This window comes from Canis lupus, chromosome 5 (genome assembly GCF_048164855.1).
Source record: "Canis lupus baileyi chromosome 5, mCanLup2.hap1, whole genome shotgun sequence".
Lineage (NCBI taxonomy): Eukaryota > Metazoa > Chordata > Mammalia > Carnivora > Canidae > Canis > Canis lupus.
Window position 1 is genome coordinate 33,383,013 of NC_132842.1, and position 144,179 is coordinate 33,527,191.

At 43.0% G+C, this 144,179-nt stretch overlaps 4 long non-coding RNA genes across 5 annotated transcripts; 3 read left to right on the forward strand and 1 right to left on the reverse strand.

Moving 5' to 3' along the window:
- Positions 1 to 21,340: 21,340 nt before the first annotated feature.
- Positions 21,341 to 53,867, reverse strand: LOC140633458 (uncharacterized). Its single transcript, XR_012031073.1, has 4 exons — positions 53,224 to 53,867; positions 37,288 to 37,530; positions 29,363 to 29,550; positions 21,341 to 22,473 (listed from the first exon to the last, which is right to left on the reverse strand). It is a non-coding gene; the product is annotated as an uncharacterized lncRNA (long non-coding RNA).
- A 2-nt stretch (positions 53,868 to 53,869) lies between these two features.
- On the forward strand, positions 53,870 to 70,934 carry LOC140633457 (uncharacterized). Of its 2 annotated transcripts, XR_012031072.1 has the most exons (7): positions 53,870 to 54,022; positions 58,438 to 58,500; positions 64,759 to 64,896; positions 65,248 to 65,364; positions 66,067 to 66,337; positions 70,095 to 70,190; positions 70,601 to 70,934. It is a non-coding gene; the product is annotated as an uncharacterized lncRNA (long non-coding RNA). The 2 variants fall into 2 exon arrangements; XR_012031071.1 differs by having other exon boundaries at positions 64,759 to 65,364.
- A 5,806-nt stretch (positions 70,935 to 76,740) lies between these two features.
- LOC140632934 (uncharacterized) lies at positions 76,741 to 77,340 on the forward strand. The gene is made up of 2 exons (XR_012030578.1): positions 76,741 to 76,995; positions 77,157 to 77,340. It is a non-coding gene; the product is annotated as an uncharacterized lncRNA (long non-coding RNA).
- A 21,066-nt stretch (positions 77,341 to 98,406) lies between these two features.
- LOC140632935 (uncharacterized) lies at positions 98,407 to 101,972 on the forward strand. The gene is made up of 3 exons (XR_012030579.1): positions 98,407 to 98,846; positions 100,274 to 100,400; positions 100,976 to 101,972. It is a non-coding gene; the product is annotated as an uncharacterized lncRNA (long non-coding RNA).
- The last annotated feature ends 42,207 nt before the right edge of the window (positions 101,973 to 144,179 follow it).

Genomic DNA, 144,179 nt, shown 5'->3' on the forward strand with positions numbered 1-144,179 from the left:
CCTGACCACTCCCTCCCCTCTCAAGGTCCACGGGATTACTCCCTGGGTCCACTACACCCACGTCCGGCCCGCTGACCCACACGCCGTCCTCAAGAACTTTGTTCCAGAATGAAAAAGCCAACCGGACAAGGACAATCCCCTAAAGCTAAGACTGCACCATTCTCACTTACTTCCCACCTCCAGGACTCCCTAGTCTGAGGTTGTCCTTCAAAATAGAAGGGGATTAGACTTAGTCTTCTTACAACAAAGGGTGGGGGGCGGGTATGTGCTGCCTTAATCATTCCTCTTGGCTCACTCTGAGAGCAACCTGGACCCATGATTGGGTCCTTCCTTAGGTTCCTCTGAGAGGGGGAAATGGGGAGGCCGAGAAAATTAAGGCCATTCCACTTTAGGTTCAGCATTAGCACAAGTGCAGCCATCCCAGGCCCCAGTGAATAAGAGCTGAACTTTACCTTACTTCAGTTACAGGAAAAGAAACAGCTTACCGCTTAACATCCTAGAAAGCCCCATATTAGAATAAAAACAGAGCCCAAGCTAAGGGCTGGAAGCCCCTATTAGAATGAGAACAGAGCCCCAGCCAGTGGCAGGAAGCCCCATATTAGGATGAGAACAGAGCCCAATGCCCTTGAAAGCCCCATATCAGGATGTAAACAGAACTTGAGAAACCCCCCCCCCTTCTGGAGGTCCCCCTAGACCAGCCCTTAAAACTCAGCTAAAACCCACCTCGGGGTCCAAGTCCCTGCTCTGCTGTGTCGGGTACACTTGGACCCAAGCTTGAGCTTGTAAATAAATCCTTGTGTGTTTGCATCGGTGTCGGCTCCTCGGTGGTTTCTCGGATATGTAATCTCGGGCACAACATCTGGGGGCTCATCTGGGATCCAGAGCGACCGTTGCCTTGACTGCTGAATGCGCTGTGGACAAGAAATCGTGTTCCGCAGTGGCCTCCGGACACAGCTTCCTGCCCCGCTCTGGGCCACAGACCAGGAGGCCACAGAAGTCACTGCCCAGCGTGCATGCACCCCTCTCACCCTGCTCACCCCTGGGATTTGCCTTCAGGTCAGGCGTGCTCCAGGCATTGCTCTGAGCTCCCGCTGTGAAGCCACGTACCTGTCCAGTCTTGGGCTCCTCTTGCACAACTCCAGCGACCCTGGCGTCTCTGCTACTCATGTAGACACAGAGGCCGGTCCGGGGCTGCCGGAGGTGTAGACCTGACTCTGCCCCTGCCAGCCCCACTTCTCCCGCTGTGCCATCCCTTTTTGTGGAAGACCGAATCCTCTTTTATTCTCTTTGCCCTGGTTTAGTCACAGACTCATTACATTCTCTTTCCTTCTTGATTTTTCTTTGACGTTTTCTTTTTTTCCCCACATGGATGGAGATATACCAAGAGTTGTGCATATTTCTTTATTAGTTTCAAGGGTACCATCTAGTGATCCAACACGTCCATTCATCCCTCAGAAAAGTCGTACATGTTTAATGTATCCATGTTGATGAGGGGCAAACATACACCCGGGACACCATCACCACAAAGAGGGAAAAGCATATCCATCACCAGCCAAAGATTTCCCGAGTCTCTTTGCTCTGAACCCAGCCTGAGATCCGCTGGGTTAAAACTCTTAACAAGTTTTTAAGTGCACACGCCCATGCTGTTGCTATAGGCCCTATGTCGAACAGCAGAAATCTACAGCTCACTCATCTTGTGTAAGTATAACTTTATTTTCATTAAACAATGTCTTTTTTTTTTTCAAAGATTTTATTTGGGTTCCCAGGTGGCTCAGCGGTTTAGCCCCGCCTTTGGCCCAGGGCATGATCCTAGAATCCCGGGATCGAGTCCAGCATCAGGCTCCCTGCAGGGAGTCTGCGTCTCCCTCTGCCTGTGTCTCTGCCTCTCTCTCTCTCTCTCTCTCTGTCTCTAATGAATAAATAAATAAAATATATTTTTTAAAGATTTTATCTCAAGACCCTGGGATCACACCCTGGGCCGAAGGCAGACACTCAACCCAGATGTCCCTAGACAATAACTTCTTTTATCCCTCTCCTCCAGCCCCTGGTAACCACCACTCTTCTCTCTGCTTCTATGAGTTTGACTCTATTAGATTCTTCATGGAAGTGGAGTCATGTAATATTTGTCCTTCTGCAACTGCATTATTTCCCTCAGCATAATGTTGTCAAGGTTCATTCATTTTGTTGCAAATGATAGAGTTTCTTCCTTTTTTTAAGACTAGATTATTTTCTGTGGTCTGTATATACCACCTTTGCTCTATTCATTCATCTGTTGATGGACATACGAGTTGTTTCCATACTTTGGCTATTCTTAATAATGTTGCAATAAGGGATCCCTGGGTGGCGCAGCGGTTTAGCACCTGCCTTTGGCCCGTGGCACGATCCTGGAGACCCGGGATCGAATCCCAGGTCAGGCTCCCGGTGCACGGAGCCTGCTTCTCCCTCTGCCTATGTCTCTGCCTCTCTCTCTCTCTCTCTCTGTGACTATCATATAAATAAAAAAAATTAAATAATGTTGCAATAAACATGGGAGCGCAGATATCTCTTTTAAGATTCTGATTTAAATTTGGGGGGTCTGTACCCAGAAATAAGATTGCTAGATCACGTGGTAATTCTTTTAAAAAATATTTTATTTATTTATCTGACAGAGAGAGAGAAAAAAAAAAAGCATAAGCAGGGGGAGAGGCAAGCAGAGGGCAGAGGGAGAAGCCGGCTCCCCATGGAGCAGGGAGCCCGATGTGGGGCTCCATCCCAAGACCCTGGGATCATGACTCGACCTGAAGATAGACACTTAACTGACTGAGCCACCCAGGTGCCCTGATCACATGGTAGTTCTATTTTTAATGCTTTGAGGATTCTCCACACTGTTTTCCATAGCGACTGCACAAATTTACATTCCACCAACAGTGCAGAAGGGTTCCAATTTCTCCACGTTCTTGCTGACACTTACCCCTTGTGTTTTTAATACAGCCAGTCTAGCAGGTGTGAGGTGATATCTCACTGTGGTTTGCATTTGCATTTCCCTGATGGTGAGTGATATTGAGCTCTTTTTTTTCTACTTATTGGCAACTTATGTGTCTTCTTTGGATAAATGACTATTCAAGTCCTTTGCACATTTTTTAATAGATTTGTCTTTTTTGGTATTGAGTTGTAGGGATTGCTTACATGTTTTGGAAATTAATTCCTTCTCAGATATATGGTTTGCAAATATGCTCTTTCATTATATTGATTGCCTTTTCACTCTATTGGTTGTTTTCTTTGCTGCATAGAAGATTTTAGTTTAATATGGTTTAATATAGTCTCACTGGTCTATGTTTTCTTATGTTTTCTGTGCTTTTCTTACCTTCAGATCTTTAATACATTATGAGTTGATTTCTCTCTATAGCGTTAGATAGAAGTCCAATTTCATCCTTTTGTTTTGTGAGTGTCCAGTTTTGCCAACACCATTTGTTGAATCCTCCTTCTGCCCTTTCCCATTGATGCCTTTGTCAATGATCAGTTATCTGTAAATGTGGGTTTATTTTTGGATCTCTATTCTGTTTCATTGACTCATATGTCTGTATCACACTGTTTTAATTACTATATTTTGTAATACACTTTGAAATCAGGAAATGTAATGCCTTCCTTCAGGGTGGTCCTCTCTCATGATTACTCAGATGCTATAGGTTAGGTGCTATAGGTTTGTTTTGTTTTGTTTTTCCATATAAGTTAGGATTTTTTTTCTATTTCTACAAAAAATATCTTTGGAATTTTGATGGAGTAACATGGAATCTGTAGATCAATTTGAATGTATGGACATTTTAACAATATTAAATTTTCTAGTCCATGGACGTAAGATATCTTTCCATTAATTTGTAGCTTCTTTAGTTTCTTTCATCAACTTATTATAGTTTTCAATGTACAAATCTTTCATTTCCTTTGTTAAGTGTATTCCTAAGTACTTTATTCTTATTGATCCTATAGTTAATGGAATTGTTTTCTTAATTTTCTTTTTGGATAGTTCATTCTTAGTGTATAGAAACACAACATGGTTTTATATATTGATTTGGTTCCCTGCAACTTAACTGAATTTCTTTTTAATTCTAACAGGTTTTTTTTCACAGAGTCTTTAGTGTTTTATATATGTAAGAGCATGTTATCTGCAAGCAGATATCTTATTATTGCTTCCTTTACAATTTGGATTTCCTTATTTTTTTCCTTGCCTAATTTCTTTGGCCAGAACTTCTGGTATTATGTTGAATTTAAAAAAAAAAAAAAAAAAGAATGAAGAACGGCCTCCTTTTCTTATTCCTGATTTTGAAGAAAAGCTTTCAGAAGGAATGTACCTCAACATAATCAAGGCCACATGTAAAAGTTTTCCCTCTTTATTTCAGACTTATGGTCAGAGTTATGGAAAAACAAAAGTCCTATAAGAAGAAGTTTTGCTGTTGTCTTTTTTTTAATTCTAAGGATCTTCAAATAATTTGTGTCCAAAGTTTAGTTTGGAGAATATCCCAACAAAAGTTTAGGAAATGCTCATTTGTAAGCTATCGGATGATCTAAAGAAGGAGTTTTGAGGCCGATAACCTCCTCCAACTCCCTAGAGAATGGGGAGAAACCTGTGTTCAACCCAGTGCTTTGCAGCCTAATTTTCATATTTCATTCCATGAAGAATTGATCCATACTACCACATACAATCTTCGGGCTAATTATTTCAGTCTTCTGTGGTATACAAAGTTTACAGAAATAAATTGATTTGTCCCCTTGCCATCTTCTGAGCAGCCCTAATCTTCAGGATAAACACAAATCAATCAATATACTATTGTTTCTAACATTAAAGATGTTACCATCTTGGGAGAAAAACATACATGTAAATAGATGATTACATGCAGCATGTTCTCACCTCCACACTGCCCAAAACTGTAGGCACTCAGAGGAAGAGCCAATCATGTATCAAGAGATGCCAGATATGGTTGCCCAGTGGAAGTTGCAGTTTAGCAGGATCTTGAGGGACATCTTAAAACCCAACAAGTCTTGAAAACACCAGGAGAATTTTCATTGTAAGCACAGGGACATGATGATAAGAAAGGACATGTAAATTTAGAGATGAATTGCATGCTAGAGAGTAAGCATGCTGGAAGGAAATGAGGCTGTAGAGGTTCACACATGCCAATCACTTACTCTTTCACTTCTGGAGAATCCCAGGAGAGAGTGAATGTGTAGGAGAGAAGCATAATCTGATCTTTAGAGGTAAGAGTGAAAGACAAATTAGGTAAGAGTGGGTGGGAAGGACTGCAATCAGGAAAGCCTAGGTGACCATTGAAGAGCACAATAAGTAAGAGGGTGCTATTACTGTGGTGTTCAAACACTCTAGCACACCACCTTACAGCCCTAATGACTGTTATGGGAACCTTACCTGTTTGGCATTCCAGGTTTTGATTACTTTGAAGAGTCAAAATTACTAGCTGAGATATTCATCTGGATAAGGTTGACAATGCTAGGCATTCTGTTCAACAAATAGCTATAACAAACCATGTTTTGGGGAGAGAGAAATAAGAGGAGATTTCAAGATATTTTATTTTTAGATTGCAGTAAATTTTAAACAGTGAAAATTGCTGTATCATTTTCGCTACAGGGATTCCTGAATGTTTGTTTTTAAAGTTATATGGTAAGTATTACAACAATGCGTAGGTCTTTTTTCCTGAAGCTCAAGGTAACATAATGTTCAGGTTTATGATGGTGTGATCGTATGATTACATGTTTCAGTGCTGTTCAATCTGAGTCCCTACAGCCTGCTCCAGTGAGACATGGGATGTGCCCTGGAAGGATGGTGGTTCGCCAACAGCTCTGCCTGTGATCGGGTTGACAGTGAACCTAAATTAGATTTCCTACAACGTCTATACATCACACTCAGGGAAGACTCCATTGACTTACCCTCACTTCTCCATAAAAGTGAAATTCAGTTTTGATTTAGCTTAATTAAATTAGTCACAGCCAGTTGTGCACTTGTAGAAAGGTATAAGTCCTTAAAATCTCTTTCTCCGTGGTTAAACCTAAAACGATAACAAAAGGAACAGACACAACTATAACAATAGTTATATTCCAGAGCAATATAAGGAAAATGTTTGCAAGCATAAAAGAAGGAAAGTGCTGCATTCAGAAAGTCAGGAAGCACGCATGTCCACGTAAGCCTTACCTAAGCTGGTCATGGGAGAGTCTTTGTGTTCTAAACAAAGTCCAAGGTACACGTTAAAAATGACTCCTCCACCCTGTAGCACCTAGAAAATGCCGAACATACAGTCGACTTCATTCTTGAAAACATTTGAATGATTAGTTATTACGATGCACTAGAGTTGATGAGCTCTTCTTTGCTGCACCTCTCGGTGCTAAAATCTACTTGTACCACTTGCTCTTTCAGCTTCACGGCCTCCTCTCACAGAGATGCTCCACACACTAGAAAATAATGCTCAACTGAAAGATTAAGCAAGCAAGTGAAATTTCAAGAGGACTCTAATATTCTGGGGTCTGTAACCATGCAAGCATTACTCTGTAGAAATTCTGGGAAAACAAATAATAAGTCCGTCACTAGATTTTTACAGGCTAGAGGCCTGGAATTTGAACCCAGTGGAGCTACCACATAAGAGATTTGGGGTTCCAGCTGGTTTCTGGGTCATTTTATGCAATGATGTCCTTGTGTCTCTGACTCCTGTCCCTATGCCTAACTTCCGTTTGCTGCTAGAAGTGACCTCACTGAATTCTAGTGAAGTTACGATATTACGAAGAATCTTATCACAAATTTACTTTCAGAGATGATGCTAGAAGTTTAAACTGAGGACCACGAACTTGGGCTCTCAGTCTCGAGGGAATACAAGCCAGCAGGTGTTACTCCACTCTTGACATAAACTGCCATCTGATCTATGAAATATTCCAAGCTTTGGGAGCTCTGAGAGAGGAAACCCGCTGGGCCGTGGGGATGTTCCTGCCCTTCCCCTTGCTCGCAGGACTGGAATGAATCCCTCCAACACTTGATTTGGACTAGCCCTTTCCAGTTTGTACCTCTCCAGAGCCACATATCTGATGGCAGAAAAACTGTACCTTTCATCAATCATTCTGCTTTCTCCCGGAGAGTCTCTCTTCTGCTAATCCAAATCCTACCCGTCCTTAAGTCCAGCCCAAATGTTTCTCAGTGCAAGCTTATGCCACTTTCCCCCTCTCTGCCCTTCCATGCCCTTGGGTGTTCCAAACAGTATCTGATAGTCAATGTAATATTCTGACAATTTGTGTGTTTTAACCTTGTACAGTGGAGTGGCATTTTGCATAGGAATTTGCTTCTAAAATCACCATTTGTGTTTAATATGACTCAGCTGCTCTCCATAAAATATACTGTAGAGCCAGTCGTGTTTCAACAAACAATTCCTAATGGCCTAATTAGCATTTACTGGGTCCTTATTCCGTGCCAGGCTCTAGGTTAATGACTTTAGAAGCAGAATCTCATCATTATCACCATTCCACAGTTCAATAAATGAGGACTCTCGGTGGTTATGGGATCCTGGAGCAGAGCTCTGTAGCCTGTAGCCTAGTTCCAGAGATCCCATTTTTAGCCACACTGCTACCACATGTGCCCCCCATGCAGGGCATTATGCTGACCGCAATGACCACTTTTCCTTTAGTGACCCTGGAGCAAGATCAGTGACTGGATGGCCACCCACAACGCCGATCCCAAATATAGTGTGGATTCTTTCACCTCTACTGCCATGTAGGAGCCCTGACATTTTCTTGTTTACAAATATTTTGAGAATTGCACATTTATCATGATGCAAGCTAACATCTTTCATCTTACATCAAAAGATGTCTGTTACTGAGTTTAATAAATATATCAATCTAGTGCTTTGAAGCCCCAGGCACTGCAGGTACTACAAATAGCACTTCCCTACTGGGACTGTGGTAATGTTTGCACGCATGGCTTGAAAAATAGTGCTGTGTTCAAGAAAAACAAATCAGCTGCTTTTGTTAAAAAAAATATTTTAATGAAATGTAGAATATATACAAAAGCCATGTAACATACACACATAATTTAGAGAATGCTGACTTACAAGTGCTCATACTTGCTTCTCTAGCTCAAGCACAGGTGTCTTTCTTTGGAAATATTTGCTAAAGGAAAATGAACAAACAAAACAAATAAACTTTTCCTTAGCTGCCATCTTCAAGAGTTAGGCCAAACATCATCAGTTTGGTGGACTGAAGGTGGACTCCTTACGATTTTAATAAAATAATAAAATAATCTGATGACAAAGAGTTTCAACCCCGTCAATTAACTGATTCTCCATTTTCAGGGTAAAGTGAGAAATTCTGAAAAAAAACAGGGTCCTTTTAGGGGAGTGAAGTAATTATTTAATAAGATGACGAGGGCTGGATAAATGTGCTACATTTCTATCCATATGACTTCTTTTGAAAAATGTCTGTTCAAATCTTTGCCTATGTATTTACTAGATTGTTTCCTTACTGTTAAGTTTTGAGAATTCTTATATATTCTGGATATTAATCTTTTTATCAGATACATGATTTGTGAATATGTTCTTCCAGTATGTGCTTATCTTTCATTCTCTTAAGCATGTTTTACAAAGAATAAAAGTTTTAAATTTTGAAAAAAAAAAAAAAGATGACAAGGGAGTAGTGCTAGGTTTTGCTTTCTCAGAAGTTTGAGCACGACCCACGGTTGGGAAGCAGATGCGGGCAGGCGGGGTTGTCTACAAAGTAACTCTGGAAGTTAGGAAGTCTGGTCACCACACTTCAGACATTGCCTCCCAAGTGAATCGCCAAAAGCATTCTAACTCTACGCATTCTTTAATTTACCATTATCTGGATCTGGCCTTTAGCTTCACAAACCCAGAATGCATCTTCCAAGCGCATCAAAAGTTATTTTCTTCTTTATGAACTCACATCCACCAACCCCATAAGACCAAAATATAACCTCAGGAAACCAAATAATTAACTAAGATGTTAAATGCACCTGTCCTTATAGACAGGGATACTCATGGTACCATTTTCTGATCAGTTTCCTGAGTAAGAAGCTGGGTGAAAAAAACAGAATGAGAAACTAATTTCCAATGAAAAGTATAATTCTCACGGGGACCAAATAGTCCTCTGTCAAACTACAAACTGTGAAACCATTGGACACTTAAAAGTCTGTTTGTATATTCCAAACCTGTTTTCTTACCTCAGTTATATTTTTGATAGATAGTAGGCTTTCCATAATATCCAGAGGTAATTTCTAGATTAACTCTGTCCTCCTAGCTCCAAGCTACAGACTCAGAACGTGTATGCCCCACTATCATTTACCATTTAATCATTCTGCATATTTATTGAAATGTTTTATGTTGTTTCACAGCTTTCCACATCTGGCGTATATGGACTCCAAGATCCTTGAGGAAAGGGAACACTCTTTCACTTTATTCTTACCTACAACAGGCACAATGTCATACTCAATAAATATTTCAGTTTACTTTAAAAAATATTTTCGTTATTCACCCATAAGATATTCAAACTCAGATTCATATGACAGTCATAGTTAGACATTATATCTCCTTGTTGAAATCTCAAGGTCACTGCTCAGAAAATATCTCCCACTGTACCTACAAGCAGACGACAAAAATTAAGTGGCCCAAATGACAAAAAAATAATTATGCCTCGCATAATAGCTATAAGCAATTCTAATAAATTTTCAGATTCTCAGTGTACATGAACTACTGATGGAACCTAGCAGTATTGTTGCAAGAAATGCCATTCAAAACAGAGATGATGACTACGAAGAAGAACACCTGCCTTCATATTGGTCTTCAACAAATCCAGGGTATAGTTGACAGTAACAGAAAACAGATAGTAGACTTTCCATCTTTTAATCTGTTTTTTTTTTAATGTAGTAATAAGAACTGAACTGAATGAAACTATACTCAGAAAATACTATGGTAGTATCGCTGGTGAGTATTTGAGACACCACATGTGGTCTAATGCATTTCAATCTTTGAACGTTGCTTCCTCCTTTTCTTCCTTCTTCCCTTGATACCAGAGTACACGCTGTGCAAAGAGCAGTGAGCGGGGCAGAAAGTGATTTCTTTATCCTAGTGGGTAGTGATGATCTCCAACCAAAAGAAATCAGTTTCAATTAAACAAAAATCTGTCTTTTTCCTTCCCCTCCATGGTTCTATTCCTTCCTTCCATCCTCATCCTCTTTCTTTGAGTCCATCTTTTTCACTCTTCCCCACCAAACCCTAATCTAGAAATAGAACAACAGAACTGCTTCCTTCCAACGGAGGACAAACACCTCCTTCCCCTCGGGAGACGGAAGACAGTGGAGATGCCCATGCCCTTGAATGTGGTGTTTTATGGAATTATCCTGTGGAGGCTGATGGTGATTGCTTTGCTGAGTCTACGTTTTGTCTGACATTTCACCACCATTAGGCAAACATTATTCTTTCTGTTGGTATTTGTTTAGTGAGCTATATACTCAGTGGTGTATGATTTATATAAGTCACCATCTCTTCCTGGTGGCTTAGGCTAAATTATTATCCAGGCATTCCAATTTAGACACACAATAAGGGACAGATTACTAAACCCCAATGTTATACCTCTGCTGAACAAAGCCTTATTCCTTATTCATGGTGTCATGCACAGTATTCACGTTTCTAATGAAAATGTGGGCTGATCCGTCAACTGGAATAGCTTTAGGGTTTTTTGGTATTTCTGATTTTATTCTCAGAGAATGCATATATATATATATATATATATATATATATATATATATTTTAATTTAGGGACTGATGTGGTTAGGAATATTTAGATGCTATGCCTTGAAAATAAATATATTGATGTCTTGAACTACCTTCAATGAGGTGACCACACTTGTAGGTTGTCTTGAATGGGACCATTTTCCCTGCTCTAATGTCATGAACATCACCCCACTCCCCTTCCCTCTAAAACGTGTCCTGGGCTGGGAAATGAGTTTTATGGACATCCTGACTTTGAGGAACAGAAGAGTGAGGTTCCATGGAATATTCCCCTGGGAAGCTTTGGAAGACTCTGGGTGGGGTCCTGAGTGCAGGCCCCAGGCTGGTGGTGGGGAGTGAGGTGGTGGGAGGGGCACAGGAGCCTGGGCTTCTTCCCCCACTGACCCCCTCAATAGCCGGGATGCCCAGGGAATGAGAATGGATATCGGAAGTATATTCATCAAGGGTTGTCAAGAAAGGAGTTCAGGGATCAAATGCATTTTTAAAAGTCTGCATCAAGGGTTCAAAGGTTGGTGGGAGGAGAGGGAAACTTTCCCAGAGCTTTTGTCATGCTGGTGTCTTGGGTGATTTTCTTTGTTCAAGAAAACCCTAGGGTCCTCCTTAGGGTCCCGTGGAAACAGGGTTCAAAGCAACATACCCTAGGGAGTATTGCGAGATGGAATTACAGCTTCCAACTCTGAATGGCACTACCAGGCCATACAGTCCTCCCTCTGAAGTCCGAATACTCAGAAGGGGGAAATAAAGTCGCTGTTACCTGGCCAGGCACCTTGACAGGCCTTGAGTCCTACAGCAGGTGGTGTCAAGCCCTCGGGGGACGACCTGGGCCCAGGGACATAGTGCATTGCCTGAGGTGGGTCCTTATACCCCTGCCCTGCAGAGCCTCTCAGAGACCAGGGAAACTGGCAGACCAAGAAGAGAACTTGCTAGAACTGCTTGTAAGATTCGTCCACATCCTTGTTTATTTATTTATTTATTTCTGGTAGAAAATGATCATTTTCATTTGAGTGGAATACAGGGAAATTCAGATAACACTTACTGTAGCTGAGAAGGGACCTGCCCACTCTTCTCTAAATGTGGAATAGAAATGCTTAATTTCCACTGGCATTATGTACTTCAGGTAGGAGTCATATTTTATCTCAGGAGGAGATGCATTTCTTACCATTTTTGAAAATATAAATATCCGAGTACAGGAAAGCCTAAAAATAAAAATATACATCAAGCTTTTATACCACTTACAGAAATGACTTCAAATATTGAAAAATAAGTTGTCTCCAGGATTACCGAGAGGAGTTGAGAGGAAGAACTCCATGGTAGCTTTTAAGGATTTACAGAAGGAAAAGTACTAGCATTTAAAAAGCTTATTCTATAAAAATGCTGAGTTCCTTTCCAGATCGTTTTCGATACCTATCTACTTAGCCTCCTCTCACTGGGTCAGAAATCGTACAGTGAGCGTTTGATGAACTCTGAATGTGAATTCCGGGATTTTTAAGGTAACAGGTCTGTACCACATAAGCAATTTCTACATAACGAAAAACAGCAGAAAGAATGGAGTACCTGCACCGATGCTTTATTTGGCAAAATCCCTGCATGAAAATGAGTCTAATTGTTAAATAAATATTTCAAGCAATACACAGCTAACTTAAATTTCTGGGAACTTCTTTACATAATGATAAAATTAATGTTTAATTTATATATAAATGATATTAACTAGTGTTGCTTTTACATCAAAAAATATATCTCCCTTTCATTCAATACATGAGGCTATTAAAAGGGTCAAATGTCCAGATGCTGTACTAGGGCTCCTTGAAGATGCATTTGCTTGCTGGGTGCTAATGTAGGAAAATTTATGGGAAAGCTCCCGGTATGTGTGCCCAGGAACAGAGAAAAAGCAAAGTAACAGCAATGCATTCATTATTGGGATTTGTCTTCTTAGCTTCCTTCAAGAGATAAGATTACAAACTACAAGAAAAAATATATATATATTGGGGCCCCTGGGTGGCTCAGTGGTGGAACATCCGCCTTTGGCCAGGGGCGTGACCCTGGGGTCCCGGGATGGAGTCCCGCATCGGGCTCCCTTCTCCCTCTGCCTGTGTCTCTGCCTCTCTCTCCGTGTTTCTCATGGATAAATAAATAAAATCTTAAAAAAAAGAAACTGTATATATTAAATATAAATATTACGTTTCTATAAATGACATATGTACCTAGTATATTTAGTGGTTAAGACCCCTAAGGTGGAGATTGAAAGCCGTTTGACAGTGTCTGTCATTAGGTGGTTGAGATCAGTCATTCCTATACTTACAGATCAACAGATGAGTAAAGTTTTAAAACAAAAGTGTATGCAGGTAACCAACATCAAGTTGTCCCCTTTAATTTTACGTAAAGGCAGTAAATAGAACAATTTGTGCTAAATATCATCATCTCATCTCAAGTTGTAGGTTTATCTCAAGTATGTAAGTAACTATATATATACACACACACAGATATGCATCTCCTATCTCTATCTATCTATCTATCTATCTATCTATCTATCTATCTATCTATCATCTATCTATCATCTATCACCTATCATCTATCTATTTATCTATCTACTATCATCCATCTATCAAAAATCAATTGCATCCATTCTGAGTGGTTTGGAAGATGGATTACCCTTTTTAAAACCTTCCGCAAAGAATGGGATGGTTAGTGAGAGTGATAAGGACAGTCTAGGTATGCCCAGAGCGCCAATTCTAGGTGTTTTGCATCATCCACATGAAACTTTTAAGAGACCGACTTACACCTTCCTCCTCACTGTTATGCCGCACGGGCTACGGTGTGAGCTCTGAATACACACTTGGGCATTTCTCGTGATTTCTCCCCGCACAGGAGCCGTGCCGGGTCCCAAGGGCTGGGCCTGCTCAGGTGCTGCCCCCAGCCCGTGCCCTGCCCCAGCATCATTGGCTCCTCCCGCTGAGGCCGGGCTGGTCCAGGGCTCAGCAGGCACTGAGAGGCTCGCCGTGGCCAGTGCTCACTCGCTCATCGCGTTCTTACCATCCCCTTTTCCTACATCTTCTGTCGCTGTCACCTGAGCTTTCGGATCAGGACCTTTTGCTGTTGTTTAAAGTTGGGGGCTCTACTATTTCCCAGCTTCGTTAAAGCGATCTTGATGGTATAAGTGGTATTTTCTTTGGCTCATTACTATTTGGAAATATTGTTTCTCTGTAGTTCTGTGTTGTTGTCTAACCTTCATCGTTTTTCTGTAAAATGTTTTTTTCTAAATCAAACCTCACTAGCACTCTTCTAGAACTACTCGGATACGTAGGGTGACACCATCTCCACCAGAGTGGACCCTCGTTAATGACTCTGGGACCCCTTCTTTCATATTTGCAGTAAAGCCATGAACTGAACCACCAAAATTAAGGGGCTGCATTTATTTCTCTGCAGAAATAAACACTCTGCTCTTCCCTGGGAATCCTGTCCTGAACGGCTTGGGGTATGGGGTCACGTAATCAACTCCAACAGAGTGATGTGAATCTGATCTAATATTTCAAACTGTGCTTTGGGGTAAAATATTTACCTCCTAGATGTCGCACTGGTCTAACCTTCTTACAGGAAATGCTGCTCTGTCGGTCTTTACTGGCCCTGGTGTGATGCTTTGTGTAGACCCCCACCACCTGGGTGGGGTCCCTGCCATCCCCTGGCCCTCAGGGAGGGTATTGTCCACGCTGTTTGGGGTTGCTCGGGGACCATGTTCCTCTGAATGGCTGTTCCATGTTTCCAGAAACACACCTGCAGCTCCAAGTTCACTTTGGCTTCTTCCATCTGCCTTGGAAATCCTGGCTGCAAAGCCATTTCAACCTGAATCCAGCAATCTCGTCTGGCAGGATACCTAGCTAACACACCGGCTACCTGCCCTAGGTGCTCGTGCTCATCTCTGAGTCCTTTTCACCCTATGGAGGAGGGAAGCCATGGACAGCTGTTCTCAGGAACCTCCCCTGCCTACACGTGACACGATGGAATGTGAAGTGCTGGAGAGTTAGCCAGCTGGGGATCCTGGACCCCTATTTGGAAAGGGGTCAGCGACCCCGGTTAGTCTCAAGTTACTTCATACACGTCCATCTTCAGCACTGAAGCACCGATGGGATGGATCAGGGCATACATGGTCATCTGGACCTCCATCTCTTTCTGTCCTTCCTAGTGACCCTGCATTGTGCACCTGCCATTTGGGGAGTGACCAGAGGCAGGGTTTCTGCGAGGGGTGTGCGGTGTGCTGCAGGCAGCCTGGGGAGAATGTTCTACTAGCCCCTGAGGTCTCCTTTTGCTCCCTGCACAAAGGGATGTTTTCAGAGATACCTCCCATCAGTGAATGAGATTGGGGCGGCGAATGAGGCCCTTGGGTATGATCTAACTGCATCCCCCTCTGTCCCTTCTTCATCCTTTACCCTTACAACCCAAAGGAGCAGATGGAACCCTTTTGTAAAGTCTAAGCAACTTCACACTTAGGGCCAAACCCCATGGTGGGGTGGTGACGAACAGAAATAGCATTTCTCCACCTCATTTGAGAAAATCTGTGATTTAGACCCTCTTACCTTGACTTTTGGCATACTAACTGAATTCAGAAAATCCTGCCTTCCATAACAAATTCTGGCGTTAAGCCTACATTTCTTGCTAAAAAAATACAATTTTGAGTTTCAGAAGTTATTATTCATATATTTTTAGTGTGTTATCTGAAATACTGCTGTCCACCTTCTCCAGGCCCATGACGGAGAGACAACCATGGGAATATCATGAATGTGACACAGAAATGCAGAAGAGAAAAGGATGCTAATATTCTAAATATAATTCCCTGATATACATGGTATTCAGTAGTAATTCATCAAATATCTTCAGTATAAGCTACTTTCCTGGAAGCTATGTATCAGTTAAAGAGAAGAGATTGAATAAGAAGAAAAGATGGAAAATATCAAAAGACCAGTTTGTTTTTTAAAGACGCGTAATCAAGAGGCTATAAAGCTGTAACTTCATCAAGCTTGTATTTCATTGCTTGTTATGCATCTGTTTTGTTTGTTGGTTCTTTGGTTGGTTGGTTTTAGTTTAAACAGACTTAAAAAATAAAATAAACAGGCTTGAGGTTGTGGAATTATCCCATCTCCTTTTCCATTATTGTAAGTAAGAGCTCAAGGGACACAACTCTTGTGTGTCATTATTTAGATGGAAGATAAGGGATTGGGACATTATATTGAAACCACTCTGGTGGGGAATGTGTATTGGACACAAGTGTTGCTTGAGGGCACCCAGCATATCTGAAGCCCCTCTGTGTGTTTGGGGGTTGCATTGAGTCCTGCTCTTCTGGAATAACTACATGCCCTGTGTCCCTTGACGCTAGAGCACAGGCCTGTGATCCAGGATCTGTGCCTTGAGGTGCAGAACCAGATATGACATTCTCAGGAGCAGGGCACACACAGCATCTGCATCTTCCAACACTAAGTGATGCTTTTGGAGCCAGAGTTCAGTGCGGGGTGGCAGCGCTGGAGCCTCTGGCTATCATCCTGTGTGTCTTTGATCCCTGTACCTGTGGTGTGCTGTTCAAGGAGCTCTCTGTGTGGCCGACTGTGGTGCTCTTGGGTAGTCTCACAGGCTGGCTTTTGATCCTCTCCCAAATTCTCAGATGATCAAATTATCAAACTGAGGTTTTTCCACAATTTCTGTCTTACTGAACTAGCTGTGCTCTGTTCCCTATGACTGTGAACCTGTGTAACATAGGATGTTGGTAGAAATTCTCATGTCTTAGAATTGCAGTGGGAGTGGAATATTAATAAAAATTATGGGGGCAACCCCTGTGGCACAGCGGTTTAGCACCGCCTGCAGCCCGGGGTGTGATCCTGGAGACCCGGGATCGAGTCCCATGTCAGGCTCCCTTAGTGGAACCTTCTTCTCCCTCTGCCTGTGTTTCTGCGCCTCTCTCTGTGTCTCTCATGAATGAATAAAAATAAATAAATAAATAAATAAATAAATAAATAAATAAATAAATAAAAATTATGGGCAACCCAGGGCTCCTAAGTAGCATATGTGTATTTAATTTAGGAAATGAATTTGTAAGAGCAAAAATAACAAATAGAACTTTAAGTAATAATAACACATTGTCCACCTAAGGGAAAAAGCTGAAGAAACTTGCGTCAAACTGGACTGGATATAGGAAAACCCTCACATGTTCCTTAGACTTCACTGTCTCCTCTTCCATTTCAACACTTTTGATACACTAAAACCTTGACGCGCAACCCTGTTTCCCAAGAGTCTCATACTGCCTCCTTCCCCAAAGTTTACCAAAAAATTCATACTAGATTTGACTTAATTAAAATAGTGAATAATTGGGCACCTGGATGGCTCAGTTGGTTATGTGTCCAACTCTTGGTTTCAGCTCAGGTCATGATCTCAGTATCCTAAAATGGAGACCAGCAATGGACTCTGCACTGATTGGGGAATCTGCTTAAGATTCTCTCCCTCTGCCCCTCCCTCCATCCCAGGTTCATCCATGCGTGATCTCCCTAAAATAAATAAATAAATAAATAAATAAATAAATAAATAAATAAATAAATAAATAATAAAATAGTGAACAAGCCAAAGAAGAAAGTAAAATTAGTCTCCAATACCATCACCCTGAAAAACACATTAACAGAGATCAATAAACACACCTAATTTTTATATATAACCACATCTATATAAAGCTGATGACATTGAACATTTTATTAAAGACTTGCCAGTGTCGGGTCGCTCAGGTGGTGCAGTTGGTTAAGCGTCCAGCTCTTGGTTTCTGCTCAAGTTGTGATCTCAGGGTCTTGAGATTGAACCCCAAATCGGGCTCTGCGCTCAGAGGGCAGTTGGCTTGAGATTCTCTCTCCCTCCCCCTCTGTCCCTCTCACTCTCCCTCTCTAAAATAAATAAGTAAATCATAAAAGTAAAATAAAACAAAGACCTGTTCATTCTGTTAATGAACACTGCCATGAGTTATCTTTCTAATTCATCATGGTTTATTGCTCAGATCTCCACGTTAACTGCTACATATTGTTCATTTGGATGAGTGTTCTCCAAGTTATCGAGCCAACGCACATTGTTGGGTGTGCAGATTACATCAACACTTCTGTGAATAAACACTGAATAATTATAATTATGGTTTTGAGATTCCTTTTTAGAAATGTTATTGTGGACATTCATTCAGATAGCTTTGTTGAAACAGACACGTCTCGATTAGAAAGAAGAATGAAGGGCATTCTTGAAGAAGAAAGAGATAATTCAGCCGACAGATTCTGAAGGTATGCAGGAGGGAGAAGGGCAGTGTCACACTTGGTCTCAATAACCAGTAAGAAGAAACAGTACTTACAGGCTGATTTTATTCAAGCCTATTATTTTCCTACAACTCTGAACCTCACTCATGGATTACTTAGCAGACACTGTAGTTGTCTACTCAGTGCACATTCTTTCCCTCTTTATTGATAACTAAGCCTTAATTTTGTTTAGGAAAGCAAGAAGTCTGGACAAAATGCACATTTTCCTGATTCATTTGCAGCAGAGAGTAGCCCTTGGGCCACATTCTGGCCAACAAAACACAATAGCCAAGAACTCTAAGGACTGGGGCCATGCTTTTGCTTGTCTGGTTTAGACACCAGTCTCATTCCTTCTTCCTACTGCCTTGAGTATGAATATGACGTTGGGGCTGGAACTGCATCTTAAAATTTGGGACAATGTGCAAGAGGACAAAAGCTACTTTGTAAAGATTGTTGCCATTAATTCCAAGTGAATGTTATGATTAGTTAAATCTGGGAAACATGGCCATCGGGGAGGTTCCTGCACAAATGTCAGAGCATGGATGTAATAGGAGCTCAACAAGTGATGAGCTCAATAAATGATGAATAAGTGAATGAAGAATGAATGAACAAATACAATTTTAAATTATGGGTTGATTTGTTTTTCTCTACTTTTGACATTATTTTCAACCTGAAACGTTTGGTAATCAATCTTAAGGAAGAATCAGTGGCATATGGAGAGTCTCAAATTTTAAGTTAGAGTTATGGATAGTTTTCATATGGATTTCCTTTGCCTTCAAAACATATCATGCTTTTCAAGTCCATTGAGGAATTGGTATAATGGTAAGGTGCATGGCCATCTTTATTTTGATTTTAATTTAATAAATAATGAGTGGGAAATATCAGAAAGGGAGACAGAACATGAGAGACTCTTAACTCTGGGAAACGAACTAGGGGTGGTGGAAGGGGAGGTGGGAGGGGGGTGGGGGTGACTGGGTAATGGGCACTGAGGGGGGCTCTTGATGGGATGAGCACTGAGTGTTATTCTATATGTTGGCAAATTGAACACCAATAAAGATAAACTTATATAAAAAATAATTCAATAAAATCTTTAAAATATATTAAAAAAGAAAAACATAATTTAAAGTTAAAGCAGGCACCCATTTCAAGGAAAGATGATAAAATCACACAAACAAAAAACAATGCCAAGTTTATTTCAGAAGCATTATCTAGGATTTCAGCCTGGTTATCAGGTCTAAGACTTGAATATTCCTTCCAGATTTTGTTCATGATTATCTTTACATTATCTCCAAATAGTCTCATATTAGTGCAAGTTTATGTTGAACTTGCTGAACCGCAGTAATTATTTTGAACAATATTAGAATCATCATAATTATATTCTCTCAGCATGAGTAATCAGTAGGATAGGTTCAGATCATTCTGAGTTATGCAAACTTAAAATTAATTCAGAAAATTGTCATTTGAAGATTTCTGAAGAAATATTTCATTTCATCTGAGTGCATGATTTTGAGAATTCTAATCATCTCTAATTACTCTTTTTATTTTATTCTTTGCAATTGTTATGAATTGCTATCTTGAATAGGAGGAGCGTCAATGAATATTTATCAAGTTCTTGTTTATTCTAAGGAATGTAGCTTTATATCCCTATCAAATTTACTGCCTTCCACCCAATCTCTCACTCTCCCTTATGGTAGAGAAATCTTAGCATGATTGCTTAAATTTTAGATCACTAATGAGGTAACATTCATTAATGGTAGCATTAAAAAATGTATTGATTGGAATGGCTTCCTGGCTTTCCTTTGCCCAGGATTTAGTGCTTCACAGGAACAGCAAGAAAGGTAATCCTTTGGCTCATATTTTGGGGACAATTTAATTTGGTTCATACTCAACTTACCAAAAAAAAAAAAAAAAAAAGCTTATAAGATAAGAATAACAACTACTGATCATGTGGCATCGATTTATTTCATCATTCCCATTGTTCCTTCAAAACCATCAGCCAGCTTAGTGAGACACATGCCTGGGTTTGGGTACAAGTGGGTATTTGAGGCGCACCTGGTTCCATTTTGAATTTTATCAGCTTCTGTATATTTTGAGCAGCTAAAAATTTTCTACATGCTAATTTCAGAAACTAGCAGTGTTTATTATTATCTATATCAGATGCATCTACTTTTTATTTTTTGTGCTATTAAGCCCCTGGACAGTATGTTTTACATCACTCAAAGGTGTGAGTTTTGGTCCTATCATTTCCAGCACCTCTGAACATCAGCTGCTGAACAGAAGCATGGCCCAGACACTTGGTTCTACCTCTGGGTCTGGGTCAGTGAGTGGCATGGACTTGGCCAAGTCTGTCTTGTGCTCTGACACTTAGACCCCTCATCTGCAAAGAGGATTGGACTAGATGTTCTCTGAGACCTGACCTGAGACTAGGGCAGCTCTGTGATCTAGCTCAGGATAACGTTACTTTTTAACAAGATGGATACATGGCCCGGAATAATGAAAGTGGAAATCACGGAAGCAATGAAAGTGCCCCCAGGAAGCTAGGAAGCACTCACACCTGTAAGTTGAGAATAATATGCAATTGAATTTTTTGAGTTTTTTGCTTTTTAATTTTTTCTCATTCAATATGCAGCCCCGTTGGGCAAAGACTTCATCCAAGGGCCAATTTTCATAAAATTCACATAGATGTTGAATTTTCATTTTATCAAATCTAATGATATTTTGTTTAATTTGCTAGTAGTAAAGGATTTCAGGTGGAAATCCTCAAGCCAAACAAAGAAGTGATTTGGTATAACCAAAAGGATAAGAGTTTTACTAATCAGACATTGTATGTTAATATTCCAAAAATAATTTTTAACATTATAAATATATAAATGGCAGTTGTATCGATTCAAGGATAATCACATTTCTCACCCGAACAAAACTCCTAATAAACATTCCAATGAGGTTGCAAGACAGTTAACACAAGCAGTAATTCAAATTATCATGAGTTAAGAAAATGTATTAAGTTTGGGCACCTGGGGGGCTCAGCGGTTGAGCTTCTGCCTTCAGGTCATGATCCCAAGGTCCTGGGATCGAGTCCTACATCGGGCTCCCTGCAGGGAGCCTGCTTCTCCCTCTGCCTGTGTCTCTGCCTCTCTCTCTGTGTCTCTCATGAATAAATAAATAAAATCTTGAGAAAGGAAAAGAAAATATATTAAGTCATAGAGACTCTTTCTGCAGAGAATAAGAGCACAAATTTCCATACATATATTTCAAGATTTTATTCAATTTATTTTTTAAAGGGTTCACCCATTTCCTCCACCTCCCACCCCTTGATTCTTCTGTTCTATTATTTTGTTTTGTTTTGTTTACTGCATTACAGCTGATAGACAACCTCAGATTCCTTTCAGGCATGCAGCACAGTGAATCAGCAACTCTGTGTGTTACATTTGCACAAAGTCTTGATGCAAGTGAAGATGTGGGCTAAGCAGGTACATGAGAGAAGAGCTTTTCACATAGAGCAAATCTTTGGGAGGAAGGTCCAAGGCAGGAGTGTGGCTGCATGTTGGAGGACAAGCCAGCTGGCCTGCGTGGCCGGAGAAGGCCTCTAAGACTTTAGGTGTTTACATGCACACGGTGAAGATGTGAGGTTCTTAAGCTCCTGGAAGCTTTACTTCAAGCAACAAAGAGAACCATTGAGCAATTAAGAGCTTCAAGTGTGCAAGTGCTCTAGAGACACGCAGGACAAAGACAGCATCTAGCAATGGCCTGGTGTCCTCTGAGGTCAGGAAACGTCCCCAGATTTCAGCCGTGTTTAGCCTGAGACCTTAAGGATGAATAGAATTAGCAGAAGAGGGGCCTGCAGTGGTGGGATGGCATCGGCCAGGCAAAGGGAACAGCAGGAGACGTACGGGATGGCAGGAGCCTTTCCCACCCATGACACTAAGATGTGTTCAATGCCGGCAGGAGAGAGAGAGAAGGTTTGTGTCTAAAATTCTGCTCTAAGAAATGCATCAGCCGCTAACGCGGCGCCTGGGGAAGCCATTGCTCACCACCACCTGCCACGTCCTCCAGAAAACCTCCTCCGGCCACACGTGGCCCGAATAAATTTTCTGCCTATTCAAACAGCAGAAAAATGTGCAAGTAAAGAGAAGGTAGTGATTTCTGTTTGTTAATGATTCCATTTATCTGCTTGGGCTGGAAAACTGTGCCTGCCTGAGCTCATGCTCGTTGGTGACCAAGATCCTGCTTCTCTGCACAATCTGCTCTTGGGTTGGAAACCACAAGTCTCATCTCCCCATGTCTTCCACCTGCCAACCGTTCATTTTTCCTTCCCTTTATTTTGTAAATCCTTACTTCGTAAAACATTTTATCTGTGGAGTCATTTCTTCCTGACTTGTTAGACTGTCATAAAACAGTCTGCAGAAAACCTGAAAAATAAAGGAAAACAGGATAAGAGAAATAAGACACCAAAGAGAAATACATGTTACGTCTTCGTAACATGTTAGAGCGTGCTACAATCTTCATGTAGAGCACAGGAATGGATAAGCGAACACCCTCACACGGGCACCTGGGTGGCTCAGTGGGCAAGGCGTCTCCCTTCTGCTCAGGCCATGATCTAAGGGTTCTGGGATCGAGCCCCACATTGGGCTTCCTGCTCAGCGAGTAGTCTGCTTCTCCCTCTCTTCCCCACTCCTGCGGTCTCTGTCTCTCTGTCTCTCTCTCAAATAAATAAATATTTTTAAAAATAAAGTTAATTAATTAAATTAAAAAAGAAGACCTTGAGAGAGTTGATTAGACATTTAAATTAAGAATACAAAAAGAAGAAAATAAACCAATGCACTCAGAGAAGAATCTTTTCTATTACTAAAGCAAAGAATAAATATCATTTCTCTTTTAGAAGACAAAGACTTTAATAAAGGATAAGAAAACTAAGCACAGTTATTTTTAATAAAACATGTATGAGAACACACATACACACAAATGCTATGTAAATCAAGGGAGTGAGAAGTTCAAAATCCAATGAGATAAACGATAAGAAATTTTTGCCAAAGGGATTATCAGGCATGGGTGCAAAGTTGCATATGTGAGATATTTATCACAGTCCTTTCATGATCAGCAAAAATTAGGAATATACTAAGTGTCCAAAAAAAAAAAAAAAAAAAGGTCTGCATTGGTTTAAAACAGCGTAACATCTTGGGGCACCTGCATATCTCAAGTGGTTGAGCATCTGACTCTTGATTTGGCTCAGGTCATGACCTTAGGGTCATGGTTGGAACCCCACATCGGGCTCTGTGCGTAGCGTGTAGTCTGCTTCTCCCTCTCCCTCCGCCCCTCCCTCTGCTTTCTATCAAATAATAAATAAATAAATAAATAAATAAATACTTCTACAAATTTTTTAAAAAATCAAACAATGTAAATTCTTGAGAAGAAATGTTCAGAAGACATTTGAAGGTTTAGCTTCAGAAGTAGTTAAAAATGTTTTAAGTGGTTTACCACACTATTGATAAATGATTCTAGATAATATTTAAAAATTATCGTTTCAATATGGAACTTCATACTTATTATATCATTATTAAATGCTAAATATTATTCTTGAGTAAAATATTGAGAATTTTACTTAGTATCTATTTACTTACAATATTGAGTAAATGCTAAGTAAATACTTACCTTCTAATGCTAAGGTAAGTATTTTTCTAAAAGACACCAGAAATAGATATTCCAGGTTGTCACTCATCTTTTGATAGTTGAATAATTTATTGTGTGTGGTTTCTTTTGTTGTTTTCTTTAGGGAATGTATCAGAAATTTCTTCTGCAGAACTTGATATTATATAACCACCTTTACTAAGTGGTAAGAGCTGAAAGCAGTAATTTAATTTGTGCCTAAATCATAGTCTGTGGGGTTCTCTTCAGATGGTTCACCTATTACCCCACAACTGTTGAATCACCTCCTCCTTTCCATGGTAATTGGAGATGTCACCTTTGGCATATACTACCCTGCATATTCTTGTGGCTGTTTGCTTTTTTTTTTTCCATTCAGCTTGTAGACTCATCCCTAAGGGCTGCTTCAACAGTTCACTGTATGTTCGTGGGGTAGGAAAGTCCCTCGTGTCCTGCTCACGTCTTCCTTCTTCTATGACATCTATCCTTCCAGTTGTGCTTCAGTGTATTTTTTAAAAATATATAAAGCAGGGCAGCCTGGGTGGCTTAGCGGTTTAGTGCTGCCTTCAGCCCAGGGTGTGACCCTGGAGACCCGGGATCGAGTCCCACATCAGGCTCCCTGCATGGAGCCTGCTTCTCCCTCTGTCTCTGTCTCTGTCTCTCTCTCTCAACTAAATAAATAAATAAATAAATAAATAAATAAATAAATAAATAATCTTTTTAAAAAATAAAAGAAAATATATAAAGCATTCTGAAGAAGTGACATTAACAAAACATCAGAAGAGGGAACTTCAAGTGCCCTTCCCCAAAAGAAACATTAAAAGACAAGCAGAAACTTCCAGAACCAAGGTTGTCAGACCCTGGAAAACAGAGTGTTACAAACTCCGAATCAAGACAAAGTCAAGGGGCATCTGAGTGGCTCAGTGGTTGACCCTTTGGCTCAGGGCGTGACTCTGGGGTCCTGTGATCGAGTTCCGCATTGGGCTCCCTGCAGGGAGCCTGCTTCTCCCTCTGCCTGTGTCTCCACCTCTCTCTCTGTGTCTAAATAAATACAAGTTTTTTTTAAAAAAGACAAAGTCAAGTTAAAAATGGCAGAAAGCATCTTGGTGATTTGAATCTGGGCCCCTCTCACTTCCTCCCAGCTCAGTGGAGGTTCTGAGGTTCAGTGTCCATGTCATTTGTGTGGGGCCTGGCCCCATCCCCAAGAAAGCAGAGCAGACCTTATTTGCAAACCATGTCTGTTCTAACTCATCTGGTCTCCCAAAGGACTTCGGACAGATGCTTTCCTCGTGTTTTTCTAACTTGGACCTCACCCAGGGCCAAAAGCTGTGAGTTGTGAAAACATGTACGGTGCCCAGGATAAACCCTTGTATGTTGGGTCAAATAATTTCTGAAAAGTGCCAGGACCACTTGCTGGAGAAAAGGGGAGTCTTTTCAACAAATAGTGGTGATAAAACTGGATCTCCACACACAAAATAAGGAGGTTAGATCCTGACTCACATCATGGACAAAAGTTAAAATAAATCGAAGAGCTAAAGGTAAGAGTGAAAACTATAGAAGTCTTAGAAGAAAATAGAGGTAAATCTTCATGAAATTGGATTGATAAATGAATATATGTATATATTCATATTGTCCCTAAGGGTTATTTGCATTGTCTGTGTGTGTATGTCTATATCTATCTATATATATATATGTCTATATCTATATCTATGTCTATATCTATATCTATATCTGTATCTGTATCTATCTATATATATTAATGTAAATATTAATGTATATTAATATATACACACATATCCTAAATGCCAAAAGAATGAATAAAAAACATTGAAAATACATAAATTGTACTCAATATGTCAACTTGAATGGTCATGTGGCCTCTCTGAGGATATCTGTGTTTGGGGAGTTCTTTGGAGCAGTGGTAGATGTTATGTGAGGAAGGAGAGAGTAAGTGATGGATTAAACCATTGAGATTTGGGATTTTTGTTAAGGCATGTAACCTTTTTACCCTACTGAAGCCATGACTCCAAATTACTTATTTTTTTAAAGATTTATTTATTTACTTATTTGACAGAGAGAGAGAGAAAGAGAGAGCACACCAGCAAAGGAGCAGAGGGAGAGGGAGAAGCAGACCCCCTGTTGAGCAGAGAACCCTACTCGGGACTTGATCCCAGGACCCCGAGATCATGACCTGAGCTGAAGGCAGACGCCTAACCGATGAGCCACCCAGGCACCCCCATGACTGCAAATTCTTAACAACACGGGCCTATTTATCTTCATCTGCAGTAGTTTCTAAAATCCGCCATTTACATTTAGGTTTTTAATATATTGGAATTATAATTTTTGACTAATTTTTCCCAAATAGAAGAACTATTATTCTTGAACTGAACTGTCCTTCATTTCCCGGCATCCACAGTGCCCTGTCTGCTAAATGTGAAACTCCTTTTCCAGGACAACAGAGTTTCATGACATCTGGGCTACTCCTTCTCCATATAAACTTATGAATCTAATGATCAATATTCTCAGGAATACTAAAATCAAGTCAGTTGTGAGGAATGTGGTATTTTGTTGAATTACACAACAATGTAGGGATAATACCTTTACAGTGTTCAGTAACTACAGCGTTCAGTTCAGTAGCTCAACCACGATATATCTTTTTCTAGGGCACTACAAGCAAATCTAGTGTAACGTGAACGAAGTGGTAATAGCTGGTGTTTTTGTCATATTTCTGGCATTTAAACACCCCAATTTTATCATCTCACCTTTGAAAATGATTTTCGCTGAGATTTTCATTTTGGGGGCATCTGTCTTATAAAGGTAAAAGGAATTCATTCTCTTACTTGTTCCAAAATAGACTTCTAAGACTTTGGATATTGAATTGAATGGAATATGTGTTTCTGCATACATTGAGATGAAAAGGTGTTTCAGTCCTTTCATTAGTGAGAGTGATAAGTGGTCGCACACGCGTGCTCATGTTCCATCAGCCACGCATTCCTGGAATAAGCCTATGTGGCCATGTTGTGTTTTCTAAAAGAAACATTGTGGATTTGAACAAAAAGAGAGGGGTTGCTGGGGGTATCCTACAGGAGCCGCATCAGAATACACCTAAAGCACATTTCTTGCATCGATAAGGCATATTTTTCTCCATAAGGCTTTTCCAACCTGAAAGTCAAGACAGTTTGTGTGGCAGGTGACATTCAGACAGACAGCACCGTAGTCCAGTGAGCACGCTGATGGGGAGAGGAGTTAGCCTGGTCTATGGGATGGTTTAGGAGACAGAAAATTCTCCCTTCCAGTGATGCCACTCACTCAATATTGAGATTTCAATATTGCCAAACAGAAATTTCTTCAACCATTAGGTCCTACATGTTCTGCACTTGGGTGTCGGCAAGTCTCTCCTGTACCCTGGCTGGGAACTGTCCACACATATAGCTTTCCTCTCTGCAGCGGATCCCTCCTGGGATGCGGCGTCAGCCTCCCTGCTTGGCCTATGCTACTTGAAATTTCACTGGCAACTCTACTTACGTAACTTGGGCTTTTCTGGACTCCTCTCTCATTTTCCCATCTCCCTCTGCTAGCTTAGAGCAGGTTTTGGGGGCATACACTTGTCATCTCTGAAGCCCCAGGCATCAGGGTGGTGCCAGGGAAGGGGAGCCTATAGACCAGGGCTTTGGGGACACTGGAGGGCCTCCGAGCCGCGTGACTGGTGCATCACCAGACGAGCTCTCCCATTTTCTCAAGTGATCTGGTGTCCACTGACTTGCTGGCCGGTGACTGGTTCTGGAATCTGCCCGGGGACAGAAAATCAGCAGGAACTGGGTGCCAGGAGTAGAATGAAGCACTCCAGAAGGCTCTATCACCGAATTAACTCCTATTATGAAATTAATACTAAAATAATTTCATAATATTAATAAAATTTCATATTATTTGAAAAACGCATCTAATAAATGAAATTTTGTTATGGTATCCAAAGATAACATTGAATAATAATAAAGTCAAATAGGGTATATTCTCAATTCAATAATACTCTAGTTATAATGATTTACAGAAGTCATTATTTTGAGTAAAACTGCTTATTAAGTGGTACATTTTTATTTCCAAATAGACTGGCTCGTATCTATATGTTTAACTAGCTTCCTGGCCCCATCGCCGGTGCTGTGTCAGGGCTTCTGTGTAAAACAGTTTGTCTGACTAATTAAAATGTGATTTCCAAGCCTATTTGTTATTACTTCTATTATCTTCTTGTAAGGCTCTGAAATAGCATGTTTATGGCTGCCTGCAAACTCATCTAATTTAATATTTGCCTAGTAACCTAAATGTCCCCATTTAACAGCAGCTGCCCTTGGAATACAGATTTTTTTTTTTCCACAAGGCAAGCTAAATTTTAACTAATTGTCACTGCGATATTCCATTCTGACTGGGTACATGAGCCTTTTCGATGGTGAAATTGGAATTGTTAAATGCAAGCGGTTATTAATTTGTTCTCAGTACAAAGGATGCAATTATTCATCTAAAAATAAAGCTCTTAGGGTCGGGAGAGAAGCAACGAATGGAACAAGTCCTCATAATTTAATATTCTTCGTTTTGATTTTCTTAGCAGATCTTCTGAATGACATTTAGAGGCCAGAACTGAAATTATTAGCCAGCATGACCAAGCAATTCAAGGGACTGTAATGACTCCTACAAAAATTATGAAATGAAACCAAATGATTACAACATTTTCATAGTAATTGTCCTTTTCCATCTCAGAAACCCGGAGGAGGCCTACAGGGGCCGGCAGGTGCCCCGGGGCCGGTGGCCGCCAGAGCCTGACCTCTGCCGGGAGGCAGCACGGGACCTGGGGTCTGCGTTTCCATTGGGGACCCCGGGCCATGCTGCCCCCCTGAATCCCACACCGCCAGGGGCCAGGATGGATGCAAAGTTATCATGGAGTTTAATTCACTGGCTTTGAATGCGGTTTAGACAGAAGAACTCAGGTGATCCGAGTCCCTTCTGTCCGTAGGAAGCTTGGGATTAACGTAACCGGTTATTCTGCAGAGAGAAGGACACAGAGACCTCACGAAGCCTCAAAGTGCACAAGTGATCGGCGTGGCTTTATAAAAAATACATCGAAAGGACTCCTTGACTGTCAACTTGGGTACTTGGCTTTGTGTCCATGTGGCTGGTCCCTCTCCACCTGCAGGCTGGCGGGCTCCTTACCAGGTGGACCGGGCTGTGGGGCGTGGAGGCCTGTGTCGGCAGAGCCCGCTCCAGCCCACGGGCATTATGCCGACCCGCAGAGGCCTGACCCCAAAGTCCCTCGGGGGGGTTCTGGAGAGTATTTCCCCACCTATATTACATCGTAGACTCTTGAGATGGTTTCACACCCGACCCTATAGCCGGAGTGGGGGACAGCGTGGCGGAGGCAGGCTGGGCTGGGGGTACTGTCTCTGCAAGACCAGGACTCACCCCTGTTCCGAGCAGCTGGGGGAGCAACGACCGAGGGCCGCTCCCCTGCCTGGTCGGGTTTCCCTGACCTGGAGAAGCCCCTGCACCCTCGCCGTAGGGCCGTGCTGGAGTCCTGGGCTCTCCGACAGCCCAACAGGAGTCTGCCGTCCCCCCCATATCAGGGTCGCAGGGCCACCCCCCCAGTGGCACCGCCCCCCCTCCCCGATCTACCTGCTGTCAGTCGCTGCTTCCCTGCCACGAAGATACTGCAGAACTAAAATATGTGCCGTCTGGCTCTTTGGATGAGACCTGTGCCGACCTCTGTTCTAGCAGAGGCTTCCATGGCTCTTCCTTTTCCTAGAAACTTTCAGTAGGTCTTTCCCATTGTCACTCTCAGTTGATCAAGCTGTTTCTGTGCCCTATTAAAAATAAATAAATAAATGAAGAGAGTACTCTCCGTTTCCAGACATCTAACTCCCTCTGCCCACGTGACGTCTCCCGTGCAGTTGCTGAGGCTGGTGCATCTCCCGCGGCATCTCCCGCAGCGTGGACGGCCTCTTTTTGCTGGGCCCTTGCCTGGGGGAAGGGGTGAGGGGCTCTCTGGGGTCTCTTTCACAGGGACACTGGAGGACCTCATCACCTTCCAAAGGGCCCTCATCCTGACACCATGACCTTGGGGGTCAAGTGTCAACACGGGAATTTGGAGGAGCCACAACCATTCAGTACATACCACGTATCACATAGGTCCTTTGGGCTCCTGTCTGCATAAGCTCCTGCTCCCCATCAAACAAGCGCCTCTCCTGGTTCCAGTGCGAGTGGTGTTCTGCGCTTAATTGTTGGGGCCAGAACCTACACGTGTTATTCATCCTTTCCCTATGCTCATGTGCAATCTTCCAGCAAATCCTCTATCTTTAAACTGTATCCAGAACCCCACAGTTTCACAGCACCTCTACCTGCACCACCTTGCATGGAGCCACCAGCACCTCCTCAGCCGCAATCCCAGTTCTTCCCACTTCCGCATCCTCTACTCTATGGTCTGCTCCCCTCACAGCCGGTGACTGACTAGCCACGTAGAGCACGTTGGCCAGGTTAGGTCCCTGCTCGACAGCCTGCAGTGGCTTCCCACGCCACTCAGGAAAGAAGTCAGTGTGTAAAATGGTCTCGAAGCCTTATAATTCTGGCCACATCGACCACGGCCTGCCTCACACACATACTCACCCCCTTCCCCTTTGCTGGTCTTCGAATACACCAGGCATACTACTGCCCCAGGGCCTTCACCCCCGCGGCTCCCGATGCCTGACCTCTCTCGCTCTGATTTTCGCATGCTTTGCTTCTTCTCGTGCTTCATGTCTGTTAAAATGACACTTCTCAGTGCGTCACTCCTGGCCATTCTGCTAAAAATACAACGCCTCCAACTGACACTTCTATCTCATTCTCTCCTTACTGAAGCCCTGGATTTTTATCTGGCCCATACCAGGCACTACATGGATTTTGTTGAGAGCACGAATAATGCTCTGCTGTTGCAGTTTGGCCCTTCCTGCCTACATGGTTTCATGCACTTTCCTCTCTCTCTGTCTCTCTCTGTCTCTCTCTCTCCCTGTCAGCACCTGTCACTGTCCTTATGACATCGAAGGAGTACTCAGAACGGCATAGGGCATCACACCAGTTGAAGCGCCATGTGCATTCCCAGCATGTTGTCTCGTTCTCCAACAGGTCTCGACCCTCATTGTCCACGCTCGGCCTTTGAGCCTCTTCTGGCACAGAACCCAGGCCCCGTCACCCTGAATAGCACTGGGAACATGCATTTGTCCCCACGCGACCTTTCTCCTCTCCGTGCCTCCCTGCAACCTTAGTCCTCTATGCATTCAGCAACTATTTACTGAACATGTTCCATGTGTTGCTAATCACAAAGGATGTAATAGTGAGCAAAACAGGCAACGGGCCTGAACTCACAGAGCACGAATGTCGGCCCAGGAAGCAGGGATTAAGCACATAACACCACCAGGTACAATTGCACACCGTCCTGGTGCAGTAAACTCAAGTTACAGGGCGGAAGCAACCCCAGCTTGTTTCAGGAGAGTGAGAAAGGATCTCCCCGAGGAAGAGACATTTAGATGATATGCCAAGGACGAAGAGAAGTAGTAATAAGCTGGGGATCCCTGAGTGGCTCAGCAGTTTAGCACCTGCCTTTGGTCCAGGGTGCAATGCTGGAGTCCCGGAATTGAGTTCCACGTCGGGCTCCCTGCATGGAACCTGTTTCTCCCTCTGCCTGTGTCTCTGCCTCTCTCTCTCTCTCTATGTCTATAATAAATAAATAAATAAATAAATAAATAAATAAATAAATAAATCTTTAAAAAAAGAAGTAGTAAATAAACTGAAAGATTGGAGACAGGGAAGCTGTGATAGCCCTGAGAGGGCTAGGAGCCAGGGCTCCTAAAGGCAGTGGTTTCCAAGCACAGCTCGTAAGAGTGAGCAAGAAGCATCCATGGGTTATTCTGGCAAAAGATTTTATGTAAAGCAATGCCCTCGGGGGGGGGGGGTTGGTCTTGGCGCAGAAGGAGGGGCACTGCTGAATGGGAGGGGGCAGCGGCAGGGCCCACAAATCTTTTATTCTCTTTCTTCTGAATGAGTGGAATCATGTGTCATTGTTGTGTGCACACTACCAGGAGTGTGAATCCTCTTATGAAGTGATTCTGACTCTGGGGGTTTTATGTCTCCAGCACAAAAAGGGGGCGGCCCTGGAGACTGGTATGTTTAGTCTCAGGTGCCAAGAAATGTCCTGTTTGGGAACTCCAAATACCCTTGAGCCTGGGACAAAAGAGAGGCGGTGGGGCTAGCAGGCGCTGGGGGCGGGGTGCACCATGGAGTTCAACTGGAGACCGTGGGGCCTTTGTCTGGGGTACCCGGTGGGTTGAGCGTCGAGAACAATTATGAGCTGCTTCTGTAAAGAGTGTGGATAGAGCAAGCGAGCTGGGGAGTCGATGGTATTTTCTTTCTCTGGCTCTGTTTTCTGTGGAGCCAGTTGGCATGGGACGTCCTTTAGTTCTGGTATACTTTACACAGCACCGTTTGTCACCTACTATGTACAAAGAAGTGTGATTGTGCTCTCAGGCATTTTCATCAGCTGTGTTTTTTTTGCATTTAGAAAGTTAGTTAACTTGAATTACAGATTCCTTTTCCAAATTCTTCTCACGGGTTCTATCTAATAAGTGGTGAAGGCATTTCAGATGTCGTGCTCTGATCATTTTGGCAGGTAAACTGGATCCTAGGTAACACAAATTATCCAAACTTAGTGATAATCCAAACTTAGATGGTGATATAATGGCACTAAGGGATTATTTTAGAAAAACTTAAGATATCTTTGTGGTTGGTGATCCCTGGGTGGCTCTGCTGTTTAGCACCTGCCTTCAGCCCAGGGCGAGATCCTGGAGTCCTGGGATCGAGTCCCACATTGGGCTCCCTGCATGGAGCCTGCTTCTCTCTCTGCCTGTGTCTTTGCCTCTGTGTGTGTGTATGTGTGTGTGCGTCTCATGAATAAATAAATAAAATCTTTTTAAAAAAGATATCTTTGTGGCTAGAAAACCAATGGATAACACTGAGTCCATGCCAACCACCGCTGTGGTGTGAGAGTCACTGTTATTTTGAACAATCACTTATTACCTATTTTTAAATTACTTAGATAGACATTACAATTCTTTTTTTTTTTTAAGATTTTATTTATTTATTCATGAGAGACACAGAGAGAGAGAGAGGCAGAGACACTGGCAGAGGGAGAAGCAGGCTCCATGCAGGGAGCCCGACGTGGGACTCGATCCCGGGTCTCCAGGATCATGCCCTGGACCAAAGGTGACGCTAAACCGCTGAGCCACCGGGGCTGCCTGACATTACAATTCTAATCAACAGATTTCTCTGGAAGATATTCAGTGAGTGGATGTTTAATGCAACTGTCCTTTGGGTTGTAGAAAAGACAGTTTTACATGCAGGTAAAGGCAAAAGCATAGTTACAGGTGGGTGATTACCTTGATTTTGAGACAGGCAGTGAAGGTAGAAAGAAAAGGTAGATGTGCCTCACACTGCAGAGAAAGCATTGATAGCAAAGAGTTCATGACTGGATTTGGGGCATCAAAGAGTGTGAAGTCATGGGTTACCTCAGAGTTGAAACCTGATAACCAGCAGTATGATGATAGAAATAAGGAAAATTTGGTGAAAAGCTTCATTGGAAGACATAAAGATGAGATTAATATTAGATATATTGAATTTTCTTTGTTCAGGGAAGGAATCATTTATCAAAGCCCAAATCTCATTGATTGTAATTTAAGAAAATCAAACCGGTGTAGATCTCGCCCTCTTCCTCTTTCTGTCAATAAATGTTGGAATGAAGATAACCGATTCTTTGCAAAATAACTGAGGTGCCACAATGTCCTCTAATAAATAAATCATTCCATTGTTCCAAATGCATCGTGGAGGGATGTGTGAGATAAAGGCGCTCGCGTGAAATCGGCTTTCAATGAGACAAGGTGCTTTATTGTGAGATCTCTCCTGCTTACCTTTCTCCATTGAGAGGACTTAGCACATCAAGGCGGCAGGCTTCCTCCTCTCACATTTTGAGAGAGAGGTACCTAGACACACCATTAAATCTGCTGCTCTGGGAATAAAGTGAACCACTGCAACATGAAACACGTTCAGGAAAAATGCGATGGGAGGAGTTACCGATGAACCAGCAGCGGTAATTAATGGAACACTTATGCCCATTGTAGTTACGAGGTTGGCCTAAGTCCAGTAGGACAAGGAAGTCAAGTCTCCTAATTAGCTATGATTAAAGAGCAGATAGAAAGTTAAAATACACCAGGACACACGGTAAAAGATGAACCATACTCAGAAAATTTTGAAAATGGCTGACGTTAGGTCTAAATACCTTTCTCGAGATTTTAAGGTTGTTCGGGCACATAGACCGAACATTATCATAGAGGACGGTAATTAAACATCTACTCTGCTTGTCCTTTAGTATTTCATATCTGGTGTCATCTGATATTGGGACACACACAGAGAATAAGCCATCTCCAACCAAATTTATGAATGAATGTGTGCTCTGAGCCACATTAGTGATATGATGTGTAAACACCCACCTGTAGGTTTTACTGCAACAAAGCTCTGTATACGACATTACGTCATATTTTCACATCATTTCAGGTATGTGACATTTGTAAGTCTGAGGCACTTAAAGTCCAGAGATTGTTGTATCAGTGATATATCATTGAATGCAACCTCATAAAGCTGAACTTAAACCATCTCCAGGTACTGAGATGATAAAAGTATCATCCCATTTAATATTACAATACATAAAACACATTTATTTGAGAGCCATAAATGTTATAACTTAAGACATTAATAATTATTTTTATTGACTCTGTAATAATTAAACACAGATGTTTCTGTTTATTATGGTCTTCGTATATCATATGACCATTAATTTCAGACAAGAATGTGGAATTTGGATGTTTGTTAGCCAAGTTGAAAGCTGGTGGTCCCTCTGTAAGCTCACACTCAGGGGCTTTCTTTTCTGAAGGGAGAGAGAATGTTTTGTCAAGGAAAAGCAATAGAGGAGGAATGTCTGGGGGAAGGCCTGGAGAGCGCAGAGCTAAGGACAAGAGCCTTCCAGTTAGTTTGTGAAGTGTATATATGGATAGTGTGAACCAGATACATTTTTAAAAGTCTGACATGCTCCCCCCCAAAAAAGCATTTAGATTTTAAGTGTTTTCAAGATGGATGTCAATTATTTGTGTAAACACAAAAGCCATAAGTGGTATGAGATGAAATCTTTCTAAGATTGGATTATAATAATAATTGTTGTGATTATTTTTAAATTGTGATGACTATTACATTTGTCTGTATCTATCAAATAGTTCTCTGAGATTTGATTGGGGTTGCGCTGAATCCATAGACCTCTGCAAGCTCGAGTTGGGCTCCCCGCCCCATTCTGTTAGCCCACAGATCCACTCGACCACAAGCTCCATGGAGTGTAGACAGTAGTCTAGGGATGAAGCCCACTCTGGAGTCAGGTCTTGGACAGATGGAGACCAGAGAGGCAAGACCAAGACAAGGGATCTTCCGGGAAGACGGGGTGGTGAGAAAGGACAGATGAAAAAGCTTCTATTCAGGCGCCTTCAGGGCACACCATCAACTATAATCCACCTGGTGTGGTGTTACTCAACACAGCAGCCAGCCCACCCGAGCCCCGCTACTTCCAAGCCTAGCCCACCATTGCCCTGCTCCAAAGGACTTGACAGCACTCATGTCAGAACCTAGGGCCCTCCGGCCTACCTTAAACGTAGCCTACACAAAGCCCTGCCGCGGAGAATTTCAGAACCCTGGCTCCAAGAGCAAGTCCTCATCACACTCTGGAGCCAAAGGGAGGAACCAAGGCAGGCGTTTCTAAGACGACTACACCGGAAGAGATCCACATGTGTTCATCATGACCCTCCCAGCATGAGGAAACGCCGAACATGCTAGCATGGGTGGGAACACAAGACCCCCGTCCCCAAAGACTTGACCTCCCCATTTCTGGTGGTTCAAAGTTTCAAAAACCAACCTTTATGACTGGAGTGCATAAACCACGGCGACCAGGGCCACAGGATTACTAGTTAAGCTTTATGATCTGACCAGCTGTTTGCAAGAGCAAAGTCACGTCAAGGTACCAAATTCCTCTGAGGGCAAGTACACCTGCTCCCATCTTATATAGGACAGTGGGGTTTAAAGAAGGTAAGTCACGGGATCCCTGGGTGGCGCAGCGGTTTGGCGCCGCCTTTGGCCCAGGGCTCGATCCTGGAGACCCGGGATCAAATCCCACGTCGGGCTCCCGGTGCATGGAGCCTGCTTCTCCCTCTGCCTGTGTCTCTGCGCCTCTCTCTCTCTGTGAGTATCATAAATAAATAAAAATTTAAAAAAAAAAAAAAAAAAAAAGAAGGTAAGTCACATTTCAAATTGACAGGTCTAAGAGCTGAAACTATTTCTCTCCTGATTTCCCACGTTGTTAGCTAACGCAAAGCACTGTCTACCCCAGGAAAGTGCCTTACCATCATTTTCAGTTTTCCCCTATGACAAAAAAATTTCATTTCTCACAAAAAACCTGATTTTATTTCTCCCTAAAACTATGAAGGCAAAAAATATTTCATAGATTCTGGTTCCTTTCTCACCTCTTCTGTCTTCCAGCACAAGGCTTCTCTCTCTTCTCTTCGCTCACCTCTCACTTGGGCTTAGTAGAGTTAAGGACCCTCAGGATCAATTGCTTTTGTAATGGGAAAAATTAAAACCCAGTATTGGAAGCCACAGGCTACAGGAGGGTCAAAGTAGCTCCTCCTATATTGCACTGTTCACCCTTCATCAAGCACCACCACCCCCCCGACCCCGGGCCTGAGTGGGGGAAGAGGTGAACGCAGGCTTGACGCTGTTCTTGGGTCTGGTGTGAGTCCCACATACCAACAAGGAGGACACACAGAACACTGTACGGGGGAGAACGTGGAGGACAAACTCAATATTCAGAACCCACTCGGATCCCGATTCACTGAAAACAAGAATTAAAAAAAAAACAACCCTATATATATTTAAGACAATTAAAACATTTGAATATGGACAAGTTATTATATGACCTGACAGATTCTTTTTTTAAAAATCCTCTTCGGTATGATTATAGGGTTGTCCTACAACCTGACATGTACACGTCTCCTTTCTAATTAGAAACATGGGATGAAGTATCTGGAGGCTAAATGACATGTTGCCAAAATTTTATCTTAAGTACTCCAGCAATCGGGGGAGAAAAGGACAGAGAGGAAGGCAGGCGGGAGAATGAGAGGCGTGAGATCCCACCTACAGACGAGGTTGGGGAACGTGGGCGCGGGATGACATGCACATAGGGCTTCATTCTACTTGTGCTGCTGCGCCTGGGTCTGTCTGATGTAATACGAAATTTAAAAAAGAAACAGTTTATGGCATCAAATGAGCATCTCATAATGAGAGTCATTATGAGCAAACACCACTGACTTGCCACTCGGCTCTGAGCTGGGGCCCTGCGTGTCCCGTGGGGAGGACGGTTGCACTGAAACGGGCAGGTACGTGCCAAGGAGCAGTGCACGTCTCCCAGGATGGGTGAGTCAGCGTACCCCAACGGCGTGGCTCTGGCCTCCCTGCGGTGACAAGGCCAATCAGGGCTTCCAGGTGACAATGGCATGTGAGAGGGCAGTTCCATCTCGCTCAGAAGGCTGACCTTGGACATCTGCGGCTTTTGTGCCCCCTCAAGAGCTCTGCCGTGAGGGGGAGAAGGTGAGACCATTCGCAGGTGACACAGGGAGCAGTTATGCAAAGTGACGTGGGTGACAGGAGAGCGGGAGGGCTTCGGGCAGTACCTGCAGAAGGAGGAGAGGAGGGAGAGAATGATTTGGCATTGCTTTGCCCAAACAATGCAAAGCTGTTTTTCCAGGTCTAGCCATGGTCTCTCCAATGATGTGGACCTCTTTATACGCGCAAAGGGATGGCTCCGATCATTCATTGCTTCGATTTAAAAAAAAAAAAAAAGTGCTGAATTTTGGTTCCCAAGGTGAGCCTGATTAATGCAAAACACAATTCAGGAGGTTCTGAGCCCTACCCTTCCTTTGGCATGATTTAGATGTAAAGCAGAGATGACTATTTCACAATCCACTGATAAAATTTTTCTAAGACCAAAAAGATGCTAGCCTGAATATGAAATTTGTCTCATTCTAGACTCTGAAGCTGCTCTACTTGTCTGTCTGTCTGGAAAAGAAGTAAGACTCCGGAGGAAGCTATAAATTAACAGGCCACACAAAGTTCTCTTTTAGGGAAGACGTTTTCATTTCCAGTCCAGCCGCCCGCCTATCTCACCAGACTGTTGCCTGAGGACTGTGTCTGGGGAGAGGTGTGTCAGCGAGACGGAAGTGCTGCCGCCAACATATTTCCCAAGGTCACGATGCACAATTCATAGCAGCTCAATGAGGTGTCATGTCAGTCCTTGGGATTTCAGATGCCACCACAACACGGCCTGGAAGTACAAAGCCATTCCTCTTGTCGTGTTTGGGCTGGTGTGGTGGCCGTGCAGGTACTAGGATACAAGCAGAGCCCTCTCGTTCTGTGAAAATGATGGGTGTGACGCATGCTGCCTTGGGAGGCGTGTACATGTTCATCCCCGAGTGGATCATCTTAGGCTCCACTCGTAATTAAACTTACGAATATGGTCTTGATTCATTCCTTGACCCAAATACCATGCCGCGGTGAAACTATGTGTCCTCATTTCCTCTGCTTTCCCCCTGTTTTTTTAACTTTTTGTTTTTAATTTTTTAATTAACCTTTTCATTTTGAAATATGTGCTAAAAAAAAAAAGAAATATGTGTTATTTGCAGAAAAGTTGGGATGATACTACAGAGGAATGCCATACGCCACGCCTGATGTCCCTGTTACTAACATCTTAAATTGTATATTTGTCATAATTCGTGAGCTGGTATTAATACATCATTACTTACTGAAGTCCATGTTTTATTCAGATTTTCTCACCGTCACTTTCTAAAATTAACTGCATCACACTGGCAACCCACTTGCACATGGTCGTATCATGGTTTCCTAACACTTCACATGTATGATCAGATTTAATAATAGTAAATAAGACACGATCAATATTAGGAACCCCCCATATTTTTTGAATGAAGAAAGCGAAATTCAAAATTGACATAACACATAAAGTTAAATAATATGAAAGAGAACAATGGGGATTAAAGCAAGAATTCCTAACATTTTCTGGGGCGCCTGGGTGGTTCAGTTGGTTCAACATCTGCCTTTGGCTCAGGTCATTATCCCAAGGTCCTGGGATTGAGCCCCCACATTGGGCTCCCTGCTCAGTGGGGAGTTTCCTTCTTCCTCTCCTTCTGCCTCTGTCGCTCCCCTGCTTGTGTGCTCGCTCTCTCTCTCTCCCCCTCCCTCCCATCGAAAATAAATAAATAAATAAATAAATAAATAAATAAATAAATAAGTCTTTAAAACAAAGAATTTCTAACACTTCCTTATTTTATTTTATTTTTTATTTTTTTAACACTTCCTATTCTACTTGGAAGAGATTCTTTCCTCGCAAAGAAGATACCATTTTTGTGAGAAGTATGGCATATTTATAGTAAAGTCATTCTTGACATAAGATCCATCCATTTATAGCCACAGAATTATTTTACACTATAGGAATTAAATAAATAGGGAGCTGAGAAATAATTCTATGCTATAAGAGCTCAGAAATGCTGAAACTGTTATACTAATATCACCCAATTATATTTCCTTCCTCCTAGTCACCTACTCCTTTCATCCCTATTGATTTTGTATACATTGTGCCTACACTAACCTATGCCCGTAATTATGGACTCAGTACCAAACAACAGAGAAATACTTATTTTTTTCCAGATTAAAGAATTCATTGCAAGCATGAAAACAAGAAACTTTGAACAACCTCAGAGAACGTGATGGTGATTATTTAGTGTTTAGAGGATCTCTATTTCCTCTTTCTATTTCTCCTTCTCCCGTCTCCTCTTCTTCTCTGAATCCAGGTGCAGAAAGTATAGCAATTAATATTAACCTGAATTTGATTATTTGGCTCTTCAGCATTTCATTGGATTATGTTGACTTGGTAATTTGATTGCTCGGCAGATGTGAACTGTACTGATTGCATTAAAATATGTAAAGGAAATGAGGAAATATCACCAGACCACATGGTAGAGAGACTTGGTCCCCCGCTGCTGGGCACGTCCTCCAGGGAAAGAGATGGAGCGGTGAGTGGCGCGGCGGTGGCCCCTCAAAGCCTCTTCTCCGAGGAGCCGACTGTGAGACAGGGTAACACAGGACTTTGCAGCAAGGTGGTGAATTTGTAGGTGGAGTGAAATCCTCTAAAAATTCCCATGATCCTGTTAAAACTTAGCTCATGGCTGTCCTGCTAGAGGAAAGGATAGCCTTGCTGGCCCCTGGAGTGTGGGCATAGGGAGCGAAGCGAGCATGGGGCTCCCAAGCCACGGCGGCAGGGCCTGGAAGGACACGGTGGGGACCACGCAGACCGACGGCAAAGGCCAGGCTCTAGTCGGCAGAGCACGTCCCACCGGAGTGAGCAGAGCAGGGTGCTAAGGCTTCAGGCTAGCCAGCGTCAGGCTGAACCTTCTCAAATAGAACCTAGGCTCTGACCAGTCTCTCTGGCAGGGTCCTTCGGGGAGCCAGGGGATGGCAGGCAGGGGTGGCACGCTTATGCCGCCCAGGGCATTGATCCAGAAGCTGAGACAGACCTGAGCTGGCACATGTTGGCCTGATTTGCTGCCGCAAACATAGAAGATGTGGCTCGGCCCCAGTAGAGCCAGAGGAATGTCGTGAGTATAGGGACACTGACAGGCAAGCGCCCTTTGCCGGGTAAAATATAAGACATCTGGTCACCTTCATTTTTGAGCTAGACAATGAATAGGTTTTTAAAGTGTGAGCATGTTCCCTGTGTGCCCTTCTATTTTTACTTGAAAAATCTGACAATCCCAGATGAATATCTCCTACGGTTTCCAAGGTTCACCATCGAGAACCCCAGAGGAACATTTGGGAGGCCGAGTTTCTCCGGAGGCCTCGCAGAGCAGCCCGAGGAGTACTTTCCAACAGGAAGGAGGACTTTACCCGTGGGTTCCCCACACCCCGCCTGCCTCACTTGGCTCTCAACCTGATTGCGTTTCTGACATCCACCCCTCATCTCATGTTGCTTTACTTAGAACCCTTTATTTTGTTGCTTATACAGTATTTGTCGGATTTGGGGCAACATTAAAGCCGCTGCCACCTAAATTTGCGGGTAATCATTCAATGTGATGTACTTCCATAGATTTACTTTGCAAATGCTCGGATATATGTCAACGCCTTATCTGTGGGGCTTTGAAAATTAGTTTTACAATACATTCACAAAAATTTAGATTAGAGGAAGCCTCCACGAGCCATGCTGAATAATTCAGAGAACAGTGACTTGACGCTCATTTATTAAATATGAAAAACACGGCATTTGTGCAGTGCTTTAAAGCTCTGGCGTCTATCAATGACAATTTCCATCTATTCTGAAATAAAATGCACAATCTGCCACTGATATTATGTTTTCCCGGATAACTCAGACATCATTCTTGCAGAGGTAATAAATTACAGTATCTTCTTCCTGAAACACGACAGTCAATTAGCCATTATCTGCCATCCAAACAGTCAACTCACTCCTGAGAGGATTTCGAGATGAATCCTGTCATTCAGCCCATAAGCAAATTGATAAAGATTTTTCTCCCCATTGTAACAGAATCTGTGAATAGTCTGACTTGGTTTCTCGGTGAGTGTACAGTCACCTGCATTGGGAATCCATCACACGTCCGCGTGGCCTGAGACACTCTGCACACGGAGCTGCGGGCCCTGGGAATGCGGCTGGTCTGAACTGAGGCAGATGGAAGTGGAGACACACGCACCGGAGTTTTGACTTCGGATGAAAACAAAAAACACTGTATATTATTTTATATTAATTGCATCTTGGATCCATTTCCGTATATATGTATATTGGTATATGAAAGATACTGTTAAAATTCCGCCTTTTTTTTTTTTCACTTCTTGATGTGATCACTAGAAAACTTTGTCAATGCACCTCACTTTGTGTTTCTGTGGGTAATGCTGCATCAGACAGTAAGCTTCCTGGGGGTGAAAACTGGGTTGCATCATCACGGTTTATACTCCTATAGACGGTTCTTTGAACAGCAGGCCATTTCCACAGTCTACCTTCTTACTTTGCTGCAAAAATCACTGAAATTGGGCTTCTGTTTTCACCCATCACATTGCACCATCCCCAAAATGATTCTTCATTATTATTCACGTTGTTTTATAATATACAACCCCCACTTCTCACTTCACAGACTTTTACACTTGACTGAGCATTGCTGCACACACTCCTTGAACGCTCGCCCTTTGCAGGGTCTGTGCCACTAGACTCTGTGGATCGTTTGTTCTCTGCTAACGTCCCTATTGAGCCTCTGTGGGTTCATCAGCATCCCTGCCCTCAGCAGTGTTGGCTGTTTTTCCTGTAGATAATATTTTCTCCTGTTGTGATTTTATTCAATCGGGTGGTTTAACTATCACCGACAGACTGGTCTGTTTATGTGTGTGTGTGTGCACATGCATGTGTAAATTATATAAAAATCTATCTCGTTTTGGTGTCCCGGGGAAGGGTGATTCACCCTGTGTGTGGGCGCGAAGACCAAACCCGGCCTGTGAGCGAGCTCCACGGTGAACTGTTGCACATGAGGGAGGGACTCCAAGGCCTCTGCTACGTGGCTTACAATCACGAGGACCTATTTGTGTTTACAGACCTGTGAGTCAACTGATGTTTGGCTGCTGTAGGTCGGGCTCGCTGGAAGCTGCAGGCCCCACGTCTGCTGGCCTTGTCTCCAAATTATGCATTTGATTCCAGTTCCTTAGTTTCTGGGAGGGTCCCAGGAGGATGGGGCTGGGGCTCAGAGGACACGTTCTTCTCTGTGGCTGGTCACCAGAGAGCAAGAGCCAAACTATGCAGGCGATCGAGGGAGTCTGCTGTAGCATCACATCCAAACTCAGCACCAGTGAGGTGGCAAGGTGGCTTCACCCAAGGTGGGAATGTTACCTTACAGTGAACCAGCATTTTATGATTTTTAAACATGTCCTGAGATGTTTCTTTTATTTTCAAGTATTACTGCCATTATTGTATTACTCGGGAAAAGCACAGTATGAGAAGTGACTTCAAAATCTCAGTGGCTCACAAAACCATGTGTTTTATTCTTCACACTAATGTGCTTGTGAGTCAGTTATGACTCTGCTCATAACAACCTCATTTTGTGACCCTCTCTGAGGGAGCGGCCCCCATAAGTAACGCCGCCAGTCTTACAGCAAAGAGGAAAGAGAAACATGGTGAATCTCAAATTGGCTCATAAAGCTTTTCCTTGAAAATGACACACATTACTTCTATCAACATTTCATTACCCAGAGCACAAGCCATGCTGCTTCTAAACTCAACAGGGCAGGGATGTATAATCACCCACAAGGAAATGAAGTAAATAATTGTGAACAATGCAGTCTGCCATACTTCCTTGAATTCAAGCATGGATCATATTTGCAAACTTTATTATTCTTTCTGATTGTGACACCATAGGAATACAGTGAATATTGTCCCTGAATTTAAGAATGTTCAAAAAATAATAATCTGTGGCTTTGTGGAGCTAAATTTCCAGAAAAGTCAGGCACGTTTGTTGGACTGATCTGCTATGTACAATTCCATAAACTGGATTTTTTTTAAGAGCACAATTTGTGAACAAACCAAATGGCCACAGGACTAAAGATCCAAAAGACACAATAAGGTCAGAGGTGTATTTGGCGTTATTTTCCTATCAGGAATTGGCCAGTTATAGAAGTGTAGAATGAAAATCTAAAAGGCTGAAAATCTAAAAGATTGAGATTATTCTGCAGAATGGACTTTCTTCCCAAAATCTGGTTGTGTGTTGAGACGTATGAGGCACACACACTCAGAGAAGGTTTATTACCCACATAGTGAGGTTGTTTGGGAAGGCTCCCTCGCCAGGGGCTCATTACATCATACTGTGGTTTGGGGGAGGGATGGGGTGAAGTCTCTTGTGCTCATGGCCTGGGTCATGTGTGCTTTAAAATTCTGGCCAGTGTCAGAAGTGGGGACACTAGAGTATTAGCTTGCACAGATGTAGAACAGAAGTGAACAGGAGTGGAGGGGCTGTAGGAGTCAACAGTCAAATATCAGAAATGAAATCAGACTTGTTACAACAGCTTTTAGGTGGGACGTTAGAGTTCAGAATTTCCAAGAGTAGAGGACCTGGTAAATGTGCTAGGAGTTGGGTTGCACACCCAACAGGGCACACACCATGTGAGCAGAATAGGCAAGTCCCATAGACACTGAAATATGGCATTGCAACATCTGCACATCTATTTGAAACAAGACGCTACAGGACACTTAGAGTCCAAAGCATAATTGCCTTAAGGAAAGAAAAGTAAACACATAATTTCTGGGGGAAAATAATCTCACTCACCATTTCAAATTACATCTATATTTATTCATAAACAATATCTGATATGCAATCACAAAGAAGTAGACATGTAGCAATGCTCTATGTTAGATTTGAGGAAGAATAAAGGTAAACCATTGTTAGCTGTGTCTTAGTCAGCGCTGGCTGCCACTACACAATGCCACAGGCCAATGGTTTAACCAATGGAAATTCATTTCTCCCAGTTCTGGAGGATGGATATGCTAGATCAAGTTTTTAGCTGATTAGTTGCTGGGTAAGAGCCCACTTCTTGGCTTATAGTTGGGCACCTTCTAACTGTGCCCTCACATGGTGGGGAGGGAGAGGGAGAGAGAGAGGGTATGAGCTTTTTAGTGTCTTTGGTGTCCTAAAAGGACACAAATCCTATGGGTTAAGGGGCCCCACTCTCTTGGCTTTATCTACCCTAGATTAATTAAGGCCCTCTGTCCAATTACAGTCACATTAAGACAGGGGCTTCACAAGACATAAAATCTGGGAGGAAACAAACATTCAGGCAATAATCTATACAGTAAGACCAATAGGAGGTCAATGTAATGGTATTATCAAAAGTGAATTTTAAAATGATTAAGATTAATATGCTTAAAAATAGAACTCAAGACTAAAGAACAAATGACCCAACTTAAAAATCAGGAAAAGACCCCCTAGACATTGCTCTAAGGAAGATATATAAATGGTCAATAAGTACATAAATAGATGTTTAGCATCACTAGGGAGGTGGACACAAAAACCACAATGAGATACCCCTATTAGCATGGATGCTATCAAAGAGCACACAAATGAACAAAACAAAAACAAACAAGTGTTGATGAGTATGTAGAGAAATTGGAACCCAGCATTGCTGGTAGGAAGGTAAAACTGGTGCAGCCACTATGGAAAATAGTATATGCTGTTCTTCAAAATACTAAAAGTAGAATTAGCATATGATCCAGCAATTATGCTTCTAGTTACATAGCCAGAGAATTGAAAGTGGGGCATGAAGAGATATTCGCACACCCTTGTTCTTAGCAGCATTATTCCCAATAGTCAGAAGGTGGAAGTGATCCCAGTGGATGAATGGATAAACAAAATGTGGTCTGTCCACACGATGGAATATTATTTAGTCCTGAAAATGAAGGAAATTTTGATATAAGCTACAACACAGATGAATCCTAAAGAATTTGCTGAGTAAAATAAGCCAGTCACAAAAGAACAAGAACTATCCGGTTTCACTTATCTATAGCATTTAGGGCAGTCAAAGCCATACAAATAGAAAATAGCTGGTGGGTACAAGAGGCTGGGGTGCTGGGAGGTGGCACTGGGGAGTTGCTGTTTAGTGGATGTGGGGTTAGTTTTGGGATGATGACAAACTCTGCAGGTAGATGCTGGTAGTAGTTGGGAAGCAGTGTGAATGTTCTTAACGCCACTGAACCATCCATTCAAAGGTGTTCAACTTGTAACTTTTACAGTTTACATGTTATACCACAACTGAAAATAAATTAAAATAAAAATAATAATTTTTTATGGATGATTTCTGCAGAGAACTGAAAGTGACATGAAAGAATACTAAAAAAACCCAGAGTTTAAGGACACGATAACGGTAATTACAATGATGAGTGAATTTAATAGACTATTAAAGACAGCTGGAGCTAGAGCTGACAAACACTTTACGCCTGAAGCACAGAGAGAGAAGTCAGAAACTAAGAAAATGAAATAGGATATTTAATCCAACTCGTTTGTAAAAGCCATAGTCTCCATAAAACTGATTCAAGACTCCAAGCCACAGATTTGAAAACCTCTACAAACTCGAAATAGGGGAATAAAAAGGAAACCATCCAGGTTTATCCTCATAAAAAAGTGCTGTAAACCAAACACAGAAAAAGTCTTACAAATATCCAGACCAAAAAAAGTCATTAACTTCCAAAGAATATTGTAATGACATCTGACATCTCAACAGTAGCAATAAAAGCCAGAAGACAATGGGATGGCATTTTCAACATGTTGACAAAAATTATGCCAACATATAATTCTATCATAAGAAAAATACCTTCTTCAAAATGAATGCAAAATAAAGATATTTTGGGGCAAGCAAAAACTAAGATACTGGTTTATGAGCAGACACACAGACATTTGAGAATAATCTTCAAATAGGAAGAAAATAATCTAGCACAGAAAGAAGGTGAAAATTATCAGTAGAAAGAGTCAATAAATAGGCAAATCTAAACAAACACTGATTGTATGAAATAGTAAAAAAAAAAATGCCTTGTGAGACTGAAACTATATAGAAAATCTAAATACTTACAAAATTTCACAGATCAGTTTTGCTAACCTTCACACTAATTTAGGGTTAGTCACGTTTCTAAAAGACCAGATAATTCACAAGCTAGAAGAGTAGAAAATTAAATTAGAAAACATTAGGATAATTCAATTAAAAAAGACAAAGGAAATTGAATAATTGAATAGAAGAGGTAACTAGAATAACTGTTAAAATTAAGGCAGAGACTGAAAGTTGGGTATAGAACAAAACACAGCTGCCTATGAGAGACATACCATTATCTACTGAAACAAAAAGTTGAAATTACTAGTATGAAAAAAGTTATATCTTGCCACCACTCTCCAAAAAATAAAAATATTTAATTATACAAATATCAAAGTCAACTTCCCTAAGAAAAGACACAGTATGAGAAAGAGGAGAATATTTTAAGGCAAAATTATAATCTCCCAAATAAAACTTTTGCCTCTTTAAAAATAGCTTTACTATTGCCATTAAAATTCGTCTGCAACAGACTAATCTACAAGTGGTACCTAGTGGTATATAAAGGGCTAATAGTGCAAAGAGACAAAATTCAGAATGGATGTTAAATGTCTGAACTACATGATGAACTAGCTTTATCTCACTGAGCATGAAAAACACTGCACCTATCAACCCCCAAGTATGCATTTTTCTCAAAGACACAAGAGATATTTACTGATATTTACTGTGCCCCATAGACTGGGGCACATAGTGAGTCTCAACAATTATCGAATGACTCACCTCATACAGATGATAGTTTCTACATGCAGTAAAATTAAACTGTATAGTGGTAATAAAAACATTTTTAGAGGGGGCACGAGGGGCAGAGAGAGAGACAGAATCTTAAACAGACTCCCTGATGAATGCAGAGCTGGACGTGGGCCTCAATCTCACAATCCTGCAATCATGATCTGAGCCGAAATCTAGTTGGATGCCTAACCCACTGAGCTACCCAGGGGCCCCAGAAAACATTTTAGATTCCCCATGTACTTGAAGATTAAGAAGTACTTTTCTGGATAACTTACGGGTCAAAGTATAAGTCATTGTGTACCAGAGTGAATCAGAATCTATTTTGAACTAAATGAAGGTAAAAAAAAAAAAAAAAAAAAAAAAAAAATATATATATATATATATATATATATATATATGACATTGATGCCTCTCAATTTGAGCTTTAGAGAAAATATAAGTACATCTATTAAAAAAGACGGGCTTATAAACAGGTATGTCAGCATTGACCTCAAGAAGCTGTAAAGAGCACGGCAAATTAAACCCAATGCAATTACTCTATTTACAGAAGAAACAAACTCAAATTTTCACCCAAATAATGCAAAAAAAAAAAGAAAAAAAGAAAATGAAACATTAATTTGTGATAAAAATCACATTTAACATTTGTTGTGTGTGTGTATATATATATATATATATATATATATATATATATATATAGCAGATATATATATACAGCTACCATAATAGTTAACAGTGAGAGACCAACAAATTCAACAAATTCCCTCTGAGATTAGAAACAGGACAAAGATGGATTGAATTGATTCACCAATTCAAGAAATCATTGTTCTAGAGGTCTTAGTCTGTGTAACAAGGCACGGAGAAGATAGCAAACAAATATAGATTATAAAGGATTAAAGAAAACCAACATTAATCATAGATGTCATGTTTATTTTTGGAGGAAATCCAAGTGTGCCTCCAAAGAAGCAATTAGAATTACACAAATTTACCAATAATATGGAATATAGATTATATATATATATATATTTTAAAGGAGTTTTATTTTATAAATGCCAGCATGAAACAATCAAACAACAATCTTTGGAAAGAAAAAAAAAAACTGCCATTTACAATGGCACCCGAAGCTCAACAGGGCTTATGAGTAAATCTAATAAAAGATATGTAAGAATCTACTGAAACTAAAATTGCTAAGACAAATGAAGACGTACTTTAAATAAAAAAAAACTAATATCCTATGTGCATATTTTGAAAGGCTTAAAGTTGTAAAACGGCATCTAACAAAATTATGTATAGATTTAATGAAAACTCAATCAATACCCAAGACAGTTGTTTTCTTTTTTTTCCCCCAGTGTGGTAATTGATGGACATACTGAAACATACATTTGGAAATGTAAAGGGCAAATATATCAAAGAAAAATTTTAAGAAAAATATGGTGAAGAACTTAAGTTACCAGGTATCAAGACATTTCAAAGCCACATTCGTGAAAATGATGTGATTGTTAGCGTGAGGATAACCAGCTAGACCAACGGAATGGAAGGTGTAAGACCAAATATAACTAAGCAGCTAACCAAACAAGCAAACAAATAAAACACTAACATTTGATCTAAAACAATGTCTAGACCCAAAACAGTAGGGAAAGGGGGTTCTTTTCAGTAATTTGTGCTTGGCTAATCAGATAGATACCATACAGAGAAAGGAGGGGTGAAAAGAATCTTCACCACCACCTTACCTCATACTCCCAACTAATTCCAAATGAATTGTTGAGAAAACTGAGAAAGGTAAACATGACACTTTGCCTGTAAATGTCAAGATAGTGAATAAATATGGCTGTGCCATCCATAAGATCTCCATGGCAACTGCTCACCTACACCTTTGCAGGGAGAAAGCAGCATCCTTTAGGACGGGCGTGGCCAGATGTGGCCTACAGGCAACAACAGCAAAGGAGAATGGATTCATGACCTAGTTGGAAAGAAATATTCGTTGAATACAATGCAAAAAATTCAGCCTTAAGGGAGAAGATGAAAAGTACCGATTACATAGAAATTAAGAATTCTTCTGCATCTAATGATGGCACCAAGAGAAAAAAAATTGCCAGTCACTGGCTGGGAGAAACAACTGGAACCATAGTGGCCTGCTACTGAGAGTGCACATGTAAGATCACTCTGGAAAGCAGTTCATCATTGTCTGTGGAAGATGAACTTTCGTGTTCTATTGCTGTTTCTAGGTGTTTCCCACAGGATGTATGTTTATATACGCAGGTACTAAAATACATGTATTCATTCAGAACAACATCATCTTTAGTAGCGGTGTCCGTAAAACAACCTAAAATCCTTCCCATTCAGAATAAACAAGGGGAAACTATGGAATATTATGTTGAACTGAAAAGGAGTGTATGATGCCGTATGAACGTGGAAGAATGAAACATGGACGTGTTGATGTTGAGTGAAGGAAAGAATGAACAGAAAATACAGCTGGTGTGATTTTAAAACAGCCCAAATCAATGAATTTTGGAAACAAGTTGGTGTGGTGATCAGGAGAGGAAATTGTCGGTGTCTGGTACGCTATTAATTGACCTGCATGGTGTTTTCACCCTATAACAGTTCATCTAGTTGTATTCCTTGATTTATGTACCTTCCTTTATTTATGTTAAATGTTTTCTTTTTTTAAGATGAATGAATATATATATATATTCATATATATTCCCCCCCCACCCAGTATTCCTCAGGTTAAAATATCTGACTATTTTAGCTCCAGGACCGTATTTACAATGCTCAGATCATAATCTCTAGAGCCAGAATTTCCAGGTTCAAATCCTCAACTGCTCTGCACTAACCTTGGGCAAGGTCATTGATACTTTTGTGCTTCATATTCCTCAGTTGAAATGAAAAAGCTAATGTCATGATTCCTGTTGAGAATTGCACACGATAATGTGTGGACCCCCACCGAGCAGGACACAGAGTAAGCACTAAACCTTGGTAGACTTTTCTGCATTTCAATTTACATTTTATTCTCATCAGATGTAAATCCTGAATGTATTTAACTGTTGTCAATTTTCGTGACCTTTCCATTACAGGAGCTTCAGCCAGTAGTCATTATCTAAATGTGGTAATTATTGAAACATTGACAATGAGAAATAACTGATGCCAGCTTGCTATTCCATAAGTTTTAATGCTAGCAAAGTATACATAAATATATGTATTTTAATGTTCAATTTTGAGTCTATAAATCCCTAGCATCAATGAGAGTAAAAAAAAAGCTAATGTTCTTTTGTCTTTTTTTGGTTCTGATTTAGTGTGGTAGCAGTAACTGATTCTGTTCAGCAAGCAGCACACAGGGGTGATGAGGTTTCAAGCAGCACATTGGCCTCCTCATAAGTTCTGTGTCCAACAAACGAGCCACCAGCTCTAGTGAGCAGCCAATTTTGCTTGGCAACTTGCAGAGTCTTCCCTTGGGTCACTCTGATCCTGTTCAGGAAAACCAGGAGAATATTCTCCCTCTTCTTGTTGGAAAAATTCAGTTTTATTGAACATAAGAAAAAAATACTTCCTTCTTTTTTGCCACTGGTGAGAACACAATCAACGGTGTTGGTGAACTAACTATATTTGTAGTGAAGTTACAAGGATAACGGGGCAGTTAAGCAAGCAATTGAGATTCTAGAGACTAATACTGATTTGCTACGACGCGCCACCCTGACTGCGCGACCTAGTTCGTGTCGAGTGTGCGCGACATCCTCTTAACAGTATTTTGTCGACCCAAAACGGAAGCAAACAAAGCAGCCAGCTATCGACAAATCAACGGAAGGGGACATGTTGTGTATTCCGGTTAGAGTGGAGGTGGTGCTGGTGGTGTGAAGAGTGACACATGTCTACGAGGCATGTCCCGTCAGGGCATCCAGCCCGTGCTTGGAAAATCAGTGCTAAGCAGGGATGCAGGGGTGAAAATAGGGAAAGCAAATGCGTCTTACTTTGCCATTTTACCTAGGATCAGCCGTGGCTTTGTGCCGAAGGCTTTTTAGAAAGATGTGAAGCATTAAAATGACTAATTATAAGCACACTTTACACCATTCCGTGAGGCCTTTATGATTACAAAAAAAGCAGCACACTTTCTAATTGCTGCTGAGGGGCCTGTGGTGTCTAATATTGTATTAAACCACGGTACCAGCATTTTAGTTACTTATGCAAAAACCACATCTGCAATTGATAGAAATATTTATCAGTGTGTTCACCAAAATGAAAAAGCACTGAAGCAAGTAATAGCATTTAAAACAAATATAGGAAAGTCCAAATGAAAATGAAGCATTTGAATAATTACACAGTGTGCAGCCCGGAATAAATGATATCAAAATCCACTTGTGTTTCAAATCAACAACACTGACACGTAACAGAATCTCGATGATACTGTACAACGAAAATTCAATCCGTAAAAACATCCTCGTAGAACATTTCAGGACAATGGGAAATCTGCAATTTTTCTTTCGCATAGAACAGTTGGATGCTGGAAATCATTATTTTTTTTTTCATTATTATCTCATGATTACAGGGTAATAATGATTATCTATTATCTCATGTAACTCATGTGTTCTAGTTTAGGACTCCCGCATTGTGGAGACTGTAAGGAGTTTAGTGTAAGCTTGCATTTATTTCGGGAGCTTGTGACATCGGATGCATGAGCTGCTGCTGCCCTGTGCATCTGCAGTCCTGTCCAGGTGAGAGCGGGCCCCCGGAGGTGTGGGGCCTGCTTGCTCCTTCTTTTTCTTTTTTTTTTAAGTTTATATATATTTTTTTTCTTAAAGATTTATTTATTTATTTATTTATTTATTTATTTATTTATTTATTTATTTATTTATGATAGACACAGAGAGAGAGAGAGAGAGAGGCAGAGACACAGGAGGAGGGAGAAGCAGGCTCCGTGCCGGGAGCCCAACATGGGACTCGATCCCGGGACTCCAGGCCACGTCCTGGACCAAAGGCAGGCGTCAAACCACTGAGCCACCCAGGGATCCCCCTGCCTCCTCCTTCTAAAGTGCGTGCAGCCACCCGGGTTAGCAACTTGCAGCATCCCGAACTCATCCCTTCCTCCCATCCTCGGTGAGCTCATCATCCTGAGACTGCGAGAGGCTTCCTCGTGCCTTTGCAGCTAGTGGTCAGAGGCACCGCGAAGGGGACGAGGGGGGGCAGCCAAGGGCCTCTGGAGGCCGTCTAGTGCACAAAATGAGCTTGCCCGTTGGTCTGAGTACTTGTGGGGTTGGGAAATCTGCTTTTGGGGGCTCATTCGTGTCCTCAAAGAAAGCCTTCTGCTTTCAGGGCTCCACGCAACCCTCCCGGCATCCTAACGGAGTCTGAATACGAGCGGCAGGTGTCAGGCAGGCCAGCTGGGCCAGGTAGGGCCCTGTCCAGAGGCCGCCCTCGGGGATGTGCCAGGCTCTCTGGGAGCGTCTGTAGGAGCGGAGGAAGCAGCTCAAGCCCCCAGGAAACTGGCAACTGCAGTGTGGACAGGCCTGAGACATGCTTCTGGAGGCCCGCCTGCTGGCAGGGTGGTGGCCCCCTGGGCTTCTCGGCTTATTGAGGTTTAACTGACAGAGAGAAATTGCTTTTCCTCTCGGGATATGAGGAGCTGCTTGATACACACGTGACATGATGTGTTCATGGCCCCACAGGGCTACTGTTGGGGTGCGTGTGCGGACAGTCCTTGGGGTCTATCTCCTGGTGGACGTCACGTGTGCAGTGTGGCCCAGGTAGCTATTGTCAGCGTGCTGCACCTGACCTCCCCCGAGCGCACTCGCCTTACAACTAGAAGTGTGTACCCCGTGACCAACATCCCCCATCTCCCCAGCCCCCAATCCCCAGCAGCCACCCCTGTACTCCGTGACCAAGAATTCAGCTTTTTTAGATTCCGCATGTCAGTGAGACAGGCTTCATCTTTCTCCATCTGACTTATGTCCCCCGGTGCATACCCTTGAGGCCCAGCCGTGTTGTCGCAAATGGCAGCGGGTCTTTTCTGCTATAGCCACGGCGCGCGTGGACGGCTCATCTCTCCACATTGCGGCTGCGGGGAGGGATGCTGCAGTGAACAGGGCAGTGCACATATCTCATCGAGGTCCTGATTTCAATTCCTCTGGGTCCAGATGCTGAGGCAGGATCGATGGATCATAGGGTAGCTCTAGTTTGAACTTTTTGAGGAACATCCCCACTGGTTTCCAGAGCTGCTGCGCCATTTCGCTTGCATACCGAGGTCCCATCTCCACAGCCTCACCAACACTCGTCTTTCCTTGTAGTTTTGGTGCTGATCCCCCCAGCAGGTGGGCGGTGACATCTCTCCGCGTTGGGATCTACATTTCCCAGAGAAGGGGTGACGCTAAGCCCCTGTCTGTGTGTCTGTGGGACAGGCCGTAGGTCTCATGCCCCAACACCTGGTTGGTGATTTTCCCATCACACAGCCCTAGTTCTTCTTTACAGCAAGATCTGTTAGAGACTAGAGATGGAGAGAGTCCTCACGTTGGCAGAAGACTGGCTGGTCCTTGGCGGTCAGCTACTCCCTGGGCCCCATAGAAGGTGCTGGCGTCTCCTGGTCACACGGCTGGGTTCTGATGATGAAGATTCCAGAATCCAGGTCCTTAGGCTAGAAGCCGACTGCCCTTTTGGACTGTGAGGTAATAGAGGGGAAGAGGAAAAGACCCCAGGGTGGAGAAGTCATCCCGGGGACCCTCCCTGGGAAACGTGCTAGGGCTGCTGCCACAAAGTCCCACAGAGAAGGTGAGTTGAAAGGATGGGACTGTACTGTCTCACACACATTTGGAAGCTAGACTCTCAAGGTCAAGGCATCATTGGGGTTGGTCTCTCCAGCCGAGGCCGGTCCAGACCTGTCTCCTGGCATCTGCTGGTGGTTGTGATCCTTAGTCTTCCTCACCTTGGAGATGCTCCCGTCAGGCAGCCCATCTTCAGACACTGCTTGCCCTTTGTCTCTGCCTCCGTGTCCACATTCCTGTCTTTATCAGGATGCCCCGTGTATAGGATTAGGATCACTCTCATGATCCCATTTTAACTTGGTATCTCTGTAGAGACCCCATTTCCAAGGAAGGTCAGGTTCTAAGGTGCGGAGGGTCAGGACTCTTTTTTTTAGGGACATATTTCAACTCAGAACTGTTTCTCTTCCAACACCATCCCTTTAAAAAAACAGAGTTCAATATATGATTTCAAGTGATCTTAACTGCAGCATTTCTGGCGTTGACCTGTAAAAGAGCTCGGATTTTGAACACGCGGACAAGGGTGTGCACACACGGTTAATTGCGGGGGAAGCTTGGAGGCGCCCACCTGTAATTTATTCTAGTTCTCAGCTCCCGGCCAGCCCGCTGTTGTGCTCGGCCCCTTTCTTGCTCAGGCTGCTGCTGCTTTGTCCTGCACCGGCCCAGAAACAGCAGGTCCACGGCGAGCACGCTGTGAGCCCGGCCCACGGCGCCTACCAGTTCCTTCTCAGGTAGGATGGAGGAGAGCATCAATGAGAAAAAATCACATCTGAGGGCTCTGATGAGCCTTCTTACTCAGCAAGAAGGAGCAAATCTAGAAAAGGGTGGGAGCATTTAAATTTCCAGACTTGGGAATTATTTTAAATGGGTGGAGACCGTATGCTGGTAGTCTAACAGCAGAAGTGATTTTTCTTTTCTCTGAATCCCAAAGATGGTCATTCAGTCATCAGAATCCAGGGGCATCTGGTAGTCAAATCTATGCAGACATATTTTTCACACGACTCTGCTAGACAGTCTTGAGAATAGAGTAAAAGATATAAAGTACATCTGAGTCCTCATGGAGCTTCGATGCTAGTTGATAATTGCCCGTGGAATATTGGTGAACGCCCAAATACAAATTTAAATACCAATTGGTGTCAGACAGCTAAGAACATGCAGAGTGAAGAAAAGAGGGGTCTAACCTTAAGGGTTTAGATCTCTGTTTTTTTTCTGAGTTTTTGACTGCCTGGAAACAGCAGAGTGTATTCTCTGATCAACTGGTACTTGGGATTTTTTTTTCCCTTAACATGCCAGGAAGGATTATCTGCCAGTGGCACCCTATGCTCATATAATGTCCAGTGGTAGGAAACAGGTATGTGCCCTAGCAGAGAATAAACTAGGCATTTTACGGCTCTCCTGTTTACTGGGCTGTGTGACCTGGGGCAATTAGCTCTGCAAATTTCAATTCCAGTGTGATTAATGCTGAATTCACACTTTCCGAGGAAAAATGCCTGGGACTTCTCAGATTACAACGTACCAGCTTCCAACGCATGTCACAGATCCCACATCTCAGATTTGCTTCGGTGCTTGACCGCAGCGGTATGCTGGGGTAATGGATAGAAAACTAGCTGTTATTTTCTGCTGGAAAGCCCTTAGCTGAAATTTAAAAGGTGAAGTAGACCTTTCTGAAGTGTTATCCTCTGGTCTACAAATGTAAAAATTCACTGATGCTAATAACCACTTTTTCTGCATTTCCAAATTCTAAATACTTCTAAAGGTTTTCACTTTTTGTAAGTTGGAGTCCAAACATTTTTCGAGACAAAACTAAACCTGACCTGACATAAGACTATTTATAGTCTCTTTTTCTTTAATCTTACTTTCAGTAATATTCATGTATGTCATTGCCGGCGTAATAGGTGTTTGGTCACATGATGCTACTATTCCATGCTTTACCTGAAATACTGTCAATGCACATTATTCTTTCTAAAACTATGATGGTTCTGCAAAAATATATATGGCCTGAAAACTTATACATAGTAGATTCTGAGACACTAAAACTGTCTTGTATTATATTTCTTAAAGTAACACACTTTAGCAGAGATGAAAAAAGGTAAATACATTATAATAACAAAGAAAAACCCAACAACAACAACAAACAAATAAAAAGAAAAAAAAAAAAAAAAACCCACCTGAGGGCAGCCCAGGTGGCTCAGCGGTTTAGCACCACCTTCAGCCCAGGGCGTGATCCTGGAGATCCGGGATCGAGTCCTACGTCAGGCTCCCTGCATGGAGCCTGCTCCTCCCTCTGCCTGTGTCTCTGCCTCTTTCTCTATCCGTGTCTGTCATGAATGAATAAATAAAATTAAAAAAAATAAAATCCACCTGAGTATGGTCAGATACTCACCCAGCAAAGCTTAAGGAACTTGGGGGAACTGTGGGAAAAACTTTGCAATGTTTCTGCTTATCTGTCTTAAGAGCCTGTCCGCCCTCAGCCCTCTACCATTTTGTGAAAGTGAGCCGTCATCCTCACAGAAGGGCACGCTCCCCGAGGATGAATGCTCCCGTGATAGAGTAACAGAAACTCACTTGGATGTGTGTTAAACGCAGTCCTCTCCCAGAGCATTTAAGGGCCGTACGCATTCTTACGCTGTCTCAAAATGCTGTCCAAGACGTTTGTCAAGTTGGTGACAGAAGAATGGAAACGACCTTGAAGAATCGGTGGTCAGTGGAAGTTTGGTCCCTCTCCTCAGGGTGGCTCACGCTTCTCCATGCAGCCAAACCCTCCGAGTATGACGAGGTGGTTCACCTGCACCCAGTTTACTCTTTATTTGTTGAAATGTTATCTACTCCAGTTAAAGTGAGACTCAAAATACACAAAGATTGGAAAAGGAAGATACAATTTTATTGACAAAAAACCCAAAGACGTTATGGATTTATTTCCAGAAATAATTGTATCATTCTTACATAGAAGTTCAATATTCAAAATTCATAAAACTTCTCTAATAACATTAATAAACAAAAATTAAGATACCGTAACATTTACCATTTACTATAGCAACAGAAATACAAAGAGTCTAAAAACACAAATATGTAGAAGACACAGATAAATATACTCGTTATTATCAAAAGTTGTTGGAAAGTACTCATTGGAAAAGTAGATCAATGCTTAGGGACAGAAAAAATAGAAAATTAATGTATGTTAGATATTTTTAAATTGATCTGTAGATTCCATGCAATTTCAGACAAGGAATAAATGTACTTCAAAGAGATTTGGGGCCGGACACAAAGATTCTTACCTGTATGGCTTAGCTTCAGCTGCCGTAATTAACTCCTGCAGAACAGGAGCTTGAACCAGAGACGTTGATTCCCTCACAGCTCAGGAACCTGGGAGTCTGAGACCAGGGGCCAGCATGGCTGGGTTCCGGGGCGGGGGGTTCTCCTCCCGGTTTACAGATGCCACCTTCTCACTGTGTCTTCACACAGGTGGAGAGAGGTCTCAGGTGTCTTTTCCTCTTCTTCAAAGCCCATCAGTCCTCCCAGATCACTGGGAGGATTACAGAGTCCTCCCCACCCTCTGAATGCACTTAACTCTAATTACCTTCTAAAGAACTCTCTCTCTCAATATAATTGCACTGGGAGTTGGAACTTCAACCCCTAAATTTTGGGAGGACACAGTCCAGCCAGAAGCATTATCCATCAGCAGTAGCTCTATCACTTCTCTGATTATAAGTTTCCTAATATCCATAATAAATAACATAGTCTGTCTGAGACAGTTAGGGTAAAACTTATGGTAAGAAGTAAATGACCCAACAGTGTAGGATGCTGTAATCCACCTCTCTAATTCCTCTTTATGCTTCCTGAAATCACTATGTTTTTGTTTTACATGAAATATAGTAAGCCATCACACAAAGTCATGTTATTTTTGTGACTGTTGATTTATACTGTTACAAGATGGAATACGGCCATTATTTTTTTAAAGTGTATTAATTTTATACCACTGGATATCAAATATTGTCATAAAAAGACATATTTTTCAAGAAAAGTAAAAATTTAAAAGAAATTAATATTCGATCCTAGTGTCTCTAATCAAATCACAGGGTATTAGTAATTCCAAACAATGCTAAGTAAGAGTTTTGCAAGATGTCTTTATATTTTTTTAAAAAGCAATGAGATATGATAACCGTATAGAAAATTTGAATTTTAAATAATGTGGTTGAAATCTTGAAACTGTAGATTAGTAATATCAAAATATTAATATAAAGCTTTAAATCGTATACACACTCAAAATGATTTAAACAGAATGGTTTACATGTACATACCATGTATATTAATTCTATTCTTAATAGTTTGGGAGAAACCTGGGTATAATACTTTGTCCAAGACAATGGAAATGTCTAAATTTTAAAACTCTGAGCTCCCTTAATTGGTCTTGTCTTCTCTATATAGAAAGACAGAGTCTTAAGTGCCTGAAATGACCAGGCTGTGGGCAATCATCAATGAAAACCCGAGGTAAGTGCCAAAGTATTTGCATATTTTCGTCATCGTGAAAAGGTTATACAATTTAACAAATGCCTTATATGCAGAATACATAAAGACAAGCCAATGGAAAAAATGGATAATCACTTGAATATACAGTTCATAAAAAGAATATTAAAGTGGCCTATAAATATATGAAAAGGTACTCAACATCAATCACCAGAGAAATGTAAATTATAACCATGATCAGGTAGCTCTGTACACACACGGGAAAGGGTAAAGTAGAATGAAGTGCTAAGGAGAGTGGGGGGCACGGGGAACCCCAGTGCAGTGCTGGAGGGAGTGCGATTTGGATTAACCAGTCTGAAAAGGATAGTCACTAATAGAGCTTCATTTACATGCCCGATATCCCAGCCAACCAAAGACGTGCATAGGAACGCTTATGACCTGGCTACACACAACAGCCCAAAACTAGAGACTACCTAAGTGACCATCGGTAGAATGGATAAATGAGCCGTGCTATATTCACACCAGAGTGGAGTACAGGACAGTATTGAGAACAACAACAACAAAAAATAAATAAAAAAATAATGTAATCTCAAAATCTCATATCAATCTAAAAAAATACTGAAAAAAGTTAAACATTAAAAATGGAATGCTGTACGCTTCCATTCATAAAATGGTTGAAGCAAACATAATAATGTACGAGGTTAGAAATTGGGAGGCTGGCAATTTTTGGCAGAGCTGGTAATTGTATGGAAACACGATGCTTTCTTCTAGAACACTGGCATGCTCAGTCCCTCTGTCTGGGGTGTGGTGATGCTGGCATGTTCCTCTTATGAGTATCTATCAAGTTACCTACTTACAATATGTTCATTTGCCCTTATGTATTTTATGCTCAAATAAAAAGACTTTAGAGAGAGGGCACTCCCTGTGGGATAAGCTACCTTCAAAACAACTGAATCACGTGTTAAATATCATCTGCAGGTCAAAGAACATCTCCCCAAAAAATGTAGCCAAATGGCTATTTCCAACCTGATTGCTCATGGAAAAGAGGTGTCTCTGCCCCCTTTAACACAGGGACCAAAGCGGCTTCTCCTCTCTTTTCCATATGAGGACGACGACCCAGCTCTGACCCACTGAGCTTTTGTAGTTCTGAAGGAAAACGTTAAAATGCATTAAAATCGTTCTTATTACTGTATTTCATTTGCTTCCCAGAAAGCCTATCATAGGGATCCCTGGGTGGCGCAGCGGTTTGGCGCCTGCCTTTGGCCCAGGGCGCGATCCTGGAGACCCGGGATCGAATCCCACGTTGGGCTCCCGGTGCATGGAGCCTGCTTCTCCCTCTGCCTGTGTCTCTGCCTCTCTCTCTCTCTCTCTGTGTGACTATCATAAATTAAAAAAAAAAAAAAAAGAAAGCCTGTCATAGAAGTTATTACATAGATTGGTGATGACGTCATAACTTTGCCGCAAAGTCAGCAAAAACCCAATTCTGCAAATGAATGCCAGCTTTCCCGTGCCCGTTGATGACCAAGAGGAAGAGCCTTACCAACCAATCCTTTTCTTCCATACAGAGGACGCAGTTCTTTCTTCTTGCTCCTTATTCGTAAAGACCCCGAAGTGGTTCTCCCTGGAAGTTCTCCAGCTCTGTTTGAGAGTTGACCTCCGTGGTCACACGTTGTGCGCATGTCTATCCTTTGCTGGACTTAGGGTGTTCATCCAGCATATAAATCATGAGCATCACCAGGTTCAGCTAGACCATTCCTCCAGTTTAGACTTGTCCGCTCACACTCTTGATTTGCCCAGTTCAGTCACGTACTCAAAGTCCGAACTGTGAAAACAAAGCAACAATATGGTGACTAATTATGCTTGTCCAGTCTGCAGTAATGAGTTGTGAAGGGCATTTACTTAACATGCCCCCTCTGAAGCATTAGAACATGATTGCAAATGGCACGTGTGACGTCCAGCAGTCTTCTTTTTTTTTTTTTTCCAAAATGTTTGCAAGTTATACTGGGAAGTGGGAACACGGAGGCAAAGTGACAGCTCCCGTCACTTAATGAGACGTTTATTAAGAAACCAGGACTGATGATAAGCTGCAAATTAGCCATAATATAAGTAATCAGCAGAGATGTCACATTGGTAGAGGAAAAATGATAAACAGCCAAATGCTCATCCCTGTGCTCATCAAAAAGTACCTGCAGTTCATTACAGACGGTAATTTGCTGGAATCCCAAGATGTAGGTAGAGGAAGTAAGTGTTTTTTTCTAAAGTGCATTCATCAGTGCTAGTCTGTGGTTTCAATGCGGATTTCATAGATTCCTCAAATCACACCTTTGAGGTTTATAATTTTACCTAAGTACTATCGGTGTGAAGTATAAAGTATCGGTAGACTCTGAGACTTTGGGATGTGTCAATAAAATTTAAAGAAATAATATTCCAGGAAAATAATTCAATAATATAAGCATTTTCAAGTACTCCCAGTGGGTACATAAGCATATTGGAAAAGAAATCACTAATTGCAATTATAATGGATTTCTACACTATGTATACACCCCAAAGATGGAGGTAGAAGGAAGAGACATATAAAATGGGTTATTAAAATCCTTATTAAAGTACTCAAGATTAAGGTGTTCTAGAATGAAGGAAGATGTCACAGGTAAGATTTCATAATTTCCTAAAAACTCAATCCATACCTATGAAACGCTTGCTGGGGCCATCCCTGAACAGCTTCCACCTGGAAAAAATCATGTTATCCATACCAGGCACGTTTCCAATATGTTTGCATTATAAGGTTACCCGAAATAAGTATTTACCCTTTTCACCCCTCCAACCTTAACTGCTTAGCACGGAGCCAGAAACACAGAAAGAAATTAATAAGCACATTGATATTCCCATGTTGGCTTAATATTATGGGTACGGAGACTGGACGGTGCTTTAGTAACCACCATATCCAGCTTTTTATCAAGTGAGATTTATGTGCCTAGAAAGCTATTTATGCAAGCTGAAGACTCCCCATGGTTCCAACCCAAAGATAGCAAATAAATATTAATTGACTCCAAAAATAAACAAAGGAAGGAAGGTAGGAAAAAAGGAGGAAAGAACAAATAAGTAAACATTAACGAGGTGAAATAAGGACCACACAACAATGTTCTGTCTTACAAGTAATTGCCAAACCCCAGTGATGACTGCAAAGACACATCTGAAGCCAGCTGGACATACTCAGTTCTTCTGTGTGTGTATAATGATCATCTATCCCTAGATATTATCAAATTATCACCTACAATGTAATCCCCTAAAACAAAATTTTAAAAACTCTGTTTGGATTTACTAAGGGCTCCCGAAAATGAGTATTTTCTTCTTAGACCTGTCTGAACAAAACCTTCCAAAGCTTTCATGCTGAAAGTCCATCATTTCTTCTCAAATGACCAGTACAAATGGGAGGGGGGGGATTATGTAATAAAATGGAGGAGAAAAATACTCATGTGTTATATATAATCTCAAACACATGCAAATAACATCATATACTGTCATAGATGATGATATAATATACCTTAAATAACTTTCATCTGAACTCATATTAAAATCATTATCAGATTGATCTGTTTCACTTAGTGACATGCATTTAAATTTTCCCCACGTTTCTCCATGGCTTTATAATAAGCTCATTTCTTTTTAGCTCTTAATAATATTCCATTGTCTGAGTGGACCACAGCTTATTTATCCATCACTCCCTGAAGGACATCTTGGCTCTTCTAATTTTTGGAGATTATTAATTTTATTTTTTTTAAGTAGGCTATATGGCTCAGCATGTACCCCAATGTGAGATTTGAACTCACGACTCGGAGACCAAGAGCTGAGCTTAAATCAAGAGTTGGACACTTACCCGACTGAGCCATCCAGACACCCCGAAGTTTTGGTGATTATGAGTCAAGCTTCTACAGACATCCATGTGTGGGTTTTTGTGTGAACATAAGTTTTCAACTTCCTTGGGTGTGGGTTAAGGAGCATGATTGCTGGTTTATATCATGATTGCTAGAGTTCCATAAGAAAACTCTACTTAAGACTGTTGTGAAAAATTGACAACTGTCCTCCAAAGTGGGTGCACCATTTTGCATTCCCATCAGCAATGAATAAAGTCTCTGTTACCCCACATCATGGTCAGCATTTGATGTTGTTAGTGTTCTGGATTTGGGGCATTCTAATAGTAGGGTAGCGCGAGCTCGTTGTCGTTTTAGATGGCATTTCCCTTATGACGTAGATTGTGGATGATCTTTATTTTCTATTTGTCCATCTTCTTTGGTGAGGTTTCTGTTGAGACCTTTTGCCTGTAATTTAACTGGCTTATTTGTTCTCTTATTATTTGGTTTTAAGAACTCCTTGTATATTTTGAGTAAGAGTTCATTGTCAGTTATATTCTTCTAAAGATTTTCTCTCAGTCAGTAGTTTGTCTTTTGCTTCTCTTAATGTCTCTTGAGAGAAGTTTTTAATTTTAGTAAAGTTCACTTTAATAATCCTTTCGTCTATTGTGTCTTTGGTGTTGTATCTAAAAAAGGCACCATTTTACCCAACATTCTCTAGATTTCCTCCTATGCTATCCCTAATGAATGTTATGCTTTCGTGTTTTGCACTCAGTTTTGTGAACCTTTTTGAGTTAATTGTGGTGTGGTGTGTCTACATTCCTTTTTTTTTTTTTTTTTGCATGGTGACACACAGTTGTTCTATGTGGAAAGTTGCCCCATTTGTGGAAAAGACCATCTTTTCTCCATTGCATTGTTTGTGCTTCTTGGTCAACTATTTACATTTCTTTTTAAAGCTTTTGTTTATTTATTTATTATTTATTTATTTATTTATTTATTTATTTATTTATTTATTTCCTTATTTCAGAGAGAGAGAGAGAAAGTGCATATGAGTAGGGGGAGGGGTGGAGGCAGAGAGAGAAGCAGACTCTCCCACTGAGCAGGGATCCCAATGCAGGACTTGATCCCAGGACCCCAGGATCATGACCTGAGCCGAAGACAGATGCTTAACTGACCGAGCCAGCCACCCAGGCGCCTTGTCAACTGTTTACTTTTATAATAATGGGCCAGTATTGGTTCAGCAAATGGAACAAAGGAGTCACACCAATGAAAGATGATAGTACTGGGAGAAACTGTATGAAGGGTAATATGACTATTGTCTATACTTTGAGCCAATTTTTCTACAATACTAAAACTGCTCTTGAAAAAAGCCTGAATCTTAAAGAATGCCGGCCATTCACATTGCCATCTTCCCTGAGATCATTTAAATACGTAGAGTGAGAACTGGCATGGCTTGGAGGACAGAAATAGCTGCAAGGGAGGAGGCACGAGCTACATCACATGACCAAACTTATGTCACGTCTGGCACGTTATGAAACTTGGGCTTTATCCATAACTGTTTTACATACACAACATATTTTCCCCAAGGAAATAGCTAATAATCTGGAAAATAATCAGAAAAGATACGGCCTCATTGTAATAATTCAGTGGCTTGGGAGAGGTACGTCGGAATTAGCCCAGCCTCTGCCAACACCAGGCCGGAATATCTTTATTGGGGACTGAAGCCACCCAGGCAACTTTCTGCAGTTTTTATCTACAACATTCCTCTGTCTTGCTGCTTGCTGTAATCCATGTCAAACACCGGCCCTCCACCACAGAAAATAAAATAGTAAATGGCACCTAATTCACTGAACTTAAAAGGTGTTACAGAGTTAATAAGCAAATTAATTTATCATCTTCAACCAGAAGAGTAATTAAACTCCAGAAGAAATCTGACTCATAATTGAAAATGAGTAATGAGCAAGCAGGATGTGAAGAAAAATAAATAAGCGTAGTCATTAAGAGAGGAAGTTAGTCTAACAAGGGGGCATAATGTCAAGTATTTGTCACCTACGGCTCAGAACATCCTGCGTCCATGCAGTGGGGTCGCTTCCAGGAAGGGGCCTGCGGTGGGGCACGGTTGGGGCTGTCAGGAGGGGCAAGGCCGCTGCGATGAGTCGGGGGTGGGTGCCTGGGCCCCCCCACACTTAGCCCTTGACGCCAACAGCGTGCAGCCACTGGGCCAACAAACGGTATCCAGGTTTCTGGACTTAATTACTTCTGACTAGTGACCTCAGCCCGCAAAAGTCTCCACCAAACTTACTGAGGATGACCTGGTGAGAGGCCAGTTTCATAAATTTGAGGTTGAGTCAGGAGTTTCTAGAACTTTGACCAGGTTTTGCACATCAGAGGACGAAACGATGTAATCTGAAAACGTCGGCCTTCTTTTTGTCAGTCCCCGTCGATGGAGCGAGTTGAATGTCACGTACGCGCACGGCGCTGTGCAGGAATCTAGTAAATCTAAGCGACTGCAATGAAATGAGAGATGGAGTTGGGGTAATTAGAAAATAAAATTAAACAAAGCACCGAAATGGTGAGTAGGTAACACAGTAAGTACTCGCCAGGCAGAGGGCAGATCGGGCCAGCGAGGGCTATTTGGGTGAGCTTCTGGGATGGGAGGTTGGCGTGAGAGAGGCTTCGAGGGGTGTGGGCTTCAACCTGACATGGCAAGTGTGGTTTAATAGGAGCAGGTGCCTGCGGGGCCAGGACGGCTGCGAGGGCGAGGGGGGCTGGGAGCCGGGCAGGTAAGCCTACAGGTGGAAGAGACGGATCAGGAACAGGACGGGAGGAAGTGGGAATCCAGCTTCCCTGGAACTGACCGGGAGGCCACTCCACCTTAAATCCACCTGCGTTTCCCTCCGCGTCTTCCCACAACCCCGGCAAGAACTCCACTGTCTGTCTCAATCAACTGATTTCTGATTGCATTACGACCAGTTAACCGAATTAGTTGAGAGATGGAGAAATGTCTGCAACATCATCCCATTTACGCTGGTGGCCAGAGGTACGTGAGTTTGTCGTCCCGGGGTTTCTGCTCATCAGAAGCGAAACATTGGCGTCAGGGAGGCAGCGGCATGATAGTTCTTTCTCCAATTAGGCCTTGGAGGCTCAGCAAAGGGACTAATCCTCTTTATCTCGCAATAGCATTGACCTGCGTGTACACAGGCTCTCCTTTTCTGGGCTTTTGTGTGGAACTTGGCACTGCTTTGAAAAGTTATTAAATTATTCACTTTTAATTTTTTTATTTGCCGTCCACTGCCCTATTTTTTTTTGAAAATGTAGATATTTTAAAAGATTTTATTTATTTATTTGATATAGAGGGAGAGAGAGAGAGAGAGCACACAAGCAAAGGGAGTAGCAGAGGGAGGGGGAGAAGCAGACCTCCCATGAAGCAGGGAACCCGATGCCCCAGGATCATGACCTGAGCCGAAGGCAGATGCTTAACCAACCCAGGCGCCCCCTGAAATAGTAGATTTTAAATAAACTTTTCCTTTTAGAATTGCTTTAGTTGTACAGAAAAATTGCAATGATAGCACGAATCACCCTGTAACGCATCCCCATTTTCCCGGTGTAGGATGTTAGTAACACCTTACAGGAGCATAGCACACCTGTCGCCAATAAAGCGACAACATTGAACGTTATACTACCAACTGGGGCCCATATTCTGTTCCGAGTTCCCTGGTGCTTACCTCACATCCTCTTTCAGTTCCAGGAGCCCACCCAGGATGCCTACACGACATTCAGTTGCCACGTCTCCTGAGGCTCCCGTTGGCTGCGACCTTGCAAACACCGAGAAGAACTAAGATGCAATACAGAACACACCCCTGCTGGGATCCGTCGCACGTTTCCTCCTCCTGAGACCGAGGTCGGGTGCTTCGGACCAAGGGAACCAAAGCCAACTGCCATGTTCCTCACATAGCATCTCTGGCCGACACCGCCCTCACGGTCCATGGGCTCACCGGGTCTCCCCTGGCCAGGTCAGGGCTGGTAGCTCCCCTGCGGTCGGGCCTTTCCAGCCCTTTCAGGCCCTGGGCCCGCGGGAGGGCAGTCTGCGACCCAGAAGGGGGAGCCACATCCCACCTCCTGGAGAGCGGGCCACCTGCAGCCGATCAGGGCATCTGTGCGGCCTGTGCCGTGTCTTTATTCCATGACTTATTCCTATCGATATGGGCACATGGGTGTCTATTGTGTGTTTTGCGATCTAACCCGGTGCTACATCATCCACTTTGTGCATCTTGTCCTTTCAGCTTCAGCCCCTGGGACCAGTCGCCTCCTGTGGTCTCTCGAGATTTTGCCGACAGTGTTTTCTTTACTTTGGGTTGCTTTTGTTTTTCACTTTCTCACTTTCTGCCACTACAAGAAACACCAGGCTCATCTTATCTATTATATTATTTTATGATTAACAGAAGCCCAGAGTTTGTTCAGGTTTTCTTTGTTTTTAGAAGTTGTCCTTTCTTGATCCCTGGCACACCACGGTGCACTCATCAGAGTGCGGTCGGGCAGTTGTGCTATGCATTTCCTTTTATTTTCTTACTAAAGACTCCGCTCATCCAAGGTGACCTGTGCCAGCACCACTCACCGTCATCCCTCAGTGAGGTTGATTCACGCATCTGTATTACAATTATGTTATTTTGTCGTAGTTGGTATTCATTCCTGGAGTTCCCCAACCTCCTAAAAGATTTTTCTTAATTTGCATATGTTAAGACTCCCTTTCTGTGCTGTGAAGTTCTATGAGTTTGATAAATGCAAAATGCCATGCATCTACCGCTGCATTGTTACACACTATTGTTTGATTGTGCCCCAAATCCCCTTGCTTCACCTTCACCTTCCCGTTCCATCACACAGCTGGCAGCACTGACCATTTTGCCATGTTTGTATTTTTTTCATGTATTTGGTACCGTACACCATATAGCTTTCCCAGACAGGCCTCGTTCACTCAGCAATATGCATTTCAGGGCCCTCTCTCTCTGTGCCTTCAGGGCTCATTTATTTTCTATCACTGAATAATATCCTGATGTATAGATACGTCCCAATTTGCTTATCCAATCACCTATCAAAAGACATCTTGGTTATTTCCAGTTTTCAGCGTTCATGAAAAAAGTGCTTATGAGCGGCTTATTGGTGTGGACGTACCTTTTCAGAACCATCGGATAAATACCAAGAAGTGCTAAAGAATTATGCAGTGACTATGTTTAGTTTTGTAGGAAACCACCAGATAGTCTTCCAAAGTGGCTGCACCATTCGGCGTTCCCACCGGCAGTGAGCGATAGTCCCTGTTGCTCCCCATCCCTGTCAGCACTTAGTGTTGTCAGGGTTTGGATTTTAGTCACTCTAATAAGTGCTGTTATTATCTTGTTGGTTTAATGTGCAATTGCCTAATAATACATGACAGAGAATGTCTTCTTGTAAGGCTGTTTGCCATCTGCATGTCTTCTATGGTGAAGCATCTATTTAGATCTTGTTCTACCTCTATTTAGGTCTTGTTAAAACCTCTTTTTGTTTTAACTGAAACTTTATGCCTGTTGATTAGCAATTTCCCCACCGTGGAGTACCTGGTGGGCTCAGTGGTTGAGCATCTGCCCTCGGCTCAGGTTGTGACCCCGGGGTCCTAGGATCGAGTCCCACATCGAGCTCCCCACAGGGAGCTTCCTTCTCCCTTTGCCTGTGTCTCTGCTTCTCTCTGTGTGTCTCTCATGAATAAATAAATAAAATCTTAAAAAAAAAAATTCCCCCACCTCCGTAAACACCATTCCATCTTTGATTTTGTGAATTCAACCACTGTAAATACCATGTCCACATGCAATCATTCAGTCCTTGTCTTTTTGTACCAAAGTTTCTCACTCAACATAATGCTTTCAATGTCTCTCCATGCTCTCTTACAGGACAAAATGTCCTTTTTTAAGGCTGAATAGCATTTCATTGCCTGTCTTTGATTTTCTATATTTTTCAGAGTTTTGAACATGAGGTGACCCAGTGATCTTGTTTTGGTTTTGATACCTCCTTGCTTAGTGTTTCCTAGGCTTCCTGGATCTTTGGTTTAGTGAAAATTATTATTAGTTAATAATTTTCAAATATACTTTTTTTTTTTAAAGATTTTATGTATTATTCATGAGAGACACAGAGAGAAGCAGAGACACAGGCAGAGGGAGAAGCAGGCTCCCTGCTGGGAGCCCAATGCAGGACTCAATCCAAGGACCCCGGGATCACGCCCTGAGCTGAAGGCAGATGCTCAACCACTGAGCCACCCAGGCATTCCTCAAATATTCTTTTCCATTACTGCTGCCAATATCTCTGTGCTCTCTCTCTTCTCTATTTCTACTTGTCCAGATATGAATGTATTCTACTTTTTGAAATTACTCCAAATTTCTTCAATGTTCTCTTTCTTTTTTTCCTCCTTGTATTTCACTTTGAGTAGTTTCTGTTCAACTATCTTCCAACACACTGGTTTCCTCCTAATTAAGTACCCAACCTATTGGCAAGCTCATTAAAAGCACTCTTGATTTCTGTTGTAATCTGTTCTTTCTTTTTTAATTTCTAGCATTCTCTTTTGATTTGTTTCCTTACTTCTCACCTCTTTGCCTATGTTATATATTGTTGTGTGGTATCTACTTTTTCCATTAGAGTGTGACTTCTTATAACAGCTAATTTAAAGTCCCTGTCTGTGTGTAGGGGAGTTTTTCTATAATCCTATGATTAAATTTCATTTTTTTAGTGGTCCTGTGTTGCTGGGATGTGTTTATCAGCTTTTAGATTTTCCTTTGGTGCGACAGGCATCCCAGGGGGACTGCAGGTGGCTGAGTTTCCACTCCCTGGGATGAAGAAGACTTCCAAACAGCCTTTTCTTCTGCTGAAAAGGACTCACCATAGGAAAAACTCTGGAGTTACTTAAAAATGGTTGCTTCCCCCCATCCCCACCCCTGTAGGGCCATGAGGGTTCTTAGAGTAGAAACCCGCTGCAGTTCCTGGAGGCGAAACCCCACGGTGTCTGCAGGCCCTGGAGCTGTTCCTGTCTCGCTAGGGCCCATTCCACCTGCAGAATTGGCCAAAGAGGTCACTCTGATGTTTCCACCAGTTTATGGCTTCAGGGACTTCAGGTACAGGTGATGTCCTGGATTGGCCTCCCTCCAGATTTCAGAGTGGTGGTTTGCCCTGCAAATTTTCTGAAGTTCATGAAAAGTCAGTTGTTAGCTTTTTCAACATTTCTGTTATGATTGTTAGGAGTCCACAGTGACAACTTCTGATCCGTTTACATGTCAGAGCTGAAACTGGAAGTTTGTCTCTTTTGTTTTATCCTTTATGAGTCTTTACATTTAAAGTGAGTTTCTTATAGAAAACATACAGTTGAGGTTTTTGTGTTTGCTTTGTTTCGTTTTCAGTTTTTTCTCTTCTCCATTTTGCCAATCCCCCCTTTTAAAAAATTTTGTGTGTATAGAACAATCACATTTAAAGTTTTACTAATGCAGTTAGGTTAGTACCTGTCGTATTAATAACTGTTTTTTAACTTATTGCTTCTCTTCTGTTTCTTTTTCCCCCTTCTTTCTGCTTTCTCTAGTTTTAAATCGTCACTTCGTAGATTCAATTTTATCTCCACCATATGCTTTAAGGGCAAAATATAATGAGCACCTCCTTTTTTGGGCCATGCTAAAATTAGACTAACTTTGCTCATTAATTATATCTCATAGAGGTGACCACTTTGTAATTTATTTCCTCTAAAGGTCTTCTTTTTTCTTTTAGTATTTAGCAAATTCTTTGGAATATTGAGAAAATTTTCACTCCCTCATAAAATGAAAGACAGAAAGCCAACACACACAGAAATGTCTCAGCCTTTACGTAAGTAGCAGTCCTATGCCATCTTTCTCTTTGTTGAATTAAAAAAAAAGAGAAATGAGAAAAAAAAAAAAAAAACATGGTTAAGGAATTAGCTGAAAGTCACAGAATAATGGTCCCCAGCTCTCAGTGATGCCCAGCTAGCCATTTGTGAAAAGGAATGATCATGAAGGTCTGAGTTAAATCATGTTAATGTAAGAGCCTACAACAATGAAAATGCTCATTCTGTGATCATTGTAGCTCCAATTTCCACTATTATTATTAGTGAATAAGGTGTCTGGGAGTTCATGGTACTATTCTTAGAACTTTCTGTAAATCTGATGTGATTTGAGAAAAAAAATTATAAGCTAAAAATAGACCATACTACTAATGTGCCTTGAAATCTGAAATAAGTGATCTTCAATTAATTACAGACAGTGTGACATGATTCTTCATGTCCTGTAGCTGCCTTTTTACCTTTGATAAGAATATTGTTCACCTGTGAGTTTCTGAACATTTCACCTGCAAAAAAGGAAGGAAATTCTACAGTTCATCTTTTTTAATGAAAAAAAGAAAGTCCTGGGCAGCCCAGGTGGCTCAGCGGTTTAGTGTTGCCTTCAGCCTGGGCCATGATCCTGGAGACCTGGGATCAAGTCCCACATCGAGCTCCCTGCATGGAGCCTGCTTCTCCCTCTGCCTGTGTCTCTGCCTCTCTCTCTCTCTCTCTCTCTCTCATTCTCTCTCAAATAAATAAATAAAAAAACTTAAAAAAAAAAGTCCTCAGAATTTTTCTAATAAATTTATTGACAATGAAATCATGGTTCTTTATTTACAGAAGAGGTACACAATTTTGTTCTGTTTAATGAACTATAATAAAACAGGTTGGCTTGGGTGAGAAGACAGTATTACTATTATCACCACTATTATTATTTGTGATATACAATGGCATCCTCAACTTTGCTTTTGCAAACACTTTTTACCCGACAAAGGCACAGGCACTGAGGTGCAGACACCGGTCCCTGTCTCTCTTTCTCTCAGCCAGGACACCTCCAGATCTCTGCTGTGTTTATGCTGTGCCACCTTTTCCCCTTGAGTGCCTTTGTCTGGGACAGGACAGCACATGGGGAAGACCCTAAATTCTTGCATAAACACAAAAGGTGAAACCTACCAGCCCTTGGGAACAGTTGGAAATTTTTAAAAATAGATTTTTTCTTTGGATTTGACAACCTAAAACGTTTGTTTTAGTAGGATGGGTTCAAGCTTCATGAGGATAGAGCCAACTGCCTAGAGTAGCTCGAGCTGAAAATTCACGGTTTGCTAACTCTCTAAATTACCTGGCACCCTGTTCCTGATCTCCGCTACTATACACACGGGAGAGAAACAGGCTTTGGAAAGGCAGCGTGGGCCTCCGGCAATCTGAAAATGCAACAGAAACTGCCTTGGACATCGGATTAATCCTCTAGATCGTATCAGTATCTTTGGCAAACCCCATCTTCTCTGTGCTACAATGGCATTTCAAATGCATAAATAACTGCACGCTGGAAGTGGTCTTTACGTAAAAGATTTGCATGATACCACCAGGAAGGAAGACTGAAGCGGACGTCAGACCTTACAGCATGTGCTTTACTCCATCTTGGGAGGGGACGCAACTGTTTGTACAAAGTGGCGAGCATGTGCTTTCCAAACGGACGCGCATTCAGTTTCCACATCACTTATGCAGAGGATCGCAGCGGAAATCCAAGCTGCTATTAAATCTGAGAAATCACATTTAGTGTCAAAAAGTAAGGAAACTGGAAGATGACTGCATCCTTCCGGGTTTTGTCACTTGCCAGCTGGGTCACCTGACCTCGGATCAGTTCCATGATTCTTGGCCTACCATTTTTTAATATCTATTAAATGAAGTTTCTATAAAACACACATATAAAACCTCAAAGATGGAAGTATCTTATACATTGAAAATAATAACCAAATGTCAATCGGTATTACTCAAGCAAGGAACCTATCGACCACCCCCCCCCCCCGCTTCCTACTACTGTTTTATGCCTTTCCAAAAAACATAAATAATATTAAAAACTTTCAGCATTTGCCGGGTAGCAGTGCTGGGAGGAATAAGAGTGTGGATTTTCATTCCTCTGCTGGGTCGTAAAGACTATTGACTGGGTGCTGACCGGCGCGGCCTCCCCTGCCTCCGCCTCCCTCGTGTGCTTCAACCTGCATTGCTGGCCCGGCCCGAAAGGCTCGCTCCGAAACTTGGACTTCTTAAATTCCCTGCCACGCTGGGAACACTTCGTCTCTGGAGCTGATGGGAGGGTGTGAGAAGATGCCAGTAGATTAATGGCACAAGGCCGCTGAAATACAACGAGCCTCACGGCCGCAGAGCATCTCTGAAAGCAACACAAAGCCAAGACAAAACACCTTCTTCTTGGCAAGAGGGGATAACTTATTCTTAGGTTTTGTACTCACCTCATCTCTTAAATGGCAGTAAATGGATTTTATGGAAATGCTTTAAGTAAATAATTCTTTAAAAGCCGCAAGGTATCTCACAGAGTCGCTCCTGGGTTCGGGAGCTTATTTTCCCCTCTGTGTTGTGAACGATTTCACCGCAGCCTGACGGAAAGGTTACCGGGACAGGCAAGAGTAAAATAAGTTAAAAGGGTGAGCGGTGACCTTTGACAATGTGGAAAGACATGTTCTATTTTACAGGAAAGCTGTCACCACGTAGATGACGGTTGTATTAATGCGGAAATTGTGGCCACTGTAGGAAGGTCTTTCAAACTCTCAGATGCAATAAAAACACTCATTTTTGTTGAACTCATGTTGCTTGAACATTAGAAACCAGTTTCTTAAACCTGTTTGCGATAGCAGTAACAATTAAACCGGGTGACTTTAATAAAGCTCCTACTTGCAACAGCCGGCTCTACAAAAATATAACATTTTCCGGAATAAATTTGAACCCTGTGGCAGACTGTACGTTGCAAATCATGACATTTTGCTAAACAACACTGAAGCCTAAATCTAAGTAGGTGTATACTACCTGCTGGGTACAAGATTATAATTTCCTAAACTTGTCATTTTTCCCAAACTCTAGACTTCTAACGTGTAGACTTCATACAATTCTAATCCTAATTCTGCTCAGTCCAGTTTGTGTGCGTCTGTGTCATCATCTGTGTGACACTTGACAAGTTGCTGCTTAAATCTATACAGAAAGTCTAAGCATTAAGAATAACAGGGTTTTTTAAAGAAGGTGAATGCAGTCCTGACCCAGCTCCCCGAAACCCCCATAAAAATGCTCTGGGAACTTGGTCGTTACGCTGGCTTCTCCCTCTCCCTCTCCCTCTTGCCTATTAGTGGGGATCTGGCTCCGCTGGGGAAAGCACTGCTCCGCAGTCTCTGTGTCAAGGCAACCTTCCCACGTGTCTTTTCAAGATCCAGGAGCCTGGTGGCCCTGAGACCTTGCCAGGTCCACACTGCATTGGTCCGTGTTCACCTTCTTTTGATAACAGCATCCACTTTCCTTTTGAGGACATGTCTGTCCTCCAGCTCTGTTATTAGGAAAAAAGATGATCCCTCCTCTTCTAAAACAGTTTCCCAGATGCTTTGGGATAAAAAAATTAATAATTCCTTTCTTCTCCACATCATTTTATAAATAAAGGCATACCTTTTTTCAAAGTTGCAAACCTAAAGATATTTTATTAAAGGAGCCAGCTGAGCATCCATTTTACTGTTTATCAGTGTTTGGCTCCTAACGTGCTGGGGAAGATGATTTGAAATTGTCTAAAGTTGCAGAGAAAGTGATAGTCAGAGGACTATTTCAATGTATAGAAAATTTCTAGAAAGACTGGGGTATTTATGATTTGCCTCGGATTATTTGTCAGGATTGCAGAGCATGACTTCTTCAACATCGATGCTAATCAGTGACCTCAGAAGTTGAATCCTGCAAGCAGTTTATTCTGATTTTATTCTCTTTCTTATTAAAAATCTTTATCTGTTGATAGTTTGGTTCTCGCGGTCACAGTGCCAGGGGAGTATGAACAGGAGGCAGATGTAGGTGTAGACGCCTGGCTGGGAGCAGGGAGCCGCAAGACCCCTTCCTGAGATCTACTGGAAGCACCCAACATGGGCATGGCTGGGTTCCGGCGCCGCTTCGGGCAGGGGACTCCGGGCACTTCCCATTTGGCCCCTATTTTGAACTGACACGTGTATGGCTGCCCTCACGCCTGTTCCCCCATTGCAGGATGGCGGGATGGGAAGATAAGCTGTCCCCAGGGTCACCCGCACCAGAGGGAAGATGATGCCTCAGGAGCTGTACAGGTGACACCTGGCAGCCACGTCAGGGTGGAGACCTGGTTTTCACGCTGGTTTTCACGCTGAGCCATTCCTCATGGCTGCAATGATGGGATCGACGTCCAAGGAGGGCCAGTACACCTCCTAGGAGGGCCGTGGACGACCTCGGCGCAGGGCGGGCTGTGGCAGGCCGACTTCCATGTGGCGTCCGCCTCCCCACCTCCTGGTGTCCACGAGCCCATGGAATCTCGCCTCCCTGGGCCCGGAGCAACACGCAGCTTGCCCTCAGCCCACAGGGTATGACAAAGGTGATGGGATGTCCCTGCCATGACGACGCTCTTCCGCGTGGGCCTCCCCATGCTGCTCGCGGCCTCACCCCTGCGGCCTTGAGGAAGCAAGCCGCCCTGAGCCCAGAGTGCCAAGGACGCATCTGAGTACACTTGGAAGGGGCCGTCTCCAGGTGAGCGAAGATGAGAAGCTCGTCCTGACTGACACCTTGGTGAGGGTCTCGCGGAGGACCAGTTAGGCCGTGTCAGGACGCCTGACCCAGGGAAACCAGGGGACACCAACGCATGTGGTTGTGGGTAACTACGTTGGTGGCAATCCATCCCGCAGCCCTGAGCACCAAAGGTGTCCGTGGCCCTGAGCACTAAGGTGGCATCCACAGCCCTGAGCACTAAGGCCATGTCCCTGCCCTGAACACTAAGGTGGCATCCGCGGCCTTGAGCACTAAGGTGGCATCCAAGGCACCCTGAGCACTAAGGCCATGTCTGTGGCACCCTGAGCCCTAAGGCGGTGTCCACGGCCCTGAGCACTAAGGCCATGTCCGTGGCCCTGAGCACTAAGGCGGCATCCACAGCACCCTGAGTACTAAGGTAGCGTCTGCAGTACCCTGAGCACTAAGGGTGTCTGTGGCCCTGAGCACTAAGGTGGCATCCACGGCCCTGAGCACTAAGGCCGTGTCCACAGCCCTGCCCGAAGCCTCTGGCTTCAGCCTGGTGGACATTCATTGCCCACGGCAAACCACGGTTCGGAGGCACTATTTTGTTTCTGATAAATTTTCTATATTCCTTGGAGAGAAATAAAGCACTGTTGTGATTGATTTCTGGCTATGAGTTTGGGCTTAATATAAAGAATCTCCGGGAAGTCATTGAAGCAATCAGCACATGCAAAATGGTGGCAAAAACACATTAGATTAACAGCTCATCCCCTCCAAGGATGCTATCAGAGAAAACAGCTGTAAACATGGCATAAATTCGATTCAAGTTAAGCACAGCAATCTAGTTCAGGCTATTGATCTCGTCCCTAATAAATTAGTGGGTGAATGCCTGGCTGGGCCGAACAAAGGTTGTTGAAAATTCCTCACCTATAAACACTTTTGAATGATTCCCAACCCTATTTTCCCGACCTGATTTTATAAAAAAGAGCTTAGGAACTAATTCCCAGTTATCCAGGCAAAGGTTTGGTGTTAAAAGAAAGCAGTGCTTTTAACACCAATTAATGCACGGTTTATAGGGTCCCATATGGCGCACACGCCGACGGAAGAAATGCACGGATTAAAACAGAGATGAGACGAAGCGGAGGCAATAAGTAAGAGACCCTTTGCCAAATGAAAATGCGTGCGTACTCGGTGAACTACTTCGAGGCAGGGGCGAGATTTTCAAAATATATGTGCGCTGTCGGTTTATCTGTTATAAAAATAAATTTGGTAAAGTCTCATCAATGAAATGATCTTGTAGGTAAAAAAAAAAAAAAAAAAGTACGTCCTGGTCTATGCTAGATTCTTCTAGAAAATGAACAAATGCAGCTGTAAATAAAAGAACAATATATAAAGTTAGATGTACAACAGTACTTACTCTCCAAATGTGGCCTTCAGCAATTTATTGACTACTGAAAAAAACATATGACAGCGTGAAGCCAGCAGGCCGCAGATAATAGACTATCTGGAAAGAGGATCCTTTATTCCACACACAGCAGCAGCTGATAAATGGCTCTAGTGTCGGTGCTCGCCGGCGTCTCCTCTCCCCCCACCCCGACCCCACGTCCCTGGGATCGGAGACTAATAGCCCCCCAAGAGAAGGTGGCTTACACAGGCCCTTTCACCGGAGAGAACGCCCCCATCAAACACCTGTCAGGAGCTTGCGCCGGGGACCCGGGGAGAGCTCGTCGAGCATCTACCCAGACGCGTGGTATTTTCAGCAAGAAAAACAGGGGGAAGGAACACAACCCAGGGATTTATTTCTGCAGAGGGGAGACGCTTAATGATCCTGGGGCCAGAGGGTAGCCGGGGCCTTCGTGGTGTAAACGTCCTCTCTTCCCACATCCCCCCCCCGCGCACGGTGGGATGTGTCACAAGGGGTTCCCACGGTGACTGGGAGGCTTGCTTCTGAACCCCGTCCTCGGTCCTCGCGAGGCTTCTCATAACCCTGGCCTTTGACCAGAGGGAAGGGAGGCATCAGCGTCACACGTGCCCAGTGACATTGCGTCGCCGGGAGCGTCTTGTGTCCGGAGGGGCTCCGTGGGTGCCTGAGTATGACGCCAGCAGGTGCTCAGGGCCCTGGGGACAGGCACCCCACAAGCGCCCTGGGGGGCAGGAGCACCTCCGAATGGGCTGCAGGGGGGCCCACCTGCACAGTCAACCCCCTGGCTCCATGCCCCCACTTTTTTAACAAAAGATTTTATTATTTATTTATTTGTGAGACACAGAGAGAGAGAGAGAGAGGCAGAGACACAGGCAGAGGGAGAAGCAGGCTCCGTGCTGGGAGCCCGACGCGGGACTCGATCCCGGGACCCCGGGGTCACGGCCTGGGCCGAAGGCAGATGCTTAACCACTGAGCCGCCCAGGTGCCCCTGTGCCCCCTTGTTAGGAAAATAAATACCCATGATTTCAGCCAAGTCCTGCTTGTCTGCTTGTCTCTAAGACAAGACGTCCGGCCTCTTTCAAAGGCGACGGGGAAAGACGGGGATGGTTCTGGGGCCGCGCGGGTGTAGAGAGAGGCCGCGAAGCCATTTTGAGGACGGGATTTTAGCGCCATAATGAAGACGGATGGCAATTAAGGGCTCTTGAATCATTTAATAAAGAGAGGAGATTAAGGGAGGCGAGCACCCCTAGGAAATCAGCGGAGAGCAGTGAGGTGGTTAATTAGTGGCAGCGACCATGCACTCGGGTGGACTTGGGGAAGCGCTGCCCAGACTCATTCGGGGATGATGGGCTTTTTATTACCTGCAGGTGGGAGTGATGCGGGGGGTGGGGGGGTGCTGGGAGGGGAAGAGAGGCGAGACCCAGCCCCCTCAGGGAGGCTGCACACTCACTCCGGGATCCCTCCCCTGGGGACCAAGGCCCTGGCCCCGGCCCTGGCCCGAACCCCAGGACAGCCTGTGTGGAGGGGCCTGACGCCCCCAACTCGGCAGCGGCCTCCCAGGGCCCCGCCGAGGCCCCCCTGCAGATACTAGATCCAAAGGGACACTAGATCCGTCTCCACAGCTGCCTCCCTGGGCCCCACCAAGGTTCCCCTGCAGACACTTGCCTCGCGACACCAGTAGCCCCCAGAAGAGGCCCAAGCACAGAGCCCCGAGGGGCAAGTGAGGGTTTGTATGAGGGGACAGCTCCGCCCCCGCGGAGGGCTTACCCCCCACCCAAGGACCCAGAGCACCCCCAGGGCGTGGGAGGGTGCGGGCTGGAGGAAGCCGAAGGCCCGGCCCCTAGCACTGTTGCTGTGGAGAGGGGACACAGGGCGGGCGGACGGGCCTGGCCAGGAGCATCCACTGGGAGAGAACACCCCGCAGGCCCGGGGTGGGGGGCGCGGGGACCCCAAGGAAGGGGCCCCAGGCCAGGCTCACAGCAGCAATGGGGAGCAGCGGGAGTGGCTGATGGCACTGTCGGGAGCCAAATCCCGTAAATAAACAAGGACCAGTGAGGCTGGAAGGGCGGCAGGGCCCCTGGACCCTCCAAGAGGTGTGAGGGTTGTCATCATGCAGTGGCCCTGGGGCCACGCAACCAACCATGCCATCTCTGTGGGGGGGGTTGCATCCCTGCGAGGAAAGGCATAGTCCACACAGTTTCCCAAGTGCACCCGTTTTCGGGCATGGAACCCACTGCCTGAGGACAGGTTAAGCTCTGCCTTGGGTGGGGGGGTATGAGAAGGAACATTGCCGGCTCCCCCCCAGGCTTGTCTATCCCCAGCTCAGGAGCTCCAGATTCACCTGTCCCCAGCTCGGGAGCTCCAGGCTCACCTGTCCCCCAGCTCGGGAGCTCCAGGCCCGCCTGTCCCCCAGCTTGGGAGCTCCAGACTCAGCTGTCACCGCATCTCCAGAGGCCCCTGGATGGGCGGAGGCTGCTGTCCACATGGACTCGCCCCCCATTCCCCCCTGCTCAGCAGGTACCCCCCTTTCCCGTGCTCCTCTGCCTCGGAACCCGTGTTCCAGAAGCCAGCCGCACCCTGTGGGCAGAGGACCTGCTGGAGCAATTGGGGTCTTCAGGAGGCACGAGGCTTGCATCATAGTGATGGAGGATCGTCCAGGCTCTGGTTTGAGGGACTCGGGGAGGCTGAGAAGAATGGTAGGACTCAGTCTATGCCAGCAGAAGTGTGTTCTCTCTTTTAAAATATTTTACTTATTTATTTGAGAGAGAGTGAGCGAGAGTGAGCGAGCACAGGCAGCGAGGGAGAAGCAGACTCCCCGCCGAGCAGGGAGCCCGACGAGGGACTCGATCCCAGGACCCCGAGATCACAACCTGAGCCTAAGGGAGACACTCAGCCCACTGAGCCTCCCAGGCGGCCCGAAGCCTGTTCCTGTGTAGCTAAACTCGGCTTCAAGGTAGATGCGCCCCCGCCCTGAGGGACCCGAGCAGCCCAGGGAAGGGCGGTGCGTGCACCTCGGAGATGCGGCGCCCAGAGCAAGCTTACGCCCGCCCCCTGCGATGGTTTGAAAACATGCTTTTCCCCAAGAATAGCATGAGCTCAGCCCCACATCCGTTTGTAGGACGAGGGTGGACGGACGCGTGGGTCTTGGTGGAAACTGGTCTCTCGTCTGATGCTGCAAACCTCCCCTCGCCCTGACGTCCTTGGTTCCGGCTCCAGTTTTTCTTTTTCCTGCTGTGGTTGTGCCAACTGTGGATGGGATCACTTTTTTTTTTTTTTAAGATTTTATTTATTCATGAGAGACACACAGAGAGGGAGGGAGGGAGAGAGGGAGAGAGACCCAGGCAGAGGGAGAAGCAGGCTACATGCAGGAGCCCGATGCGGGACTCGATCTCTAGACCCCGGGGTCATGCCCTGGGCCGAAGACAGATGCTCAGCTGCTGAGCCCCCCCGAGGCCCCGTATCACTAGTTTTCATTCCTGAGTCACGGTTCAATTTAACGAGCACGGCCTGAGCACCGGCCCCACAAGTCAGAGGAGCCCCATCCTGCTCTCCCCGCCCCTGTTCCCGGCACCACAAACGTATGTCCCCGGGGAGCCGGGCTGTCTCCAGCCCTGGAGCGAGGCCGTGCGTCACCGTTTTACTCTGGTTTGAGGTCAGAGGCCCTTGCTTTCTGGGCCTTGTACATATTCAAGAAAATGCATCCAGATCTGTTTGTATATCTGCAGCGAGATCCATTTACCCACCAGTTCCCGCTCTGGCTCTCCTCTAGGCTCCCAGAGAGATTTAATTAATGCGCATTAGCGGAGAAAAGCTTTAAAAATGGGCCATTTTCTAAAGACCGTGAAAAGCAATCTTATATTTCGTGTGATTTCTTTCAATTTTATTTTAAATCAGAATGCTTACATTGGAAAGAAGAAGGAAATAGCTTATGTGCACTTGTGTATCATTGTATTTCGGATAGTTCAAGCACATTTAAACCTCTGATATTAGGTATTTCCCTGGAGTTGAATACTGAATAATCGCAAATTTATATTATGGCTAGGTTACATGCATGTGCTACTGTCTTTGAGCCTCACTTTCAATCTTGCACTGATCACATTTCTGAAGCTTGAATGCTTCTGCGTTATATCTATCTTCCCCTCAAAAAAAAATCTAGAATCGCAATTTTTTGTTGTTGTTGTTGAAAATACTTTTTAGCAAACAGAGAAAGAAAAAGAAAAGCAAAGAGGACAATGATGTTAAAGCTGCTCTCCAGGCCTCCGCCTCTTTGTCGCGGCGGCGTGGCCCTGCTCCCCAGACCCCCTTTCCCAGGAGCTCCCTCTGATTCTTCGGGAACCATTCGGATCAGGCTGGTGCCCCAGTCGGAAAACAGGAGCCTTCCCAAAGCCTCGGTTGACCTACACGTCTAGGAACCTCAGGGTCCGATCTCCCCTCCCCGCCTCCTCCCAGCTCTTATCAATAACACTTTGCAGAGTTGAGGATTCACTTCCTTCATCAAAGCTTCCCTCACTGGCCTCTGGGAATTGGTTCTCCTTGGGATCTTCTCCCTGGAATGCCTGAGGTCACCCCGGCCGCTTGTCTCCTCTCTCCATTTCCTCGAGGAAAGGAGGGAGGCAGGGTTGCTAACTTCCACCAAACTTTCCAGAGATGGTCTGTCAACCTTATGGACTAGGTATTACTGATGAGGGAGCAGAAGGCACAGGGAGGGCAAAGCACAAGCTGACCCCTTGCAACCCTCGCCCACTTGCCCCATCGTGGGGGTTGGGGGTACGGGTGACATTCCTCAGACAGTCCTGGCTACCCTAAAACAAAGGGAAGCGGAAAAAAAAAATGGTTAACTGAGAAGAGATCACAGTCCTGAGGGACCAGAGTCTCCATCAGCTTACAAACATCTTCCTGATTTACAAGCAGACAGCTTACTTACTGTCGGGGCCAGGCGGGAAGGGAAACTCCTCAAGATGGCGGATACGCCAAAATGGCTGAAGTTCCTGTCACCACCTCCACTTGGGATGACAGCTTGAGCAGACCCTTACACCTCTCCTTTGGACTTCCTCAACCGAACCCAATGCCCTTCAAACCCCAGAGGAGGAAGTCACCTTTGACTGGTCGAATTGCAATCCTTCCTTTGCATAGTGAGCGTCACTCTGACTGGTTGGATTGCAATCCTTCCTTTGCATATGAGCCAACCAATAGGAAACCGTTCTGCCTTACAACGTTATGGAAACCCCCTACCACCTTGTCTTGGGGCGACTTCCTCGACTCACTCTCTTTCCCCCGTGAGTCGTGGAACCTCGCCCGAGGGTGCCTGCAATAAAATCTGTTCTTGGACCCTCGCTTGCCTTGGCGGTCTCATTTCCGTCTAGTTACTAAAAAAACTTAACATTTTAACACTTACCAATAATCTAACTTCCAGATACCCATGGACTCAATTTCCTGGAGCCCTACCATCACCCTCCCCCCTCAGTAGAGATATTGGGAAACAAAGGCAGAGCGAATGTAAATAAAACTAAATTTCTTGTAACCTACAGCCCCCTTGACAAATACTTGACACGGGAAGCGTCTGATGTTCCTCCTGGAAGCTCCCAACCCTTTGGATGCCTCGCTAGAGGGAAATACAACCTTAGCTTGACAATGGCCAGGCCTCCAGGATCCAGGGAGTCCTCCTTAGCATATGAAAGTCCTTTTGAAAACCTCCCTTTGTCCTGACCTCCCCCAATTCCCAAGTATTTAATCAGTCACCCTTCGCACTTACAATGCAGCTCTTTCTGCCCAAGGGTCCCATCCCAGTGCTTCAATAAAATTATCTTTTTTTTTTTTTTTTTGCACCAAAAATGTCTCAAAGATTCTTTATGGGCCATTGGGTCCGGACCCCAACACCACTTCAAACCACATCATTATGATAGGCAGTGTTTAGAATGAAAAAGATGTGTGTAAATTATTTCAGGCCACTTTGTCACTTGGTATTAGAAACAGGAGAACAGGCCATATGTAGGGAATAATTTCAAACTGTGCACTGTTTTAGTTTTATTCGTCTGACCTGTAAGATCCGCAGAATGGGAAGTGTTCCAGCCCAAATCCGTCGCAAGCGGATGGTTCATGCTAGATGGTGAAGCATTCTTCTAGGCGTGAATCCTAAAGAAAAGTCTTCAGTGACAGAAATCTCTAAGTTGATATCAAGGGCACGTACCTAAGTCAAACTGGCCAGGGCAGGGAGATCATGAAAAAGCCATCGAGCAAGTGGGCTTCTCTATCAAAGACCGTGTTTCTCCGGGAATCTATCCATCACGCTCCCTGGGAAAGCTTGTCCTCTGACCATGGCAGTGAATCATAGGCCCATAGTGAATGGCTAGCCCTACCGTGTTCCAAAATTTGTGTCACAATTGGGAGAATATTGAAGCAAGTCAGGTTCCACACAGACTCAAGACAGGAACTCATGCTCTCTTGGGGTGAAGGGAACCAGGCCCATGGAGCTGGAACTGGGTGAGGCTGGCAAGCCAGCCCTCGAGCCTGCTTGTAGGCCTTCCCACATTGGCCGATCTCCGTCTGAAGGAAGTCTCGTGTACTGGATGACATCACAGAGCTTGCTCACCAATGATGAGCTTGAAAAAGGAAGGCAGAAAAGTATTTCTAGATCAGTCAAAATCTGCCCCAAAGTAGCTCTAAGAAGCCGATCTCATTTCCACAGGTACTTCACATTCCAATGAGCGGCCCTGCAATGCCATCTACCGAAGTCACGGAAAGGTCATACGTGAAAGTATCACGCACACCTGGAGTCCAATGTCTCTAAATTCATTAGGAAACCTTGAAATGGAAAGTCGCTCATGTGTGTACAGCCCGTACCGATGAGTACATGGATGTGCATACCCTACTCTAGTCCCTACGTATCTGGCCTAATTGGGGAGAGTGACACAAACCTCTTCCAGATAAAGCCCAGCCCTCTGTGTCCCTCCCCGGGGACAACCCGCACGCTGACCTCAGGACGCAGCATCACCAACACGCCTCTGTGCTTGGACTGCATGTGTTGGCCGCTGCGACAGACACTTGGGGCGCATGTTTGTAGACACACGCCTTGGGAGAATGGCATCCCGCCACAGCACCTTTCTGTGACCTTGCCTTTTCCCTCACTATTCCGTATGTGAAATCTCTTTTTTTTCTTTTCGTATGTGAAATCTATCCCTGTATAGAGAGATGGATAGATTCAGTCTGCTAATTCTAACTTAACATGTTGATATAAAAATATCACCATTTCTTCTATTCCTCCGCTGAAGGGTAAGAATCTGATTTCCAATCATTCCTATTAGAAACAAACACTGAAGTGCCGTTTTCACACGATTCTATTAGGCCCATATAAAAATGTTATTGACAGGGCTAGAATTTTCTAGAAGCGTTGAAGTAGATTCACTATAGCGGCCAATTTTAATATTGTTGCAGAACCGCTCTCTGAAGTGGTTTTACCGAGGCACGTTACTGCCAGCGACTGTTAAGAGCCCCTTTTCCCTGGTCATTTGTGCTAACTCTCAGGATGTCACACATTCTTCCTTGCAAATCTGATTAATAAGAGATGAACTCTCAGTTTTCTTAATTTGCATTTCTTTGATTACCACTGCGGTTTTAATTCCCAATGACTTCCCCACTCACAGGAGCCGGCCTTGCAATTGAGGGATGGTGGAGTTTTAGCTTTATTATCTTGACAGTAAATCTGCCTACGTCACCACAAGACTTTCAATTTCCAGCACCATTGACATTCTAGCATCACTACTTCTAGTATCAATTTTCATTCTGCCTTTGCACCTTTGGTTTTCTTATCTTTTTCTTCATAAACAGTGTATGTTGATTCAGCTTGGTTCTCAGTGCTTGAGAATAATTTCTGATAGACTTGTCCTCCCTCCATGTGCCAAAGACATCCCTAGCCATTAGTAAGTCTGGCACCTTTCCTCTAAGATCAGTGGGATAAAGACATCCTTTTTTAAAAAAAAAAAAAAAAAAAAAAAAGACATCCTTTTTTTCCAATGGTCTGGCCATATTTCTAAGAGGAGGACGAACTATACTTTCCTGTGCTGAAACCATCTGTACTTCTTCCTTGGTTCCAAACAGGCCTCAAGACATCACTGTCCTAAACCAAAGGGTCCTGTTCTCACGGGTCTGCAGTTAGAAGCCCCTATTATTGTTTCTCCATCTGTAAAAACAGAATGGCCAGACTCCCCAGTTCATGGACAAGGTCACCAAGAGGATGTGACTTCCAGGTGACCCCATGAGGGGCTCCTCACCCCCTCCCCATTCTTGGAATATGTGCATCGCCCACCATTGCCACAGTGGGAGCTGTTGAGGCTGCAGTGGGAGCTGTTGCAAGGCCACAGTCTTGAGAAAGTAAAGTGTTGCCGTGGCCATATGGACTGAAAGCATGACTGAGCCCAGTTACAGCCCTTATACAAACTTTTGAGATTCTGATGGTGGGTGCGGAGATCTACTTGTCTTGCGGCCACCCAGACGTCTTGCGGCCGCCCAGACAACCTCCTGTGTGAGTTCCCTGGCTTATCATCCTTGCCACCAACCAATCTGGACCAGCTGCCGCCTCCTTCTGTGTCTCCCTGCTGTCCTTGCACCCCCCGCTCCCAGGTGCGGGGGCCAGTGTGTGAATCAACACCAGTTGAGCTCACAGTTCTAATCAGTGACTTGGCACCAAAGTAGACATTGCTGAATACAGTATAATGTATGGGTGGGTAATGCAAGACACAACCGGCCCTAGAAAAAAAGCCCCACGAAACGGAGAGCTCGCTGGCACACTTCCAGTTGATGAAAGTCCAGTGTTTCCACATGGGAAATAGGCATGGAAGAGAGGTGACTTCCTTTTCCACATGCCTCCTGCATCAGAGCTGTGTGTGCCCATTACGGTGGACTTCAGGGATGTGAGAAACACTCTCCACCATTCCTAACGGGAGGCTTTTAGTGCTCTTTTTAGTTTTGCTTTCCTTGGACTTTTCATGAGTATTGATGTTGGAAGACGGAATAAAACCAGACACAGCTAGTTAGCTTCCATCTGAGCCTTAGAGCAAATAATTGGGCATTACAAGGTCCAATAACATCAACTTGTCTTGTGAAAAATGCTGAAAAGCAAAATCCACCTATAGTAAGAAATAATAATAATATGGTAGGCAGGGGCACAGAGGCTGAATAGATCTTGCCCACTGAGAACCCTGAATGCACCGTGAGTCAGTCTGACCTGATGCACCTGTATAGGGTACGTGTCACCCCTATGTCTGGCATTCCGTGTGCTGGCTTAAATAGCTCCTTTTTGCCTGTTGATATCACAGGTGACTTGGGGGTCACCTCTTCCAGGAAACCTTTTTGTAAAATTCAAATTAACTTAGATGCATCATCTATGTGTGTTCATAGCATGTGGTTCCTGTCACCATAATAACAGCATATGCTTTATTTTTGTTGCTACTTTGGCTGTCTCTGCAACTAATCAATTAGCTCTTATTGGGGAGATTTTTGGATTGTCACTTTGTTTTGATTATAGCATCCAACACGGTGTCTGGCACATAGTAAGAACATAATTTATGTTCGGTTAAAATTGAAGAAGTGGCTTCCTAGCAGTCAAAGAGTCCTCGAAAGTTTCAACGGAACTTGCTGCATATTTAAGGACTGTTTTCAAGTTTAATTAGACGGATCCTTACAAATATTTGTATATGAGATGCTTCTCGGTCAATAAACCACTCAGTTACTTTATAAGCAGACAGTCTCTCTGCTTGATCAAATTTCTGTTGCCTTCCAAGTGTTGATATCACTTACTGAAGACTAATCATTAATAGACAGCTATACTGATTTCATGTCTGCCTGGTCAAAACGATGCCGTCCCAGACTCCATAGCCAGGCGTACTCCCAGGGCTTCTTTTCTAGTCTAGAAATAACTGAAGAGAGGTCATCTCAAGAGATACTTTTCGCTGCCTTTGAAAGAGTTGCCATTTCTAATTTGTTGAATATGGATTAAGTTTAGATTTACATTGAAGTTTAGCAAAGAAGAATAGTAATAATGAAGGAAAAAACATGGATGACATGATCAAAACCAGACCCTTAGCCTCCTTCTTCAAAAAGCTATTCCATGGCGATGCTGGTCCCATGAATAGATTTTCTCTCCGACAACAACTGGCATGTACGTTCTGATTTGAAACTGGAAGACTGGCTCTGATTTTCAGGGTCTTGCTATTGTTTGGGGGCATTCTTGTAACCATAATAGTTGGGCTATTTATGAGCCATTGCATTTCAGTAATTCCCTGATACTTAATTCTGAAGGGTTTTGCGAATCTAATGCTAAGATTATTCAGTCCCCTGGAATTACGAGCATTTAGTCTTAAGCAGCATTCAAAGATTTCAAGCTAATGGTTTCTGTTACTGGTTCTGAAGACCCGTCCATATTACGAAGTCTCACCGTGACCCTGGCTAAGAGAATAAAGTCATCGGAGAGAACAAAAGGAGCTTTATGGGGGAAAAAAGTTGAAAAGAAATAATAAATTCTAGTCTTAGGTCTGTTATGATAAGAATGTTGGTCCTGAGCCTTTTTCCCTTAGATCTCAACTTACCTATTATAAAGTAATAATAATAGCCAGAAAAAATGTCTCCTTTGCGGTTGTTTGAATCAAATGAGAAAACATACGATGAGATATTTCATGAATATGAATCAACTACTGAATTGTTACCATTCTATTCCTTCTACAATTACCTTAAAAGCCCATTTGTAACAGCCCATATTCAGAACTTTCTATTTCAATTTGTCAAGTTTTGGACTGGATGACTATGTCTCTTTTTCTTCTTCTTCTTCTTCTTCTTCTTCTTCTTCTTCTTCTTCTTCTTCTTCTTCTTCTTCTTCTTCTTCTTCTTCTTCTTCTTCTTCTTCTTTTTCTTCTTCTTCTTCTTTCTTCTTCTTCTTCTTCTTCTTCTTCTTCTTCTTCTTCTTCTTCTTCTTCGTCTAGAGTATACTACTCTGGGATGAGTGACACACTTGTTTTGGTTTTAATTAGAATTACAGTTTTATTTTGTAAACAGATATTCCTGGGAATATGAGTTTCAAGTATGAGCAAGTAACCTGAAAAAATCACCAAATATGGTTTAGTCAATGAATCTCCAAAAGATGAAATATACATCAGATTAAATCACTTAAAGTTATTCTTAGAAAATGTTATAAAACATGTTTATTTAGGTGTATGGCTTATATAAACTGTCGTTTCTATATAATGATACATTATATCATTATATATGAAGTATTATGAAATTATGAAGGACACTACTTATACAATAATAATTGCAGGCTTTTAAGGGTTAAGATTCCTTTACCACCTAATGCACTTATAATCAATTAAATTTGGCATTTCATAAATCCCGTTCAGAAAAAAAATTATATATTACCAGTAAAATTTGCATTCTATGTTCATTTAAAAATAGAATCATGAAGTCCCTGATACCCAAGAGAAAATGAGTAGTCTAGGAGTCTGAACTACTGCTATGAGCTGAAGAAATTAAGCTTTTCTTTCTTTTTTCTCTTTTGATTTGCTCTCTTTTTCCCTGAACCTACCAAGTAGTGTTTATCTATATGTGTACCATTCTTGTGTTAAATTTTGGTAAACCAAGATAAGCATTTTTAAACTTCAAGTATACTTAATTAGACTTTATTTGAGGAAATAATGAATTTTTTTTTTATTTTAAAATTCCAGAAGTCAGAGTTCGGGAGCAATTGTAACTTGTCTTTTTATTTCTCTCTCTCTCTCTCTTTGTTTTACATGCCTACACAGCTCACATTGCTACTTGTTAACACAGTCTGTTTTTGTTAAATAAATATATTTTTGCAGAGACTTCTCTACTGGATAGCCAATCTGAGCATCATGAAATTCAGGAAATGTATAGAAATCGTGCTGATCAGAGAAAAAAAGGAGAAATGGAAAGAAAGAAGAAAGAAAGCATATCCTTTCCCAAAAAATGGCTAAGTTGAGCCAGGGGCATTGATTTGTCTACTGCATTCCCAAAGGATTTTCATTACAAATGAATGAAAGCTTGGGAAATTTAATAAATGCTTAGATCTAGAAAACCAGTCTTTTTTTTTTTTAAGATTTTATTTATTTATTCATGAGAGACACAGAATGAGAGAGGCTGAGACACAGGCAGAGGGAGAAGCAGGCTCCATGCAGGGAGCCTGACATGGGACTCGATCCCGGGACTCCAGGATCTCACCCTGGGCCAAAGACAGGGCTAAACCACTGAGCCACCCAGGGATTCCCAAGATAACAAGTCTTAATACAGATAGGGACAACCAGCTCTCAATCTGGCTAGTATCCTATTAACTTTTAGACTACCAGGGATTGGATATGTTTTACAGTTGAGATATAATACAGTATAAGGAAATTTGAATGCCGTGTTAGTCTAAAATTTTATATTTAATAAAATAATTTTCTTATCTTGAAAAAAAAAGGAAATCAATGGTGGCCATAACTTGAAATAAAAGCAGGTCCAGCCAGAGAAACAGGAGGAAAATAAAAATGATATATCATTTTCTGTAACAAAACGTTCCTGATAGCAAACTTAGAGTTTGCCATGGGTGTGAATGCCATCTTTTGCATATGAGCAAAATGAATTCATCTTCATGGATCCCAAAGATCAGCTTTTTTTGTTTGTGAAAGAAGTGGGATCAATGTAGTCTGTGTAATATTTCTGACTTGGGCTCACTATGAAACAGAACAGGAGAAAAGAAGTCCATTCCAAACCATGAAAGTAGCTATTTCCATATGATTGGCAAATCACTGCTTCTCTTTGGACTCAGATTTTTTTTTTTCTCTCTTCAAAATGAGGTTTTGGGCCAACTGCCCAACGATCTCTATTTTCTAAGATCAAAAGGAATAAAACTGGCTACTTTGAAGAATGATATTTAATAATACAGAAGTTAATTATCTGAAATTAGAATAGTTGCAGAAACGGCACAAGATATGTTGTCTCTTGATTTTGGCTTTCCCAACGGTTTCTTCCAAGAAAAGATTGTTGCAATAAATCTAAATAAATAGTATGCAATATCTAAAGCTTAAATAATTGTTAATTTGAATTTAAGTTATTATTTTTTTTAATATGTTCACCAAAGCAAGAAAATCTTTAAGGAGCCAACAATGGCTGGATGCAGGGAAGGAGTTGGGGCCTTCCCATGTAATACCTGTTCCTTTGCATGTAACGGGTATGTGAGGCCATGTCTCCCAGATGCAAAGCAATTCAGAAAACAATTTGTTTATCCCAAAAATGTGTGTTTACTCTATACTTTATTGCTGTACTGGTATGTGGAGTCTGTCATTAAATAACTAGATTTATGTGAGTGCAAAAATCCACTAGAAGGCACAGCCTTATTTAAATCACAACAGCAAGACTATACATAAAACAATGCCGTGGAAGAAGCAGAATGACAATCAAGACAATCAAGCTTCCTGAGTTCTGAGCCCCAGTGGAAGTGAGTGATCTGCAAAGGGGGACCCAGGAAAGGAGACTTACCCTTTGTCCACGGTATATTTACACAGTGAACATGATATTATTATTGTGAAATTTTCACAAATGAAAACATGAGTCCTGTTCAGAGACTTTTTGTAATGCCTGAGCTGTGCTAACAGTTCCAAATCATACCCTCCTTTAGTAGGTCAGGGATTCATGTTGGGATGTCTGGTGTCATCATCAAAAGAATGGACATACAAAAAATATATACAAAACAAAACAAACAAACAAACAAGAATGGACATACAGGGGTGTCCATATAACCGAGTAATAAAGCAGAAAAATGGGATAGTAAAGAAAATTATTAATCCCGGAGAAGGAGAGGAAAGAAGAGCAAAGGGAACATAGAAAAAGTGGAAGGAATAGAACAAATGGACTGAAGTGGTCACTGTAAATCAAAATGCTGAACAAATTCACTGAATGTAAATAAATGGAATATTCCAACTAAAATATGATGATTCTCTTTTAATCGAGATTGGGAGCCTATCCTGAGCCACTCCTACTCCTAAGTCAGAGGAATCCTTGGTGAATTGGAGGCTACCAGTCTGATGGGGGAGGGTGTCGGTGGGATGAAATGGGTGAGATGTTTGAGGAAACGGAGTCATGAAACTGAAGCCACTAAATGGAAAAATGGGACACAGATCCCCACAGGACTCAGTCACTGATCTCACAGGACCCAGTCAGAGGGTAGAGGTCAGCATGAATACACACCTCTGAGCTGTGAACGTGGCCCTGCAGGACACAGAAAGAGCACAGCGGGAGACACGGAGTGCCCCAGGAGGTGGCGCCTGGTGTTTTCTCCCACAGGACAGCTCACCGCTGGCTGGCTGTACTCCTGGGGGGCCTTAGCTGTCAGCAGGAGCTCAGGAAGGGAGGCCCTGCTGGAAGAGACCGAGGCCAGGAAAGAGACTACGGGCTGCAGGAGGTCATGACTCTGAAGACCACTGAGCCAGAATGGTGAGTGATTTGGATACTTTCTTGTGCAGGTGTTATGTCAGCGTTTAATAGATAATGATTAATAAGATAATGATTGTCAGGGTGTCTGACAAACAGCTAGATGTTCTACGTGGAAAACATGAATCTAAGCACAGGACACCTGGGTGGCTCAGTGGTTGAGCATCTGCCTTCGGCTCAGGGCATGACCCTAGGGTCCTGGGGTTGAGTCCCACATTGGCTCCCTGCATGGAGCCTGCTTTTCCCAATGCCTGTGTCTCTGCCTCTCCCTCTGTGTCTCGAATGAATGAATGAATGAATGAATGAATGAATAAATAAATATCTTACAAAAAAAAAAAAGAAAAGAAGAATCTAAGCCCACAGGATAGTTGAGAGAAAAGGACAGAAAGAAGTCGGAATACGCATGCGCCGGTACAAGACCAGCTGACGTACCCATAATAATATCACACTAACCGGAATTTAAGTAAAGAAGTATTACCAGACACGTTATGATAAAAGGTTGACATAACAGTTCAGATTGTCTTTGCAGCTAATGATAGAGCCTCAAAATATATAAAATGTAGAAAGCCAATATGACAGGAAACTTTTCAGAAAGCACATCAAAAATCCCTAGAGAAGGGAGAGAGGAAATTGAATCTACACAACAAAAGAGAAATTTTATAAAAGAAGCTCTCCAATAAGAAAACGAAGAGCTCCTTGGAAAGTCAACTCTACTGTTGAATATACCTATGGGAGAATCGAAAAAAAGTAAATAAAGACATTTCTCATAAGTATTAAGAACTAACAAAACAATGGCTAATAGGAAGGAAATTGTTAAGAAAGGCAGGGAGCCCGATATCCAATTTATGGGAATTCCAGAAAGACAGATCCAAGAAAGAGTGTGCACCAGTTTCCTATTATTATTGACATCAGAGAACATTTCTTAACACTAAAATACTTCATTTCCAAACCGAAGCTGCACACTCAAGAATCTATTAGGATGAATAAATAAAGAGCACACTGAGGCACCTAATCTGAAATTAGGAGAATACTTGAAAACCTTCCAACGAAGTAGAATACGATTGCTCAAATACTAAAAATCAGAACAGCATCAGACTTCTCACGATGGTCCTGGAAGCTGGAAGATAACACAGTGATGCCTTCAAAATGTACAAAGGAACAGTTTTCCAATTCAGAATTTCAACCCAGCCAAAACATCAATCAGGTGTGTGGGTAGAATAAGGGTATTTTAAGGCGGGAGTTCTCAGAAAATCTATCTCCCGTGGACCCTTTCTCATGTACTAAGAACCATGGCTCCAAAATCACCGGGGTGAGCTTGGAGGAGGAGGAAGACAGAGTCCTGGAAACAGGGCCCCCCACAGGAAAAATCTCAAAGGACGTCTAAGTGGCAAGCCCAGAGATGAACCAAGCCGGGCAGAGAGGGCCTTGGAGCCCAGGAGCAGGATGCAACATTTTAGCAGGCAGATGCCTTCTGGGTTTGGCTGCATGTTTACCAGCACTCCCAGTGATTTCTTACCACCTCTCCCAGTGGAGAGGCTAGAAGAAATGCTGGAAATGTGCAGAGAGGGGGAAAAAAAAAAGGAAGAAAATTTTATCAACTCCAGGAAAAACAAAAGGTTTATAATCACAGAAAAGGAAGGAAATGCAATCACCACGAAATGCCAGGCCGAGTCCAGTAAACTGGACTAACTCAGTTAGAGTGAGAGAGTTGAGCTGCTGTTGTGTTGTCCTGGATTTGAATGATGGAAATATGAGTGGGGGGGGGCTGTGTGAAGTAAATCTGACTTTTCTGTAGTAGGAATGTCAATGGAACATGCTTATTAATGCTTAATGGATTAAAAAAATGATTGATGGGGATAAATTACAGAAAAAAAAATACTAAGAGTAAGGCTGAGATGGCTGGGTGCCCAGTAGTACTTGGCCACACCACTTGTATTTGTTCCCTGGGGCAGCTATGACAGTGGCATGGCCCTACAGCCCTGGCGCCTTCAACAACAGACGTTCACTGGGAGCCCGCAGTCCAGGTGGGCAGGGCAGGTGTACCCGAGGCCTCCATCCCCTCCCCATGTCCTCACATGGCCGTCCCTCTGCATGTGTCTGTGTCCTCATCTCCTCTTCTTATCTGTACTCCAGTCAGATTGGATTGGGGTCCATCCCAGTGACCTCGTGTTACCTTAGTCACCTCTTCAAAGGCCCTGTCTCCAAATAGGGTCTCATTCTGGGGCCCTGGGGTTAGGACTTCCACATACAAATTTTGAGGGACACAATTCAGCCCATAGCATGTGCCCACACACAACATTAATAAAGTAAAGCTACAAACTTAAGTAGATGCATAGCAAACATATGTATTTACTAAATCATATCATGTTATACCCTTAAGTGTGTGTATTGCACTCTATGGAAATCTATAAAATTGATTTTAAGAGCATGTGCACTGGGGCATTTGGGGTACGTTTTATTTGAACTAAGTACTATTTTAGTAATTTTTAGAGATCCCTCTTCCTTGGGCTGCCAGTGTTGAAATTACATCGACTAAGAAGATCAACGCTGTATTTCTGGTGAAACAACTGGAATCGTAAGGCACCTGTTTACAGCTTTGAGTCCTCCCTGTTTACCAACATACATTCTGAGAGGGAAGGCGGGAGACAGTGACGTGGAACTCGTCACTCGGGGCAAGTGCATGCCCAAGGAGACGGGGCGGGTGGTGGGGGGGACTGACCTCGGATTGCGGGCCTCCCGCCCATCGGTGCCACTGTCTCTCCCAGAATGACTGAGAACAGACAGGAAGTCTCTGCTTCCCCCTCCATCAAGCGGCGGTTATTGGGGTCCCATCAGCTCTGAGTCTTTGGGGCATCCTCATATTTCTCTTTCCCTAACTTCTCTCCGGGAATAATAACCTTCGACTTAAGTCTGCAGCTCCCTACAGCCGCCGCCTGCATAGCCCAGGATTGCCACGTGCTATTACAAATATGACTGCTCCACTGATCCCAAGGGCGTGTGAACACGTCGGTGGCCCGGAGCGAAGGAGCGGCGCGCCCACGACCCCCGAGGCTTGGTGTTCTGGCTGTTGTGGCCAGCGGCCGCGAGGCTGGCTTTCTTCCCCTGGAAGGTCACCGGTGCAATGGTTCCGGGCTGCGGGCTCTCACTGCCTGTCGTCAGAACAGGTGTCACAGCACATTCCTATTCCTATTTCCTGCTCTGTCCTGCCGCGGGGACCGAGCCAGGCGCTGACTTTGGCTCCGGCGTGTGTCTGTCCCGACAACGACGACGAGGCTGGGGACGGCCCCGCGCAGGTGGAAGGCTCTCGGAGGGGTCACGCTCCGGCCTCAGCCCTTCACGAAGTGTGCTGGAGGCGGGCACAGGTTCGAGTACTGTCATCGCCGGTAAGTTGACGAGCCGTCGTCAGAAAACCCCGGGAAGGCTCCACTTGGTCACAGCTCCTCCACTCACCATCGGTGACTCGGGCCCCGGGGCCTTTGCTGGTTGTGAGACGCCGTGCTGGACATCGGGACCTCACGGGGACACTGCGGGCCCTTTGGCTGAATTCGCCTTCCAGTTAGCAACGTTCCTCCGAGCAGACGACACTGCGATAAGGCCAAAAAAACAAAAAAAAACAAAACAAAAAGAATTAAGTTGGTACCTATCAAGACAGCAAGACAGCGACACACAGCACCGGGAGAGCCCCATGTAGTCGGCGACACGCTCTTTTGAGACGATCAAGAAGTAAATGGGCCCGCAGCTCGGTGCCAGGCCGTCCGACGTGGGCCAGGCCAGGGCTGGAGCTGGGCCACGGGCGGGAGCACCATGGCCTCCGCGGGAAGGGCCCCCCCGCTGGGACAGTGCTCCCCAACCTCCCATTTCCCTTGGAGATGTTAGCACAAGGCCGCTAGAGGATTAAAAAAAAAAAAAAAGAAAAAAGGAAACGAAAAGGTTTCTTTTGCTTTTTCCCACGTGCAAGAACGGCCGGCAGGGGTGCTTTCTCTCGGAGCGGGCCCGCGGTCCCCGAGGCCGCTGGGTTGGCGGGGCCCCGCCGCACAGGCGAGGATGCTGGCTGAGCCAGAGCAGGCCCTGGTTGGGGACCCCGGTGTGCAGCGTGGTCGGGGCACCCGTGGGGGATATGCTCGTGCATCCATGTGGAACGGCTCTTCCCGGAACCCGCACCGTCGCAATCAAGACACTGTGTGCCGCGCCTGGTGCCCCCGTCTTGTTTGTGGAATGAAGCCAGAACTGAGGAGAACATCAGGCACTCACCGCCTTGTGCCCGGGGCATGTGACGGGCCATACCCGGGCGGACGATCCCCCGAATCATGGCTTGTAATGCCACTTAGCAGGGCCAGCCCCCCGGAAGCGCGCACGACCTCCTCTGTGCCGCTGGCACCTAGAGATCTGGGGGGCTCGGCCCTGCTGGAGGGCACGTGCGTGGGGCTGCAGCCCACGGCCTGTTCCTCAGTGGTTTTTGGGTTTACGAGGGTCTCCAGTCTCCTGTGACGCAAGGGGAGAAAAAAAAAGCGGCCACTTAGGGCGAGTACTAGATCACCGTGTTCTCAGATGAAAAATCTTAGGTCTATGAGCGGATCTTCATTTAACAGCAAAGCTGCTGGGACAGGTCCGTCCTGTCCACACGGGTCCAGGAGGGCAGCTGCCCCCGCTTTTCCTTCTCCTGCTGTCGCCGTCCACGATCCTTCCTGCTCCATCCGTGTCCCTCCGGGGGACACGTGCTTTTCTCTCTTTCTCTCTCTCTGCTTTGACGTGGAATAATCCAGCACCCGGGCTTTTCCAGTCCTGGACTTTACCTGCTGCTCTGACCAATATCGAGGAAGCTCCAAGGGTGAGTGCGCAAACACAGAGAAGGCTTCTCTCTCAAATGAGATGGTAATATTTAACATCTGAATATGCAACTGTTGTGTTTGCCTCAAATAAATGTCAAGTCAATTTGTGAAAACATTACGATTTACAGAAGGGGAAACTAAAACACAAACATCTTAAGGTTTTTATCCGAGGATGATGTAATGGTAAAGGGCAGACCCAAAATATAAACTTCCAGCTCCCAACTCTAACGCTTTTCTGATTGTGGCATTCTGGAACCCATCTGCAGGATTCGTTTCTCTGTGGGTAGAGTTACTATATGATCACATGTAAAATAAACATTAAGTGCAAAAAATGCTAATCAGCCAATTAAGGAGCAAGTTATTCATAGATGTGTTACACTTCTCAAACTTTGGGGCAATTGCAATGGTTAGATATAGTAAGATATATTTTACATTCTTAAATAAGCACTTTTGGAACATAGCAGATGGTGTAAATTATTTAATAAGAGAGAGAAATGCTTTACAACTGAATCAAACTATATATTTTGATACTCTAAGTTATTAGGAAGGAAATCCAATATATTATAATCTTTATTTTATTATGTAAGGTTTTTTTTTAATTTCAAAATGTATTGGAATAACCATTTTAAACTAGATTTTTAACTTTACAGAAAAAATGCAAAAATAATACAGAACATTCTCATATATTACCCACTTGATTTCTTCTACTAATAACATCTTATATTCATACAGTACGTTACAATGAATGGGCCAATATCAATATATCATTATTAACTAAATCCTATTATCTACCCAAACTTCCTTAGTTTTTACCTGGACTCCTTTTTTTCTGTTGTGGGGTCCTATCTAGGATGTCACCTTACATCTGTTCTTCACGTCTCCATAAGCCCCTCTTGGTTGGGACAGTGTCTTAGGGTTTCCTTGCTTCTTCCTCTTTTTTTTTTTTTGATTTCCTTGCTTCTAATGACCTTGACGATTTCTAAGAGGCCTGGTATTCCGTAGAATGTTCCTCAGTTGTGACTTTTGGGATGTTCACTTATGATTAAAATGGGGTTACGAGTTTTGGGGAGCAGGACCACAGAAATCCTGAATTCTACTCCAGAAACCAAGATTGCACTGTATGCTAACTAACTAAAATTTAAATTAAAAAGAAAAAAAGGTGTAAACACCGTCCTCATCAAGTCCTATCAGAGAATGCATGATCATCATGATATGTCACGGTTGATGACAAACATTCCATTCAGAATAATTTCTGATTTATGCAGAAATTCCACCCTCAAGGTGAATGAAGTACAGCAAAGGGGAAAAGACAGCAACTTTACAGTGGAGACACCTGACACCAACTACCTGGCTGAGGTCTATTTATCCCTATATACCTGTTTAGCTAACAGTTCATTTATATTAGTACGGATTCATGGATATTTATTGCATGCTATGAGTTGTAATCGAACAATATTTATTTTCTTTCTCAAATTGTTTCAGTTTTCGCCAGCTCTTCCAGTTGGCTCTTGAGTCCCTTTGACACACCCTATGTTTGTGATCATTATTCTTTTTCTCCAGCCCTTTGTGAGTGCTGGGAAGGCTTGTTGCTGCTGGCCTGTTGCAGTTTGGGGCTCTCTCCGTTGACAGAGCAAGGCAATTCATATGTGCATACGACGCTGTGTTTATGCACACACCTACACGTATCTCTGTATGCGAGCCTCTGTGTCTACATTAAGCTATAAATGAGTTCACAGTGAGGCCTCCACCAGGAACCCATCACCGCCTGGATCATTCTACCCATCGCCCTTGCTTATCTATTCCCTCCTTCTCCAACAGTGAGAAACATGGCTCCTACCATCCACCATCTAGGCACGTGATTTTTCATTTCCAGTATACAAGCACAGGGATGTCACAGGGGTTAACACCCTCCCTCCCAAGGGAAACATCCTTAGCAATGAGAATACAGTATTTACGTGCACGTTCTTTCATTTAAGGCCTTATGGTGTCCACTCCAAAGTTGCTTGGGGCAGCAAAATTTCCCCAGTTCCTCTTAAGGAAAAGTGTTTTATATTAATTATCACTCAGGTTATTTTTTCCACATTCCACATTTCATTCTGGGATACTGCCAATCTCCTAAATATTTCTTTTATTATTTTTTATTTTTTTAAAGATTTTATTTATTTATTCCTGAGAGACACACAGAGAGAGAGAGAGAGAGGCAGAGACACAGGCAGAGGGAGAAGCAGGCTCCATGCAGGGAGCCTAATGTGGGACTCGATCCTGGGTCTCCAGGTTCAGGCCCTGGGCTGAAGGCGGCGCTATACCGCTGAGCCACCCGGGCTGCCCTAAATATTTCTTTTAAGTAGGAGACATTATGGTTCATTCTTTGTGCTGGTGGTCTACGGATTTTGAAACGTGCAAAATGTCATGTATCGATCACTACAGTATTAATCAGAATTGCTTTATTGCCTTAAAAAGTCCACTCTGCTTTGCCTGTCCAACTGTTCCTCCCCCTTCCTCCAAGCCCCTGGCAAGCTTTTTTCCTATTTAAATCTTTTTTTTTTTTTTAAGATTTTATTTATTTATTTGAGAGAGAGACAGAGAGCAAGAGCAGGGGTAGGAGCAAAGGGAGAAGGAGAAGCAGACTCCCCACTGAACAGGGAGCCAGACGTGGGGCTCGAACCCAGGACCCTGGGGTCATAACCTGAGATGAAGGCAGATGCTTAACCAACTAAGCCACCCAGGTGCCCCTGAAATCTTTTAAAAAATCTTTTTATAATATCCATAGTCTTTCTTTTCCAAAATGTCATAATTGAAATCATAAGGTAGGTCGTCTTATCAGACTGGCTTCTTTCACTTAGTAAGAGAAGAGTCATTTGTGTCTTGTTATGGCTTGATACTTCATTTATTTTTATTGTTGAATGATATCCGTCGTATAGATGTATTACAATTTCTTTACTCGTTCACCTATTTTAGAATGTCTCGATTGCTTCCAGTTTGTGGAGCTAATGAATGAAGCTGCTGATAATAAGTTTATGTGTGAACAGAAGTCTTCATCAGTTGGGTAAATACCTGGGAACTCAATTTACCACATCATATGATAAGACTCTATTTAGCCTTGTAAGAAATTTGTGAAACTGTCCTGCAAAGGGACTGGGCATTCTGCAGTCCTCGCTCCAACACATGGGACTTCTGCTGTCCCAGTCTCCCAGCTTCCGGTGACGTCAGCGTGGGAATTATAGCCACTCTGACAGGTGTGTTGGAATATCTCCTTGTGATCTTCAGTTCTCTAAGGACAAATGATGTTGAACGTGTTTTCATATGCTTATTTGCATTAGCGTGTCTTCTCTACTGAGGCATCTGATCAGATCTCTTGTCCATTTTTTCATTGAGTTATTTTCTTACTGGTGATTTAACATTTTTTTGATATATTTGTAAACAAGTAGTTTAGCAGATGCATATGTGTTTTGCAAATATTTTCCCAATCAATGCTTCTCTTTTTAGTCTCTTGACACTGTCTTTCATGAAGCAGCCTTTTTCAATTTTAGGAATAGTCCATCTGATCAGTTTTTACTGACATAGATTATGCTTTCAATGTTGTATCTAAAAACACATAACCATGGGTGACGGGCAATGGGGAAGGCACTTGATGGGATGAGCACGGGGTGTTATACTATATGTTGGCAAATCGAACTTCCATAGAAACAAATGAAAAAAAAATTAAAATTAAAAAAATAAAAACACATAACCAAACCCAATGCCATGTAATTTTTCCCCTATGTGTTTTTCTAGCAGTTTCATAGTTGTTCCTTTTATATTGAGATAGTTAATTAATTTTCCCCTCAACTGATAAATCTGCTACTTAACTCCTCTATCTCAATGATTATGCTTTTCTTGCTAGAAATTCTACTTGGAAAAAAAAAAAGAAATTCTACTTGGTAGTTTTATAAATCTTTTAAAAATAATATCCAGGCTAGCTCATTATTTGTCATTTTAATTCATTTTATTAATTTAAATCAATTGTCTCTCTTGTGTCAGCTTCCTATTTTAGATATTAAAGTTTTTTTTAATTTTTTTTTTCTGTAAGCTGGTTCTTAAGCCTGGTGGATCATTTCCTCATTTAGCTTCAAAATTTTCCTATGGTTTCATCTTGTTAATCATTGTTTTCCACACTGGGTTATTCCTTTGACCTTTGTATTGTAAAAGAGTTATGCTAAAAATAGTTTTTTTAAAAGAGCCACTCTGAGGGTGGGAGGATATTGATGAGGAGGAGACTTCACCTGTGTAGGAGTGGGGGGCAAATGACAAATCTGTATACTTTCTGCTCAATTTTACTATGGACCTAAAATTACTTTTTTTTTTTTTCCTAAAATTACTTTTAAAAAAGATTAAGTCTAATTAAGGAAAAAAAATGAAGAAACCTTTGCATATGTTGGCACCTCAGAGAGTTCGCTAACTCATAACCTAGTTGACATATACGTTGTTTTACATTGGGGACGTCTACAGAGATAGAATACGAAGACCTTATTTTATAACCACTCAAAGCTATTATTAAACATAGACTTTTTCTTTCCCCTGTTCAGTGGATGGAGATGGAATTGAACTGTTCCTCTCTTGCGCTGGGACACTGATTCCATAAAGATCTTTTGACCAGGCTCTCCGTTCCATTTCCATCTCTTAGGAGGGACGGCCTGCTGTGTGTGTTTGAACTGCTGTCACTGTGTTCTAGGCTCTGTCCTCAATATTATATCATCAGATACCCAGGGCTGGTGCTGTATCCACTTCCTGACCTCTAGAGAGAAATATAGGTAAGAACAGAACATCTTTTTTTTTCTTGGGTGACTTGCTGAAGGAGATCATAACGTTCTGGAAGGATAAATTGTGTGGTGGCATGTGGTGATAGAAAGAGCTAGAAATAAGAATAGAAAACAGAGACCAAGAGAGGTGTCTCTAGGCATTGAGAGTAATAAATTTCAGTAAGACTTAAAATGCTTTGTAAAAATTGGCATAACTTAATGACCTTGATTTCTTTAGATATTTGAGGGAGAAATGACCTTTAATAGTCACACTGGACGTGAATTGTGTCGTTCATGATCACGTGTGTGAGGGGAAGGTTGATGACTCTCAGTGTTGCAGTAGGTTTACAGGAAGTTGAGACCGAGGAGATGGGTGTTTGGAAGGCAGTCTGCATTCTGAATGCAGTGTCAGAGCATGGGGGCCGTGTGGCTCTACCCCAACAGTTTCACAGACAGAGAGACCCCAAGAGACCCCCACGCTTCCAGACAAAATGACATCAACGCTCGCTCTGACAAAGACCTATTTGAATGCCATCTTTTAAGATATATTTAATGGTAATATTTTAAATGTTGCTTTATGTCTCCAGAGCCGCTGGAAACATCAGATGTACAAATAATTTACATAAACAGTCACCTGAGTCTTAAACAATAACAGCACGTCGATGATGAATGGACTCAAATACACTTGGGGGGAATATGTATGAAGAACATGAAGTGAAGCTCCCAAGCTTATGGGGAGACCTAGTGATTAGCCACAGTTATTTCCATAAAGGGATTTTTTCTTTTTAAAGAAAGACATGTTTTCATTCTGGCAAAAATAAAATTATACACCAGGAAGAGTATACACAAAATGTTCTCTCAAGTCTTTTTCTCGGGGAGCTTGCTTCAGCATTGATGGAATTGGACGTTAAGGTATGGATTCGTCTTGCCCATTTGGCAGTTGAATGGAAAACCCTCCAGCAGAACAGGACTATGACCTACGTGACCCGTCACGGGGGAGAATGGGCCAGGAGGCGGTGGTGTGAACCCCAGACAGTGGGGCACATGGAGTCAGAGTGAGGGATGGGATGTGTTTGACAAGCGAGTCTAAAACAGTAACTATGGAATACATTTAGCATTTTCTTCAAAATAGCCATTTGTTCATTTGTGTTTTTTCATTGGTTCACCCATGAATTGATACTCATTCTTCCCTTCGAAGCTTACCTGTGAGGCCCATCTCCCAGGCCCTGTGTGGGGCACCACCACACCAAGACAAAACCCGACTCAGCCTCTGTTCTGGGGTGGGGGCCCCACTTTCCGCGACATGAGTGAACGACCCCACAGGGATAGAGACATTGCTTGGGGTTCGTGGAGGAGCCCCTGACCCCATGGTTCCTGTTACCAAGTCTTTAAGTCCCTCAACCCCTTCTGTACTGACTAATCATCCAGTATCTTTTTACCTTAGATGTTAGTTTGCATCTGTAGAGATTGCTCTGGGTTGTTGTAGAGTTTCCGTGTCTCCACACGCTCAGTCTTTCTCTGGGTGTCTGCACATGTTAAATACAGTTATGGAAACAATGTCAACGTCTTTAGTTGCCAATTCTATGATCGATGCCATTTCTGGGTGGCTTTCCAGTGATTGATCATTCTTTTTATTTTTTTTATTTTATTTATTTATTTATTTATTTATTTATTTATTTATTTATTTATTTTTTGATCATTCTTTTTATTGTGGGTTATATGGCCCTGCCTTGGCACATGCCTGGTAAATTTTAATTGCTTGTGGGACACTGTGAATTTTACCTGTGGAGTGTTAGATATGCTTGTGTTCCTACAAAATCTCCTACAGTCTTGGTCTAGGATGCAGTGCAATGATTTAGAAACTGACCCCATCGGGTTCTGCTTATAAGTTTTGGCAGGTGAGACCAGGGCAGTGGTAAGTCTAGGGCTAATTTTCCCTACCGCCTAACACAACTCTCCTCAATTCTCCTCGAAATAGAAGATTTTCCAGTCTTGCTGGTAGAATGTGATTTGCAGCCTATTGTTCCTCGAAAACCCATTTGAGCGGTTCTCTCGCCGTGTGTCTGCTGCCTCGCCCACACGGATCTGTCCCTGGGTGCGGACGCAGAGAGGAGACTGCAAATCACAGCTCAGTGCGCACGTTCTCTTCTCCAGCACTAGGCTGTGTGGACCCCATCAGCTCGCCTCCCCCTGACTCCTGAATCCCCTCACTGCACCCCATCTGTAAACGCTCTCTCAGCACTAAGTCTGGACGAGCATGGGCTCACCTCTTTCCTTCCCATCTTTCAGGGTCCACTGTTCCTTCACTGCCTGATGGCCAAAAACTTGAATCCTCTTGCTTCGTACATTTTGTCTATTTGTTTTATTACTCATTTCAGGCAAAAGGGTAAATCCAGCCACCGCTGCCTCATCTTAGCCGGTAGACTCCCATTCGTGCATTTCTGATGGTCGAACATTGTGGATGTAATTCTAACTTAAAATGATTATGTAGCATATAATAAAATGCAGAAAATGTAACCTGAGATAGGTAGTGCTATTTCCTTTAGAATAAAAAATTAAATGTGAGATGTATTATGAGTCAAAACTTTGACAAGGCTATTTCTTTCTATGGAATATATAACCAAAATTAATCTAGTTGTATTTATATTGCAAATAAATTATGTCTATCTTCTCTAGACTTTATATATGAGAGTGCTAATTTTTATTATCACCTATGCACACTTTACAATGCTGGGTTTACATATAAAAATACATATGATGTATACATGGATTTTTATGTAGGTCTCATTCAAAAGATGCATATTTGGGTATTATTCCAACATAAAGGAAAGAAAAGTATAATTTAGAAAAAGAAAATGATTTATGAAAATGATTACCCAGGGAATCATTTATGAAATGATTTGAAGACACCAACCTATCACTCTAATATCTAAACATATTCTTTTACTAAAAGATTATGCCTTAAATATACTTACATTTTTCCTTTACAAGTTTGATTTAAAATAAAAATAAATTTGAGTGATGAAAACATTACCTTCCCCACTGACGTTTTACATTAAATCTAAGAGGTGAAGCTTGGGTTATTTTATTTTATTGTATTTCTCAAATAAAAGCATTAACAACCTAATGATATAATTAAAAATCATACCTATAAGGCTTCATTGATGGAACCACAAAGGGAACATTTAAATTAATAACCCATGGTTACTATTTGAAAGAGAAACTGTTTAAGATTCAAGCTTGATGATAAAGCAAGCCCGCTTCAGTAAAAGTTCTAAGAGAAAATTATGAGTCCAAACTCCTAAGGAGATTATACTGCTATAGATTGGAACATAAATGCTCAAGAAGACAGATGATGAATATTCTTTAAAGTCTGTGAATCTTTAAATTCAAGCTGAAAAAATAAGGCTGCATTGAATTTTTATGATATTCTATGGTTACCGGATAAAAGAAAGCACAAAATCAATACTTTCACACTGTATCCAGTTCTTATTGTAATTTCTAGCTAGAACTTGATAATTAAATAAATATAAGTGCTTTTTATCTTTAAGCTACTTGGAAAAATGATTTTAAAAACCTTATATAGATGTGGATTTAGATGAATAACATCAAATACACAATCCTTTATAGTACATTTTTCCATTTGCAAAATTAATAGGGACTAAAATGAATACTAATTTGGGGATATTTGGTAGAATATAGTTCTTCCTTCCATTGAGATATGATTAATAATTATAATATATAATGTCTAAACACTGTCTAATGAGCCTGAAAACACTAAGTTAAACAAACATATTAACCTTGTAGCATGAGTTGGTTAGTGGTATATGGAACCAAACATTTCCCCATGACATATTCGATATTAATGGGATTCCAGGCCTTGGCTAGGACAAAAGCTTTCTCTCTTCTTTTTCTATTTCTTTCAACAGTGGCTACCAGTGCACATTTAATTTTTTTGTTTTAGTTTAACAGAAACTATTTTATTCTGAGTCTACGGCCATACCACCCTGAACGCACCCGATCTCGTCAGAAACTATTTTATTCTGAGCCAGATATATAAATAGAAAAAAAATATATATATATATACATGACAGTTTATGGAAGGGCATCCCAAGGCTGAGAGCCATTTGGACATTTGGATTGTTGATTTGCAGGAGTCATTTATAGAAAGAATCCAAAGGGGAGTGAGGGTTTTTTTTCCCCTTTATTTATACTTTTAATGATTTATTAATTTATTTGGGAAAGAGAGAGAGCATGAGTGAGAGTGGGGCAAAGAACAAAAGGTGAGGGAGAGGAAGAAAAGCAGATAGATGTTGAGCACAGAGTCTGTTTCAGGGCTCTATCTCACGACCCTAAGATCATGAACTGAGCTGAAACTAAGAGTTGGATGCCCAACTGACTGAGCCACTCAGATGCCCCAGGTTTTTTCTTTTCTTTTCTTTTCTTTTCTTTTCTTTTCTTTTCTTTTCTTTTCTTTTCTTTTCTTTTCTTTCTTTTCTTTTCTTTTCTTTTCTTTTCTTTTCTTTTCTTTTTTTCTCTTTTCTTTTCTTTTCTTTTTTCTTTTCTTTTTTTCTTTTCTTTTCTTTCTTTATTCTTTTCTTTCTTTCTTTCTTTTCTTTTCTTTTCTTTTCTTTCTTTTCTTATCTTTCTTTTCTTTTCTTTTTTTTTTCTTCTTTTTTCTTTTCTTTTCTCTTTTCTTTTCAAGATTTTATTTATTTATTCATGAAAGACACACAGAGAGAGGCAGAGACATAGGCAGAGGGAGAAGCAGGCTCCATGCAGGGAGCCCAATGTGGGACTCGATCCCAGATCCCCAGGATCACACCCTGGGCCGAAGGCAGGGGCTAAACCATGGAGCCACCCAGGGATCCCTGTTTTTTTCTTTTTGATATTGGTCTAGGGTTGTTTTCAGCCAAGTCACATGTACAATCTTTTCAATGGTTTTCTCCTTTGGATGGTTATGTTCTTTATGAATCTCAAACAAATTTGGAAATAATTCTCTTTGGCATAGAGAGACCAGTCTAGCAGGATAATCGCTTTTCATTTCCTATCTGTACCTGCATACGAACAAACCATCTGGACAAAGAAGTGGAATAAAGCCAGGCCACTCTGCTGTTACATTCAATTTAGACGGTTTTGATATGATGTGAGTTGCATCTGAGTCCCTGACCACCCTCAAGTCGTTGACTTACAGTCTGAAGTGCATCACAGTTTAGAACCTGATGAAGTAGATTTGTTTACCTGTGGTTCTGATGGAAGTTATTCATGTCACGTAAGAGAAAAGAATTCAGAGTAAACTCAACCAAATACCAAGCATATTTTGTGTATATGTTACAGAGTAAAGAAAATAAACCCTTCTTCTGCCGCTGGCCCCTTATTATCTTGTGAAGAAGACAGACTTGCAGGCAGACAACACCAATGCAAGGCAATGCAAGTGACTCCTTGTCCTTCTTGAATGCATCTTCTCGTGAGTGTATCTATCACAATTTTAGTGAACGTGTTCATCATTCCTGCTGAGGACATTGCTAGGACTTCCCAGCTGATCTGTGTTGAAATCCTTGCCCTCTTCTAATTATCTGCAAGAATTTAAGAACACAAATCTCATCTTGCCTTCCTCCTGATTGTCAACCTCCAGTGTCTGTACCAGCTTCAGGATGATGCACATGTATGCACTCTGCTATAGCCACGTCCTCGTACCCTACCACCTTTGTCATGGCCATTTCCCAGCCACTGCAAGCTTCTCTCCTATTCCAGAGGTAGTCATAACACACACACACCCCTCTTATGGAGCATCCTTGATTTTTCGGGACTGAGTCACTTAGTTATTTGTTCAAACATCTCATTCATCTTGGTATGCTTTCCAGAGTCCAGAATATTGTCTGGGGAAAAGTAAGTGTTCAGTAGTCTAGTATACAAATAATTGTCCTAATAAAAATGTAAACCGTTACAGAGGTACATAAAAATAAATTATTTTTTACAGCTGGGGTTAAGGAAAAATTTATTGAAGGCGATGGCATATTAATTTTTCCTTGTCAAATGAATAGATGTTTTTAAAGGCAAAGATGAGAGGGTGGAATAAAACAAGGCCTTGCCAAAGAAAACAGACCAGGTCCCATTTTCTCTTCTTTCAGACCAGAGATTCCCCTGACAGGCCAAAGTACAACCCACAGTCCCAGCTACGGTCCTGTGCTATGTCTGCGGAGGATCCCCTCAGCTGCCTCCTGAAGATCCTCCTTCTTCTCCTGCCTTACAAGATCCCAATTTCATCCCTGGCAGCAAGGTGGCTAGCTAAACATTTATATTCCCTAGATTCTCTTGAAGTTACTGTTCATCATTTAACCCACCTCTAGATAAAGAGACATACGTAGAACTTGCTAGAATTGCTGAGAAAAGGGTTGCTTCCTGGACATAAAGGTTGCCCTGCCTTTTACATCGTGCATCTTCCCTTCTCTGGCTCAGCTGCGAGGGCCAGCGCTCTAGAGGCCATTTTCAGAACGAGGCGAAAGGTAATACAAGAGGTTTCAGGCGTGAGTTGATAAAATGATATAAACAACAATCTACTTGCAGATTTCTTGACGTTAAAATTTTAAAACAGAGCCAGATTTGCTTAATTGATTCTGCTTCTCACAGCCAAGCACAGTCCTTCATTGAAACAAGCCTATAATGGATATTGCCATGGATTAAGTGAAAGGAAATGTGATACTTTTTCATGGCCAGCTGTGCTGATAAAGTATTTAGAGATGTGTGCAGCAATTTAAAATCTTACTAACAGCCTTGTGACTCTTAGGTGCCTACCCACCAGCCTTTAATATATGTGAAATATGTAGAAGTACATTGAGAAGACGTACCAATGATTGGTTTTAGCCCTAATCACATATTTAGAACACAAGTATCCACATAGTTGACCCTGAGTACCTCCTCACCAGAATCTGTAAGATGCATAACAGTATAGGCTTTCGACATTCCCCTCTGAGTGGATGGGTCAATAAACATTTTTTAAAAAACCTGGATTAATTATAAACCAACTAATCAGATCCCTCAGTTTTGTGGCATATATTTTTTGAAGGAAATCAAAATATGGCAATTATGACACATGATATTCATTTTTAATGGAAAAAAAATCAATGAAAATTATGAAAAATCCAGGAGATAATCTGAGGTTGGAAGATCCCAAATTTCATACTTTACACTGGATCATTAAAGCCTACATTTAGAATTAGAATAGGGTGGGGTGGAAAATAGAAATACAACATGGATTTCCTCATAGGAATTGCTGGCAAAATAGACTGATACATTTGGGGGATTTTTACATGGTTTTATAAGATTTAAATCAACAGTACTTTTATGTGTATCCTGAATTGGACGGTAAAGAGATGAATAGCAAGGGTGTTCAGTGATGAGGAGGATACCTTTGGCACATGTGGAGCGGAGCAAAGTGAGTGGCTAGAGGCTCCGTGTGAATCCAACGTTTACCAAAGGGCTGTGGAAAGCTCAGGGCCTGAGCCACTCCATTCGTGAGTATGTCCGGGAAAAATGGGAAATCCGACCCTTCATCTGAGTCCATCCTCTGTTTCTCCATCCGTTCCAGAGTCCTCGTGGAGATGCTTCCCCAGGAGAACTCACCCTCCACCTTGTCTTGTACCAACAGGACAGGCATCTCTCCTGGTACTTGTGACCTTCTATCTGGCCCTTGTGACCTTCTCCACAGTGAAATTCTCCTTTTTCCTTTGATAAACCAAGGTCATGCAGTGACCATGTCAACATTCAAACCAATACAAGGGGACGAAATAGTATTTAGATGAACCTCTGGTCAACCTGCACTAGTCACGTTAAAGATGAGATGTAATCCACGTGTCTCGTAGTAGACAATAATTCACTTCAATGTAATTACTTCTTAAATCTCTACTATACTTCCGAGATTCCATACTTTTAAATAACTGTGATGGGGAATTTGGCCTTACCCAGAAAGATAGGGTCTTTGTCTCTGGCTCCTGGGAGGTAGCTTCTAACCCCCTGGAGTTTCCTGATGACAGAATGGTTTTTGTTATTTATGAGGGGCCCTCGGACCCCCTCTATGAGTCTGATGTAAGAGGAGACTCAAGGTTGGGGGGGTAGCTGTGCCAGAAAGACCCCATATGATTTAGTGTTGGGACTTGGGGTCGTAGGGTATAAATCACCCCAGAGACTGAGTTCAACCCCTTGGACCATCCATCAATCATGTCTACATAATGAAGCCCCAATGCAAGCTCTGGACTCAAAGACTGGTGAGCCTCCTGGGTTGTCAATACTCCCGGCACGTTGTCACATATCCAACAGGGATGCTGGGAGGAGAATGTGGACGGAATATATTGTGAGAACCACACAACTTTCACGTTTGGGACCCTTCTAGATCCGTTGTCTCTGTGTCTTTCTGTGGCTAATCTGTGTTCTTTCCCTGTAACAAACACAAGATAATTATAAGAGTTTTCACTGAGTTCTGTGAATCTCACCAGCAGGTCAGTGAGCCTGAGGGTGGTTGTGGGAAAACCCACACTTGGCATTATGGTCGGGCATCCAGCGGGCTGGGTGTCTGGAGGGCTGGGTCCTTCACACCACGACGTGGCTAACTCTACAGAACACCTTTGTTTAAAGGCAACACATTCCACTCAACGTTATAGCTCTCCATCTATCTGAGGTAACACGACTTTATTTAGTAAAACAAATACACTCATTTTGTCATGTCCTCCAACAATCCAGAGAATTTTATAGTCTAATCTCATCCTGCATCTGTCCCACGGGCAGCTTTATTCATAGGAATTCTATTTGGGGAAAAGTTAATTCAGCAATTATCATACAGAGAACACGGTCGTGTTTGAAGCGGAGTTTTTTCTCCCACGGACTGGATCAAAATTATGGTATGAGACACCTTGGTTTTCATGGAAACTGTGTCTCTTAGATGCTGAGCATTCTATTACAGCACCTTGCTGATTCTCACAACCATAAAAGAAACGCAGAGAATGGAAATCACAAAAGTTTTTCCCAGAAGTGTCTATGTTCTTGTGATACTAATACATTTTTTAAAATTCTGGCTTATGATGTAATAATGCAAAGTCCCAGGGAAGGGTGCAAGTCCCCGGGGAGGGTGCAAGGTCTACAACTGGAACTTTGACCAGGTCTCACAGAAAGGAACACCCCCAAAGGACAGCAGACATTTGTGCCCCTGCCCAGTCGCTCCGTGGCTGACAGGAGAGGAACCCTGCACCAGCTCGCGGGGCAGGCCCGGGAAGAGACTCTGCTGGCAACACACACCGCACCAAGACTTGCAGAGATACTACTGCATTTAATCCACGAGGAAGTAGGGGAGTATGCAAGGTTGCTCTTATCCCATTTCACATTTAAAGGGGTTGGTTTATTCACCCAGAGTCACAGGATTCAGACTTGAATCTTTTGATTCTGCTCCATCAACTCCTTACCCTAAACCACATAGCCATCGAAGTTTGCTTTGTAGACATCTCACCTTCTTTAACCTCCCCACCTCTTTCGGAGTACCGTATTCCTATCTCAGTTTTCATGATTGATTTGGTCATACTTTATTTATTTTATTATATTTTATTTAATTTTATTCATGTTGCTTATTTGGGATTCTCTTGCCAGAAGAAAACCATACTGACAGAGCACCTGGAGGGGGCAGCGGGTTAAGCACTGGACTCTTGGTTTCAGCTCGGGATGTGATCTCATGGTCATGAGACAGAGCCTGGCACTGGGCTCTGTGCTCACCTGGGGGTCTGCTTGAGAGTCTCTCCTCTCCCTCTGCCCTCTTGCTCATGCTCTCTCTCTCAAATAAAAAAATAAGTATCTTTTAAAAAGGATAAAAACATATTTATTTTGTAACTGAAACATTTGGATAGCTCATGGTCACGAGCCGCAGACAGCAGTACAAACACGTCCCTCCTTCAGAGGACTTCCATCACTGTGGCACCTGTTTAGAGATATTTTGAGACATGAATCTTCCTAATGGCCCTAAAACTATCCCCCATTCATGTGTAGCAGTATCCAGCTGGCAGTTCCAGGGTATTTGGTATGTAGGACCCCATCTTCACGATAACAGATCACATAACCATCTGAACTAAAAGAAAATTAAATCGATAAGCATTTTACATGGGAAACAGGCAGCGCAGGGCTTGATTTGAATGTGCGAAGCACTCAATGCAGAGGGAAAATGTTAAGTACATTTTTAAAAAGCTGTCGTAGTGTCATCAGAACAAATCCCACGCTACTAAATGCAATCAAATCAGACTCAAGAACACATATCAGTAAACTGCTAAACTTGAAGACCGGTCTGTTAGGCACCGCACGCACATCTCCACTCAAATGCCGAGATGGTGTGGTTTTGGGTCTTCCATTTCTCCCGGCGATTTCTATTTCCAAGAGCCACACTGTTTTTTCTCCATCTGTGAGAGATGCTCTCAGCCCATGGGTGGACTAATGGCTCCGATTGTCCACGGTGCCTGCGCCCCTTTTTTCTGCTGCCCCCTCTGGTGCAAGGGTTCAAGGAATGGCAGCTACTTTCCCTGCAGCCTCTGCGAGCTGAGCTTGTGGTTCTCTCCCACCAATGAAAGTGTGCACGAGAGTGCCGAGATGGAAGAGAATCAGAAGCCACGTTATTTCTTTTTCAAAAACACGAGTGCAAAGGACGAGCTTCAGCAGACCTAAGATTGAGCAGCAAGATTAGGTTTCTCCCTGCAGAGGTGATCGGCCCTTGTGCATACTGCTGGCCATTTTCTGACCCTGAAGCCACATCCGAGGGTGGTGCCTTACATTCTTTCTGGTTCTCCATCTCTTTTATTGGTTTAATAATCACTACATTTCAATTCTGCCCAAATTTTGAGCAATTTTATCTCCTTGATACAACTGTAAGCAATGAAGCTGTCGACCTTGAACACCCTCGAATACCCTCAAGATGATCACTGTTGAGAGCTGATGGTTTCATTTACTCAGCGAAGTTGCTTAATTTGAGTTAATGTTTTAGGATTAAACAAATCCTAAATTTTTCAGTAAAGTTCTCATTGCTGGATAATGATCATTAAATCCACAATGTAAGCACTGAATGTAATTAGTTTCAGTATAATTGAATACCATAGTGAAGGTAAATAAAAACCCATGGACCTTACAAAGATCCACTCAAAATCATCATTTTACTCATTGTGAAGAAGGAGATATTGGTGACCTGATTCGACCCACATATACTTTACTCCCGTTAGGTGATCATCCATAAAATGGGTGAGGAGGAGACCCAGAGACAATGGCATCCCACCATCCCCAGGCATGGCTTCATAGTTTGAGTCCAGTAGAGGTCCTTCAATTTTAAGGCTGTTTCACTGCACTCTCCGACTTTTTTAGCTCCACAGAATTTGGCTGAGGACAGGGTCCTGAGAGGCCAAGTCTGCAGTGGAGATGTTTATGTGAGTCATACATGAGAGTGTGCTCTCAGGGGAACCCACAGGGGTTAGGGGAGCAGGGGAGAGCAGAGGAAGGAAATACTCACACCACGGTTAGTCAGCCTCTGCCTAAGCCCACAGGGACCCCTGGGGTGCCCATGGAGCACCACTGTCCCCTCTGAGACAAGTGGCCTGGTACATCGCCTATCAGTTCAGCATGGATGTAGGATGGACCTGATGGGACCTTCCCAGGCATCTCTGGGGAGGCAGTCGAGGCCGGGGTGAAGGCAACTTTCTGGGAAAGCATGTGGCTGTGGGGCAATGAGCACCCTACACGGGCTGCAAGCTGAGAGTCTGAGGTCACCAGCTCCTTAAAGATATCGGAGCAGGTCACCAATAGCATCTTCTATGCATGTCACTGTGTGTTGTGTTTGGTCACGGAGCCAACAGGTTGTCAAAGAGACGCACTCCTGAGCCTCACTGATCCCCCTTTCCCCACCCATCCTATTTGGTTTTGAGTGTTTAATGTGTCTACTTATTGAGTTTTTTCTCATTCCAGATATAAACAAATACAAATATATGTTAATTTGTATTTTTCCTTTTTTGTATATGTGCACGATACACAGCGGTGTATGTGAGAGCTCATTGTTCACTGTTCTCTGCTTTTCTCAAGAAGATAGACTGGACATCTCTCCGTATTGGTGCATAGAGATCATCCTTGTTCCTCCAGAGACAAGCATGTGTTGATGAGAATTAATTCATCCAAGCGAGCCAGTTCCTACTAGGCCCTCACTAGAGAGGCATTAGCTAGTCCATACTGGTAGGGCTCTATGTCTTTGGATATGCCATTAAATTAATGCCACTTAGTTAGAGATGTGGTATCAGTGATTCCTCCAATGCACGGGGTTGCCTCACAACACGTGTGAGGTATTGGCGTCCAATCACTCCGATGTGTGCTGTGAAAAGTCAGATGCAGACACTGTAGATGTACTTGTGAACATTCTCATTTCAGATTTACTTATTAATGAAACTCCTAATAATGCCAATAAACTCATACAATTCAAAAATAGTCTAGCAGATGGACTATGCAACAAAGGAATAAAAATAACTGAAAAGTCATAAAATGTCTCGTTGTTCTCTGCTATGAATAATAATAAGAACTCAGAAACACTGTGGCATGCTCATTTCATAAAAAATGATTTGATTTATGTCAATTTAATGTAATAGTAGTCTGATTGGCCTGCATTGCATTGTATTAAACCTAATTTGTATCTATTTCAGACCTTGAATAAATCAGCTCTAAGCAAAAGCCTAAGGATTAAGGGATATTTTATGATGTATCATAATAGAACACCTGATCTCATTGGTTTCTTTTTGTGCCACCATAAACCAAATTCCTATTGATGATTGTACAGGTGATATTTTACTGCATTATTTTCAACCCTTATTCCACAGCGAATAAAGCATCTTGTCTTCTGAAAGAAACCAATATGCTTTGTGTGTATTTTTTTTAATCAGAAACTACTATGTAGAAAATGGACAGTAGTGATAATATTGATGGTAATTATAATAACTACCAAATGATAAAACGATACCACATTTGTGCAAAATATATCCAACTGGAAAATGTTTGAATTACAAACACAAGCCGATAAGGGCCACTTACTGTTTGGGCCATGGCGGTGTCCAAAGGACGGCTGCTGGTGGAACATTCTACTACACACCCTCCGCGTGACCTCAACCAAGAGACCTTCGTGTATGCTTGTCTCTCGCCCAAGTAGATTAATGAATCCAGGATGGAAGAGGTCCCCGAAGTGATTTGCATGTATTGATTACATGTCATGAATGAAGTGCCGGAGGTGAAATTACTAGAGACACAGGAAATGGGGAAAGCACCACTGTCACCGTCATTTAAGTAAATGACTTGGTGACTCTTCCTGGCGGGTGATGATACACCTGCTGTTTACGCCAACAGCGGCTCGAGCAGAGACAGGACACCCCATGGCCCACGCTCCTGATCAACTCCAGCTCCGCACCGAGCTCAGGCTCTGGAAATTGCATCGATCGAACCTGATGACGAAGGGACAGTCCCCAGCTGTATGATTCAAGGACCTTTCATAAAAAGCACAGATTTCAAAGTGGAGATTGTACTCATGCTTCAAAACCGAAGAGCCAGGAGAAGATGTGGGTGTAGACAGCTCAGCCGGCCAGGAGGTCAATGGCGAGAAGACCCGCACGCAGGTGACAGGCCAGCAGAAGCGACCGTGCCAGCTGCCCGAAGCGGGCCCAGCATCCGCTGAGCTTAGGGAAGGAGCACATCTGTATGAGCAAGGGCAAAGGACAGTTCAATCAAGGTCGCACGGGCCTGGTGCTGTGTCCGGGTGCTGCGTCCCCACCTGCTGGGAGCTCCCTAGGGCGCTCCTCCTATGCGTTCAGGACGGGGTCTGGGTCCTGCCAGGCCACGAGAATGTTGGAACCTCCTGGTCATGCGTTTATCCCGCATCACCCGGGAAATGCCCCCGGAACCTCCCAGCGCCAACACGTGCCCCACCCCAGTGCCACCCATTGGTAGCCGTCCCAACATGATGGGCCGCCTTAGCTCCTGGACAAGGGCTGGGGCTTGCAAGGATCCGATCTGGCCGTGGATACCGTGCCAGGACATACCATCCCATGGGTCTGTAAGACCAGGTATAAAAGAGACGCCGGAGGCGCCCATGAAGATAGTGTCTGAAGCATCAGCAAGCAAATAACAGGAACATCAGGGAAAGAGGCCTGGTCACACTCTCAGCAGCAATGGCTATAGCATGAGACACTATAAATGTGTTCTCGCATTTTGTGAGTATTTTCAACATGGAACTCTTTATAAGAGAGTCTCCTGAATATCAGTCAGGATTAAGTTAAAACAACAACAGCGAAAGTCCATGGCCAGCTGGAGCCTGACACCTGCGTGGTTTGCTGTGCTGCCTATGGGAGATGCAGACAGCATTTATGTGCTATAAAGTCAGGGACATGCGGAGCCGAGACTCTGTCCCGATGGCAAGCTGGCGTGTGGCTCGCACGAGTTTCTTGAGTGACAATGGCATGGCATTACCGTGGTCTGCCCGGGGGGCTACAACCACAGCCCAGAGTCTGGGTGACTAGTAAATAATAGATGCCTTCTGTCCTCAGTGTTGGGGGATGGCCATCCACACCTGGAGAGCGCTTAGGGGACCCTGACCGAGTGGCCCCCTGACCTCAGACTTCCGGCCTGTGGACTGTGGGATGTGCCGACGGGCAAGGGGGTGTCTGGGGTCCCATGAAGGCCCATGAAGGTCCCATGAAGGGCACTAGTCCCATGAATGAGGATCCCCCTCATGGTCTAAGCACCTCTGAGAGGCTTCACCTCCTACCACGGATTGAGAGGTAGGTTTCAACATAAGAATTTGGGGGACACAGACCACAGCAGACACAAAACTCCTGGATCAAAGATATTGTTGCTCATGACACAGCAGGACACTTGAGCTTTGTGTTGACATACGTGCCCTCCGTTCCCAAGTCAAAGGCAAGCAGGGACACATGGCCAGGTGGGTGTGCACACACGGTGGGTCTGGGGACTGAGGCAGAAGCTTCTAGAAGGAGTTATAAAATAAATGAGGGGACTTTCCAAAAATCTAGTATAGTTGATGTTTTAAAAAAATGAGGTTATACTAATGCACAGCATGCGGCTTTTAGAGTCGAATAAAGCTTAAATTGTGCATTAGTAAAGGTCATAGTCCAGCCACCTGTGACATATCTGACCCAAGGTAGGGGACGAAGCCACCGGAGTTCAGGTGAAAATGTAGAATAAAATCATAGCAATAGAATGAGTTTAGCATTACTAATTTACTTTTGTTGTTGTTGTTGTTGATGATGTTTACTTTTACACATCGAGTAAAAACGTATTAGGTCAAGTGAAGCAGGTAAGTGGTGCGTGATTATGAGATACAGGCGATCAGATATAGATGGTAGGATGGACCGGAAACCCCAAGAACAATAACTTTTCTAAAGACCTATGGTTCACAGATGGAGCAAACTGCGCTCTGGTGCTGGTTTGAGCAGCCACAGAAAAGGGTATTTGAAGCGTCTCTCGGGGGTGGCGTGCAGAGGGCGACACTGGAAGCCCGACTGGCGGCCAGAGCTTAGGCTGTGCTAATAATAGACACGCTGTCTATTGATATTTTCTTTTGAAATTAATCTATAGACATAGAAAAATCTCTCTTTTACTATAAAAATAATATAAATGGAAATAATTTTGTGAAAGTAAAAGAAAAAATAAAATTCAGCGGAGAGGGGAAGGTGAGAAGGAGGGAAACGTCGATAGCACTCTCGTCGTACTAAGTTGGGAACGAGAGCCATTGTGTGAAGTTTGTGAAATAAGAGGTGGAGGTTTAAGAATATATTATACATTATGAACAGATCACATATGAACAACTGAAAGCAATTATATGGTGATGCCGTGAGGAGTGCAAGAGAGAGAAGACAGCAAGAGGTGTGGGCCAGCTGCATTTTCGTCAACCAGAGAAAGAAACCTATAAATAGAATTGAGTCACAAAATCAGCCCACGTGCACAGGTGGCGGGCCGCCTGCGGAACCTCCAGGAGGCCGGCCCCGGGGGCTGGGTCAGTGGTGGGGACACCCCCGCAGGTGTGGGCGTCACTGCGTACCCCCTGTATTCTGTGATGTTCTGGTTTTCCTTAAAAACCAGAGCTAGAAGGTGCAAGGATTCTGAACATGATGTTGCTAATTACTGAGAAAAGGGTCAGAACTGGGGTTCGGCCTCAAAGTCAGGATGGGCTTCCCCCGCCTCCGCCCCAGGATCATCCGGAGAACCCTGGAGAGATGGGAGGTCCTCTGGCCCCACCTGCTTGTTGCTTCCTCAACTCTGTCTGGAATCTGCCCTGTGGCCCACTTTGGGGTGCCCCGCTTTCACAGCTATAGGGCGACCGTGCCCGTGTCCCCTCCCCACAGCTGTCGCTGCACCCGAAGTCAGCGTTGGTGAGAAGTGGCGGCTTCCACGACCCCGTCAGGTGGCCACCGCCTGGAGCGAGCCGTCTGCAGACACAGCCCTCCAGGGCGACCGAGTCTCTGGTGTTTCCTGTGGGCAAGGCTGGGTCCAGAAAGGGCGCCAACGGCGTGGTGGGGCTGATTAGTCTCCCACTCCGCAGCCGCTCTGCCGTTGTCGTCGTGTGGGAAGGAGCAGCACTGATGGTGATGACCACTGGCAGGCAGGGGTGACCCATACGGTCCATGTTACATGGGCCAAGCTTCTGGAAGAGCCGTAGACGCCACGACCCTTCGAAGAAGGCTCTGCAGCCAGAGCCCATCAGCTGCACGGGGACGCGGAGGGACGAATGATTCCCCGGGGTGGACTACACGACCTACCTGGGTGTCCGCGGGCGGTGGAGCCGCCTCTTTGCTGTGCCCCCCTCCTCCGCCCTCTGCTGTCCACCTCTTCCCAAGGTCGAACTAGACCCAAGGCCTAGACGTCGCTCCCTCCCCGTCTACTGTGCTCCTGCCCTTGGTCTTTGGAGGACCCTCGACTCCTCTTCGGTTATTTGGAGCTTGCTGGACGCTTGCCAGCCTCCGACCTGATAAATAATGAGTCCTTTCATGCCGCCTGGTAAAAATCAATAAGTGGCACTCTAATTGCTCAAAAGAAAAGGAAAATAAAGGGAAACTGCCAAGGAACTTCCGAAAGGGTTAACCTGTGCCTCTTTGGAGGAGAACGAGAGAGCGGCTCCCCCGGGCTCGTGCTTCCTCTTCGCGGTATTGAAATGTAAGCAGCAGCCGACAGTCTGGTTAATAACAATTCAAGCCACTGTCAATCTTTTTGACCAGTGTCATCAATATTTTACACCGCAAAATAACAACAATTAAAAATCAGCACCAGGAGAAGCACTTGGGGGCAAACGTGTCTCAAAGGCGACAGGGAAATTGACGACGGCGGCCGGTGCCTCCGACAGAAGGTCCAGAGACGCGTGCCTGTGATTTTGTTTTCCAAATAGTGTGAGTCACAGAGGGACGTGATGCAGAGCAAAGATGCGGTAACTGCAGCCTGGAAAAGGAGGAAAGCGATTCCCGGGCCCAGCAGCAAGGCCAGGAGTTGGTCGGGTGGGCTCGGGCTGTCACAGGCGTGAGATGCAGGGGACCTGATGAACTCCAAGCCAAAACCGCGTCAAAGAGAATCTCCACCTGATGCAAGCGAGCTCGTGGAGCATGCCCGAAAAATCAAAGCTCCATCTTTTTCCCTCCCAATTCAACTTTCATTAAGTTGTGTTTTTTTTTTTTTAAGATTTTATTTATTTATTGAGCGCTTGCAGGAGCGGGGGTGGGGGTTGCGGGAGGCAGAGGGTAGAAGGAGGAGCAGACTCCCAGCTGAGCAGGGAGCCCTGTGTGGGACTCGATCCAGGACCCCGGGATCATGACCTGGGCCAAAGGCAGACACTTAACCCAGTAAACCACCCACATGCCCCAAGCCAGATGTGTCAAGATCATCATTTCATTAATGTGTACGTGTCGCATGGTCCCAATGGTGCTGCCAGGGGCATGTCAGAGCGCCCAGCACTCTCTTTAAGTGCATTTACAATGCTCTCTGCTAGGAAATTGGAAGTGATTTTCAATCTCCTCATGATGTTGGCCCCTGTGGACAGGACCCAAGTGTTTCACCTTCTATCAGATTACACACGAAATGGTTAAAAATCTGTATTTTCACAGCATGTGAGTGCATTATGTTTTTCATTCTTAGCAGCATGTTGGAAACATCACACAAAGGATTCCCACTGTTTTTACTTCACTTCCTGGCAGGCGTGTGGTACCAACTGTCTCCTTTGGTCTCACTGATGAGTAAGAGAAGAAGGCAACAGGGGCGCCTGGGTGGCTCAGCGGTTGAGTGTCTACCTCTGGCTCAGGGCGTGACCCCGGGGTCTTGGGATCGAGTCTCACATCGGGCTCCCTGCATGGAGCCTGCTTCTCCCTCTGCCTGTGTCTCTGCCTATCTGTATCTCTCATGGATAAATAAATAAAATCTTAAAAAAAGAAGAAAAGAAGGCAGACAAGCAAGGAGGACTCCCCACCCCTCCATTTCCGTCACTGGCATCATGGGCAGCCTACGTGTTTGGCTGAGGGAGGCAAGTAGCAGGAGCAAGAAAGACAGGAATGGCCCCCGGGTTGCTTGTGTTTGAGAACGCAGCCCCTTTCTCCTTCACCCAGTGCCAGCGTGTCCTAAAGGTAAGTGTGTTTGGGGGCCTGGCTGACAGCGACCTTACCGATTCCTACAGTGACCCAGCAGCCTGCTCTCCCCGTGGGCCTTGTGGAGTTTGCAGGCACCACTGGTGCTCCTGGGACACTCCGAGTGTGAATGCAGATGGGGAAGCTGGGGTGCACCACAGACAAGCACAGGGACACCGGTCTCCTCAGCCCCAAGCACACTCGTCATCCACGGGACCTCACTTCCTAAACCAAGTTCATACACGAGTTATTCAGAATTCAAGATGGTTCAGCAGAGCATTGATCTGAGCGCCACCCCCCGACCCCCCCACACACACCCAGGACCTCGGTGCCACTCATCAGTGCATAGACACACTCCTCTCCTCCCATGGGCCAGACAGACAGACAGACAAGAAAACCCTGACTCCAGTTTCCCCGCAGCTAGCACTCAGCCTCACTTCTTCTCTTAGAGCAAAACCTCTGAAGAGTTCCCTCTACGTCTCATCTCCAGTTTCCCTGCTCCTGTTTTCTATAGAGTCCATTGACATGAGGGCTTGGCCCACATCACGGCCATGAAGCTGCTCTTCCCAGGGTCACAAATGAGCCAAATCCAGTGCCAGCAACTAGTCCTGGTCTTGCCCCTGGCTTCTAGATGCCACGCTCCACCAGCTGCCATGACACGTGCCTCTTCACCCACCACGGTCTCCTCAGAGCATGTGTTGGCCCGTTCAGGGAGCCACCCTTCCCTGCCGCTCTAGCGTCCTGCTGCCGAGAAGCACATGCAGTCCCTGGAGATCTATGAGTCGTCATGGCTCACAAGGACGATGGGCCAAGACCAGACATAACAAAGATGGTGCTCCGGGCAGATGTTTAGGACGTCACGGGATTGCCATTCGTCCATGGCTAGTCTTCCTGACTTCTCTACGTAAGAGAGAAAATCCTGGTGATTTGGGTTTTCTGGAACATACGGCTGAATCTGTGATCCACATTCTGAGCAGTTGTCCCTGACTGCTGCTGCCATTCTCTAGAACATACAGCTTGTTCTAAATATAAGCAAAACATTTACCAGGCGGAAACTCCTTAGGATGAGCAGGGACAGTACAATTAGGTAGGAGTGGAATACAACTTAGTCATCCTTCTGTCCAGGGCGAGTTACTCCTACTTCTGAATTTTTGAGAAAATAGGAGGTAAGTTTATATCTGAAAACAGATGCAATCTTGTGTCGAAGTCTAACTTGTTGAGACTCTATTACACAATCGAAGCATGTACTTTTTTATTATTCTGAAAACATTAACGTATTACCGTTCTCATTTAGAGATATCATCCATCTGGTATTGAACATTTTGTGTTAGGTATTCATTCTCCTCAGGATTTATTTTTTTTCTCCTCTCATATGAGCCTGTGCCTCTTTCTGAAGTCTATATTCTGTCCATTTCCTTATGATGATGACTTTGTCATACATCATGCAAGTTTGTTTCTGAAAGTTTTGTCATTGACTACTTGGGTCACGTGGTCAAAGCTCATGCTTATCACACAGATTTGATCATTATAGCTTTAAAACAAGTCTTAAAACCCAGTTTAGGTTTTCCAGTGTTGTTCTTTTTTCAAGATTGTCATAGGAAATTATGGCATGTCCCATTTCCACACGAATTTTAGAATAAGCTTGTCAGTGTTCACAATAAACATGCTGCTATGCTGATTGGGGTTACTGTGAATCTGCAGATTTATTTGGTATTACATACTTTTTCTTAATTTATCCATAGCAATTTGTAGAAATATGATTGAGTTTTGGAAGGTGACAGATGGTAATTACACTTACTGAAGTGAGCATGGCACAATGTATAGAATTGTCAATTCACTACATTTTATACCTGAAAGTAACATGACATTGCATATCAACTGTACTCCCACAACGACCAGAAGAATTGATAAGTAAATTTAATAAGCTGCCATAAAGTCAGGTCAACCGAGGACCTTTATTTGCAACTGGAATGAAAGGTGTCCTGCGCCCTTTGTCTACAGATATCTGAAGTGAGAAATATTTTCTTTTCTTCTGGGATTCTTGCTGCTTGAAAGAAAAATAACTTTCCTTTGTATGGATAAAAATGATCTCAGTTGGGTCTCACAAACAAGTCTTCCCGGCTGAAATTATTACCTCCATTAATAATGAGAAATAAGGTCAAGAAGGTTAAATCAGTTGTTGATGAATAGACAGTGTCAGAGGGAGGTCTTGAACATATGCATTCTGACTCCAAATCCACGATTCTTTTTATAAAAAGATTGCTTTATTAAGTAGCATATATTTGTATCCAGACTAAAAAATAGACATTAGGAGTCTACTGTCACTTTGACATCTGAAATCCTATTTTGTTGACTTTAATTGGTCATCAGTGTGATCTGGACCATGTTGAGTATTAAGAAGAACAGACCAAAACATTCAAGTCATTACTGAATAGATACCATTAATAGGAAACATGTGTACTACCTAGTAGATGAATCTCTGCTTATCCTTCCTGGACGAAGTTGACAGTACATAACGATGACATGAACGAGGGCATGGGATTTAGGGGGACTTAAATCCAATTGCCACACTTAGAGTTACTTATCCATCACCATGAATGCCTTGACTTATTGGAACCCACTGGCAAAACCCACAGTATTCTGCTAGAATAAGATATTTTCACCACAGTCAAGCAGAATAATGCTGGTAGGCATGAGAATTGAATATATCAGAATCCCTATTTTTCATGATTGAGGCTGAGGAAAAGTAGAGGGCCAAATCAATTTTCTGACCTGGTAAAATGGCTTAATATCACTTTAGAAATTGAAGACATTATAAATGTAATCCATTTTAAACTTTTTACGCTAGGTATAAAGTAGAAAATATAATTCTTTATTGGGAGCTCTTACAAAGGAATCGTTATATTTTCAGTTATTACATTAAAATTAGCATGTTAGAAAATACTAATTTTAAAAAGCAAAGGTTACTGGTTAAAATAGTTCCACCTTTTTTTAGTAAAAAAACCTAACTTGTTTTAATATTTACATGTATGATGCTTTTGATGAGATATAGTGCAGTTCCGCATTATATCTCTTTTCTTTCAGGAAAAGAGATGATGACAGCATTTAGAATAAATACTGTTGTAAGGGTATTTGCATCTATTTGGAGGTACCTCCTAGCACTTTTATACAAATGTAGGACCAACACTGAGGAGACTGGGTTCCAACCTCTGGATTTGAGCTAATCATACAAATTCTTCTGAAAAATAACGGTTATAGCATTATCATCAGGTAGGATTTTTTTCTTCTTTTCATTGCCGAGATACCAGTATCTTTACTCCGATTACTACTAAATTTGGAGCCATTACACTGACAAATACATATATTCACTATATGAATATATATTATTATATATAATATATATGATATGCATATATATTAAATACAAAAAATACTTCAAAGAATTTTACTATTTATAATTTACAGTTTTGTTGAGGAAAAAATCTGTGTGCTAAAATTGTCAGTGTCAGTTCTCTTAATCAAAAGCCTGAGTTACCTACACATGGCGATCTTGCTAGAAAATGTGATATTCATATCCACACTGTACTATACTTATCAGAGCCTAGGTTGTGGGAAATGCTATCTATGGGGACTTTCTTAAAACACTTGAAATCTATTTGTCTCACTCGGGGACTGCTCATTTGGATCACAGATTACCAGAAGGTAATCAGATTCAGGTATCTGCTTTAGGCCAGAACCATGGTCCCCTGAAATGATCTATACATTTTGGGTATATTGAATTGCTCTTTTCTTGGGAGACACTCCATGCCTTTCACGGGTCCTCAAAGATTAGAAAAATATAGATGTTGTCATTTGGGGTCATAAAATCCCTTTCACTGAATTGTATTTTGGTCCTGTAGTCCATCATGAACCTTAAATGCAGGACTTCATGCAATGATCCCGTCAGTGTAACCACTACATTTATTGTGTGGGCCTTTTGCTTCACGAAGTTCTATCCACAGTGTGACTACAAAAAGAGAATTGTGTCTCACAGTGGAGTACCAGAGACAGCTGTGACCCTGTTCTTCCTCTGAGCAACGTGTCCCTCTTGTCTCATAGACACTCTTTGTTTCGACATGTCCTTATTGGATGCAGGTGGGAGCAGAAACTACTGTTAGATGGGGGACCTCATCCTAGACAAAACAGATGAAAGCCTTCTTCTTCACAGAATACCCATCTTTGATTCCATGCATTTCACTTTTTGGGGGCTGACCTTGTGGACTCAGGGCATTTTGAAATCTAAAACTGATGCATTTCTAGCCATGCCTTGGCTGTGAGGAAGTCTCAGACCTCTTACAGGCCTGCCGTAGCAATCCTGTAGGATTTTACAGCGCTTATTTCTACAAACTCACTTTCCTCTTTTATTCTGTTTCCTTTCACCCTAGTATCTTTATATATTATTAACAGATGATTTAAGGCAGCGTGTATGTTCTTACTTTAATCAAAAAGATTACTAAGTTGCATTTCAGGGAATTTGGAATACAGGTTATATTTGCTTCATGTCTTCTAGAATTCTGAATAACCCAGAATAAAGTCCCACATTAAGCAAAATAGTCCGTGAAAAATCTGAGAATTTTTGAAAAAAAAAATTTAAGGAGCCCTCCGACAAACCCACGTATTTTACCAACAATTGATTTAATGCAGGACTGGTTACATGATTTCTAACCCCCAATGCAAGATGAAAAGGCAGAGTCCCCTGCTCACGGCATGTTAACAATTTTTAGATAGTTCCCACAGGACATAAACTAAGGTCAAGCTGTTGTGGATGAGGGGCCTCATGCGCCCCCACAAATCCTACACTCATGCATCTGACCAAATCATGGATGCTTAAAGCCTAATTTTTTGGTGAAGTTCAGTTTTCAAACCAAAAAAAATTATTTTTGGTGCAAGTTATGAGAAGTGAATCCTGAGAAAACTATTTCATGATGTGAATGTGAAGACAAAGGAGATAGTGTCAGCTGGCTTCATTCCCACCACGGGGGAGATCTCTAGGCATGCCATGATGTTAGCGTGCCTCATGCTGAGTTAGCATGACCATCTGAATGCAATGCAGGGATGATTACTCTGCTTATAAAGAACTGCTGGCGGTGATACAAAGAATTCAATAGCGGGGTCTTTTAGCATCAAAGGAACTAGAAAAACACCTACGGTGATACACTGATGAAATGACATTAACTTGAACTTGGGACAGTCATTCACCTCTTGGTGAAAATTTCATAATTCTCTTAATTTAAATGTCTTTGTTATTCTAAAGAGTGTCACAGGCTGATGGAATGCATTTGCAGAAAGTTAGTAAGACCTGAAAAGGAAAAAAAAAAAAAAAAAAGCTTTCTGGAAGTAATGAGATATTATAGCAAGGATGCAGAACACAAAATTCATATACATATGTCTCATATACAAGTGTCAATCACTTTTTTACATACAGCAATGAACAAATGGAATTTAAAATAAAAAAAATTACAATACCATTTACATTAGCACCCCAGAAATGAAATACTTAGGTATGAATTTAACGAGTTGTATGAGGACAACACCTCTGGTGAATGGAATCAAATAACTACATAAATGGAGAGGGATTCCATGTCTGTGCAGGAAGACTCAACTTTGTCAAGAGATCAGTTCTTCTACCTTGATTTGTAGGTTCCACACAATCCCCAATCACAATCTCAGCATGTTATTGTGTGAATACCTGTAAACTAACTCTCAAGCTTAGAGGGACATGCAAATGAACCAAAGTAGCCAACACAACTGAAGAGGCAGAACTAAGTTGCCTTGTCAACATCAAGACAATGTGGTATTGGTCAACAAAGAGACAAACAGATCAATGGAACAGTGCAGATCCACAAATAGAGTAAACTAATCCTGACCAAGGAGCAGAGGCAAGAGAGCAAAAATAGTCTTTTCCTTAAACGGCGCTGGAACAACTGGACATCCACATGCAAAAACCAAAACAAAACAAAACAATCTAGATGCAGACCATACACCCTTCACAAAAATGAAGTCAAAATGGGTTATAAATGTAAATCTAAAATGTCTAGTGGTTGAGGTACGAGAAAGGCTGGATGACCTTGAGTTTGGATGACTTTTTTGATACAGCACCGAAGACAGGATCTATGAGATAAGTGATAAAATTGAAGTCTTCTACTCTGCAAAAGAGTCAGTCAAAACATGAGGAAATAAGCCACAGATGGGGAGAAAATTTTTGGAAAAGACATATCTGATAAAACACACCAAGAACTCTTAAAATCCAGCAACCAGAAAACAACCTGATTTAAAAATGGGCAACTGATCTGAAAAGACACCTCACCAGAGAAGATTCTCAGATGGAAAATAAGCAGAGGAAAAGCAAATTAAATCAACGATGAGATTCTCCTACACACGTATTAGAAAGGTCAGCATCCAGAACGCTGAAAATGCCAAATGCTCATAGGATGTAAAGCAGTAGAAACTCTCAGTTATCAATGGTGGGAATTCAAATTGGTCCAGACAGTTTGCAAGACAAGTTTGTGGTCTCTTGAAAACTAACCATCAATACCATAATATCCTGTAACCTTGCTCCTTGGTATTCACTTAAAGGAGTTGAAAACAGGTTCACACAAAACCTGCACACAAATGTGTGGCAATTTCATTCATGATTTCCAAAACTAGGAAGTAATCAGGATGTCCTTCAGTAGGTGAGTGGGTCAACTATGGTCCATCCAGACAATAGAGACTTAGCACTAAAACGAAATGAGTCCTGAAGCAATGAAGAGACATAGAAAGACCTTAAATATGTATTACTCAGTGAAAGATGCCAATTTGAAAGATCCCACACTGTAGGATTGCAACTCTATGACATTATGGAGAAGGAAAAACTATGGAGACAGGAAATGATCAGTGGTTGCCAGAGGTTGGAAGGAGGGGGGATGAATGGGTCAGCAGAGGGGATTTTTTAGGAGATTCAATGACTCAGTGTGACACTGTAATGGTGGATACGTCATTATACATTTGCCCAAACATATAGAACATCCACCACCAGAAGCCTAACCTAATGTCAAGTACGGACTTTGGGTGATGATGACCATATGTCAATGTTAGGTTCATCATTGTAACAAGTAGTTCACTGTGGCACAGGATGTTGATAATGGGGAGGCTGTGTCTGTGTGGGAACAGGGGGTATTTAGAAATTCTCTATACTTTACAGTCAATTTTTTTGTGAACCTAAAGCTGCTCTAAAAAACTAAGTGTGTTAAAAAAAATGTAAAAACATAGTAAGTATAAATTCAATGGCCATTATCCTTAATCATTTGATGTCATTGAAATACTTGATTTTTATTGCGAATATGAATTGCAAAGGCAAAGAGGCAGACATTGCCTCATGCAAAGAATCCAGTTTTTGGTAAAGCGTTCTGGTTTGAGGTGTTTTATAGGATCACAGTTTCATGTCCTATTCTCTCTAATTCTAGATGCTAAGTCACCAGTTAAAATCTGCTTAACCTTGTCTTCTGTCTCAACAAAAACGTTAATGCTGGAACCAAATGGCATTTTCTCAGTTTTACAATTTACCCTCCTTCTGGGAACGGGTAAAGTGCACACACTCTCCCAGGAGATCGGGTGTCAGGCCTAGAATGTTCCCCTCACGTGGAGGACTTTTGAACCGCGAGTAAATAATAATTGTAATCAAGCTCTCCACAGATAATCGTCCAAAAGCTGAACCAAGAACCTGAGAGCCATGGCTTTCAGTATGATTTGTGCCCCTGATTTTTCAATTTGAAAGAGCTTGTCAGATTTCTTGACATTCAGAGAAGATGCTTTTCTTTTTCTACTGTGGATAAATGTTCATTATCCTTAATTGGCGTTAAGTGTGAGCGTCTTGCTCGTGATTGCCCATCAGTCCGCGGCTTCTTGTTCAGCCTCATTAGGTTTTCTGTTTACACCCACTATAAGGAAACAGGTTAGAAATATTATAGGCAGGGGCTAAAAGCATTCAAAAAATATTTGCATTGTGTCAAATTGCCAGTCTTTGCACAAGCTAACAATTTATTTTCTCCTCATAACCGTGAATGCTACAAATTTTGTGGCTTACACTGCAATTTCATTTAAAAGGCATTATAGCCTGCAATCTGAGTTCATTTGGTGCTAGTCTGGTAAATGGCCATCTCTCATCTCAAAAATTTCAATCTAAGTACTGATCGGCGGGTTAATATTATAGAAAGTGCGCCCTAGGGGAACATAAAGTGATGGTTGGATTTTAGGGCCTGGTAAAATAGTTCTCTACTCCAGAATGGGAACAGTTTAATCAACAAAACGACATGGAGTAAATATGCCCCTTCCTGGTGTTTCAGTTTGAGTGATCCTTTACCAGAATCTCACAATTTTTCATCATGTACTTTTGTTTGTTTCAGCTGTTAATTTTAAAAGGTCTATTCATTTTCCAGAAGCATAGATTGAGATAGACATACATCCTGCCCTGTAAATAAATAAATAAACAAACATAAATTGAAATGTTTTTGCAAAGATTTAGAAACCGCATGAGAGCTTCTCTGGCGTTCACTGCGGGGTCCCACGGTGCCGTCTTCTATGTCCACAATCCCCCTCTTTTTATGCATCAGGAGAGGTCCTTTGATATAATTTTGGTCAAATGCCTGAGTATTATTCCTCATGAGTAGCATTTTCTTGCAGGGTCATCTTTCAAATGATTGGAGGGACATGGCGCTGACTGCTCTCGATGGGCCCACGGAGGCCCACGCGCGGCACGTCAAATCCCGGTGTGGTGTCCCCCCCGACAGCCAGCGGGACAGGCGTCATTATCTTCCATGTGCAGTCAGATGAACCGAGGCTCAGAAGGCTAAGTAATTTGCGAAGGGCTCCAGGGGAGGCAGTGATGAACCGTGGCACCAGGCCCGGGCTTCTTGGGATTCACACACGCTCCTGCCTTCATGGGCATGTCTCTGCTGTGCTCGTCCCTCAGACCGGGGCGGGGTTGCGGCGGAAGGGGGGGACCATCCTGATTAGGAACGAAGTGAAGTCATTGCTCGGAGCGGGTGGTGGCTGTGCAGTCGGCTTGCTCTGGCCCTGACAAAGCTCTGAGCTGTGTGGCGAAGTCAGCCCGTGGTGCCCGTGGCATCTCTGTCTCATGCTCCTTTAGCACAGAACAAGGGGTGGGACTGCCTTCTGAGGTGACTGCAAACACTGGGGGCCGTGGCTGACGCGGTGGGAGGACAAGTCACAGGTAAGTAAGCAAACACAAGCACAGTGCGTCCTCTACAGTGAGTCTCAGATGGTCATGGGGTCTCCAGCCACTTGAGTGTCAACTAGACATCGTCTTTGGCGACTCTTTTGAAATATTCGATTTTTAGTATCTCTGTCTGCTTCACTAAATCACAAGATCTTCAAGGTCAATACATCCAATTCTACATAGATTTGGGATTGCTTTTTTTTAAGATTTATTTATTTATTTTACAGAGAGACTGAAAGAGAGAAAGAGAGAGGCACTGCAGGGGAAGGAGGAGCAGGAGAGAGAGAGAGAATCTCAAGTAGGCTGCCCGCTGAGCATGGAGCCCAACACGGGGCTCGATATCGCGACCCTGAGATCGTGGCCTGAGCCGAAACCAGAGTTGGATGCTTAAGGGACTGCACTACCCAGGAGCCCCAATTTGGTATATTTCTTTTAATGAATAATAAGAATACAATGCGGGATGATAATAAATAATGAGATTCTCAATCTCATGCTAGAAATGAGGTTTAGTGGCCCTCCCAGGTCACACAGGCACTCCGTCGCAAACCAAAGAGTTAAAGGAGTCTGGACGTCGCACTCTACGCTGAGTCGTCTGAACCCTCTACTCACAAACTTGTTCTCTGCAGCTTCCAACACACTCATTACAAATGCATTTTAGGCCTGAAAAGTGGGATAGTATTCAGGATTTTCTAAGTCATGCTTGAATCAACATACAGATGAAAACATCATCTTATGCAAAGCTTCCTATGATGTTTTGTTGAAAAACACACCAAACTCAAGATACTAGTTAAAATAAAAGGGGGTTTCTGGAAAGCTGGAGGACAGAGTGCCTCTCTGTTTTAGTTTATGCATTTATTTCTTTAAGTAGACTCTACACCCACCATGGAGCCCAACATGGGGCTTGAACTCACCTCCCTGAGATCAAGACCTGGGCCGAGATCAACCCACTGAGCCACCCCAGAGTCCCAAGAGTGTCTTTGATTAAGACTTCATCCATTTCACTTGAAAAGTTGTTTTCCAAAATGTGTGAGTCTCCAAGAAACCGGGACTTCTACAAGGCCCAGCCAGATGCACGTCGCAGAAGAACAATGTTACAGGACCTCCTGTATGTAGCATGAACCATATTATCCTAATATAAATGTACGCAAAAGAGACCGTGATCCTTAAGCGTTCCCGGGAAGCTGCCCCACGATGCTGGGAATGCTGTTTCAGGCGGTCGTCAGCGTGGGGAGCACAACGCCCTCCAGCACCAAGCTCCGTGTTAGAGGCTGCGCTCAACACTTCCAAGTGGTGGCTGCAAATTATCCCGCCACACGCCCCCCCCCGCAACCCCATGTTGACGCCAGAGATAGGAAACAACACTCCTGATTGTCCGTTTGTAATGTAAGTCATGGGAAGAGATCCAGCACAAGGAATCAGTACGAGTTCTGGGCTTCATCCATATGCTCATGCTTCATCCGTATTCTCCTTCCTGGGAGGTGCTCTGGTGTCAGTGGGTCGGGCTGCGCTGAGCGATGGGTAACTCGGGATGCCCCCTGGGTGCCCGCTGTGCCCGCTGGGCCCCGAGGAGATTGCCTTCCTTCTGGGGCTGAGCCTCACCTGCACGGTTCAGGTGCTCGCTCACCTGCAGCCCCGAGCCCCTCAAGAGGAGAGCCTCGTCCCAGGAGGACGATCTCCAGGGTGTGGGCGGCTCTCTCAGTATTTCCAAATTACATATCTGTTTGAGGCTGGGGCCAGCCCTGGGTGGAGCTGCACAGCAGATTCCAGGGACCCCCGGAGGGACAGAGCACCCCTCAGGGGGACGTGCCGCCCAGGGAGTGGGGGCCCCGTGTGGGCCTCCTGCTCCTCCTCCCTTTCCTTGGCCCCTCCTTGGCCTCAGCCCCACTGAGGCACCTTTGCTCCCTGCAGGGAGCCCGACGTGGGTCGATCCCAGGTCTCCAGGATCACGCCCTGGGCTGAAGGCAGCGCTAAACCACTGAGTCACCCAGGGATCCCCTTTAGGTCCTTTTCTGATCACGAATTGAGGTATTGGCAAGGTCTGTAGGTAAATCTCTCACAGTAGAGTTTTGCAAAAATGATGCTAATTCAACGTACATTGAAACAAGCGACCAAAAACGCCAGTACTATGACATAAAACTGTAGGGATGACGTTACACACCCTTTTAATAATATCTTATTAAGTTAATTTATTTCATGTATGTTGATCCCGACTTGGAACTATAGACTTACGTAGATGATGCAGTGTCTTCTTATAAACTGGGAAGGATATTTTGGCTACTTTTTTCGTGAGCTTAAGTCAATGTCAGCCCCCTTCCTGGAGTCTACTCCAGTCCTCGGGAACGTCGAAGAGGTGCATCTGATGGCCATCTCGTGCCATCTTTCAGAGACGTGCACACCGGCTCAGCCCTTCCTGGCCTGTGTCCCTCCCCGCCCCCCCCCTTCTGACCTCCTCCGTAATCACCCGCCACCGCCAGACACCCTGCCCCCCCCGCCCTGCGGGTTTCCTGTGCACACAGTGGAAAGCCTTTCTCAAGCACAGATTACATTTACTGTCTCTCCTGTCCAAAGGCCTGTCGTCTGCGACGGAAGGAAATTAAACGGGATTGGCGTCGTTCGTCCCTCACAAAGCGCAGCTGACTGTTCTCCACCACCTTGCTCTCCTCCAGGTGATTGCAAATTGATTCCTTGACAGTTTGTTTCCAATTCCTTCCCAACGATAGAAGCTTTAAGCTGACCAGTTGATGATTATGAAGATAAAACTCCCTTTCATTTCAAAAATGAGCAGTGTCATCAGTTCTCCGTGCGACTTCAGGAACTCTCTGTGACCGCCGTAGGTTATCACAGACACCTGCTGTTACCTGAGGGCCTGCAGGCAGGGCTCAGGGTCTGGCTCCCCCACCTCCCTCACCCTATAAACTCCCTCTCATCCCTTTTTCTATCCTACACTTGCTGCAATCCAGCACATGCTCTCCATTTACCAGATTTTCTTGTCTTTTTAAAAATAGATCGATGTTCCACATAGAGGAATCATTCATCTGATACAAAAAACGAGAGGTCAGTTGGAGGAATTAAAAGCTCTTGTAGCTGAAATTCTTTCGGGCGCTGGGATAGCGTATTCGTGTTGGGACATTGTGGGTTTTTTCCAGTGCTGTGCAACTTCCCAGATAACTGTTCAATTGACTACATATGTCGAGATTCAGATCGCCAAATTATTCACAGATTGTAAGAAAAAGACTTGCAGGGTTTTATAGAATCTGTGATGAGGAGTGATGATATGAGTTCAGTTGTGTGATAAAGCATTCTAGAGTCAACAGATGAGTTTCAGTGTATGGCTCCAATTATTCTTGATTAAGAGGGATCCTCTTGGATTTCTGATTAGGGACCAAGGGGAACCCATTATTTTTATATTTTTTTTCTAGCCTGCTGTCATCCAGCGGCTGCACCAGGGATAATTTGCTGAATGGCACATTTGTGTCTTGAACCAACGAAAGCAAATGGCAAAGACCCACAACACTTGCTAAGCTCCCCAGGAAGGCTGGGACCACTGAGCCTCCAAAGCCAGCAGTAGCACAGGCCACCAGTGTGCAGCAATGAAACCCAAACACTCTTCCTGTTGACGGCGAAAACGTCGAATGATCTGTGATTCGCCCTCCATGTGACATTCATCCCGGCTTTGTCCCGTCTTCCTTCGATCACATCCTGCTTCATTTGATGGGAATGGCGTAGAAGACTCAGCCTTAGATCCTGAGAGCAAAGAAATCCAACGAACCAACCAATAAGCCAACTAATTCCACACACGCAGACACACCTACCCCCAAGAACAAGAGAAATGGCTCATACGAGCTAACAGAGGTTGTGTGCCCAGAGAAGCTTCTTCTGAGGAGGCACTCTTCAGACCAACAGTAAAGGTGATGATGAAGGGTTTGCTGACTCCCATAAGTCAATCCATGCCTACCCTGGCAACAGGTCCCCCAACCGTGTTCCATCTCAGTCGCGCTCCTCTGCAGTCCCACGGCAGCATGGGAGAGAGCCAATCGTGCCACCTCCTTGGGGCATTCACACTCAGTATTGTCAGGAGTGTTGTATTCTGTTGGCCATCTGCCCGGGTATACAGTGGTATCGCATTGTGGCTTTCTTTGTGAGTCCCTAATGACTGGCAAAGATAAGCACCTTTTCCAGCGCTTATTTGCCACCCAATTCTCTTCTTCGGTCTTATGTTTGAATTTTTTGCCCTACTTTACTGGGTCGCCCATTGTGGTTGTATATTCAGAGATCTCCGTGTTCTTCCTCCCCAAGACCTTCTTCGGATACACATTCTATCAGGGCTCTCTCCCAGTTTGTAGCTCTGTGTATATGGTGAAGTGTGTATTTTCATGTGGTTCACTGTATCTTTCAAGAGCCAAAGTTTTTAATGTTGGTGAAATCCTGTATGGTTAGAACGCTGCCTAATCTATAGGAAACACTCAATAAATATCTTTTAGAAGAATAAATAACTCACTATTTCCAATCAACTCTTAGCATTCATTTCCTCCATTAACTTATCCTTGTTTTTCAGATATGGGTCATGCTTTTTGTGTTATATCACAGAGATTTTTGCCAAATCGAAGGTCACAAAAATGTTGTTGTGTTTCCTTCTCAAAGATTTAAAGGTTTTGTTTTGTTTTTAGTATTTTGTGATTTGTTTTAATATTGTGGAAGGTATGTTGTAAAGTTCACTCTTTTTTTTTTTTTTTTTGCAGGTGGTTAGTCAATTGTCCCACACCATTCGTTGAAAACACTATCCTTCCTTGATTAAATTACCTATGTATCTTTGTTGTAAATCAATTGAATAAACATATAAACACACGCAGATACCCATTGATCTTTGTGTCTCTGCTTTGGTCAATATCATAATATCACATTCTCTTGATAACTGTGGCTTAAATAGTAAATCTCGAAACAAAGTACTAATGATCTACACATTTGTTCTTGCTTTTCAAAATTCTTATGACTGTTCTATTCTTTTGATTTTCTTCTGTCTGCATTTTAGAATCGGCCTTTCAGCATCTACTCAACAATCCCACTGGAATTTTGATTGGTATTGCTTTGAACCAATACATCAATCTAGACAGAATTAATATCTTAACAATATTGAGTCTTCCAATCCATAAACATGACATCTATCCATGTACCCAGTCAATTCTCAACATAGGGGTGATGTTTATACTTTGTGGGATTATTATCTAAGCTTCAGGGGGTTGGTGCTATTGTAAATGATACTGTGGTTTTAATTTTATTTAATTTTTCTAATTTCTCATTGTTCATATACTGGTTTCTGGATATTGGCTTTGTATCCTATATCTTTGTAAAATTATTTATTGCATCTACAGGAGTTTGTAAATTCTTTGGTACATACTATGGAGTCAATAATGTTGTTTGAAAATAAAAGTTTTGTTACTTCTTCACCAGATTATGTAAACTTCGTATCTTTTTTCTTGCCTTATTGTACTACCTTGAACTTCTGTCACAAACCTGAGTAAGAGTGATGAAACAGACATCTTAGACTTGTGATGTGTATGAGTTTTCATTTTTACCTAACACAAAGTATTTTAAAATTTTCTTTGAATCCTTCTCTTTGACCCTCAGGCTATTTAGAATTATATTTTTAAATTTCCAAATATTTGCGGGTTTCTCAGATACCTTCTGTTTTACTTCTTCATTTTTCTTGCCAGAGAAAATACTTTATATAATTTCAATTATTTAGAAGTTGCTATGGATTTTTCGGTGGCTCACAATATGACCTAATTTGGTGAATGTTCTGTGTGTAAATAAAAATAATGTGCTTTCTATTGTTTGGGGTCTGAGTGTTGTATAAACGTTAATTGGTTGATGTTTTTGTTCAGATACTCTTAATACTTGCTGATTTTTCATCTGCTGTTTGATTCCTGAGAGAAGAGTGTCAAAGTGTTCAAATAAACGCTTGGTGGATTTGTCTATTTGTCCTTTCTGGTGTGACAGTTATTTCTTTCTTTTTTAAAATCAGAGAGAATAATTTGTTTTGTTTCTTATTGAACAGGAATATTTGTACTGATGGAGAATCTGGTTTATACACATAATTCCTTCTATAAAACCCTGGGAGTCAGATGACTTCGGAAGCTCAGAATTTAGGATGTTTTAGAATGATGATATGGTACTTGAAACAGATACCATGTAAGGCTTGGAACCAAACACATTAACATCTCTGCAGGGAAATATGCAGATATTGGCACTCAGTGGGTACAGAAAGATATTCATAAACAGCCTCATTGAGTTCAGCCAGTGAGTGTCCCAGTGAATTAAGACAAACCTTCCAGTTGTCAAAGATGTTAGATTGGGGAATAAGAGATAAGGGACCGTGGGACTGCAGCAGTGTATATTTATAGATATCAATACTATAAATTATAATTAGATTGCTAGCTAAGTTTACTAAGAGCCCAGGAAAAGAACACATGATAGAAAGATTAATAATAAAATGATTCCATCAAAGCAACTTATAGGAAACTCTCATGAGCCTGTCACATCCATGTGCACAAATATATATACATATATATAAATATATTAAATACATTAATATATAAAATATCTGCACTCAAATATATATAAACATATACATATTTGCACTCATTATACCTACATATAAATTCAAACATACTCACACCTTTTGTTTTAAAGTGAGAGCTAAGTGTCCAATAATAGGGCTGTGAAGTTTGGTCAATATTAAATTCTCATCAATAATTAAATAACCAGAATTACCTTTTAAGCCATTAGCTCTATTAGGGCAAAACTTATTTGTGTAATTGAACTACTCTTATGAAAGTGATGAAAAATCTTTTAAACAGTCAGTTTATTATGGGGAAACAACATTTTATTTAGCCACATCTAATTGAAATCCACTTTCTAAAAGAAGAATCCCTTGCAGTGCATAGAAGTAAGAATCAGGTCTTAGCCATGCCTGGCCCTCGGCGGATATTTGAGGCTAATGATATTCCGTTTCCCCTTGCTTTACCCTCAGTGCCAAGACTGGCTGTTTCTTGGCCTGGTCTACCGACCTTGTAATCTGCTTTATAAATGCAACTTCTGTTTCTTGCCGCGTTTCTGTGACACTTGAAGAGTTGAAAGGAGAATAGAAGCAACCTGATCTCGTGTAAACACAATTAAGCATGTACAGATTCTCTGCTCTAATGAAAGTATATTGCCAAATCAATCTCATGTTACATTTTAACCTAAAAAGCAATATTTCCCCAAATCTGTTTAATCTTCAATTAATCATTCAGAGAATCTGATAGACTTAGGGTTTAATCCACTCATCCTCTTATTATCTACAAAATGCCAGGTTCACTTGATCTTCTTGACGACATCTCACAGGTTAATTAATTTGAAAGTTTTTACAAATTAAAGAAAAGTTTCCTATCTTTGCTCATGTGGAAGCTGAACTAAATACTCAAAGTTCACAAAAGGTTCTTGTTGTAACACACACACATTCACACGCATGCCCGTGTGTGTGCGTGCGCACACACACACACACACACACGTGCCATGAGGATTGAGTCTTTCATGTCTTCCTTGAAAATGAAATACATACTTTCCTCTGAGTATCCATACAGATGATTTGGAAAACCATTTAAATAAATAGCTTTTTCAAGAATAAGAATCCCTGATGATTTAAAGCTTCTGAAATCCTAAGAAATTACTAAACACTCTCATTGCACTTAAAACATATTAGTTTTTCTCAAAACCTTGGACTGTCAACCTCTGTTCCATGCTAATCAAGTTAATGTAAAATTGAAGGATCTGAGGTGGGTTGTAGGGAAAGAGATTTAATATTATTATTTGAAAAATAATTTATTTTAATTATTTCTTCACAAAGTGTCCTCTCTAAGTCTCCGTGGATTATTTCCTTATCATTTGGCTGTGACAACAGCATTGTCTCCAAGTGTGTGTTTGTATGTGTCTTTACAAGGGTGACAACATAAGGAACATCCTTCCTTCTTTGCCAAGAGGATGAAGGGAAGCTCAGCAACATAAGAGAGAAATAAGATGTTATGTGCTGAATAATAAAAGCCTTTTATTATTAAAAATAATAAAATAATTATTATTTTACAGGCTATTATTATTAAATCGCTTGTAAACAGGCTATTTCAGACTCTGGATCCCCATTCAGGTTGTTTCTTCACTTACTTATGTTTCGGCAACACACAATGCATGTTTGCTACGTGAAGATAGCAATCTTGCAAGCTTCCCCCTATCTCCCTATCTTCTCCATGTGCTGCTAGAAAGTAAGTGCCCTGAGAAAACCAACCTCTCAGCCTCTATGCAGTACAGGGATGACATCATAGCCTACGAGGCAGATTTCTCCTCCTCTGAAGCCAAGAAATCATAGCATGGGTCAAGGAATGCTAACCAGAACTCCAAGGGCCCAGAGACGCCTGCCGATGGATTATAATCTATGTGCACTTAAATTCTAGGCCAAAAATCTGCCTTGAGCTTCTGAGAGGTAAAGCAATCCTTTCACGTATTCTTCAAATTCATAATTTTAAACGTTTTTTTTTAATTTTTTTCTTCAATTTTCATTTATTTATGATAGAGAGAGAGAGAGAGAGAGAGGCAGAGACACAGGCAGAGGGATAAGCAGGCTCCATGCACCGGGATGCCCGATGTGGGATTCGATCCCAGGTCTCCAGGATCGCACCCTGGGCCAAAGGCAGGCGCCAAACCGCTGCGCCACCCAGGGATCCCAAATTCATAATTTTTAAAACTAAAAATAGTAGGGCTCCCAGGTAGAGATGTGGTTAAGCATCTGACTCTTGGTTTCAGCTCAGGTCGTGATCTCATCAGGATCCTGAGATCAAGCTCCACATTGGGCTCTGTGCTCAGTGGGGAGTCAGCTGGAGATTGTCTCCGTCTCCCTATGCCCCTCTTCCCACTTGTGCTCTCTCTCTCTCTCTCTCTCTAAAATAAATAAATCAAATCTTTAAAAAAAAAATCTAAAAATAGCACCTCATGCTGAAGTTTAGGATTATAGAGATTAAGTAAAACAATATCATAGAGTAACAAGCTCTGAACCTCACCCAGGTAAACAGAAGCTGCTACTAGTAGAATGAAAGGAGTAGTAGGGGTGATGTAATAGTTAATAATAATAATTAATAACAATGGAGCCACGAGCGATGGTGGGACACATGGCAGCAGCCTCTCTCTGAAACAGATGTTTGCCAAGTGCAGTGGTTGCTAGCCCGCAAACACTCTGAGCCCCATTCACTCGTCACACCCCCGCTGCCCGGCCTGCTGCTCACCAGCTTCCAAATTTCCACTGCAAGCCGCGTGTTTCTCAATTCAGGATTCAGCGGGTTGCTGTGAGTCTGTCTTTTTATTCAGAGTTCTAAAAAAGTTATTTCTGACAGTTTCTGCTTGTTTTCTGAAATTTCCGTGGAAAGATGTGTGTTTGGAGCTGCCAACGCTGCCATGTGGCTGGCATCCTCCTAAATTTATTTTTAATGCATGATTTATAAAGGGACAAATCTCCTGCGCCCCAGGCCCTACCACCCTCGACAGCCTTATTCCCAGGTGACACCTCCCCGTGCTCCTGGTGGGGATGAGATGGTTCCAGGTGGTGCCACAGGAGCCCTTCCAAACTGCCTTTGTAGCATTTGTCCCACTGCATCATGATTGCTGATTTAAAGCTCTGGGAGTGACGTTGGTGTAAGCACCCCTTCGGCTCTGGTCCTGGCCTCCTTCATACATCTGTGTCTGTGACAGACCCAGAGCATCTGCTCCCCAAATATTTTTTTTTAGAAAATCACTACATGAAAATATGCTATATATTCTTAAATCTTATAAATATTCTGACCAAGTCATTTTTGCCTTTCTAAAAATTCCAAAATGAATCCACTAGAAATAACGTTTCCAGTAATGATACAATTCAGTACGTTGTCCGTAATTAAGATGAACGTATGAAAACTGCTGTTGTTTCCTAAGAAATGAATGGAGGTCTAAGAAGATTAAGATATAACTTTTTATGTGTATAAACATACAAACAAAATACAAGAGATGTATTGTCAAAATACATAGGAAAACTATAACCACAACAGTAACAGGATTATAAAGAACCTAAGGAAGATGCTTTCTGATTCATAGAAAATACAGATATGATGGGACGCCTGGGTGGGTCAGCAGTTGAGCGTCTGCCTTCGGCTCAGGTCATAAGCCTGGGGTCCTAGGATCGAGTCCTGCATCAGTCTCCCTGCAGGGAACCTGCTTCTCCTTCTGCCTGGGTCTCTGCCTCTCTGTGTGTCTCTCATGAATAAATAAAGAAAACCTTTAAAAACAAAAAGAAAATGCCCATAAAAAGAAAATTGTACAACCTTAATGATAAGAAATAAGTGGAAAAACTTCATGTGTTCCTTGAGACTATGATACAAAACTTAAAAATGAAAATGGTTCTCCAATTAATACATTGATTCTGACCACATATAAGCATATCCTTCAATTAAAATATCATTTTTAAAAAGAATTTGCGTTTGAGTAATCATTTCTAAACTGAGCTATAACTTAACTTTGAATATGGCAATAATCAAAAGCATTGTTAATAATTAAAATTTTCACCACAAAGCACATGTATGCCTTCAGTACTCTACCCCAAAAGCAATCAATTTTAACATTTTAAAATCATTTTTTAAGTTGTTATACCTTCCCCTCTGGAAATAATATCAATACTCCTTTATGTAACAATTGTACATCATCTGCTATGATATAAAAGGAATTAATTAAATTCCCTTTCCCACAAAATTTCATCATTTTATTTTATATTTTTAGCATTTCTATTTGAGGCTTTGTATGATACTCGGAACATCTATTAGTGTTTGAAGAGATTGTGATTATACCTATTGTCTCACGACTGTGTCCTCCGAGGACATTATTATCCACCCCCGGCCTCCCTTCTACAATCCCCTGCAAATGAAAGTTGTCTGCTGTAACTTTATTTTTACATTATCACAACAGATGCCATCTTACTGGTCTCATGGCAGAAACTGGCAGGTAGGAAGCCTGGCACACGGCCCTCATTGTTATGTAGGAATAGGTTAGTGGGGAACACAGCGGTCGTCCCACAACAGGGAAGCGGGGGATTACAGGTGGGTAAGAACTCGAAGGCACCAAACTGGGCAGTAATGTACGGACGAGGGAGCTGACGGGGAGGCTGTGACTGATGCCGTGTGGGCATCCAACAGGTGATGTGGCCATGGGGGATGCGGTGGGGGAGTCCTCACAACATGCAAAGGACCCAACCATCCCACTTCTGGGAGTTTGCATGGAGGAACTAAATCAGGATCTTAAAGACACACCTGCTTCTCTGTGCTCAGCACTGTTCACAGCAGCCAGGATGCGGAGCCACCCAAGTGCCCACAGGCAGAGAGTGCATATGCTTGTGCGCGCACACACACACACACACACACACAGAGGGGAATATTATTCAGTTGCTAAAAAACAAAAAGGAACAAAATCCTGCTGCCATTCTCAGTGATGTGAATGGAGGTAGAGGGCATCGTGCTCAGTGCAAGAAGCCAGATGCAGGAGAAACAGGGCTCAACCTCACCCCTACGTGGAATCTCGACCTGACCCTCACAGAGCCTGAGAGTAGATGGTGGTGCCAGGGGCTGGGGTGAGGCGGGGAGAGAGGAGGTGCAGGTCACAGGGGGCGACCTTCCAGGTGAAGATGGATAAGCCCTGGGGCCTAGTGTAGAGAGTGGAGCCTAGAGCGAGCAATTTGTCTCGTGCAAGGGAAATGTGCCAGGATGCTGGGTCCTAAGTGTTCTCACCACTCTCCCATGCATGCACACACACATGTGCACACACACGTGCACACACACATACAGTGAATGTGGAAGGTGCCGGATGCATTACCTCACTTGATTGTGGTGCTCATTTCCCAGATATCAAAACAGCACAGTACACACCTTAAATATACACATTTGTTTTAAAGACTTTATGTATTCATTTGCAAGACAGCAGGTGCACAGGAGCAGAAGGGAGGGGCAGAGGGAGGAGCAGACTCCTTGCTCAGCAGAGAGCCTAATGTGGGTCTTGAACCTAGGACCTGGGATCATGACCTGAGCCAAAAGCAGACATTTAACCTACTGAGCCACCCCAGCATCTAAATTTTTTTTGTCAAGTAAATCTCAACAAATCTGTTTTATTTTTTTAAGAGAGAACTAAGGATGAGTTAAGCTAAGTAGGGTGTGGGAGCAGAAATATTAACATGTGCAAATGTCCTGAGGTAGAAGGGAGTGTGAGGTGTTTGAGTGACTGATGGAGTGAAATGTGGCTGGACCCACAGATGGCAAAGGGGCAGTGGGAGGAGAAGGTGACAGTGAGAGTCCGGAAGTCTGTGCTGTGGGAGGGAAGGTTCCCACAAGTTGCTCAAAATCATGATTCGTCTTGGTGCTTGTTTGTTTGTTTTTATAAAATGTGATTATCTGTCCCTTTCTTTGTTCTTGGAGCTCCGTGTGGCCCCTGACGATACTCCTGTTACCTGCATTCCCGTTATCATGGCATTTCTTACTTATCGTCACTATTGCTTGGGTTTTCTTCCATGGTTGTTCCTGAACTCATTCTTCTTAGGGGATGTTGACACCCTTTGCTTCTTTAGACCAATTGCTTTTCCGGCCTACACACTGTGTCTCTTACCAAAATCTCCTTTCCTCGGATTCTTATTATTTCTACAATTTTTTACATGTCAATTTTTATTGTTTTTCTTTTCTTATTTTATTTTATTTATTTATTTTTAAGATTTTATTTATTGATTCATGAGAGACACACAGAGAGAGAGAGAGGCAGAGACACAGGTAGAGGGAGAAGCAGGCTCCATGCAGGGAGCCCGACGTGGGACTTGATCCCAGGTCTCCAGGATCACTCCCTGGGCTGACGGTGGCGTTAAACCGCTGAGCCACCAGGACTGCCCTCTTTTCTTATTTTAAATAAAAATTTTTCTTTATTTTTTTTTATTTTTCAGAAAAGAAGCACATGAGTTCCTATTCTGAACCCCAACGTCACTGAATACGAGTGTATCCTTTGAGCTTGATAGATTTGCTTGAGAGAAACTTTGATGAGAAGAAGCTATTTGCTTTCACACATCTGAGGGTCATAGTCCTCTGCAGTCTAGAATTCACTCTTACCAAAGAAAATCTGATTCCTTTCCACCAATAAGAATATTTTTAAAAATTGCCTCTCTCCACCCTTAGGAGCTTCAAGGGCACTTTAAACCCGGCATTCTCTAAAGTCATGATGACTGAGTCCAGGGAGATAAATTTGCTCTTACCACAAAAGTGTTAGGGAGTAAGTCTACTCAAAACTTCAGTGATTAAACAGCAATCTTCATAGTTTTGGAGTTTGGTTGAGGAAAAGCGCCTGTAGGCTCTGCTCTACTTCACGAAACTTCATCCCCCTCGGATTGGTGACCCTGCCTGGGCAGGTGCCTTTATGCACCTGGGGGAGCACACAATAACAGGTCCCTCAAGCTGGACCATGTGCCGCACACACACCACGGCCTCCTTGGCCAGGAAGTTAAAGAGTCAAAGGTTAAAGAGCAAGAGAATACGTTCAACACCTTTAGTGGAAGGAATTACAGACTCAGATGGAAAACCATGGCCTCTGGTAACTGTGAAGATGACAGTTCCCCACGGGATAAGGATTCTTCCCCGGGGACGCTGCCCAATGCTCAGTGTTCTCAGTCTCCCTATTCACCGATATCTCCTTCAGCTCTGGGGAATTGTCTTGTATTTTTTCTGCATCTATTGTGGGTATGATTTTTATTCTTTGTTCCTTAAATGAAACGTCTCATAGTTATTGACGTGTGGGTGTTGACTCATCTTTGCCTTCCAGGGATGACTCGCACTCGATCTTGACCTGTGATCCTTTTACCGGACTGTGGGATTCAGTTTGTTGGTATTTTGCTGAGGATTCCTGCATCTATGGTCAGCAGGACTACTGGCCGGTGGTCTTCTTTTCTTGCAGTGTGCTTGTCTGGCATTGGTATCAGGGTGGTGCTGGATGAGTTTGGGATTGTTCGTCCTTTATTTTTTGAAAGAGTTTGAGACAAATTTGTATTCCTTCTTTTTTTAAATGCTTGTAAGTGTTCACCAGTGAAACCATCTGGTCCTGAGCTTGTCTTCGTGGGGAGATTTTGGATTACTACTCAATCACCTCCCTCATTATTGGTCTGTTCAGATTTTCTATTTCTTTGTGACCTTCCATCCATGAATTGAAATATTTTAATGTCGTCCCTTTTGACATTCAGATTTGTTGTTTTATCGTGAAGCATGGCTTGATTTGAAAAATGTTATAAGCCATGTTTTGGAATGTCCTGGAATCACAGGGTGTCTCACCTCTGTCCTGGATACAATCAGGCAATGTATTGACTTTCCAGAGAAACAAGCATCTCTTTGTCACTATAGTGATGTTGCCAGTGGCATGGAAAAATAAGGAGAAAAGATGAAATGAATGAGAGAGAGAAAGAGAGAGAGATGGAGGGAGAAAGTGAGAGAGAAGGGATTCAAGAAGGAAGGAGGAGGGAAGGGAGAGAGAGACAAGCTTCCCGCCTGGTCTGGTCCGCCACTGATGTTTATTCCAAGATGCTGGCAATAGTAGGAAGTCCCAGGGAGCACTGAGGTGAGGGCATGCAAAAACTAGACCCCTAGTGATGAATTTTGACTAATAAAATTAGCTCAGAGCTAGACGGTTCTTCGGAGAAGCCCAAACAGATGTATAATTAGAGATGGAAAAGTACTGGGAAGAGAGAAAATCAACTTGAAATAACATCATCTCTAATGGGTTGTGTTGATGTTTAAAAATTGGATGTAAGCTATTTTAAAACACACACGCACGCGTTTTGTGACCTAGAGTAGCTAAGTGCCCTAAGGAGTCAGGCACAGAAACGGAAATAACTATGATGTGAAATACCAATCACTGGAAGCCAATTATTTCACGTTTAAGATAAACGCATCTTTTAAACAGATTGCCCGCCGGCCCGGTTGGTCTGGTGCATCTGGCGAGTCATGCACGGTGTGCAGTCAGTTACTGGGAGCGTGCTAAGACTGTTGGGGTAGCTCTTAGGGTCAGGCCTCCTACCTGCTTTCTTCCCCATTTTTCACTTTGTTAAATAATGGAAAAAGTCCAGCCTCACACATCCCAGCGTTGTGGTAACTCGTGTAACCTACTGACTCCGCTTCCCTGCTACGACTGTTGTGCTCAGTGCCTTGCATGAGCTTAGAAGGAAATTCCTGAGTTGCTGGTGCAGAGGTGCAATGGGCACATCAGGAATCTGAGAAGAGAACTGGCTCCCACTTTCTGCTGTTCGAGAACCTCCTGACATGACGCTCCTACGCTCGCCCAAGGGGTGTCCTCCTCAACGCCACGACTGCTGCAGGCTCGCTGTGCACCCGCACGTCTTTGGGGCATCGCTGGGGAAGCCCATGGAGCATCCGGGCCCCTAACAACTGTCCCACCTGCACCCGCGCTGCAGAGAGAAAGGGGCTGAGAAAAGCGACCCCCGCCTTCCCTGGGTGGAGGGTCTCTTTAGGCAGTGGGAAGACCTACACAGGACGTGAAGTGAAGAGTAATGAATGTAGGATGAAAATACAGAAGCGCTTTGGGATTTCAGCTATATCCACTGTGTGCGCATCTTCTAAATACATTTTCAAACTTTAATTGAAACCATGCCGCTAGTTTTGTCACCATAATTTATAAAGTAAAAGTACACACTGGGGGCGCCTGGGGGCCTCAGTCGGCTGAGCATCTGACTCTTGGTTTCCGCTCAGGTCATGGTCTCAGGGTCCTGGGGTCGAGCCCCATGTTGGGCTCCATGCT